The sequence below is a fragment of the Pteronotus mesoamericanus genome, unplaced genomic scaffold (genome assembly GCF_021234165.1).
Source record: "Pteronotus mesoamericanus isolate MK-2021 breed Mesoamerican mustached bat unplaced genomic scaffold, CSHL_Meso_final scaffold_36, whole genome shotgun sequence".
Taxonomy (NCBI): Eukaryota; Metazoa; Chordata; class Mammalia; order Chiroptera; family Mormoopidae; genus Pteronotus; species Pteronotus mesoamericanus.
This window is the reverse complement of record NW_026555313.1, coordinates 14421842-14562139: the sequence shown is the minus strand read 5'-3', so window position 1 is coordinate 14562139 and position 140298 is coordinate 14421842. Positions and strand designations below refer to the sequence as shown.

Genomic DNA, 140298 nt, shown 5'->3' with positions numbered 1-140298 from the left:
TTTGTCCTGGTCTTAATAATTCAGTAAAGTGTATAGTAAACCCATAAATCTTCTCCTGAGCTTTTCATATAGTTATAGAATCGTATTTGCCTTCACCCTTAATCTTTTCATGTACATACTTGGAACAATTAGTCAAATGAATGATAATTACATCCTTGGAAAGCGGAAGAGGAAGAAGGCCTTTGAAGGCTGAGGAGGTCTCTGGAACTGGTAGGGTCCCTGAAGGGCTCTGAGGGGTGACCCAGGGAGCAGGTTGAGCGCTGAGACTGGCCAGCATAGGCATCTGGACCAGAGCAGGCAGGCCAGGGATTTGGCGAAAAGAAAATGCATTTAAACATCGTATTTCTTATGCTTTCAGTATTCTGTCTCTCACTGAGCTCTCCTGGGGAACTGGGAAGAGAATCTGTTCAACTACCTGATTAAACTTTTCTATTTCTAATCTTGAGCTGAATTTGTGCAAATAGAAAGCATGGGAAATGCAAATGGCAGTTGCTCAACATAAAAGGCGATGTGTTTGCTGCAGGCATTGTCTGGAGTCAAAGCTAGGAGCTCTGGACATGACTGGAAACATGAGAAATGAGTTGTGCTGCCTTTGCTCTGCAGGACTACAAAGGATGCCAGGGAGTGGATACAGGGGGCCAGACTCTAATCTCCTTCCTAAGGCCCTGAGCTCTGAGCCCTGGTCAGTTGACTGGGACCTGAGATAGGGCCATTACCACAAGCCTTGGGACAGGTAGATCACTGGATCATCTTTCCCTCCAATACAAGTGACATCTTTGTCATGAGTGGTTATAAACAAAAGTTGCCCTGGCTGGTGTGGCTCTGTGGCTCAGTGGATTGAGTGCTGGCTTGCGAACCAAAGGGTCACTGAATCGATTCCCAGTCAGGGCACCTGCCTGGGTGGCAGGACAGGTCCCCAGTTGGGGGAGCTCAAGAAGCAACCACACATTGATGTTTCTCTCCATCTCTTTCTCCCTCTCTTCCTCTCTCTCTAAATATGGATAAATAAAACCTTAAAAAAAAAAAAGCAGAGTGTTAAAGGGGTGTGGGTCTATTGAAGTAGAGAAACAGAAGTTCTAATTCCTATTTTTCCAAGTCTTTCCCTGCCCCTTGGTGATCATAACATGTTTAAGTATGTGCAGTTACAGTGTCACTGGTGTTCCTTGGACCTACATTTTCATAGAATAACCCACATCAGGTAATCATGGGCCCATTCTTAGCACTGTCTGGCAGCAAAGAGAAAAGGGGGAAGAAATGGAAGCATGCATAGAAGAATTTGTCTGTAAGCTTTAACTGTTTTTTTTTTTCATTTCTAAAATAGGGATCATGCCTATTTCATAGGATTTTAGTTTAACTTATATACAGTACTGGACCCTCCAATGTGAGTGGTCTCCCTAACAATCCTATCACTCTGACTTTTGAGAGAGGCAGTTATAAACTATAAGAAAAGGCTCAAAGAGAAAAACAGTCACCCAGTTTCATCTGACATCTCCCCAGGAATGTGCTTTGTCCACCTGAGGCCAAGGAGCATCTATTTCTCTGCCCAGATCGGCTCTGTAGATTGCTATAGTTGAGGGACGACATTCTCTTTTACTCAGGTCACGGGGAAGGGATGCAAACAGATTTGATGAACATAACATTCAGGAATGAAAGTAGATCTCAGAGGAGGTCAGCAATACAGACCATGAGCTACTGAACTGTGAGATTCTGAAAGGTTTACCTTCTGTTTTATCATCACAATCTTTGTTATTCCATTTATTTCCCTATTATGATAAAAAGAAAACCCTTAAGCCAACAAGGGCCTGACAATGGGGATAGCAAGAAAAATGGGGTCCTAAGATCTTTTTTTAAAAAATTATCTTTAATTATAGTTTACATATACAATATTATATTAGTTTCAGTTGTACAACATAGTGACTCAGCAATTATATATACCTTACAAGGTGCTCACCACAGTAAGTTTAGTGACCATCTGTCACAGTACATGGTAAATACAATGTTATTGACTATGCTCATATTCCCTATGCTGTACTTTACATCCCTGTGACTTATTACTGGAAGTTTGTACTTCTTAATGCCCTTCCTCTTTTTTGCCCACCCTCCATCCACCTCCCCTCTAGCAACAATCAGTCAATTCTCTGTCTCTATGAGTTTGTTTCATTTTGTCTGTGCATTTGTTTTGTTTTTTTAGATTCCACATATAAATGAAATCATATTTTATTTGTCTTTCTCTGTCCAACTCATTTCATTTAACATAATACTCTCTAGGTCAATCCAAGTTATTGCAATGGCAAGATTTCATTCTTTTTTATAGCTGTGCAATACCCATTGTATATATGTACCACATCTTCTTAATCCATTCATCTATTGATGGATACCTAGGTTGCTTCTATATCTTGGCTATTGTAAACAGCGTTGCAGTGAACATAGTGGCGCATATGTCTTTTCAAATTACTTTAATTTTCTTTACATAAATACCAGAAGAGGAACTTTTGGATCATATAGTAGTTCTATTTTTAATTTTTGGGGAACCTCCATACTGTATTCCACAGTGGCTGCTCTACATTACATTCCCACCAACAGTGCACAAGGATTTCCTTTTCTTCTCATCCTTGCCGGCACTTGTACTTATTGTCTTCTTGATAATAACTATTCTGACAGATATGAGGTGATATCTCACTATGGTTTTAGTTTGCATCTCTCTGATGATTAGTGATGTTAAGAATCTTTTCATGTGTCTATTGTCCATTTGCATGTCTTCTTTGGAGAAACATCTATTCAGGTCCTCTGCCCATTTCTTAATTGGTTGCTTGTTTTTCTGATGTTGAGTTGTATGAGTTCTTTATGTATTTAGGATATTAACCTCTTATCAGACATATGATTGGTTAATATTTTCTACCATTCAGTAAGTTGCCTTTTTGTCTTGTAGATGGTTTCCTTCGCTGTGCAAAACTTTTTAAATTTTATGTAATCCGGTTTGTTTATTTTTGCTTATGTTGCTTTTGTCCAAGGAGGTATATCTAAGAAATATTGCAAAGACCAAAGTAAAAGATTTTACTAACCATGGTTTTGTTTTCTAGGAGTTTTATGTTTCTGAGCATATGTCTTTAATGCATTTTATTTTTGTACCTGGTAAAATAAAGTGGTATAGTTCCATTTTTTCTTTTTGCATGTATCTGTCCAGTTTTTCCAACACTATTTATTGAAGAAAATGTCTTTCCTCACTTTATATTTTTACCTACTTTGTAATAGAGTGATTGACTGTATATATATATATATAGGCTCCCTGTTCTGCTCCACTGATCTATGTGTCTGTTCCACTGTCAATATCATACTGTTTTGATTAATAGAGTATAATTTGAAATCAAGTAGTGTGGTACCTTCAAATTTGTTCTTTTTTCTCAAGATTGCATTGGCTATTCAAGGTCTTTTGATCCCATATACATTTTAGAATTATTTGTTCTATCTGTGAAAAATAACATTGATATTTTGACAGGGATTGCATTAAATTCCTAGTTTACTTTGGGTATGATGGACATTTAAATGATATTCATTCTTCCAATTAATGAGTACGGTTTATTCTTCCACTTATTTGTGTATTTTTAGTTTCTTTTTCAATATCTTATAGTTTCAGAGTACAAGACTTTTCCTTTCTTAGTTTAACTTATTCCTAAACATTTTATTCTTTTTAAATTTTTTTTCTTTATTTTTTTATTTTTAAGTCATGTTTATTCTATTACAGTTGTCTCAGGTTTTCCCCCTTTGCCATCTTCCACCCATCCCATCTCTCCTGCTGCTCCCACAGACAATTCCCACTCTGTTGTCCATGTCCATGGCTCATCCATACATGTTCTTTGTTTAGTCCCTTCTCCTTCTTTCCACCATTGTCCTCCTTCCCCATCCCCTCTGGTCACTTTCAGTCTTCTCCCTGTTTCCATGCCTGTAGTTAATTTTGTTCCTTAGTTTATTTTGTTGAATAGATTCCACTTATAGGTACAATCATATGGTATTTGTATCTCACCGACTGGATTATCATTTAGAATAATATTCTCAGTTCAATCCATGTTGTCACAAAAGGTAGGAGTTCCTTGTTTCTTTTTTCTTTTTTAAATCCAGATTTTATTTATTTATTTATTTATTTTTTAAAATGTCAAAATCCATTATAAAATATTAAAAAATTTAAATCCATTATAAAGTCTCAGCAATTAAACCAAACATGACACCAACATAGAAATAATCAAGTAGATCAATGAAATAAAATGAGCATTCTAGAAACAAATGTGTATATCTGTCTAACAATGTAATATATGATTAAACTGATATTTTAAATTAATGGGGAAAATAAGACATTCAACCAATAAGGTGCATGGACCACTATTACTTTAAATAAAACAAATATACAGTCCTATGTCAGACATTACAAAAAATACTCAGGTGAGTTTAAAATCAATATGTAAAATTGAGTTTTAGGAGAATATACAAAGTAATATTTTTCATGACCTGAAGTAAGATATTCAAACCCAGAAGCTATAAAGTAAAATATTGACAATATGACTATATTAAACATTTAATACTATACAGTAATATACATATAAAGTAAAAGGACAAGTAATAGAATAGGAAAGTATTTGTAACACATCTAAAAAAGGGTTAAGAGGGTTTTTTTTTTAGGGAAAATATTCTACAAACATTTAATCAAAAAACAGATAAAGAATACCAAAAAGTCATTTAAAACCTTTTTAAAAATAATAGAAATAGGCAAGAAATAGACAAAAACAGGTTTAGTTTCAACAAATAAAAAAGTAACAATTAAAATAACATCATTGTCACAATCAGATTAATAAATATTAAAAATATTAGTAATATCAAGTATTGGCAACTCTGAAAGGAACTGGGTATTCATAGAAACTTTTTCTTCATTTTTTTAAAGCAGCCCCCTTCACATATTTTGCAATGCTGGTTTGGTGGAGGTGTATTCTTTTAGCCTTCTTTTGCCTGGGAAACTCTATTTTGCCTTCCATTTTAATTCAGAACCTTGCTAGGTAGAGCAGTCTTGGTTGCAGGCCTTTGCTTTTCATAATTTGGAATATTTCTTGCCACTCCCTTCTGGCTTGCAGTGTTTCTGTTGAGAAGTCATCTGCTACCTGTACTGGGGCTCCCTTGTATGTTACTATCTCTTTCTCTCTTGCTGACTTTAGGATTCTCTGCTTGTCTTTGATATTTGCCATTTTAATGATGATGTGTCTTGGAGTGGGCCTGTTTGGGTTCCTCTGGAATGGGACCCTCTGTGCTTCCTGAACTTGTGTGACTTTTTCTCTCCTCCAATTAGGGAAGTTTTCCATCATGACCTTTTCAAACAGGGTCTCTATCCCTTCATCATCCTCTTTTCCTTCTTGTATCCCTATTATATGGATACCAGATTACGTTTCAGGTTGTCCTACATTTCCCTAAATGCCTCTTCATTCTTTTGGAGTCTTTTTTCATTTTCTTTCTCTTCCTGGGACCTTTTTTCTACCTTATCCTCCAGCTCACTGATTCGGTTCTCAGCTTCATCAACCTGCTTTGGATTCCTTCTACTGTGTTCTTCAATTCAGAAATTATATTCTTCATTTCCTCTTGTCTCTTACTGATAGTTTCTATGTCATTTTTCATATTGATATAGTTTGCAGTTAGTTCCTCATAGTATCCTTGTAGTTTTTTGTAATTCTCTCTGAGCTCACTGAGCTCATTGAGCTTCCTTAGAACTGTTGTTTGGAACTCAATATCTGATAGTTTACTTGCCTCTATTTCATTTAGTTTTCTTTCTGGGGATTTCTCCTTTCCCTTCGAGTGGGGCATATTTCTTTGTCTTCCCATTATTTATGAGACTCCTGTTTTGCTTCTGATTCTTAAGTTGATCTGTCTTGATTTCCTGACTTTGTGGTATGAACTTCTGTGGTTGGAGACCGCTGTTTTTACTTTCTGGATCTGCCTCTAATGATGTCAGAGGTTGACCTGTCTGACCTTAGACAGTCTGCTTGAGACTTCCAGTAATCTACTCTTTGTGGCTGTCTCCTTCAGCTGTTAATCTATTCATTCTGCACTCAGCAGGTCACCTTAGACAGCTCAGTGCAGGGTGGAGTCTCTCCTGGGGGTGGGGTTATTGGGTCCCTCATGCTGCTGCCCTATGGGGGAGGAGTCTGCACTGGGATCCCACCGGCTACTCTCTCTGTCCCCTCCCCAAAACCTCTGTCCCTGTCCCCAGTCTCTCCTCAGGTGTCTCCAGACGTCTCTGCGCCTTTAGCCAGGGATCTACTGTTTGTGGCTGCCACTCTGCACTCAGCAGGCAACTTAGACAGCACAGGCTGGGTTGGAATCCCACCTGGGGGTGGGGCTATCGGGCCCTTTGACGCTGGTGATGCTCAGGTGGAGTGGTCTCTGCCTGAGCAAGATGGCCACTGCCGCATGGGGGATGAGTCAGCACTGAGATCCTACCGGCTACTCTCTCAGTTATCTTCCCAAAGCCTCCTTCCCCAGTCTCTCCTCAGAAGTCCTAGCCCACTCTCCCCCGCCTTTGCAGGAGACCAGGGTAAGTGGCGGTAAATAAAAGTTTATGGTTTATGCGTTGGCCCTTTTAACAGTTCTTTGCGTCTCCAGCCGCCTGTCTCTGGCAAAGAGCAACCCTGCTGCTTTTCGCAGCTGGTTGTTTTCTGTGTATATTTAGGGCTCTAGTGCTGAGGGCTAGAGATCCCCCCTCTTGGTTTAGACCCTGCTCTTCTGGGGCGGGGATTCAACTGGCCGTTTCAATGTCCTTATGGTGTTGCTGCCTGTGGGTGCCCCGCCCACCTTCTCAAGTCTCTACCGCATTCCTTACCAATTAGGTTGTGCTAAAGCCAATTCTTCTGTCTGAGGTTACAAGGCTCTCCTCTCGCCATTGTTCAGTTGTTTGTTCCAGGTGATTTCTCCACAATTTAGTTGTAATTCCAGGTTGTTCCTGAGAGGAGGCCAGTGTGACTTCCACTCACTCCTCCGCCATCTTGATTCTCCCTTTCCTAATTTTTTAAAATTTTATTTTCTTTTAATGCTCTGATTGGATGTTTTCTGTTACCTTGCCTTCCAAATGACTGATTTGATTCTTTGCTTTATCCAACCTACTTTTTATTCTTTCCAGTGTATTCTTAATTTCATATATTGTAGCATTCATTTCTGACATTTTTTGTGGTTTCTATGTCCATTTTCATGCTGTTGTAGTTCTCACTAAATAACTTGACCATTTTTATAACAATTTTTTGGAACTCTATATCTGATGAATGCTTGCTCTATTTCTTTTTCTGAAGATTTCTCTTATTCTTTCATTGGGGGCATGTTTCTTAGTCTCCTCATTTTGGCTGCCTCTTTGTGTTTATTTTTATATATTAGGTGTATTTGTTATAACTCCAGTTCTGGCTTAATGTAGTAGGTGTTGTATAGACACAGTGGTGTGGTCTCCTTGATCACCTGGGCTGGGTGTTTCAGGAATGGCCCTTGTGTGGGTTATGTGGACTCTCTTATTGTAATTGATTTTTATTGGCCTGTCCATGCATAGTGTAAACATTTAGGATAGCTGACTGTCAGGACTAACCCTGATCACAGTGTGCAAGCTCTGTACAAGTGCTTAGCACACAAAGTGGTATTTGCTTCAGCATGGTCTGGTGCCTGCCAATATATCTCTTTGGATATGCCACTTGTGATGTTAATTGGGTCTTGCTTTGATGTTTTCTGAAGCTGACCACTGGGTGTGTTCATTCCGGGCCTCTTGGGACAGATTCTGGTGCAGACCAGTGTCAGACACTGCTTATGACTAGCCCTGGGTAACGTATTTGAAGCTACAAAGTGATCCACAGTTTGTGGCTGCCCCTGCTGGGCCTAGGTGTACACAGGAAGGACTGAGCTATGTTTGCTTTTACCAGCACAAAACCTGGGGAAGGTCAACAATTGTGTCAAGGCACCCAAGAGCCGCTTCTGCCTGCCTTCACCAGCCAGCTGCCCGTTAGGCTTAGTCACTGAAAGCCTCTGGTGATAGTTGAGTTGCATGTAGTAGGTTCTCAGAGAGTCACCAGGTAGGGGCAAGTGGTGTTTACCACGTTGATATAGGTTCAAACTTGGTGCCAGCTGGGTCTGAGGTCACTTAGCAAAATCCCAGGGAATACGAAGTCTAGTCACCACCTGCTGGGTGCTCTCACAACTTTGATGTGGGTTGGGGTCTCAGGGAGTCATCAGGGTGATGCCAGCATAGTTTATGAAGGCCAAACAGACCAAGATTTGGCCCTGTGAATGGAGGACTCTGCACTGCCCAGGCATGTGAGGGAGATATGGTCCCTGTTCTAGAGCCACACAGCTCAGTCTGTCCCAGATTCTGCCAGGAGCCTGACCTCAGCAGGGCAGGTCTGTGAGGAGTTGGGGTGATGCGACTAAAGGATCTCCTGTGAAGTGAGGTGCTAGTCAGGCTGGAGGAAAGTAAATGTAGTGGCTCCACCTCAGAGCCATGCAACTCAGTCTGTCCTGAACTCTGCCCAGACCTCAGCAAGGCAGAGCCATGGGCAGTCCAGAGGGAGGGGCTGCTGTGAACCTGGAAAGTAGGGCAAACAGATCTCCTGTGATGGGGAAGCATCAGTCAGATTCATGAAAATTGGGAGGAATGGCATCTGCCTCAAGGCTACACAACTCAGTCACTGACATCTGAGTCTGCCCAGACCTGTACACCCCAGCTCAGGCTGCTGACTCCTCAGTAGGGCACAAGCTGTGCTGGGTGGGGCTACAAGGAGTCCAGAGGGTGAGGCTATTGCATTCCCCCAGGTTGATGCTGTATGGAAGGGAGTGCTCTACTCAAGAGTTGGCATCTGCAGTGTGGGAGAGTGACTCAGCACAGCTATCCTGGTGGCAGTCAGCTATCCTGGTGGTTGTCCCTTCAGTTCTCTCCTCAGACCCATAAACCCTAGTCTCTTTTCACATGATTGTAGTCTGCTTTTCCCTCCCTCTGCCAAAGCCTAGTGTGAGTGGCTATGAATGAGATTTTGTGCATTGGGCCTTTAAGAGCATGCCTGTGTCTCTAGCAGACTCTTGTCTCTCCCTGGCAGACAGAATCCCTGCTGACTTTTACAGCCAGATGTTATATGGGTGCCTATTTCCTCCTTTGGTGCTCTGGGCTGGAGAGCCTGGCTTGAGATTTAGACACCAGCTTCTCAGGAGGAACTTTTGCAGCTGAGATATCGCTCTAGAATCTTAGCCACCACCTGTGGAAGTGGGATCTGCCCTTTTTGTGTCTCTGCCCCGCCTACCAGTTACGATGTGGCTTCTTTTGTAAACCCTTGGTTATAAGACTTCTCTTCAGCTAGTCTTTAGTTGGTTACTCAGGTTGATTGCTCTGTATTTTAGTTGTAATTTCAGTTTGATCCTGGGAGGATGTGAGTGTAACATCTACCTGCTTCACTGCCATCTTGGATCTAATCTCTTTTTTTAAAAAAAGATTTCATTTATTTATTTTCAGACAGAGGAGAAGGGAGAAAGACAGGGAGAGAAACATCAATGTGTGGTTGCTTCTTGTGTGTCCCCCACTGGGGACCTGGCCTGCAACCCAGGCATGTGCCCTGACTGGGAATTGAACTGGTGGTCCTCTGCTTCACAGGCCGGCCCTCAATTCACTAAGCCACACTAGCCAGGGCTCTCTTTTTTTTCTTGATGAGTCTGGCTATAGGTTTATCTATTTCGTTTTTCTTTTTTAAAAACCAGCTCTTAGGTTTTTTTTTGTTGTTTTAATTTTTCCCATAGGTTCTTTCACTTATTTCTCCTCTGATCTTTATTACAATATTTCTTTCTTCTACTTGCTTTTGGCTTTGTTCACTTTCTAGGTGTAAAGTAAATTGTTTGAGATTTTTCTTGTTTCTTGATGTAGGCCTTTATCATTATGAATTTCTCTCTTAGAAGTGCTTTTGCTGGTTCTCAGTGATTTGGTATCATTCCATTTCCATTTTCATTTGTCTCAAGATATTCTTGATTTTCTTCTTGATTTCTCCATGAACCCATTGATTGTTTAGTAGCATGTTGTTTAGCCTCCACATGTTTTTTTTTTCAAGTTTTCTTCTTGTAATTGATATCTAGTTTTATATCATTGTGACCAGAAAAATGATATTATTTCAGTCTTCCTTAATTTACAAAGACTTGCTTTGTAGCCTTGCTTTCTATCCTGGAAAATGTTCCATGTGCACTTGAAAAGAAAGTGTATTCTGCTGTTTTGAGGTGGAATGTTTTTAAAATATCTATTAAATTCATCTTGATCTAATGTGTTAAGGTCACTGTTTCCTTGTTGAAATTATGTCTGGATGATCTATCCATTGCAGTAAGTGGGGTATTAAATTTCCTACTATTATTATATGACTAGCTCTCCCTTAAGTCTGTTAATATTTGCTTTATGTATTTAAGTGCCCCTATATTAGGTGCATACATGTTTAAAAGTGTAATATATTCTTGTCTGATTATACCTTTTATCAGTATGTAATGCCCCTCTTTGTCTCTTGTTAGTCCTTGTTTTAAGGTCCATTGATATGATATAGGTATTGCTACTCGAGCTTTTTTCTTTACCATTTGCATGAAATATTTTTTCCATTTCTTTACTTTCAGTGTCTCTGTGTCTTTTGATCTAACGTAGTCTCCTGTAGGCAGCATTAGCATGGATATATTTTTATTCATTCAGCCACCCCATGGAATTATGGATAGATATGTATTTATTACCATTTTATTGTTTTCTGGTGTTTTTTTGTAGTTCTGTGTTCCTTTCTTCTTCTCTTGCTCTTTTTTCTTTTTTTCTTCTTAAATCTTTTATTTTACATAACAGATTTATCAATATATAATTCACACATTATGCAACTCACTCATTTAAAGTTGTTACACAATATTTTTAGTACATATACAAAGATGTACAACCTTCACCATAATCAATTTTTTTATTGCTGTTCAGTTAATAGTTATTCCACCTTTTTCCCCATTGCTCACCCTTCCCCTGCCACCCCCCACTCCCACAGTCAATGTCCCCCATTGTCTGTGCCTGTGAGTCATCTATTCATGTTCCTTGACCTGACCCTTTCCCTCTTCCCCTCTTATCTCCCTCTCCCCTCCCCTCTGCTCACTGTCAGTTGGTTCTTTATTTCCATGTCTTTGGTTCTGTTTTGCTCATTTGTTTTGTTGATTAGGTTCTACTTATAGGTGAAATGATATGGTATTTGTCTTTCACTGCCTGGCTTATTTCACTTAGCATAACTGAGAAGTTCCATCCCTGCTGCTGCAAAGGGTAGCAGATCTTTCTTTCTGCTGTGTAGTATTCCACTGCATAAATGTATCACAGTTTTTCGATCCACTCATTTACTGATGGGCACTTCGGCTGCTTTCAAGACTTGGCTATTGTAAATAACATTGCTATGAACATTGGGGTGGATAGGTTCTTTTGAATTGGTGTTTCAGGGTTTGTAGGCTATAAATCCAGCAGTGGGATTGCTGGATTAAAAGGCAGTTCCACTTTTAGTTTGTTGAGGAAATTCCATACTCTTTTCCACAGTGGCCGTACTAGTCTGCATTCCCACCAACAGTGTACTAGGGTTCCCTTTTCTCCACAACCTCACTAGCACTTGTTGCTTTTTGATTTGTTAGTGATGGCCATTCTGACCAGTGTGAAGTGATATCTCATTGTGGTTTTAATTTGTATCTCTGATGGCTAGTGATGTTGGACATTTTTTTATGTGTTTATGGGCCCTGTGTATGTCCCCCTTGGCATATCTGTTCAGGTCCTTTGCCCATTTTTTAATTGGATTGTTTATCTTCCTGATGTGGAGTCATGTGAGTTCTTTTTGTATTTTGGAGATCAAACTCCTTCTGAGGTATCATTGGCAAATATATTTTCCCATATCGTTAGTTCCCTTTCCATTTTGTTGATGTTTTCTTTAGCCGCATATGCAGAAGATTTTTAGTTTGAGGAAGTCCCTTTTGTTTATTCTTTATGTCCCTTGCTCTAGGGGACATATTGGTGAAAATATTGCTGTGTGGAGTATCTGAAAGTTTCGTGCCTATGTTCTCCTCTAGGACTTTTATGGTGTCACAACTTATATTTTAATTCTTCTATCCATCTCTCTTGTGTTTATTTTGGTGTATGGTTTAAGGTGGTGGTGGTGGTGCTATTTTTTTTTTTTTTTTTTTTGCACATTGATCATTCTCTATAGTGATTTGTTTAGATTCCTTAAAAAATTTTTTGTGCATATATTTTTGATTACTATGAGATTCATATATAACAAACCATGCTTATAGCAGTCTATTTTAATTGTCACTTGTTTGAACACATTTTAAAAGCAGTACATTTTTTACTCACCCCCACTTATGTTTTTGACATATTTTACATCTTTTGTGTATGTATGTATTTCTTGATTACTGTAGTTACACTTGCCTTTACTACTTTTGTCTTTAATCTCCATACTAACTTTAAAATTAGTTGATCCACTATATTTACCAAATGTTTGCTTTTATTAGGAAAATATTTTATTTTCTTATTTTTAGCTTTCGCCTTTTCAATTTAAAGAAGGCCCTTTAACATTTTTTTTTTTTTTTTTTTTTTTTGGAATGGCTGTTTTGTGGTGAACTCATTTAGATTTTACTTGTTGGGGAAACTTTTTTCTCTGTATCTTGCTGGGTAGAGTATTATTAGTTGTAGGCTGTCATCAGTTGTAATAGATTGTGCCATTCCCTTACGGCCTGCAAAGTTTCTGTTGAAAAATCAGCCTATAGCCTTATAGGGGAACGCCTTGTGTGTCACTAACTGGTTTTCTCTTGTGGAATTTATGATTCTGTGTTTAACTTTTGGGATTTTAATTATCATGTGTATCGGTGTGGGCCTCATCTTGGGAACTCTGCTTCCTGGACTTGGATGTCTGTTTCCTTCACTGGTTAGGAAAGTTCTCAGATATTTTCTTCAAATATGTTTAATGTTCCTTTTTCTTACTCTTCTCCTGGGAACCCTGATTTGAATGGTTAGCATGCATGATGGTTTCCCAGAGGTCCCGTAAATCATCTTCATGATCTGATCCTTTCTCCTTTTTGACCTTCCAATTGGGGATTTCCAGTACCTTTTCTTCGAGCTCGCTGAGTCCTTCTTCTGCAACACCTAATTGATGTTGAGTCCCTCCAGTGTGTGTGTGTGTGTGTGTGTGTGTGTGTGTGTGTGTGTGTGTGTGTTTTCTTTTAATGATTGTATTCTTCAGTTCTGACAGGTTCATTTTTTTCTCTTTGTTGAATTTCTCACTTTCATCTATTCTTCCATGTTTGTTGAGCATCTTTATAACCATTGTTTTGAACTCATCTGGTAGATTATGTCCTTTTCTGTTTCTTTTTTTGAAATATATTTGTGTTCTTATTTTGCCTCTGTGTTTTTCTATGACTTAGTTTGTAAAACAGCAAACTCCCCTATTGCTGAAGGAGTGGGCTTGTGTAGGAGCTTTCTCTTCATACAGTGTGTGTGCTGAGTTTCTTGGCAGGGCAACAGGGGTTGGGGCTGGGGCTGGAGCTGGGGCTGGCCACAGGGAGTCCCGGGGGCAAGCCTCCCTGGAGCTGCCTTGGCTGAGACTGTAGCTGGATTGGGCTTGTCCAAGGGGAATCCTAGGAGTAAACTGACCTGAGGCCTAAAGCGATAGCTGGGGTGAGCATGGGCTGGGGAAAGTCCTGTGGGCAAACTACACTGGGACCCAGTTTTACCTGGAGCACACGTGAACCATGGTGAGTCCCAAGGGCAAGCTGTGCTGTGAATGCCTTGGCAGGCCATTTGGAGTTGTACTTTGAGTGGGCTCAGACCATGGGAAGTCCTGGAGGCTGTGCTGCAGCCTGGTGCTGTGTAGCTGAAGTGAGTGGCCCTCGGGATGTCCTTGGTACTAGCCGCACTGGCCCCTGGAGCTGTGGGGAATCCTAGGGACAAGTAGCACCGGGGCCACCTTGATGGGCTGGATGAAAGCCGTAGCTGGCGCAGGCCAAGGAAAGACCCGAGGATAAGCTTTGCCACAGCCCAGAGCTGTGGCTGGAGAGGGCGCGGGCTGTGGGGAGTCCTGGGGCGAACTGGGATGGCTTTGGCTGGCAGCTAGAGCACCTGGGCAGTGCTGCTGCCTGTGCGATCAAGGGGGAAGGGGAACACAAGTGCGCCCTCTGGTACCTCAGACAGCTCTAGGGTCAGTAAATGGATCTCTTTCCAGTATAGTCTAGCTGCCCTTTAAACCACTGTCTTTACACAGTGCCCCAGGATGGGTGAGTCTGTATGTGGGCTTCAGTGATACATCCCTACTGCACACTGATGCATTTGGAGTGGGGTTCCCACAATACTATGCCTCTCTCTCCCCCACCCATTTCTGTGCTCTCTCTTGTTTGTTGTGCATAAGCTGTTCAGTCAGCACTCAGTTCAGTATCACTTGAAAGGTCAACATGTCACTTCAAACAGACCTCATGATTGAATATATTATATTAATGATTGCTAGATACTAAGCTTCATTTGTGCAAGGCGAGATGCAGAAAACTAGAAAGATCTATACATAAAGTCAGGTCACAGGAGGTAAGGGAAACTCAAGGCAAAAGCAGAAACAGCTAAAGTTAATCACTGACAGAAAATTACAGTAAGGTAAGAGTAGCTGTCTTTGGCATTTAATCTCCAGTTTCATGTGAATTAATTATGGCTCTAACATATTGTGTGCTTCTCCTCCAGGAAACTCACGTTATTAACCACTCACTGTAGTGAGTTGCGGGACCAGAGAAGGATGCTTTTATGTATTTGGCATCTATGCTGCTGCATGAGGTCCATTTCTTCATGAAACAAAAACAAACCATCATAAGAAAAATGGATTTTTTAATTATTTTTTCTCAGTGGCAGAATCACATAGTCATTTTCATAGGATTTCCAGTTATGTCTAAAATACTGCTTTTTGGTATTGTAAAAATCCCATTACAGAAAGACAGAACAGACACAGGATGAGTAGAATCACATCATCAGTTTATCAGATTGTTGTTTTAAAGATATTCTTTGCCATATTTTCCTATTAAGAAACATGTAAAGAAGCACACTGGAAATTCTACTATCAGCATACTACTACAGTTTGGGAGGAGGAAAGCTAAAGGGAAGGACAAAGTCAGTAACCTGGTTCACTTACAATGCTATGCAGAAGTGTGCATGTCTGTGGGTATTTTTATTAGCTGGGAAATTTATAATTTCAAAAAAAATCTAAGGAAATATAAAATATACATATATATATATATATTGCTCTTCAATGTCTTTTTCCCTTGAGACAGATTTGCTTTAGGAAAGGAGTCAAAACCTTTAGCAGACAACCATTTGTTATTTATCAGAAATATCCAGAAAATTGGCAAATTTGGTACATGGTTTAAAAAGTGAAACTTTACAAATTTTATAAAACTAAATTAAAATATGCAGACTTTTTTTACTGCCAACTGGTCAAAACTTTGTTGTTTTTAAATCTGAAAGACTAAGGACCTGGGGCGGGGGGGGAAGCCACTCCTAACACATAACAGTATTATTGTAACAGAAGTAAAAAAGCAGGTGGACAGACAGCATCAAAGAAAAAAAAAATTAAGTAACCAGTTACCATTAAAAGCTAGAGTTGTATTTCAATTTTAAAAGAAAGTATAACTCCTTAAGTGGATGGTAATGTTCAAAACTAATGGAAATAGTGTTATTGATGTTAACAATTTATAAAACACTGTGAATGAACATGCTCCACAGTGTGTACATCCAATGAATTTAAAATTACACATGATCATATTAAGAATACAATTCACATGGACTGTCCCAAGGTGTCTTTAAAAAAAAAAAAGAAATCTACACTAAAGGTTTGGACAATGAAAGCAGGGATACACTTTGTTTCTTGTAGAGACACCGATACAGCAAACACACTCACATTTTAGCTACCATTACACTGGTCACAATTTTTAGCCTTACAGAATAAAGCTACAGCATGTGAAATTACAATATATTTATCTTCTTTAAAACCATTTTTAAAGGACAGATCTGTCATTTTTTTTGGAAGCCAAAAACCAGAAGAAAAATGTAACTGATAAATGCAGTCTTTAAAATATTTTCTGGCTAATTATATGCTAACTTTCAAAATACAATAGAATTTTTGGTCCATAAGGTCTTTACAAAACAAAGAATAGGTAAGGAATCCCATTTATCAGTAAAAATACAAAGTTCATGAAAAAATTTCAATACTTATTAAAATATCTTTTTACAGATTCTTTTTTTGTGGTTAAACATAAGAAATTCTTCTCATAAGGTAATGGTTGTGAGCAGGTAAAGTGAATTAAGATGTTTAATGACTGTCTCACAATCTTCTTTTGCAGCCATCAATAAACAATTTTCTTTCAATGTCAATTGAAATACAATTACAATGATTTCTTTTATTAACATATATCAGGATTTAATGTTTAGAATGTCTGCTTTTCTCCCTCTAGGGCAGGGATAAGCAAACTGTGGCCCCTGGCCAAATCTATCCTGCTGTCTGTTTCCGTAAATAAAGTTTTCCTGGCACACAGCCACGCCATTCACTCATGTCTTGTCTGTAGCTAATTTCATGCTGTGGGGGCAGAGGTGAGTAGTTCATTACTGTAGTTAGAACTATAGGATTCTCAAAGCCTGAATTATTTACTATCTGATCCTTTACAGAAAGTTTGTCAACTTTTGTCCTAAGGGGCTTCCCAGACCAATCTGAAATAATGCATATATTTACTTTTATTAACACTCACTCTTCTTATTCTAATATATGTGTACAGGTCATGTATTTTATACTTCATTTTATTTGTTGGTATGTACCTAGGAAGTCAACATTCTGAGTTCCCATGTTTAATATATAATATTTAGAACATAGCATTCTCTCTGGCTATAACTTGTTTGATTTCCGGTCGCTCAGGAATTCTCCAGGAGTTGGAAGATAATAGAATGGATGAGCCATACACTAACAGAATGGCCAGAAAACTGTACATCTTATTTTATACTGAATAAGGACATTGGATTGCAAAAACAACCAAAACCAAACATACCTTAGGGCAAGTAACATTCAATCGGGAAAAATAGTTCAATAGTTTTCAAAACGCACATATACATATCCAGAGCCACCCTCCCACCTATTACAAACTAATAGCTACAACATAAAGTATATTTATTTAATAAATATATTACTGTTTATATACATATAGATACATCCATAAAAGACATGTTAAATAATTATCTGTATAATCAATACTACTTTAAGGTTTTTCTGTGTTTTAAAATTACACATTCTGTTAAAATTATCAAAATAATTATTTAAAAATACCAGGAATAAAACCAGTGAAGAGTTGCTTTCCATTCAAGTGTTTCTAAATCTTATCATTGGTCATCCAGACTCAGGCATGTATAACTCAAGGAAACAGGTCAACTAAGGAAATGTTAGCCATCAAAAGCATTAACACCCTCCCACTGTTAATATTACTTCTTAACAAATATGTATGCATGTAGGTATACATATAAAAACACTTTTTAGTTATATTACATATTCTTATAAATGAATTTTCATAAAAACACAAAGTTCTAGTTTCTACCAGCATTAAGTATTTTATACTGGTTTGCATTTCTTTCAAATGTTTAGTCAATGACAAACTCTATCAGGATACAGAGGTCATAAAAAGGAGACTGAAAACATATGTATCACATGCAAGAAAGGAGGCAATACTAAAGGCCAGTATTTGGCCACTTGGGTACTATTCCCTCTGTACTAAGACACAGAGACAGAGACAACAAATTGGCTAATACTGTGTGAAGTACAGTCAACACTCAATTATTCAGGGGCAGAATATTCCAATTGGATGCCTTTCTCGTGGCAGTTTCACTATTTACTAACATACCTCTCTTATTTATTAGCAAGTCTGGCAAAAGATATGATAAAGATGAAAGTTTTAGCTAAATTAAAGGTTTGGAGTCAGCTTTGGATTTAATTTAATGATGGATCCTTTTAATTATTGCTTTAGATAATTAAGAATTTGCTGTATCCAAAGTCTGCCAATATCTGATTCTTAAGCTCTGAAAACATTAGTGCCTTAAAAAAAAAAAAAGTAGAGGACGGGGACAAATTTCTTAAGAAAATGGTTGTATCTTAACTTACAATTGTACTGAAGGATTTCAGTGTGGGTAGTTCAGAGCTATTCATTTCAGGACAGGTGGTGGCAAGTGACGCTACTTCCCATAGTCTAAAATCCATGGAGCAATGACAAACTTAGCTACAAATGTTTAGATGGTCAAATTAAAGGTGTGATATACATTTTACCTAAAATCTCATTTAAATAAATTTAGTAAAGTTTGGAAGAATCTCCAGACATTTATGATACTAAAATTAAGAAAATGGAAGCAAAACCTTCATGTACAATTTAAGTGATTTTACACTAAAAAAAAAAAACAGGCTTAGAATATGACTTAAAAAAAAGGTACTACAATTTGTAACCCTATTTTTGGCACTGGTTTTGCCTCTACATTTAAGCTTGTTCTACAGATAGTGACCCACAAAATCAAGGAGAACAATTTCACAAGGGAGTGGGGTCACTCTCAGACGCCACTCCGAATGGCTGGTGTGGCATCGTCTGCATTATTTCTAGGTACAGAGGAGCGCCACACTCCCTTCAAAAACAACAGCAATAATTATGTAGAACACCACTTTCCTGAATTAAGTTTGCTGAACACGGTTCAGATTATTGGATATGTCAATATGCACAATGCCGTTTAGAAGCATTTACTGTATACCCAAATCCTACTTCATGCAACACACAGTGTCACACAAGTAGTGAAAATGTTATCCTAGTCAAAGGTGCTTGGACATTATTTTCAGGCAGCATTTTACCTTTATTTTAAGTTAAGTTCACACTAGATAAGTTTTAGGAGAAAGAAAATGCCAATGAATTTAATATATTTTAATATATAAAACTAGGACAGACACTTTTATTTACCTAAACTGTTACTTTAATTTTCTACCTTATTCTAGACCTCAATTTTACTTAAAAAATTTGTATTTAAATAAGGGATAAAATGTTGCCCAAAAGTCTAATCATAGTTACACATTTGTGTTTAACTAGATCTACAAATCAAAATAGTTCTTATAGTTAAAAAGATACAATTTGTATCAACAGTAAAAGGTACTTTCTGGTTTTTCAGGGCTTTACTTCAAACTGTAGCATATGGAATAATCAGAATAACCAGGGCTTCTTGGCAGGCTACAGAAACAGATCCAAGGAAGTCTGTTACATTAAGGAAAATTCAAAAACTGAAGGCAACAGGGAAGTCATGTCAATCACATAACTGCCACTGTTTGCAATATCTGTCTTCTAACCAACAAAAATGAATTAGCATCTAGCAAAACCCATGACTTTGAAACCAGAAATATCCCTTACTAATACTAAAACAGACTTTAGTCTGTATCTAAAACTACACTATTTGTGGCAAGAATCTGGCCTTAATAATATAACAGGCCCCCCATAAAACTACTTTCAGGAAAATGGAAAATATACAGTATCTTACAAAAATTTTAAGTTACCATTTACAACTCCTCCATCATCATTTCCATAGTGCAGTATCAATAAATGTTGCATATCCTCCACACATAAAACCACCTCAGGCCAGCCTTGATAAATAACAGGAAAGCTAGAGTATATTAAATATAAAAGTTGCACTGAGAATATTAGATTCATTAAAAACAGGCAATTACTGCAAAAAGGTTATTTTATCCAGTATTGTTGTGCCCTTAAACAAAAAGACAAACATTAAAAATACAGGTCATGGAACTCAAGGAATTCAATTCCATTTCTACCATCTAGAAGCACATCATAGCTGGATAATAAAATTCTAAACAGTTACGGCTTTTGCCTTATTCATTAAAAAAAAGAAATGGAAACAATTTTTCCCATTGATTGCATCTGCTTTTCTTTAAATCCACCATATTAAATTACTTAACAGACAAGAAACTCCAAACAAAAATAAAACAATGAAAAGTGCCATATTGTAAATCATCCTAACATATACTGTTACCCATTTCAACATAAACTGGTAACTTACATTTGTTTAAAATATAAAGTCAGTGCTGTAGTATATCTTTGTTTCTATAAATAATGATTATAGCACAAAGAAGCCCACTTTCCCCAAATAAAAATAACTTAAAAAGCTGTAAAAGATTCCAATTAAGCTTGGCTTGAAAAATAGTTTGCTAGGTCTAGTCAAATGTTCAACATTCTGAAGGTATTGTAATTGCTTGCAATTGATAGAGAAACACCAAGTTAATAAAAACATGAAATAAGGATAAAAAGTGCTGCATATAAACCCCTGATGCACCAAAGATTAATATCAAAGATCACAGATACATCTAATAAATCAAACTGGAAAAACTTCCAGCCAAGGATATAGCTTTAAAAAGGAAATGTTAAAAAAAAGTTTGAATGTAAAGCAATCCCGTGATACTTCCACTATGTGGGGCTATACATACAGATTCCATGATACAGTATTTCACATAAATGGATACTATATAACCTCCTTGATGAGAAGGAGATCACATGTGCTATTGTAGCAAACCTCCCTCAGCATTTGAGCTGAACAAAAAACTAAACACCACAAAGATGCATCATCTTTCAGTAACCCAGCTGTGATTTCTCCACCAAGATGGCTGCGGCGAGCTGCTGGGCATCTGTCACGTGAGGGTTCCTCTTCATGACAATTCTCACAAGGTCAGGGGGGAAGATGTTGCACAAGTTAATATAAATCTTTTCTCGGTTGTCTTGATACCTTGGGGGATCTTGTGGCAGTCCACAGTATGGTATTCGCCATGTCGGCTCCTGTTGTTCAGGTAGGCTCTGGAAGGTGAACTGCTCGTAACATGGCTGTGTGGAGTTATCAGGCAAGGAGTAAGTCTGCCGATAGCCATACGCCTCAATCCCATAACCCTGCCTGTCCCAGGTTCCCAGCCCTTCCTGGCGGGAGTAAGGCTTTCTTTGTCTTGAAGGAGAACTGTCATACAGCCGAGAGTCAGAAATGCTGTCTATTCTTGTGGCCACTAAGGACCGTCCTAGGTGTGGTGCCTTAGAGTGTCCTGAATTTGGCGGAGAAGGGTAATCGCCAGGACAACTGGACCGGGCTCCCACAGCTGGGTGCTGTAGATGTACAGCCAGATGTGGAAGAGGAGGCTTGTGATGGTACTTTGGTTCTTCATGACTGTAACTTTGCACTCTGGTTAAGGGGTCATGGAAATTCTGCAGGAAGGGTTGGGAATTAAGGCGGCTGTGAGGGTACATGTGTTGACATTTTAAATTCTCTTCTAGTTGTGGGTCAGGAGAACTGACATAGGACCGATCATTGTACCCCACATAGGAGTCACTGCTCCCACAGCTCATGCTCCCTTCACTGCTGCAGTCAGAAGCTACAGAACTTATCCTATAATCTGTGTCTAAGGAAAAACGCCTTTCAGGACTTCGTGGGCCTGAGATACTCAGATTTGAATATGCGTTCAACATGGAATAATATCCAATGTCAACAGGCGAGTCACATTTTGGATATGGTTCATAAGGCATTGGCGTTCCATGATTTTTGGTTGCCATCATCATTGGAGGATATTGTCCCTGTGGTCTTTGATCCTGAGGTGGGAAATGAACCCCAGATGGAAGGCCATTGCTTAAAGATGTAGTGCTTTGGGGTTTTGCAGTAGAAGTAGCCGGTATGCTAACTAGGGAAGGTACAGACCTGGTTTCCAGTTTGTTTTTGGTGGGAAGCTTTTCCTCTAGGTCTTGGTAGACTTGAGTCCTAATGCTGGGATCCGACTGCCTCTTTGGAGCACCTCGTTTGCCATCAGAAGTGCTGTCAGCCTTAGTGCTGCAGGGGACACTGTTGCTTTTCACCAGTCCTCCTTCATTTGCAGTTTTGGCAGCTGTATTTCTTGACATGGCACGAAGCTCATCAGCCACTGACCGCTGAGGCTGGCTGCCCCTTTCTGGATGGTAGTATTTGCACTTGTGTCCATAGGTACACTTCTTTCCTATGAAGAGCAAAATTGATTAGGCAAAGGAGCACACCCCCAGATCCTGAAAACTCAGTCTGGCATGACTACTTTAATTTGTAAAAGAAACAAAGGCAGAAATTGGAGATATTCCAAGTGTTACTCTGCTCCTTACTCTGCTCCTTACTTTTGAACTTTTGGTTTGCAGGCGGGTGCTCAATCCACTGAGCCACACCAGCCAGGACATGCTCCTTACTTTTGAGAAACGTTAAGTCTTCCCTCCTCAGGACTTAATAGCACTAAGCAAACTGGCTGAGTGATTAATAATCACCTCTAGAGTTTTTGGCTAATATCCTGCGTCCTCAACTCTTACCTACCTATTTTCTTCCAGTATGACTTTATAATTAGGTAAGACATTCTGTTTTGGAAAAAAATGTGTATTGCTGTAATGTGATAAAACCATTCCAATCTGATGTGTATCCAACCTGAAAACTCATGTTATAATTTACTAAACGAGTTGTTGGAACCCTGTTTTAATACGGGGAGATGTAGTTGAATCGAACCCAATTAGGTAGAAATAATTACTACTTTTTCATGTTTTCTTAAATTTAATTATAATAAAAAAACTACATAGTATGTCATATAAAACTAAAAATGTTTCTTAAAAACTTAACAACATACTGTGTTCTAAATGTATATATTAAATACTCATAAAGTTACCATATGGACAAGGCTGCTTTTTGTGTTCAGGAACAATAGGCTTCTTCCTTAGAAAATTATCCAGGCTTGGACCGTGTCTGCCAAGAGGGTCATCAGGAGGCATGAACCTGTCAGGGATAAAATACAAAATTACATCTAAGTAGGAAGCTGATAACTTAACTCCAACAACAGTGTAAATATTTATTACAGTAAGGTATTGTTTTTTTCAATTTTAATCCAAGTACTTTGAATCAACATTTATAGGATAAAATTATTAGTACACAAAGTTCTCTTCTCTTGATGAGAACAAAATTAAACTGTGTCAAGATGAACTTAAAAATATTTGTTTTACTTCAAATAAGTCTAGCAGGTTCTAATTATTCCTTCCTCTCAGTCTTGAGATTCTTTGCCATTTTAGGAGAGCTTTATAAACGTCAATCTTGTAAAGTAGTATGAATTGGGGGTGGGGGGATGGCAAGGGATAGCTGAGGAAGAGAAGGGAGATGTAGTAAAAACTGACGGAAGACTGCAACTAACCGGACCCCTAGTGTGTGTCAGCGGCTGTGCACACATCATCTCATTTAATCCTAGCATAATTTCTGAAGTATCAGCTCTATTTTTTAGATCAATACACTTTTCTAATTTAGGCTTAGATAAATTAAGTTACTTTTATCTAAGTTAACATGACATAGTCAAGATGTGTAACTCCATCGTCCATTCTCTTCCTGCTCTGCTAAGATGCTTCTCAGCAGATATAGAAAAAGTCTTTAAGAAAATAAATGTATAAAACATGGCAGGACTTTGGGGTTGGGACGCATAACATCTAGTGTAATCTTCCCTCCACTGTAGACGGTGCCATCCTGGGATGGGTCCAAGCCCCTCTGTGGACTCACTGAGAAAACAAGTGTTGCTGGGTTCGGCCCAGAAGGGACCTGGCTTCAGGGACAGGAACTGAAGTGATGGGATCAGAGGGGAACGTTCCTAAAACCCACTGGGCCTTCTGTAAGAAGTGTGGCAGGCAAGCATCAACCCCACAAAGTAATACAGTACAAGAAGTGCAAAGATTCTCTGTGTGCACAAGGAGAACCGCATTATGGCAGGCAGCAGAGTGGCTATGGTGGGCAGACTAAGCTGATTTTCTGAAAAAAGGCTAAAACTACAAAGGAGATTGTACTGAGGTTTGACTGCATTGAGCCTAACTGCAGATCTAAGAGAATGCTGGCTATTATGAAACCCAAGTATTTTGAGCTGGGAGGAGATAAGAGAGAAATTGCCAAGCGATCCAGTTCTAAACTTCGTATTTTGTTTTATTATGTGACAATCAAGTCTTGAGGACATGTTCACTTAAAAAAAAACCCAACTTATTATTTTGGATTGACTGTTCAATGGAAGCAAGAATTCATGGCATGTATAATGAAAAGCAGTTATGATTGAAAAGTTCTTCTACTAGTACGTCACTATTTGAACTTGAAATAAACCAAGTATTTACCCATAAAATATGAATAATGTATGAACTCTTAAGGGAGAGTCAACATGGCTGAATAATAGCATGTAGCAAATATGGTGTTTAATATTAATATAAAAACAATATGACATTAAAAGTTTAAAAATAGAAGACAGTCACTCAATCCTACAATCTTAATACAATTAATTTTCATTTATGGGTTGTATTGTCATTGTTTTTCTGAATGCATACAGCATTTAACAAACACAAAGTTTATGCTTTGTCTTTTTAACGTATTTTTCCATGTTTCTTAATAGCTTTTAATAATATTAATTCAGGGAAGCAGTATTACTTGTAAATAAATGGTTTTACTTACTTGTCATTGACAAAAGAATACATTAACAATCGTTCGTCTATGAACTTCTTCCATTCTGGTTTTTCATTAGCCAAATCCCTGTAGTTGTCATTGGACACGATTATACCGTCTGACTCAAACGCCAGCTTCACAATGAACCTGTCATCGTAGCACACCACTCGCCTCCCCTGGACTCGCCGGGACGGTGTGAACACCAGGATTTTCTCCTTCTCTAATTTACGCAGAATTTCTTGATCTGCAAAGGTAGAATTTCAGGAATAAATACATACAAAAACATATAGCGACTTTCATACAATGTAATATTTTATAAAATATTCTGAATGTATGTAATCGTTTAATTACGGATTATGATTTCCAGTTTGTAAATACAGCAAATTTGTAACCCTCGATAATATTTTTCCTTCAGGAGTTCCAAAAGCTTTAAAAATAGCCCCCTCCAATGAACTTAAAAAACATAAGCTTGGCCTGTTCCCATCCCAGACCTGTAGGCCTCTGATTTCTTTAGCGGGCCTTGTGTGGAAGTGTCTTTTTTTTTCTCCCTCGTGTCAGGAATACATCATATGCCTGTGGGTTAGATGCCTTCAATTAAGTTGCAGTGTTCTCATGGAGATATTTGAAGTTGATGTTGAAACTGCCAAACAATCTGTGACTATCAAGACTATGTTAGAAGGTTTGGGAATGGATAATGAAGGTGATGATGACCCAGTTCCTCTACCAAATGTTAATGCAGGGATATTAAAAAAGGTCACCCAGTGGTGCATTCACCACCAGGATGACCCTCCTCCTCCAGAGGATGACAAGAACAAAGAAAAATGAACTGATGATATCCCTGTATGGGACCAAGAATTCCTCAAAGTTGACCAAGGAACACTTTTTAAACTTATTCTGGCTGCAAACTATTTAGATATCAAAGGTTTGCTTGATTTTACGTCCAAGACTGTTGCCAATATGATCAAGGGGAAAACTCCTGAAGAGATTCGCAAGACCTTCACCATCAAAAATGACTTTACCGAAGAAGAGGAAGCCCTGGTACACAAAGAGAACCAGTGGTGCAAAGGGAAGTGAAATGTTGTGCCTGACACTGTAACACTGTAAGGACTGTTCCAAAAACTAGTTGCACTGCTCTGTTTATAATTGTTAATATTAGACAAACAGTAGACAAATGCAGCAGCACATCAACTGTATTGGCAGAGTATTGTCTAATGAGCAGAGAGCTCATTGCATGTGTAGTTTGGGTACAGACTCCAAACCTATGGCTGAGTTTCTTCCAGTATGATCAAAGTTTCTTTTCTCTTTGTTCTGAATAAAACTGAATTGTGGGTCTTCTATGATAAGTGGCTTTTTGGGCTTTCCCTCTTTTTGTAAAGCAATTTCTGCCTAGTTTGCTGTCCAGTTAACTTTAGTTTAGTGACCTTTTAAAAGTTGGCATTGTAAATAAAACAACTTGCAAAGTTTTCTGAAATAGAAAGAACCCCCCCAAAACTATAAGCTTAAAACTTCAAAACTTAAAAGTTTTTGTTCCCAGACAAAAGTTAGAAGAAATTTGATAGCATAAAACTTAAACATGACTGAGCAACTTGTGACTTACATCCCCTCTTCCTACTCTTGCTTCTCTGCTCCCTGTCGTTCCACCATTGTGAATTCTGGCAAGGAGTGCCAGGTATGAGCCAACAGATAACATCATTTAAAAAAAAAGGCTTACTTCTTCTCAATGCTTACTAAATTTTTTAAACCTCTACCTCTTGAGCAGACACTCACTCACTACATGCCTACTGTAAGGTATGTACTATGTTAAGTGTTAATGGCCGCCAAAATTAAGAATGACCTCTTCTCAGGGAGGTGTCAGGTACTGGATTGGATAAATGTGTAAACTAGTGTTATAATGGCCACAAAAGAAGTATGAGGAAGGGATGAGGGAGGAAGGGATGAGGGTGAAGGGGATGGAAGAACGACACGGGTCAACTAGCTCCGATACTGGCATATAGATTGCATGATGCTCCTGATAAAATTCCAAAGTTCATCAAGACCAGAACTTTGGTTTAGAAAAGTAGCAGAGAAGTGGAAGAAATGTGGATCTTAAAATCAGGAGAAGTCATGGATAGATCTCAGGTTCTGCTACTTTATAGATATGGCAATCAGTCTTACTGAGCCTGTTTCTTTGTGTCCTCAAGTGCAGTTCATGGGCTATGATGAGTCAATGAGTTATTTATGTGTAAAAGCACTTAGCACTCTCAATATACACTATATTTTTCTTCTACTTAATTTTGTTTATAGATGTATGCAATTGTTGGTCTCCTTTAAAAGTCACTGAAAACCAATACAAATTTACAAGCCCAGTCTCAACTGTAAGATCTGTCACCTTATAGTTATTTTGTATGTGCCCCTGATAAAACATTTTGAGGTCAGGTGCAATGTCTCATTTATTTTTGTATCTATCAGCACTCAGCACATCAGTAGATACTCAAGAGATGTCTGCAAATGAGTACATAAGCTACTTAATGAAGTACATTCAGAGGTCTTCCAGTTTATTTTACTGCCTATGTTCAGAATAATGCTAGGTACTTTATTTGTCAGTGTTCAGTCATGTAAGATGCCTGGATCCTCACCAAAATGACCGAAGGAGCTAGTGTGCTGACCTAGCAGTCACCATCATCTTGCTCACTTTGCATTCCTTAAAGAGCTAATGAGAAAAAAAGGACACTAATTAGGTGATAATTAGATGACAACTAGTTAGGATAAGTAATCCTAACTTAAATAAATATGGGCTTACTATAGCTGGTAAGTTACCTGAATCTCCAGTACCTTGAATAGTACCTGATGCATAGCTGAATAGTTGCTTGTTAAGTATTTGATAAATCAACAGAAGACTGGCAAAAATGCTAGTCTGAATCTATATCTGAGAACTTGAAAACATTTCTTATCAAGTTTCTTTTTCTGATAGAGTGAAAAGATATGAGACTATTCAATTTACTAGTTATTATCTGGTTGACGGTTTCAATCAAGGGAATTATTCTAGGGGAGAAAAACGCCTAACAGCCCCTGACAGTAGTTGTATGCACTTTCCTTTGTGTTCCAGATACATCGTGCTAGAATTTCTAAAGTTAAATTGAGTCACAACCCGCACTGTCCATTTTCATTTTACTTCTTGATCTCATATTTCCTTTGTGCTCAAGAAGCTTTCCATTAATTTTCATGTTTAAATATTATTTGTTTTTTTTTCAGTTTGATTACTGTTAATATTTGGTCATGTTTCCTTCTAGTCATTTTCTGTGTGTTTTTTCTTTCCATTGTTTACATATGTACATATGTATGTATAGCCACACATACACAATAATCAAACCTGCCTTTTATGTGAAAGAACACTTCCTCAGGTCATTAAAAATTCTGCCTAATAATCTAATATATATTTTGTTCTATCAATATATACTAATTTATTGAACCATGTTTTAAAAGAAGGTATGGGTTGTTTCCTTTTTTTCTTCTATTATAAATAACATTGCACTGAATGCCTCTGTGGTCAGAAACCTTTGTGGCCACTGCTTATTTTCTGGAGAATTATTCATGGAAGGGGAGATAGTAGATCTAAGAGAATTAATATTTTAAGACCAAACTTTTCCAGAAAGGTTGTAACAATTAATGCTGCCATAGCACTGTAGAAGTAACTCCCTCAAAACATTAAGTACTATCAGTTTTTTATTTCTGTGAATTTGATGGGTGAAAAATAAGACTTGTTTAAATTTACATTTCTTTAATGACTAATGAGGTTGGACACTTTTTCTCTTATTTGGCACTTGCATTCTTCTGTGAGCTGTCTACTCCTACCAGGTTACCATTTATATATTGGGGAGAACTTCTTTTTATGTTAAGGACAGTGATTCTGTGTTTATTAATTGCATATTTTTCCTTAGGCAAATAAAGAGATTTCTTATTGTTAAGAAAATTGCCCCAAATATAGAAGTTTACATTTTGATGCACTTAAATTTATCTTTTCTGTCAAATTTCTTCTAAAAATTTTTGATTTAGATAGGTCTTCCCAGCCATTCAAAGACTATTTAGTCTCTAATGGTTTAATTTTTGACAATTAATTCTTCAACCATTTGGAATTGACTGTTACATGGTGTAAGATAAGGATCTAGGTATGTATAACTTTTCCACAGAGTTATCCAGTGTCTTGGTACTACTGGCTGAATTACTCCTACCTCTGCTACTATACAGTTTATATAGGCTTGGTTCTGAGTCCATGGCTCTGAACTTTACCGTAACTTGCCTATGTACTCTTATACTAGTTTGATAATGATTTAATGATTATAGATAAAAATAAAGGTCTTAAAATAAGACTTCAGGTACATAGTAAATGGTCTCTCCATTTATTTTTGACTTTGAAGTGTATTTTCTTCACACAGGTTCCTCAGTTTTTGTTAATGTTGGAGTTGGAGAGGGGTGAGAAGGGTTAGATGCTGACTGAGAATCACTTAATTTGAGCAAGATGTTCAGCAACAATACTTAGCAGGCACAGAGGACATTTTTGCCTGAAACTCATATACATAGAAATTATAAAATAATGCCAAATGAGATACTTCATTGGGATAGAGTTCTTTCTTGCTGCTTGACACTAGATAGCATACCCCGAGTTTCATAGATCTTTTTTGATCTGCAGCCACTATAATTTGATATTCACCTAGTCTAATTCTTATAGCAGATGAGAAAACTGGGGTTCAAAGAGGTTCAGTGTATCCTATGGCTAGTAAATGGCAAAGCCAGAATTTGAATCTAGGTCTCTCAATACCTAGCATGTCTCAAAAGGTCAGAATTTCATAAAATTTGAAGTAAAAACTTCCAAATTAAAAAAAAAAGGCTTCTGTAACAAGGATTACTGTTTACTTAGCATAATCAGATAGTTTTTAAACTTGAAAATAGCTTTGATGTTCCATCAAGACAATGTGGCATTTACATAGACTGAGTAGATGGAAACAGAATAACAGTGTTCAATGGAATACCTGATCATGCCAGATACCTGCATAAATATATATGGACACTAAAAACAAACAGCGAGTAGGGTTTACCTGTAATAAGGGCATCAGGTCGGGACTGCTCCTTTCTCCAAGCAGGAACAAAAACTGTAATATCTTTGTGGCCTCTTTCCAAAAACCAATCCACTGCCAATTTTATTCCTCGGCAGGAAAATGCTTCTTTGTTTCCATGGCTGAAAGAATATTTTATAACAACACAACAAAACCAAAATTTAAATTAATTCAAATTTGTAAACAGAAATGATCACATAATTATAATAGTAATAGGAGGTTTCAAATTTAGGATGGAGTTGAATAGCTCTGAGAAACATTAACATAACCTAGGAGTTGACAATCTGTGAGGGAAAAAAAAAAAAAGAAAATTGCAACAATTATTGTGTGGAGAATAAAGAAAAATAAGTTTTCAAATGTAAAGTTGTAAAGGTTAACTAATCAGAAAGCTACATGCTCTTTTTGACCAGAATGGGAAAAAAAGAAAGGGTCCTCAAACACAGCAAGAATAATTTGTCAAATGTAAAAAGTCACATAGAAAAAAAATCTGTAAAAACAATCGAATGGAACACACATTCATTCTTAAAGACTTCTTTCTCAAGAGTTCTTATGTGAATATTTCAATATAATGATTAACGAATGCACAAAATTTATATGGTGACCATGTAAAAGAATGTACACACGTGCACTAAAAGGAAAAATATATGCACAATGCTTAACCTCATACAAGAAACACTTTCCATGTCCTTCAAGGAGAGGACACCTGGTTTCTATTTAACATTATTGTGTAAGACAAGGAATAAGGATGACAAAAGGGCATTCAAAGCTGGATTAGCAGTTTTAATGCCTAAAAGAAAATGCCCGACTAAGAGTAGAGTCATTCAACAAGTATTTATGTAGCACCAGGCTCTGCTTATGCACTGTAACCTAATAATTTAAGACAACACCTTTAACGGTTTAAACAAACAAAAAGAAAACAACATAGCCTCCTGTTTTGAATGCAATAATAACACTCTTACATTTTGAGCTCTGAAGGCTCCATTTCTTATCTGTAATGGAAATAGATATTCTTTATTTCTTATGGCTAAGGAAAGCTAAATAATATAGGTAGACAAATGTTTTACTAACTTTTAGCATGTCAAACATTAAGTATATTAATATACTGTTCTAGCGGTCCCCTGGGAAGCACTAGAACCATCTAAATATGGCTAATCTTTTTAAAAACAAAAAAGAAATAGACTACCTTGTTCTTCAGATATTGAAGGCTGTACAAGCAAACCACACAGACTTCACGGTTCCACATACCCATCCTAAGGAACTGGGGTGTGATCAGAGGTGAAATCTGGTGGACTGGAGGTTTCACAAAAAGGGATGCTGGACAGGGAAGTTTGAAGTCACATTTTCTAGGTGAGAAGGGCTACTGGACAGCCTCACCCATGTCCCCACAAATGATACAAGGTGATGCCAGGTTTCATAGAAAATATTGATTATTTAATCAGTCTTCTGAAAAACTACACAAAATGATGGTAGCATCTCTTGAGAGAATATATATACTAACTATTCCTAAATACAAAAACTCAAATTGCTAAAATCTGTTTTATTTTGCATTAATTCTTTGCAATCTAAGTGCATGATTATTTGCCAGTCATTAATGACATTTAGTTTACTGAGACTTCTGGCTCTGAGAGACGACTACAAACATTTTTTTCCCACTTGGTAAGAACAACTGTTAACGTTTTACTATAGGAAGAGAAGATTCTATCTTCTAGCTTAAGAATTTTCATAAAATGTCGGTAAAGATCAAACATGAAACAAAGATTGTATATATGCTGAAATGCGACACTGTACCATGCAATACTGATAATAAAGGCTGTTTTCATATTGTCTCATTCCCCTCTGCCCCTAACCCCCCAACTTCCATCCCACAAAGCCTTGCAGGGAGAAAATGAGCAGGAGGATGAAAGGGGCCACACTGTGAATGGTCAACAGCAACATAAAGAGCCTGGGTTTCTGAGCAGATGGACCCAAATCTATCTCTGATCTTATTATTTGAGGAAAAAAGACCCTCCCTCATTTGTTTAGGAAATTGTAGTGAGTTTTTCTGCTATGTGCAGCTACACACATCCTTAACTGCCATATTAGTTATACCATAAACCAAAACCAAAAACAAAACCAAAAAACTGGTAAAGCTGTAGAATCAAATCAGAAAAAAATATTTTAAGGCAAAAATTACTAGTGGTAAAAATGTTATTACACAATAGCAATAAAGGAACAATTCACAAGGAAGCTATAATTGTGGTTTCAGTCTCCATATGAGTTATGCAAAAAATCAAAGGATTACTAGAAGAAATGAACAAATCCACAATCATACAATAGATAGATGAAGCAGAAAACACTTAGTAAGCTTGCAGATGGGAACAATCAATTACAAGCTTCATCTAATGGATGTATATAAAACCCTGCACAAAATTAGTGAAAGAAAATCTTTTCAAGAATACAGAAAAGAATGATGAAATTAGCCATGTATGAGGCCACAGAACAGATTTCAACAGACATCTGCATCATGCAGTAACATTTTTGACAATGTTATTACATTGAAGATGTAAGGTTCTAGTTCAAAATTAGTATTGTTATTCACCAGCAAACCAATTAAAATTTTTAATTTAATAATCTCATTTGTAACAGCAAAAAACCTAAAGCTAAACAAACCTAACAGAAAAGCAAGAGATTTACAAAGAAAATGAAAATTGAAAACCTGTATTAAAGGGAATAAGAAGCAATTCTCAAATTAATCTATAGTACACAGCAATTTCAATAAAAATCCTCAAAGGATTTTTTATGGAACTTGAGAAACTGATCCCAAAATTAACATAGAAAAACAAAAGGCCAAGAGTAGTTAAGCAATTCTGAAAGAGGATGAACTTCCTGAATAGTTATCAATACTTAGTATAAAACTACAGAAATCCAATCAATGTTATATTGGTATAGGCAAAGATTAAAAAAAAAATCTAACAGAAAAGTGAGCATAAGGTGACATAAATGTATAAATGATAAAAGTGACATTACAAGTCAATGAAGCAACTGCTTATTTATATGGGAAAATAAACTTGTATTTTTATCTCATACCATACACAAAAATAAACTGTAGATAAATCAAAGATTTAAATATGAAAAGAAGTATTGTAAAGCTCTTAGAAGAAATTATAGGAGTTATAGGAGACAGTCATACAGGGGAGAAAAATACTTCTTCAAGGAATGCAACCACATTCTCTGTCAAGGAAAAGACTGATGCATTAGAGCACATAAAACTTCTTTATGCAAAAGACTCCATAAACAAAACAAAATGCCATAGACTGGGAGAAGGTATTTATAACATATAGGACCAACCAAAAGGCTAGCGCTCAGAATATATAAAGTATTCCTAACATTGAGAAGAGTAACAGTGTTTTTTTTTTTTCTTTTTCTTTTCTTTTCTTTTTTTTTTTTAAGGCAAAAGACATGAACAGTGAATTCATAGGAGAGGAAACCCAAATGACCAACAAAGAGTAAAAGATACTCAATGGTGAAGAAATGCAAATTAAGGCCAAAATGAGACACCACTTCACACTCATCATATTGGAAAACTAAAGTCTGCAAACACCAGATGTTGCCAAGGATGTGTGAAAGAATGAATTCATACATTACAGGTGGGAGTGTGAATTGGGATACCAATTCAGGAGAGCAATCTGGCAATACTCTATAAAGTCGAAGGCGTGTTTTCTCTAAAACACAGTATTCCACATTTAGGTATAGTAAAACCCAACAGTAACTTGAAATCAGATTTAATGCAATTAGCAGTTGGCTTTCATCCTCTGCCCAGCCTTAAATCTCACAAGGGGGCAAGCTAATGTTTTACCTTCTACAGGGAGAGGCAAAGCCAATCTTCCCCTTACCAGGCCAGAGAAATGAATGCTGACTATGAAATCCCTGGAACTGCAGTTTGTTGCCTCAGAATTTCTTGCCAGCCAAGGCTCAGAATCATCCCTAGTAATATTAAAGTCCAGGCAGACCTCTTAACTGGGTCCAAATTGCAGGTGGGACCTCCACAGACTAGGAGAGATTATGGGAGCCTGAACTTAATCTAACCCTATGAAGTGAGGTGGCATGTTGAAGGATGTGACTAATTATATATACTGGATACAGTATCGAGGGCAACTGAGGAGGTTCTGATAACCAATTATAACAACAGAGTAAGCCTGATAAAAACTATGAAAAACAGGGTGATAGAGTAAACATAATGTACCTACTGGTACAAAGCAACTACCTGATGAGTGTTTACTGTAGTGCCTTATGGGCTATATCTGCATGAATTCAGGGTTTTCCTCAGTAATAAAAATAGCTAATTATATTTTTATGAATTGGCATATTCCTTTGGGACTCAATTTCTTTTTTATTTCAGCCATTTGGTAATAAGGATGGTATACCTTTAGTCCTTTGCTGCGTAAATTTGTTGGAAGATTTTGGTTACTTTCATTAGGTAAGAAACCCTGAATATTTGCTAAAACATATCCCTTCAACTACTTTGGCTCAGTGGGATTGGGCTCCCAGGGAAAATTCCAAATCCTTGTTGCAAATTTTGAGTTACTACTGAGCAAAATGAATAATGTAGGTTTGAAGGTTGCATGTGAATTACCACTACTTCAATGGTAGAAAAATACAAAAAGCCTGCCAGCCTGCCAGCAGGTCTCTTTCTTGAAAGGCTTGTTTTACTGTCATGCTTGAAGTAGGCAAGCTTATAAAAATCCTGCTTTGCAATGGCCAGACGAAGGCTCATATGAAGTGGATGAACTGATATAGTAAGAGATTTTTAGAAAATCCAAACTTTAAGTAAAAGAATTATTGGTATCTCTGGATCTCAGGAAATAAACAAATGAACTGGGCAGCCATAAGAATGAATTATGAAACTGAAAGTTCCTTCCTCTTTCTCCAGGTTCTCAATCCTCTGTTGTTGCTCCTGCTCCCTCTATTCCCTCTTCCCCCTTCTTTGCCTCAATGGGGGATCTAGAGGGAGATGATGACTTGGATGGATGGTTCCCAATGGCCTTAGAGTCTGGTGGTAACTTCTAATTTGAATAGAGAGGACTGCCAGCCTTATTTAAATGGTCTGATATGGATTCTACCCCTAAAAATCCCTTGACACTCGACATGCAAAATATAGCTAGGGAAGCAGAAATGATTAACAGGAAGGAACAAAGAGTCTGGGAATTCGGATAAAAGACTGTCCTAGAATTAAGGCATCAGGTTGGCGAATGGTTGCCCAGATAACTTGAAAGAAAGGGAAACAGCAAAATGAGACTGAAACCACACAAACTTACTTTTCGTTTCAATGTGATAAAAAATTAGCCCTATTCTCTTGGAGCCCTAGGGACTCAAATGCCTTCTGTGAATTCAGCGCTCACAAAGAGAGCAACCTCTTTTCTTACCCGGGGTTGCTGGGTAGATCAGATGTGGTAAGAGTGCACATGCCCTTTTTCCTAGTTTATATTATTCATCTTAAGAGTTATTTTCCAGCACTTTGGAAATGTCTGCAAAAATGCATCACGTTGTCTGGAGTGTTACCTCTTGATGACTCTGCTTGACTAATCAAACAGGCATAATGGGGCCAAATGATAACCCCTCAGGGGGCAGTGCCGTGGCCTTAGGCACCTCCTCCCACTCCAGCTGTTCTACGGGGACACCCACTGTGAGGCGCTGCTGAGGTAGTCTCTGAATCCCTTCTGCAGCAGGTGACCCAGGCTGCTGCATGAGCTCCCACTGATTTTCATCAGTGGTTCAGTAAGGCATTTTCTAATTCAGGGGCACATCAAAATGGACCCCTAATCTCTCCAGTTTTGTGGTAGCCTTCTTGCTGAATTTAAGTGAGGAAAGGTAACTGGATGACAAGGAAAGACAGTTTCTCAGGTACTGGCCACAGCAATCCAGTTTTGGGGAAAAAATGGAGAAAGGTGAAGACAAAAAGAAACCAAGACTGCAGTGTTATCTGCCTCCGTTAGAATTATTCACAAAGGGAATACCTGTGAACAGGTAAGATAGGACTCCCTAATGAAAAGTCAGTATATTGCTGTTGTAAGAGGCCGACGATACTGGGAAGAGGAATGCTGGCAGGGACTGAGGAAGCTGCAATGAATACAACCTAACTATGAAGCTGTAAGATGTCCACCAGGACATCTCCTCCCCCTCCCCCTCCCCGCTAGAATCAGACAGGAAATAACTAGCAAATAGTACAAACTAATAAGCAAAACTAACATAACTGGAGAGCTTCTGAGCTGGGAAAGGGAACACTTTGTATGTGTTTTTTCCCCTGCCTTAATCTTTTCCTGTCCTTCCTTAGAGTCAGGTATTCTGTAACTTCTACTGATCTTTCTTGTTTTATTTGAACCCAGAAAAACATAGAAGCTGAGAGTACCAATGAACAACCTTCTACCTGTTCTTTCTCCTCTGAGGTTCCTGAGCAAACAGGTTGGCTGTTGAAGGAATATGCCATTCTTCTAATGCTGTTAATTTGTTGGGAAGAGACCTGCTGTATAAACTAAGGGCTGTACTCCAGGTAGAGTGTTTTTGAAGTTCCTGGGAGACAAGGCACCTGAGCTAGTGAATATGTGCTTACCTATACTTTAGTAAATAATGTGCAGGGGGTCTGCCATGCTATGGGGGAAATTTTGGAGAAGAGAGGCTTTCTAACATCAAGGACAACTAATTGCTGATTTATTAGTCATTGCGACCTCCCCCAAGGTTTATATAATTAATTATAGAGCTTATTTCAGACACTAAGATGAAGTCAATTTGCAGATCAAGTTGTGAAAGGGCTACTATGGTATGGACTGAAGCCCCATTGCTTCTGTCTAGGGGCTCTCATTCAGGTATGAAATTCCCTACAAACTAGAAAGGGGAAACCAAGGGAAGCTAAGTTGAAGATAGATTATCTGGACGAACATAAGACTTTCACTGTCATAACTTTTCATTATTGTGCAGAATTACTTTGTCTCATATCTAATGGGATTATCTTTATTCATATATACTACTATAACTAATTTGAAAAGCACACAAATTCTTCTTTCTGTCTTCAACAGGAGGGCAATTCAATAAACAGTCAAAATAATATGAGATTTGCTACATCTTTTACCAACACCATATATACTTCCCACTAGAGAATTGAATTATACTTGCTTAGTAGTGGACATTAAATTAGTCACCTATTACAGTAATAGATTATAAAAGTGTATTTTGTAATGTGGAGGAAAATGCAGGGAACCACTATTTTAATATAGTTTGCCTCAATATGACCAAGCAGTCCATTTGACATATCTAGGAAATGTAATTTTATATATTATACCTCCTTAAATTATATATACTCATGCCATTTACTAGGTAAGAGGAGTTATTTTAGAATTAAAACTGTTATCTTCCAGTGGTAAACATGAGAAGTAACTGAAAAACATGGGGAAACTTAAAAAAGGAATGAAGTCATCTACTAAAGGGAACTGCTCTTTTTATTTTTCATAGCATTGAGAAAAAGGGAGAAAAAGGAACTGCTCTTTTCAATTATCTTATATCCCCAAATTTGATTTTGCTTTAGTTTGAATATTTGCTTTGAATTAACATATTACTTATGTTATACAGAACCTTGAAAATCATAGGTAATTTTCTTATATTCTAAAGTTTATGTAATAGGTATTATTCATATGATCAAAGAAAAGCTATTCTTAAAAAAGTCTTTCCATAACTAATCTAAATTCTAATTATAAAATTATACCTAGAATGACATGTTTAGTACTACTAACAATGATTATAATATTAGTGCTACTACTTTTAAAATTAGTACTACTAATAAATAGAGATGGCTTTTGATGAGTAGGCCAATACAGTGACAATAAATTTTCGGAATCAGACATAAGTTTAAGTATGTTCTTCACCACTTGTCTGTGTGACCTTGACCAAGTTACTTATTCTGAAGCTCAATTTTCTCATATTTAAAATGGAAATAATCTCACCTACTTTATAGGGCTGTATGAACTGAACAAGAGTACCTGGAGACTTTACTTTCTCATGTCCCTTAAATTAGTCCTAATTTTTAGAAAATGTAAAAAAAGCTTTCATTGGAATGAAAATAAAACCAATAACATAGATCTTTACAGCTTTAATTTCACCACTGATGGTAAATTGTGAGCTTTATAAAACTATGTTTGATGTTTGATGTGTGAAGGTCACTAAACAGACTTAGTGCTGAAGAGAAAACAAAAAGAGATCAAAGTAATCAGAGGACTCAAAAAGACAATTTCTTTTCAAATAATTTTCTATATATCATCTTTTATTTAAATAAAAAAAGACTTATAAGTGTGCTATACCCTTTACTGGAAGATTCAAGTATGATTATAAAACTTCTATGACTTCAATGCGTCATTAAATCAAGCTACCCTATGATGATAAGGACACAAATTATCAGGGCTTGCCAGTCAAGTGCCTACAATGAAAAATATAAGAAAAAACTATCCTCCTGAATGAGAAAACCTATTTGAATCTTTAGTATTTCAAGTATCCTCCTAAATGAGAAAACCTATTTGAATCTTTACTACTTCAAGTTTAGATATAGTTAGCTTAATTATATTACACAAAGTTAGGAAGTACTGAAAACTGATCACAGAATAATAGTAATGCAATTATAAAAATACTTATTGAACACTAAGTTTCTAATATACTCAGGTGCTCATATTTATTGACTTAATTTTATTTTATTTTTTCACAATTTTTGGGCCCAATTATACATAAACAGTTGGACATATGAAAATAGATTTTAAAGAATTCTGAAAAAAATGCCCTTTAAGACCTTTGTTAATACATTTTTCATTTTTAGTGAGTGTTATGAAGAAATTCTCTTACATCTACTATGTTTTTTAAGCAGGGAGGGAGGAGTGCAACTGGATATCATCTTCAATAGAGAAACAAAAGTATTTTACTTTCTATCACTGATGTCTAATTAAATTTCATATTTTATTTGAGAACCTATTAATTCCATGTGCTGACTCATAGACATCTAGAATTCTTCCTTTTATATTACTGATTGATGCCTATTTTATCACTCTTCTAGTCACTCAATTTTATTACCTCTGATTTCTTTTCCAAGATCACTTTGAAGCTAAAGTATGTTCAGGATGCTAAATACTGAACATACTACCAGAAAATTAATCCATGCTCCCCTGTTACAGATCATTAATAAATGTTTATGAAGCTGTGCTCCTAATAGAAATTCCACAGTGTGGTTCTAAGGCCCTTCTAGGGAGCAGGGACAATTTTAGGAGGGAAACGCAGGCCTACCTATGACCCCAATTTAAATAGATCTCTGCTTTTGTTTGTTTTAAATACTGAGCTTTCATGCAATATTTGCAGGATTGTACTGCTTTAAATGAAAATAAAGGTCTAAGAAATCACTGATTTAGGACAATGAAAATATCCAACATCAAAATTACAATGTCTTGATGTGAAATGGTTTACTAACACTCTTCAGTTGGATATGGATGTAATAGCAGTGTGCTGTGTGTGTGGCCGGGGTGGCGGGGGAGGAGGTCGGTGGGGGGAGAGTGAGAGACAGTTTTCAAAATGGGGAAGGGTAAGGAAAAAGGAAAAAAGGTTCCTTTGACCTAATAAGATCCATAATTTGAAGTCAAAGTTAATAACAGGAAGCACATCTAGCTAATCCAGATCCAAGGGGGTGATTAGCCTAAAAACGCTGAAGAGAGCATATGTTAAGTTAGATGTAAAAATGTCTTCAATATTAACAGAAGTAGAAAACATCAACTCTAATCACTTTTCTTATTTCTTATAATTGGGTAACTTTTCCCATTTCTGATCATTGCTAACACTAGTTAGGTGAACTATAGTTAACTTTATTCATTATGTAATAGAACTATTGAGACTGCTGTGTCCTAGGGTAGGGTTTAAATAAACATATCTGAGGTAACAGGAAAGTTTATTGACCATTGGTCTATTAAAATTCATGACTGATGATAACTAGAATTATGTATTTAGGATTATAAGGAGATGCAATGGAATATAACTAATATTTGTCTTTTTCAGACTCCATGTGATCTAATTAAATAACATAAAAAAAAATTAGTTCTGATTCTTTGATTCTTTTGTCTCTAAGGATTTTCTTTAAAACAGTAAGAGAAATGGGGGAGTAACCCTTAAGTAATACCTATGAAATGCACCTACAGGGAAATTAAGCTGTCTTCTAATTGGTATTTAGCCCCTACTAAGCTGGGGCTTAAAACATTCCACTGAGAGGCTATCCAATAGAAATATAATATGAACTATATACACAATTTTAAATGCTCTAGTATAGCACATCTAAAAAAAGTTAAAAGCAGTTGAAATTAATTTTCATAAATTTAGTTAACTCCATGTATCAAAATAATCATTTTAACACATAATCAACATAAAAGATATTTCATATATTTTTGTACTGAATTTTCAAAATTTGGTAGGTATTTTACATTTCTAGAATATTTAAACTTGGACTAGACACATTTTAAGAGCTCAAATGCCACATGTGGCTAGTGGTTACCATGTTGGGTCACATAGGTCCACGGCACATAATTTCAATACACTTTTGTTGAGGGACAAAAAACAAATTTGAATGAACTCTGGCAATTGACATTCTCTCCTACAGTCTAAAACCAAACATGCAGACTATGTGTTCAGGAGGATTTTATTAACTATAAATCAGTGCTGCACATAAATGGTAAACTGGCCACATGACAGCCAATGTCCAAACAACTGTAGGCAAATTCTAGAGCCTAGGCAAAATGGTCTTCAATATTCAATTAATGCCCTGGCCAGATAGCTTAGTTAGAGCATTGTCCCAATACTCCAAGGTTGCAGGTTTGATCCTGGTCAGGCCATGTACAAGCATCAACCAACGAATGTGTAAATGAGTGGAATGACGAATTGATGTTTCTCTCCCCCTGCCCCCCCCCCCCCGGCTTTGTCTCTAAAAATCAGTGATTAAAAATAAAAAAATAAAATATTCAGCTGACAATGAAAAGAGTTCTCAATTTCTAATAACTTCACAAACCAGAGGAGATACATGAAAGGTTTTGTGCTTTTAAAAAGATTCCTCAGAAACTTAAATCCTATTTATACGGACTAGTAAATTTTGCTTTATTTTATAAAATATGGGCTATTCTTGACAAAAAGGTAGATACATGAAAGGCTTTGTGCTTTTAAAAAGATTCCTCAGAAACTTAAATCCTATTTATACGGACTAGTAAATTTTGCTTTATTTTATAAAATACGGGCTGTTCTTGACAAAAAGGTAAGTTATCACAACTTACGCATTTTCTCTGTTCATATTCTAATTCTAAAATCTGTATTTGGTTTCTGTTCAACTTTAAGTAAATGACTTTAAGGGTTGACCCGGAGTGCTTTTCCACTTCCAGTTAATGCTCAAGATTTGTACTATCAGCAGCTGGGTTCTAACAGGGTCCTCTTTGGGGAGGGGTGGGGTGTAAATTGTCAAGCAAATGGTTACTTTATTTCTTTATTCCATACCGTTTGGCTGGTATACAAAAGCAATGATATTTTTACTTCATCTTTTTTTTCCCAGGAGATGCCTACAATTTAACCTCTGTATATATTTTAAAAATATAAGTAGGACTCCTTGTCTCTAGTCTTAGTGTTCACATCTTTCTCCAAGTGTCTCTGTAGAGTGATCTTTCTTAAAGGCTAATGACATGCCACTTCATCTTCGCTTAAATTAATTTGGTTATTTTCTATCACTGAGAGAGAGGCGATAGGAGCATAAATCCTACTGGCTAAAAGTTGTCCCCCTGCGATTATTAGCAAAGAATATACTTGTCCTAATACTCTGCACAAGTATGCACCACTAAGGCTTAGCCACCAGACAGGAGATTTGATCCAATTACAGAAACCTGGGTTCACTAACCAAGACAGAGAGCTTATAATGGTGGGTGGTGGCAGTGGAGTTTCAATAGTTCTTATCAAAAAGAGGAAAGTCTGTAGCCTCCATTCTACTCAGCAGAAGAACTTGTGCTACAGTATAATGTAGAGGTAGTGATGTGGCACTGAGATTTTCCTTGTTCTTATTTTATGTAATACTTGGTAGAAGCTAAAGTAGAACACACAGATACAGTTAATTTTAATAAAGTCAGGAGACTATGTCATGAAAGCATACTGAAGAAATCAAGGACGTTTAGGAATCATAGCGCTTGGATACCCAACTGATCATACTCCCATCCCTGATGGCTCACAAGATTGTACTCTGTTACAATATGTCATGTCATCTGAACCTAAAACCACAGATTAAAAAAGTGCTGGATTCGTTTAAGGAAAAAAATGAATTCAAACTATTGGATACATGCGAACAGAGACTAATTCTATACTGTCCTATATTCCACTGCTGAACTACATCAAGTTGAATGGAATCAACTTGAGGCTTGAATCAGATTTTGAAGGCTTGTGAACTACTTGGAAGAAATAAAAATCACAGTATTATTAAGAATCTCATTTCAGAAATATATTAAGTATTATGCTTTATTTCTGTGTCCATATCTGGAATACACATTTCATGGCACATCTACATTATCAAGTATCTGCCCTAAAAGAGGCCTATTTGCTGAATGACCAATTTGCTAAATTACCGAGAGTTTTTTCTTTTTCCTTTTTTTTTTTAAGAATTAAAATTTACCGCAGCTTTTAATCAGGAATTTTAAGTCCAGCTCTACTAACTGTAAATTTCATTCTTTTCATGTTTCAGAAACCAAGCACTTTTTGAATGCTTAACATTTTTTAAAAGGATTTTATTTATTTATGTTTAGAGGGGGAAGGGATGGAGAAACAGAGGGAAACATCAATGTGTGGTTGCCTCTTGTGCGCCCCCTACTGGGGACCTGGCCTGCAACCCAGGCATGTGTCGTGACTGGGAATTGAACCAGTGTCCCTTTGATTTGCAGGCAGGCACTCAGTCCACTGAACCACACCAGCCAGGGCTGAATGCTTAACATTTATATGCAAAAGTTTAGGGTTTTCTCTAAACTTACTTTAATTTCTATTTTTGCATACTTATGCCCTCTTTGCTCCTATATCTGGCAGTGACATACCTATCATAAATTATGTTAGACTAAGTTCTAGGTATCTGCCTCAATTTTTGGTGAATTGCTCATTCAACAAATTTACCCAGAGCTTCTACCAAGGTAGCACATTTTAAAAAGGATATTAAATAAACCAAAAGTAGAAGCATGCTCCTCCAAGGTAACACAGGATCCGTTCAATTTTGGGACCCTATACTATATACTCTGGCTCTGTGGTTTGTCTCTGGGCAATTCTGGAGTTGCCCAGATCTATAAGCCCGAGTCCTCTTCATGAAACTGTAGGAATCATCACTGAAAAACACTGATGTCATAAATTGGAAGTAAAAATTAAAATACACCTACAAGTCATAATAAAATAGACTGCTAAATTGCTATATTTGTTAAATACTGAATGAAAAACAGGGGTAACTAAGTTTTCATTACATTAGTTACTATATTCTGGCTCTTTAATATAATATACTCAGCATGTATTATATGCCAGGCACCTGGTATTAATTATCTCTAATTCTAATAACAAGCCTGCAAGATAAGAATTCCCCCTTTTTACAATTTTGAAAACTGAGGCTGGAGAGTTTAAACAACTTACTCAAAATCACAACGGTAGTCTGTACAGAATTAAATATTTTTAAAGTCTATTTTGCTAATTTTAATAAAAATGCCTTTGCTTTCCTACTTTTAATTTACATCTAAAGAATCATTCACATCAGTCCCATGGCTAGCATTTAAATGAGATTAAACATATTCATCATATAGGGGATATATCTGTTTGAGACATCAGAAAATAAAATAGTACTATATTCTTATTCCATCCCCACATTTACATATTACTATACTTTATTACTATATGTATACATTTATAATAGGTTTGCTGAACTTATGAATAAGAAATTAACTTCAAAAGTAAAAGCACGCCATATTTAATGTGACATGAAATGGGTGAAATCCCTCTGCATTTTTGTTAAGATTTTGGTCCTAAAGTAGATATGCATTTTTCCATGGCTTGACTGCTTTATGTAGGTCTAATAAATGGCAGAATACAAAAAGTTTACTATGACTTTTTATGAGTTGTGGTACTCTAAAGTTATGGATATGGTACATTTTATTGTGACTGACAGTATAATGCTGCTTTAATAAAAATTTCCTGTCAACTTGCTCCGTCCTGAAATGCCTGAAGCACTTCACTACGTGTCAGAATATAATATATGAAGGAGAGAAGTACTGACTTGGCAGTGTCTCATCTTTATAGCAAAGGAAACAGGGTGGTGCCAGAACAGTGTGGGGATAGAAGTTTGTTTTCATAATTATATAAGAATAGACTTGAAATGCCTTAATTACACTATCTTTTTTTATTATTAAAGTTTTTCTGTGGATAATTCTCCCTGTGGTGGATGAGCAACCTTTAGAGTTTTTGGTAAATTTTCAGTTATCCAAGTACTTTTCATTTCCATGAAGAACTAGGTTTCAGTCACATGAGCTGATGTCAGGATGACCCAACTGTGACCTAATTTATCTAAATTATATCCATCTCAGAAATCCATAGAAGGGATACAAGTTTTGTAAATCTAAAGCTACCTTTCCCCTCCAATGCCTGCATTTACCTCCAACACTGTGCCTTTCTTGTCTCCTCCTTCAGAACTTTGCTTCAAAAATTAAACGCATGGTCAGCTCTTCTCCTGTGGAGACACTTCCCTGTCCCCTCAGCTGATACAGTTTTATTCTTAAAAACACAACACAGCAAAATCCTTTCCCCACTCTTCTCCCTCCCCTTCCTCTGTCAACTTTCTAGAATAAAAGTGTTGCTCTATTCCTTCATTTCTTGATATCCTGCAACTGGGCTTCCATCTTTAACACCATATGGCACTGTCTTCAAGAATGCCACATGGTATTAAAGATAATGACTTCCTGGCTATCATGTCCTCTGATCTTTTTCCAGTACACCCCACAGGACATTCTCTCCTTAAAGTCTCCTCTTCCTTGAGTTTGATGATATTTGTATGTCTCTTGGTTTTTTCTAACACTATGCTTTTTCCTAACACGTTTTTTACACTGCTTTTTTCCTGGATCTTCACCTTCTTTTACCTCCTGACTTGTAGATATGCACATTTTTCATCTTGAGTTGTTCTCAACATAAGCTATGCATCAAAAATACCTTGGCCCTTAAAAAGATATAGTTATTTGGGTTCTACAAGAGCTCCACTGAATCAGGTTCTCCGAGAGCAGAGCTCTGGCAGACGCATTTGTAAGACCCTGTCCGGTGACTGTCGTGCAGGGCCATGCTGCAGGTGTTCCTCTCGGAACTCTTACATCTTCCCTCATTACTCTCTCCCTTGGCAAATTCATGGCATTTTGACCCCACATATTATCACACCACTAATGTAATTGCTCACTAGTTCTGGATTAATATAAGAAAAAAAAAATCATTACGTGGCCAAGTTTAGGAAAGATTAAACAGAGAAGTTATTTTACCAAGAGACCTCTCAAAGTCATAAACCTCTTCAAACCTCTGTAACATTTAAAGCCCCTTTATAAAAGGGTCATCTGTATCCTCCTACCTCTTATAATCTACTCTAAACATTCATGCCAAATATCAGTATAAGAATACCTCTACTCTTGGCATTCCCCTCCTCAAAAATTTTCAATTACTTTTGGATTAGAGCCAACCTTAAATTTCCTAGCCTGACATTCAAGGCCTTGTGAGATCTGCCTTGAACCTTTACAACTTGCTTTTATCCTTCATTATATGATAAAAATGTATAGACTTTGAAGTTAGACATATTTGGGCTGAAGCTATATTCTAAGTTGGCCAAGGAATTTAAATCTTACAAGTCTCATTTGCTTATAAAGGCAAGTAAGATAATAAGTAAGATAATACAGCTTCCACCTAAAAAGATTATTCGAAGGACTACAAGTTGGTCCTTCTCATACTCTATGGAGAAGTACTTGTTATCGCCTACTAAAAGAATGGTTCTCAAATTTCAGTAGGCATCATTATTAGCCTGGTTCTTTTTACAGAAGGAAATGCCTGGGCTATACCTTGATTGGACTTGACAGGCCTGCGTGTGGACTTGGTAGGTCTCCAGAACTACACTGGAGCCACTAGTGAGCTGTGTTGTGAGTGTAAGATGGTAGATTTTAACACATATGAAAGGAATATGCAAAATATCTCATTAATTTTTACTTGATTACATGTTGTAATATTTTGGCTATATTAGACTAAACAAAATAGGTTATTCACATTAATTGTACCTGTTTAATTTTTTAATGTAGGTACTAGAAAATTTAAAATGACATATGTGCCACACATTATATTTCCACTGAACAGCATTATTATAGAATATGCATTTTTAACAAGTTCTCCCAATGATTCTGTGGTAGGTACCCTCAGATTACCCTTTGAGAAATAATATATAAAATGCTAACTCTATAAAAGAACTGATGCCTTGCCTCAGCTGGTGTGGCTCAGTGGATTGAGTGCTGGCCTGCAAAGCAAGGGGTCACCAGTTCGATTCCCAGTCAGGGCACATATCTGGGTTGCAGGCCACTTCCCCAGTAGGGGGTGCCTGAGAGGCAACCATGCATTGATGTTTCTCTCCCTCTCTTTCTTCCTCCCTTCCCCTCTCAAAATAAATAAATAAAATCTTAAAAAAAAAATAAAGACCTGATGCTGAACATTGTGGGAAGTTTTACATAGTATTAACTGAATTTAGATGTACTTTAAATTTTATGCCATCAAAATTTGTAAGACATTTTTCATTAAAAGTTCTGCATTTGTTCTCCCCTGCTTAGTTCCTAAAGAATTATTTTTGAATTACATCTCTTAAAGAAAACATTTGAAACAATAGCTTTGATTTGTTTCCAAATCATAAAAATAGTTTATTTTCCCTCTGGTTATTTGACTTTGTGTAGAAATTGTCTATTTATCTAACTAGATTCCAAAATTGTTGAATATTATGGTACTCAAGTTCATCACTTAAAACTAGTGGTTAACACTAAACAAGGAACGAGTGCTAATTTTTGTAGCATAGTAATGGAGCCAGGAGAGGAAAAAAAAAAGGGACATCTGGGGAAAGGGGCTCTCTATTTAGGGACAAACAGGGTGAAAAGAAATGTCTGTGACCACTCTGGAAGTAGAGAAAACTATGAGATACAATTAGAAATATACAGCTAACGTTAGGATGGAGAATAATCTTGACTTTAACGACTGTTAAAAGAGAAACAGTTACAATGAAGATTTTCCCACTTACCTCATTGCCACATTGCTGCCATCGATGACTATTGGTCTGAGATTTTCTCCGTCATCTGTTACAATCTCTTGCATTGGAGAATCAGACCGTTGAGATTCCAGGGAGGATGTTTCCCGCATTATATTGTTAATTGTACTAACTGTTTGCTCGGCCTCACTTTTATTTCCAAGTTTGACAAGTTCTCCCAAAATATCATTGATTAAAGCATTGGTACCAAGTTTGTTTAGCACAAGCTGAACTTGTTCTTCAGAATAACCTAACTTAAGTGCAAACTCCAGTTTTGTTTGGTATTCTCGCACCACATCAGGAGGTTTCTTCACTTCCCTGGATGTAGTCTGGGCCTCTTCGGGTTTAAAGTCTTGTAAAATTTCACTGCGTTTAAGTATGTGAGGAGGCTCTAAGCAGGGAGACCTACATAGCTGTCTGTGAGTCTTGGTTAATAAACATGGCTCTACTGAAATGCTACTCAATTGCTCTGACTCATTATCAGAATTTGTGCTTTCTTCTGAGTCACCAGAGCTCACATTCTCTTCGGACACCTCTTTTTCTTCCTTCCCAGAATTAACTCTATCCATTGTTGGTTTTTCTACCATTGACCAAGGTACAGAGATACTTGAATGCGGGTCAGTGCTCTCCACATGAAGGTGGCCTAGGTCGTGCCCCAGATGATCCTTCAAGCCCATGAAGCTGTTATGTGTACTTGACTCCACTTTGCTGTTTTTTCTGTATTCCTGAATGCAAAGCACCCCGTATTCCTAGAGAAAAATGTAAAATATTTAGAATTTCATATTTACTATTTCATTTGTCTCAATATACAAGTTGGAAGAGAATTACCAAACTATAAATACCCACTTCATGTATGTCTACACTCTCTCTACCTTCAACACCTTTGCCAAGACAGTATCACACGCTGTTTTGCAAATGATGTTAGAAATTAGAAAAACAATGAATTAAATAAGTAATGGAACTGAATTTTTTTAACCAATTTTTGTCTGACTTCAAAATCCCTTTTCTTTCCACTAGATCATGTTGCTTCTCAGCCTTGATGGAAGAGGTTTTTCCACTGTTAGAAAGGCCTACCTACGTTTCTGGAGTGACATAAAGGATACTATCAAAAAGTATTCTTAGATATGCTATGATAGTGTATGTATTTTTTTCTAAAATAATTCATTAAAAACTTGTAAAAATTCTTTTAAAGAGAAAGCCCAGTGGAAAGAAAACATTAACTTATTACATTGTAAAAGTATCATTAATTATAAAATTAATAATTTTAACAACCGAAAGACATTTTTTCAAAAATAATTCCAGTACTGAGTTGAAAGAGCACATATTTAATAACCCACAAGGAATTACATAGCTACAGAGTCAATTATTTTCCATTTAAGAGATGAGTACTTTTGCCCTAATAATCTTTATTTTGTAAATATCTTAACGTTATACTACTCTTTAAGCACCAGGGACACTGCAGCCTATTTCATTCCAGGGAGTGAGGAAACGCTCTTTTATTCTATGCACATTTATAGAAAGCATAGAAATAAAATATTTCACATAAAATTAGCAGCAAGTGGGTACACTAAATAATGTTATCTTAATTTCTTGAATTTTATGGCAGAAAATATTTCTATATAGCATCAGATAATTAACCATTATCTGCATTTGATTAAAAAGTCATCTTTTTCTCCTACTTTCCCCTACACAAATGCTTTTACTGTTTAAAATGCTTTTGCTGTTTTACTATTTTCCTTACAGTCCACTGGGAACAATTGTTACTTCTCTACTAGGAAAAAGTTAGCAAAATAAAATTATTTTCTCTCATGCTTCACTGTAAGGATTATATTTATCTCAGTAGCTTACTTATTAAGGTAATTCTGGTGTTATATCCATGGATAACACTAAGCTGGTGGTAAATGAGTTTGAAACTCATAAAATACTCATTTAAGTAACCTAAAAAAATTGGAAAAATATTTCATTCTAAAGCTCTTCAACATCTTATTTACACTAGAAAGGAGCTATTATACAAATGTTAAAAGAAAATGCTAAGTGATTTTTTAAGTCATTTGAATGCATACTAGAAAGTTAAATATTTCTAAATAATGAAATAAATTATATTATGGTAAATACTAGGGAAGAAAACATGGAAATCTTTAGCTTGATACAATACACTTAAAATTCCTTCAGTGTAGAACTCCTACACACTGCTACAGAAATTCCTACAGATTTTATCTTTGGAGAAGACAGATAACTTTAATATCACTGTTCTACTAATGAGATATTCATTAGTTTAAAGAAACATCAAACTCCTCTGGCTTCCGATTGCACAACTGATAAAAAAGAAATATTCCTTAGGAGAGCTCCATATATATCTGCTCCATTATGAAGCTGTATCCATTTTAATTTTTTTCTATTAATATGGATATGCATGAGCCAAATTATTTAGAATTAAAGGATGGGATTATTGAAAGCAAATCTTTACACTCACTGATTTATTAACTACTGTAATATACTGACACCATAATGCAAGTAACAAATCACAACAACATCCTAATAAAGGGATACAGTTAAAAGAAAAATCTGTACTGTGGCCTTCGTTGAGCTCCCACCAAAAGTATCTTATACAAGGAAAACCTATTGGAAGCTGGGCTGCCTGGCAACCAGAAGGTGGTTGCTAAGCTGCGCTCTTTTAACATGCCATCATGAATGCTAGCACAGTGAAAGAATAATTTGGTATGAACAAAAGCTTATAAAAGAGACTGGGACTTAAGTGCGTCTGGTTTACCCTCGGAGAACAATGCAGCTGCCAAACCAATCTGGAGGCTCCGACATCATTGTTCTGTAAACCCCACAATCTGCTCTGACTGCAGGAAGTATATTTAATGGGCAATATTTTCGATCTCTCCTGAAAAGTTTGGGTTTTGCATAAGTGTTGTTGTGAGATAATTCTTCAAGATAATAATTCACTGACCAAATCTCTAAATTAAACTAGGAAGTATTATTTTAATTTTGAGCTGTAGTGTTTTTCTTACAGACTGTTTCAAACAAGGTATTTTATGAGAAATACAGCCAGTGGGGGAAATCGAAATGCAATGTTATGTTTACAGCGAAAACTGATATATTCTCAATTTTTATATGTTTCAAAGGCACAAAACCAGATACCGTGAGGTTTTTAATATGAAAATTAGCTACCCTAAAAAGTGTTTAAATCTTTCTATATCACCTTCAATCTAATATAAAAAAAGTGTTGATGACATTATGTAAATCTGCTATATAATTTTATTGTATGGCTATGATACAACAGAGAAAAAATGGGATATCAGTTGTTTACTTTTATATTAAACCAGGTAAAACTCATTTGTACACAAATGTATTTAGTGACTACCACACACATTTATCCTGAGATAATTCATGTAATTTATATATATTATTTAAACAAAACATCTGAAATTGGGCTAATATGATTTTTAATACTAAGGATAAATGTAAGTTTGATCTAACCTACTTTAAAAAAGTTAATATCTAATTTTGTTGTGAAATAATTTTTCTTTTAAAAGATTCTAACTTTTTTTTCCTCTGCATTGATAGGCCTCTCTCCATCTTCCAGATTTCATTGGTTATATCAGAGAAAATTATTCAATGTCATCTTTTCCAAAACAAGCAGTTAAATAATTTTTAGGCCCTATATATCAACTAAGTATGAAATAGTATAAATAAGGTCAATTGAGTTCAAATATCAGGCCTATAAACTGCATATGTTTTCTCCACTACCTAATATAAATTTGAAATAACCTGATTTGCATTGATCTAAGTGGTAAAGATTTGTTTTCTATTTAAACTTAACCTCTAAAATGCTTCCTTACCCACTTCTAATTAGTAAAGTATTGCCCTAACTTAACATGGAACTTAGAATCTGGCAATATCTTGAAATCATTCAATAAAAAAATAACTGCTAAGATTTAAAAACTGATAAAAATATTTTTATATGCTGCAGTATTTGTCAATGTAATGTAATGTGTAAAACTTAGAAGTAATTATAAGAAATCTTAGGATAAAGAATGGTATATGATCTTTTTGTTCAATGCCTTAAATGATCAATATAATTTTGAAAAAGAGAAGATAGCAAAGACAGTAATAACATCACAAAATTTATTACATGTAAGATAGAAAATATTTTTCTCTTTAATTTCTAAACCATTTATTAGACTTTAAATTTTATATTTGCTCTAATGGAAGCGTATATAAATCATCTTTAAATTAATAAACTATTAGTTTGTAAGGGTAATTTTCCTGATTTCATGAAGAAGCAGCATAGACCAAGTTTCACACACAAACTAGGTCAGTTTATACTTTAAGAGTTACCAAAAAAACCCCCAAAAACCAACAAACCCCTCCAAGAAATATGACTTAACTTTTAAACTTAATATCAGGAATCTATTATAACTGATCTTTACATACTATATTCATGAACACAAAAGATATTGGGCAAAAATAATGGTCTGAAAACAGATTTTAAACTTATAAAGCTACAGATTCTCTCCAGATAGTGTACTGAATATGAAAACAATTTTTCTTGCTAAAGGCCTAGTGAGTTAAAAATCAAATAATATTTGTTGAAAAAGAGGTAAATTTTCATACTTTTGTAGATGATAATAAAGTATAACTAATTATTTTAATGGCCGAAAAGAAACTTTATCTTAGCAGGTTAATGATATAATGGCTATTTAATTAGAAATTTGTTGCATACACACAAATTCTCCATTTGGTGAGATTTTCTGAAAGTTCTCATTAGAATACTTGAATAATCCTTCTCAAATCAAGTATAATTTTTAAAAAATGTTCTAAAGAGCCTCATGTTAATCAGGAATATTACACCATAAACTTGTTAAATCTATTTGTTTGTAATGTAAAGTTACAATGCTATAAAGTGGGTTCTGGTTGTTATCCAAATGGTAATACTAAGAGAACAATGGAAATAAAATAATGAATATGTAATAACTACCTACTGCTGTAGTCTCTGTGTATTTAATTACCACTGTATTTCAGTGAGTGCTGTTGTCTGCCTGGCTCCCTCTAACAAAGGAAGGATGTCCCTTTGAACAGATTGGTTAATGCTCCAGGGCAACAGATGTCTACTGGAACTGCAGGAGACCAGCAACTGGTGGCCTGCCCATCTTCTGAAAACTTTCAATAGACTTATGCATATGTTCACACAATAGGGCATGTGGTAGAAATAAAAACCTCTTTTTAACCCTTTATGCTCTTTCTCTCCCTCCCAACTGACAGATGAAAGTCTTTGTTTCCTCCTCCCTTCCCCATTACAGAACTCTTAAGAGCAATAGTTCTTGAAATGACCTCTTCAATCTAATATTTGGAACTAGTGCAAGGAAATAAAAAGAAGGGGGAGAAGAAATTAGTAACTCTGGAAATATTGAAATTGCTGACAAAGCAATTGGACGCTTAATGATCATATTTAAGACAAGTTCTTTGAAACATCTACCTATATCAATTCATCTCCCTGAGCTAGGTTTTTAAGACAATGGAAAAAAAATCTATCAAATCTTAGTATTGCTTTACAGCACCTACAGCTGACAGTGACACCTAAAGAAACACAAAAATGTGACAAAATAAAAATCTAAATTCATTGTTTATCAAAACAGCAGAACATGTTCTCACTTATCTTTAAATACCAAATGATTACATGCCATGCCCAATGCCTTGCAAATGCTCATGAAGCTGTAATTATAAAATTCCAGAATTACAAAAATGTAAAAAGTATGCTTCACATATTTACACAAAGAATTTACTTTTCTGGTATTTTGGCCCTATGTAGTAACTTGTAGGCTTTCTTTTCATTTGAGGTGCTTTCTATCCTTTACAGAGTTCAAATTAAAACTTTGAATATTAACTAAAGTTTAACTTCAAGGCACTAAGTAGCACAGATACTCACGTTAGCAGGAACATACAAAGACATTGGTTTCTGTAGCAGCTTCAGCAGTAACTCCTTAACACAATTTTAGCTGCAGACTTCCAGGCAGGCAAGAAGAACAATGAATGGCTGAACAGATGGAATGGCAATGTCTTTGCTTAACCTACTACCGAGTGGAGTAACAGCCAATCATAGGCCAGAAAGCTCACAATTAGTTGGCTAGGCAGATGCAAGCCAACCTCAGCACCCTGCGTCCAGGTTTTTAAGATAAGCAAGTTGATGTCACTCTTGGGGTCGGCCCGGGCAGCATGTGTATTAACAAGGGGTGTGAGGCAACAATGGGCCATACAAAGCTGACTAGTAGGCAGCTGCTCTTTGAGAACAGTCATTAGAGAGCAGGCTGCCAACAAGAAACACCTGGCTTGGGCAGACACCAGCCTTTCCTCCTTGTTTTTAATGCATGAAACAAAGAAACCAATTAGATTTAAAGTAGTAAAAGTTGCATGTTTCCAGAAAGTAGAGGCTATACTCTGGTACAGCTTTTTGCTTTTGTAAAGGAGATGCATCAAAGTAGCAATTAGTGAATGCAGCAATTCCTTTCCTGTAATAAATGAGTTACTGGTGAAATGAGACATAAGGTTATAATCAAAGTATTTGCCTGGAAATACCGGGAAATCTAAAGTATTGGTTAATTTGTTACAATAAATAGAAAAAAGAGATGATGAAAATATCATTGTAAAAGGAAAAGGTTTAAGGGCTTATGAACAGAATTGATTTTTAAAGGTAAGTTCACTAAAGTATTGTGTAGTAAGGTATTCAATAAAACAAGTTTGTGCAACTTTGTGCCAAATGACTCATCTGAAATGTACATATAGGCAAAACTAACTTCAACCTAAAGTCACCTGGACAGTCCATCTTATGTATGTCAAATAGTAGTGTAAAATTCTTTTATGATGGATACTAGTTAATTATGCAATTAAAGCAAAAACCTTTATATAACTGTTAGAAGTATTTGTACTTCATAAAATTTGTAAGATGTAATATTCAGATTCTAGTTCAGCCACTAATAAAGTTTAGAAAGAAGAAATATTGTGATTTTTTTTTGAAGGATATAAAGTATACAAAAACCAGCCCTCAGTGAGAGAGCTTGTTATCTCTGATTTCAGAGTTTCATACTGTAGTACTTAAATGCAATGGACTACTTGCTTTTGAGGGCTGCATAAGTTATATCTTGGGTGGCCTCTCATGATGAAAAAATACAATCAAAATTTAAACACCATCGGATGTGAGAAAATTTCCCTACCACAGAAAAAGGGAATCTAGAACTGTCTTACTACATACTTACGTGATAGAGTGCACGCACATACACACACACATACTACTACCCCCTTTTCATTCCAGTGAAAATTTTTAAAAAGGCAAAAATCTGCTCTTAATACAATTTAAAAATTTTTTTTTTTTAGATTTCATTTATTTACTTTTAGAAAGAGGCGAAGAGAGAGAACCATCAGTGTGTGAGAGACATTCGTTGCCTCTTGCACGCCCCCAACTGGGTACCTGGTCTGCAACCCAGGTGTGTGCCCTGGCCGGAATCAAACCGGTGACCCTTTGGTTTACAGGCTGGAGCTCAGTTCACTGAGCCATACCAGCCAGGACTTAATACGGTGTTGTTTTTTTTGTCATAGGGTGATTTAGTCAGAGCCTGGGCTTTTCCATTATACATACAATCATGAACCCTAAATATATAAAATTTAGTGTATTGCAATCTAAATCTCTCCTTTCACACACATACACAGAGGCTACTCATAATTAAGATCATTTGTGAATATTTGGGAAAATATAATATAGGTTGAGACTGTTGGCCATGTCCTTATTGTGCCCACTCAAATGTAAATAAGCTCTTCCCTCTGTACAAGAGGATATGTACTCTACATGGTTAAAATTTTTCAGTTATCTCATTAAAAGCATTCCTTGTGCCTACTAAAAGTCTAAATATTGTTTCCAGAAAAATCGAAGTATAAAGTATGATATAGTAGATCACCATTTGTCTATAGACATTTTTCCTCAAAAGAGCTTGAGAGTATGTCATCTCAAAAGTATTACAAAATTAAAAAAATCTAAAAACTAAATTAAATTATTTAATTCTGAATAACATACTAACTTCTGCAGTATTCAGAAGTTAACACTTGAAAGCAAAAACTATTCTTTTTTTGTGCCAAGGGTTATAGTAATGCTTCTGCGATAGTTAGGCCCATGGTCTAATTTCATAGGCCCATTAAATATAAAGACTCTCTTGTATTATTTAGTTTATTGCAAATTATAAAGTGAATTACACAGAATTCAAATTTTATGTCTTGGGTAAACATATGAACCTTAAAGAAATGAAGAAAAATAGAATTTATCTTTTTTTTTCTTTTTTGGTAGTACTTTTTTGGTAGTAATTTTTTGGTAGTACTTTTATGGTAGTACTTCTTTTTGAAATTTCATGAGTAAAAGGTACCAGTGCTGAAAGGAGTAAGGAAGATAAATCAAAGCCACCAGTATGGTTTAGTAAATATACTTCTGGTAAAACTGAATTTGATTTAAAAAGATAAAAATGATAAATATATATTCATGCAAAGAAGTTAAAACTAAAACCAATTAAAACTGAAGCTATACACTGACTAGCGAGAGCAATATTTATGGTCAATATTTATGAATTTATATTAAAAACTTTTTCTTTTGTGTATACAAAGGAAACTCTTTAGTATGAATAGACAGCCTTCTCCTTTCCCTTGGGTTCTTTCTTCTTTTTATCCTTTGCTACTATAGTTACAATTTTACAGCTTTAATTCAGGAGGAGGACTCTTCTCACTAATTCCTGCCACCATGAACACAAAGAATGAGAGAAAACTACCCAAGAGCTCAGCAGGCAGCCTGATCTCTAGCACTGGATTAAGCTTTTTTGCAACAGCAAATAAAGGCAGTGATCTGAAAAAGCTAATCAGATCCTGCTGTGGTATTTAGACTATCTGGGTAGCTAGTATTGGATAATGTTAAGCACATTAAAACATCTGGGTGAAAAGACGGCCATAGCCTGTCTCTCTCGGCCCTAGTCCACTTCCCACTGCAGAGCCAATACAAACAGCGGCTGGCTTTGGCTCTGCTTGGACCATTGCCACGAATAACTGTGCGGTTATGACAGAAGAAAACAAGACAGTGTAGTTTTAGGTGGATACTAAAATCTGTCAGTGCTAAGGTGTGTCTAACATCTGCAACTTCAACTATATGACAGGACCCAGTATGTTTGCTGAGGTGTGAATGCGAAACTTGTGAGCTTTGATGCTAGTGTTTGGAATCAATTCTGTCGATGGTGGTCCAAGCCCTCTTCCTGGTACCTTTCTCCTAATTTGGGTTTGTTCCCCTTTAATATGCATTCTTTTTCAAGCCTAACAATAACATCATAAAAGTAAGATTATTATATCAAGTTTTACCAATTGTCTCTCAAGTTAAAAGGTTAAAAAATTATTTTTGAGAGTTAAAAAATGCAGATTAACCAACCAACAAAAAACCTAATTTATACACATGGTGAAAAAATGGAGCAGAATCAATCAAGGACTAACTCTAATCTCTGGGTTATTATGTTTAGGAAGTCAAATGGGCCAAAAGCACTTCAATATTTTATTTTCTTTGGGTCTTAGTTACTTTGATTTCTTAAAGTTACCCCTTCCTTGAATACCCCCTAAGTACATCCCTGCCGAAGTGATTTTCACAGACTCCACTCTTATGCTTAAAAAAAGGTCTCAGCAGCAAATCTATATCTCTGGTTCTCTGCTTTGTTTTCAGTTACTGCTACAGCCTAAGCTCCCGCTAGCCCTGTAATCTCATTTCTCATTTCACTTCAGGTAAAGGGGATAGCACAAGTGAAGTCAGTCTTAAGTGTCCTCTTGCACTGCCTCACCTACCCAGATCACATCTGCTATTCTGAGCCTAGCTCAAGGTTTATTTTTCCCTAAAACCGTCCTGGACTGGTTCGGTTTTTATTAATGTCCAACTCCTTTGAATTTGTATAGCATGATGGGTCTGTACTGCATAATACAAGCGCTTACTTATGAACCAGGCTGTAAGCTTCTTGAGGGCAGAGCCATTTAATCTCCCATAACTCACATGGAAGAAACCTTTATGTGCAGCAATGTGCTGATATCTAGAGGACATGCGAGTGAAAATTATGACCAGTAAAAAAAGCAGGATCCTGCAAATATGAATGCAGGCATTCATACGAAGAAAAATGTTCCCCTGCTAGTTTTTACTTCTCTCTTGTGACAAGGCGAGTTTATCAAAGAGCCTTCAGCTACTTGCAATTATCCTGTAGCCCTGGTTCTGTGGATGGGGCTGCTTTCCCCATTACAGGCAGCTGTGGAATTGAGTGAGCTGAAGCCTCTCAGTGATAAGAGGCCTTTTCATGCGGTATTCTTCTCTGGCTTCAACTTCCCACCTAGAGCTGGACTAACACTCGGGCCACTGCCTCCTCCCCTGAAGTTGTCTGTTTCTCAGTTGGTTCAGAACTGAGGCAGGACAATATTCAACAATAAAAAGTTTTGTTATGAAGAACTGTTAAGGCAAAAAGTGATAAAAAGACATTAACTCTGATCGGACTACTTTTAAAATACATATAAACTTTTTAAAAAATCTGTAATAAAAAAAGATTATGCTCCTCAAAGTAAAAAATCTTAGGGTTTGATGATTAAAAAAAACAAAAAACAAAAAACTTTCTGTGCCACATTACTAAGAGCAAACCACCCTCAACTGTCTTTAGGGTTCAGAGACAGATACTAAATAAATTCACAAAAACTGTTTTTCTTTCCAGTGGTCTAAAAACAAAGAAGCCTTTCTACAGTAATTTTAAATGACAACATAACACCTATTCTTAGACTTCAAATATTTCCCAGTGATTAGCTTCCCATTTAGTATTTAAAATATTTGATTAAAAGTTTTAAACAGATTTTCTTAAATTCCTATAAAACTTATAAATAAGAAACAAAGGATTTTAGAAAAGGTTAGGGAATACGAATCACATCCAAAATGCTGATGTAATAGGTTACTGAAGCAGCTAATATATGGGGGAGTAGTGGAGATAAAATTCCTGAGGAAAAAAAGGACATAGTGTATGATTTTAAAAGAAGTAGAAAGCACATATCATCCATATTAACAAAACACAGGTATATTTGGTATAACTGAAATTCTAAGGAAAAACTGACCAAAAATGTGTAATATAAAATATTGACATTCTTGGAATTATATCAGAACTGGATGGAAGTTAAATGACACTTTATCTTGTATGGTAATGACAATATTTACAACATTATTAAAGCCTAGTCAGAACTCCTCTCCTGATACAATAGCACGCTCTCTCCTACTCTGGCTATCCTCACTTTTTTGTTTTTGTTTTTTTAAATTCTCACCAGAGGATATTTTTTCATTGCTTTTAGAGAGGGAGGTAGAGGGAGAGAGATAAACATCAATGTGAGAGAGAGGCATCAACTGGTTGCTTCCTGTACACGCCCAGATGGGGGACCGAACCCATAACCTAGATATGTGCTCTGACTGGAATTGAACCCTCAAACTTTCGGTTATGAACAATGCTCCAACCGAGTCACACTGGCCAGAGCTGACATTTCTCACTTTGTACCTAGTATGTGCTTACATCTGCACATATAATACATTCAGGCAGCACATATCAGCTAACAATGGGTGTATGTCTTCTTTAGGCATTAAATAATTCTGCTTAGCAAACTAGCTCAAAGCTGCTTGACCAAAAGCATGGCTAGAGTGAAATTGACAGATTTAGGCTATAAAGAATAATTGTATCAAAAAGAATTAAAGTAGGGCTCTATCATTAGGTCTGTCTGTTCTTACTAATGGTCTAGAAGAGAGTGTAATAGTATTTTAAATGTAAAGGTGTTCAGGAAAACATAAAACACGGAGTACAGCAAATAATACAAAAGAAACTGCAAACTGCTATGACCCAATAAAAGTTCTTTGTTAATTATAACTTTGATCTAAATATAACTTCTTATTAATGATCAAGACAGAGCTTTGTTCCTTATATACCAATTTTTATAAGAGGGACAAACAAAGTGCTTGAGTTAATACTTCCAATGGCTCTCATACTACTGATTTTAAATTACTGCACACTACTGAGTTTAGACAGTTGTTCTGGTGTGCAAGAAACTGAAAACCACTGAGAGGCAAACAAAATGAATGTTGGAAAATATGCTCAGTGAAATTAGCACCAAAATTTTTAACATTTTTCTTCAGAGTTCTATTCACGCCAGAGGGTGAGGTAGTAATTTAAGACATTAAATTTATTATTCTGAGCATTTAGGACAAGATTCCTTCTAAATACCAATCATCATATGCTATAATTAAATCTAGAATATGAATCACCCTAAATAGCTGCCAATGCAATTTGACTGTAACCTCTAAGAGGGCAGGATTTTTTATGTTTTGTTTTCTGATTTACCTGCAGCACCCAGCAGAGTGCCTGGCACAGAACAGGTGCTTAACAAATATGTGCTAAATATATGACATTTCAATATCAGGACCAAATCTCTTTTTCTGATTTAGTTGTTCTTTGCTTCCTTTATATAACCTATACTCTAGCCAAACACAAGTATTCAAAGCAGTGATTCTCTCAATTTGGTTACACACTGGAATCATCTGGGGAGGTTTAAAATACGGTATTTGGATGCCAGAATTCCACCCCTAGAGGATTATTTATTTATTTCTTGCTTGGGTGAAGCTTGGCCAAATACCAGGTGATTCTAATGTGTAGCCAAGGTTAAGAACACTGACTTAAAAGTTCCTTCTAAAATAACTTTCTGCACAGCTTTGCATGTTAAAATCCTACCCATTAATATAGAAGATTCAGCTAAAAACAATAAAAACCCTGCCATAAAAACTTTCCTGGAACACTGTTAAACTTACCTTTGGATTACTGAAGTTTTGCACAGGGCCTGACATGGTTAGGACTTGGTAACTATTTAAGTGGTGAATAATTCTGGGAGCATGACGCATAGTAGAAACACAATAAATATTTATTAAAAGAATGACATACAGTTGGTCTTACTATTCATGGATCCTGTATTTGCAGATCTGACTACTTGGTAAAATTTGTAACCCCAAAAGTAACATTCATGGTGCTTTGGAGTCATTCTACAGTCATGTGCCTGTGCAGAAAGGCAGAAAATGTGAGTTGCCCAAGCACACATTCCAGCTGAGTCTGAATAAAGTGAGGCTCTCCCTTCTTATTTAAGCTCCCATATTGTAAACAAGTGTCCTAAAAAGGTATATTTAGTGCTATTTTTTTTTTTGCATTTTTTGTGCTTTTTGTTGGTGAATTTGCTGTTTAAATAGCCCAATGCTTAGGGCTATCTGCTGTTCCTAAGTGCAAGAAGGTTCTGAAGTGACCTATGGAGAAAATAGGTGTTAGGTAAGCTTTTTTACACGGGTTATAGTGCGCCGGGTTTATATAATGTTAATGAATCAACAATATATATTAAATAAGGTGTCTTTAAACAGCATGACATACACAACAAGGTTATATACTGATTGCTCAATGAAAATGTTTTGACCTGAGGGTCACAGGAGCCTAATCCTGTGTTTCCTACAAAGAAACTTTGAATCAGGGAAGGCTTCATTGATAATGTAATATTTGTGCAGATACCTAGTGAAGTGAAAGGAAATATGTAAAATGGAGGATTAAGTATAAGGCCCTGAGATGAGAGTGTATTCATGATCAGCAAGGTGGTCAATATGACAGCTAGCAAGTTAGCAAGGGAATGAGTCAGACGATGAGGTTAGAAAGGTATGGACAAGAGAAACCAGGTCATGTAGAATTTTGAACGGTACTGCTTCCCTAACTTTACATAGCAACCAAAGATATGAGGACCTTGAAGACTCTGATTCCTGAAGTCTGCGGTGTGGTTTGAGATTCTGCATTCTAACAAATTCACAGCTGATACTATTGTTATGGGTCCATGGATCCAAGGGCTTGCAGCCGGGGGAATGAAATGACCCTATTTTATACTGTCTTACAAGCTTGGCCTACTCCCACACTTCCAATTGTGTTACATAGATCTTTACCTATTTCTGTGCCTGTACCATATATTAAAAATTGCAGATTTATAATATATTGGGTACCTTGCACGTGCAAGTATTCTGTCATTAGTTTTTCTCATTTTCATATTTTTATCCTGGCTGTTTTTACATGTACATGCTTTCAGATACATTAGAATTGTTTTGACAAGTTTTAACCAAAAAGCTGTTTTTGATGTACACCGTGTTGCAGTAATACCTGCCTAAAAAGCACTGCTGACTCTATTAATCAAACAATTTATTGAAATTTTCTCTTTCAATATAGCTACCTAAATTTCTAAATGGGGACTTTTAAATTTCTTATTAAACTTGTTTTAAAAATATTTTGCTTTTGTTCTTGCTGCTATAAATGAATGGAGGGTTTTTATTTCCTCATATTTTCTATCTAGTTATTGATGATATCTAAAAATAAATATTTCTCTCTTACTCTTGTACAAACTTTTGTGAACTAGGTATTTCAGTGAACTCAATATTACTTTTTTAAAGTATATTTTATTGATTATGCTATTATAGTCGTCCCATTTTTTTCTCCGTTTTATCCCCCTCCATCCTGCACTACTCCTCCCACCAGCATTCTCACCACCTTAGTTCATGTCCATGGGTCATACGTATTAAGTTCTTTGGCTTCTCCATTTCCTATACTATTCTTAACCTCCCCCTGTCTATTTTGTGCCTACCAATTATGCTTCTTATTCCCTGTAACCTTTCCCTCATTTTCCCCCTCCCTGTGGATAACCCTCCATGTGATCTCCATTTCTGTGGTTCTGTTCCTGTATTAGTTGTTAGTTTGTTTTTGTTTAGGCTTTTTTTGATAGTTGTGAGTTTGCTGTCATTTTACTGTTCATAGCTTTGTTCTTCTTTTTCTTAGATAAGTCCCTTTAACATTTCACATAATAAGAGCTTGGTGATGATGAACTCCTTTAACTTGACCTTATCTGGGAAGCACTTTATCTGCCCTTCCAGTCTAAATGATAGCTTTGCTGGATAGAGTAATCTTGGATGTAGGTCCTTGTCTTTCATGACTTGGAATACTTCTGTCCAGTCCCTTCTTGCCAGTAATGTTTCTTTTGAGAAATCAGCTAATAGTCTTTTGGGAACTCCTTTGTAGGTAACTGTTTCCTTTTTTCTAGCTGCTTTTAAGATTCTCTCATCTTTAATCTTGGGTAATTTAATGATGATGTGCCTTGGTGTGTTCCTCCTTGGGTCCAATTTCTTTGGGACTCTCTGAGCTTCCTGGACTTCCTGGAGGTCTATTTCCTTCACCAGATTGGGGAAGTTTTCCTTTATTATTTTTTCAAGTAAGTTTTCAATTTCTCGCTCTAATTCTTCTGCTTCTGGCACCTTATGATTCGGATGTTGGAACATTTAATGTTGTCCCAGAGGTTTCCTAATCCTCTCCTTTCTCTGAACTCTTGTTTCTTCATTCTGTTCTGGTTGAATGTTTATTTCTTCCTTCTGTTCCAAATCATTGATATGAGTCCCAGTTTCTTTCCCTTCACTGTTGGATCCCTGTATATTTTTCTTTATTTCACTTTGCATAGCCTTCACTTTTTTCTCTATTTTGCATCCATACTCAACTATTTCTGTGAGCATCCTAAATACCATTGTTTTGAACTCTGCATCTGATAGGTTGGCTATCTCATCATTGCTTCATTCTCTTTTTGGAGTTTTGATCAGTTTTCATTGGGGCCTTATTCCTTTGTCTCAGCACACTTGTTATGTTGTAAAGTGTGGAGACTTAGGTATTTGCCAAGGCTGGGCAACCCACTTCGCTGTGGTGTAGTGCCATATGTGGGGGAGGAGTCAGAGAGGGAGCAATACCCTTTGCTTGGCTCTTGCCCTGCTTTCCCACAAATTGGGCCCTTCTAGTGCTGATGCTCAGGTGGGTGGGTTTGTGTATGTTCAAGGACCATGTGGACCTCTCCAATGAACTTTCCTGTGAGGCTGGGAGTTTCTCCCGCTGCAGCAACCCCCACAGATTTTTACAGCCAGGGGTTTTGAGGCTTTAGTTTCACATGCTGGAACCCCGGGTTGTGCAGTGTGTCTCACTCCCCAGTTGTTCCTTCCAGCCTATTTGCATGCTGATGTGGCACCACCTGGTCTACCAGCCACCACCTTGTCCTCCCATTCTGCCACCTGGCCACGTGTACTCTCTGCCCTTCCTACCCGACTGGATGAATGTTTCTTCTTTTAACTCCTTGGTTGTCAGACTTCCATACAGTTCAATTTTCTAGCAGTGTACTTTTATTTTTAAATTTGTTGTTGTCCTTCTTTGGTTGTGTGAGGAAGCAAAGTGTACCTACATATCTATGAATGTTTCCATTAGTGTTTCACTGAGGCTCTTCGGTTTTCCAGACATATAATAAAATCATCCGACTGTCTCTTATCAATTTTTACATCTCTTGCTTCGTACTTTTTATCTCATTGTAATGTTAATGAATAATGATTATTTTGTGTTGTTCCTGATGTTAATGGGAATGCCTCTAATGTTTTATTAAGCATTATTCTGACTGCTGGTTAGGTTACACACACACATAGACATACAGCACAAACACACCACACACACACATCACCTCGAGCAAATTTACCTCTCCATGCCTCAGTTTCCATAACTGTAAAAAATATTTAATAGTTATTTTGAAATTTAATGAATAAATGTAAAATATTGGAATAGTGGTAGGCATATACTAAGCACTCAATAAGAGTTAGCTACATGAAATTATATGATTATATACATCTATATGTATACCTACCACACTATATATAGCCTTTGACAATCACTTACAGAAATATGTTTTCCTCCTTCATGAAAGATTTAGGAAAATAATCTAAAATGTGGATTTCATTAAAATGATATGTTTTCTTTGACTTATTAATACTGTGAAGTATATTAATAGACTGCCTACTACAGTAAAATGATTACACTTTAGAAGGATTTTTATATATGCTATTTCCCTAAACCTTTTTATATCAATAATCATAAGACTGGATTGTCATTTTCTTTAACTTATTTGCTTTGCCACATTTGGGCACCATTATTTTGCTGACATTATGAAAGGGATATGGTATTTCATCCAAACTTTATCTTAGTGGCAAACCAACTGTCCAGTGTACCAAAGGGAGCTAGACTAGATTGGGCCATGTGTACACAGAAAGGCACCACTATTTCTGATTTACTGGTACTCTGAAATGTGTCCCTGAACCCTTAGTATAAATGTCAGGATAGAGTTTACTGCAGCATGTGGACCAAAGACAAGAAATGAGCAAGAGGGAAATCTTATAACTAATAGATATAAGAACCAAGACCCTACCATGCATCACTCCCCCACAACTAGCCAAGGAACCTGGACAAGTTATTGAACTGCTCTGTGTCTCAGTTTCTTCAACTATGAAATGGAGATAATAACACCACCAATAACATAGAGTTGTTATGAAGATTAAATGAGTTAATATATATAAAAACTTTGTACTTGGCATTTAGTAAATGTTAAGTGTTAGAAAAGTTTACAGTAAAAGTGAAATTGAAATACAAAAAAACAGAAAACCTCATTTTCATTATTTTATGTCCTCATTAACTTAATTCTAAAAGTTTTATCTTTATTACTAAATGGAAAAAATATTAGGAAAAAATATTATGCAGGCAAAGGCTACAACTATGTCCCACTAGCTCTTTTTTTCCAACCTTCACCCAAAGCCATGTTTATTGATTTTAGAGAAAAAGGAGGGAGGAATAAATGGAGAGGGAGGTGGGGGGGGGAGGGGAGAGAGAGGGAGAGAAGGGTATTGATATAAGAGAAACACTGACAGGTTGCCTCCAGTGCATGCCCTGACCGGGGATTGAACTCACAACCTAGGTATATGCCCTGACCAGGGATGGAACCCACAACTTTCTGGTGTAAGGGACAATGCTCCAACCAACTGAGTCACCCAGCCAGGGCACCACAATGATTTTGAAGTAGTGAAATTGAAAATGATACTTCAAAATATTTACTTTGACTATAACATGATAGAGAAATATTTATGATTTCTATGGGTAATAAAGTCATATAAACTGTTATTAATACTGGTTTTGCTGCTTACATTCATAATTATACATTACATTCATAATTCTAATAATTTCATTTAGAGACTATGAATATATACATATAAATTTTTTTCTCACCCAGCATCAGAGAATGCCCAAATTCTATCTACAGATTCTTTAAACACAGAATCCAGGTTAAAAACTCCTGGTTAGGAAAAAAAAACAACAACCTTGTAAGTCTGTGCTGAAGAAGAGATGGTAGCATATGTATTCTTTTAATAAGTTTGTCAGGAAAGGAATAAGATATAGAAGGATAGTTTTGGGATTGGTAGGGAAGCATAAGTTTTTCTTTTACTTTCTTTTTTCCTTTTAGAACTTTAAACCAGGAGAATGGATTCAGTGGGGCAGGAGAGGAAAAAGGTATGCACATCTGTGTATGAATGAATGAATGAGAATAATTAAAAGGACAATAACTTAGAGAAAAAAAAGAGGGAAAACAGTGAAGTGCTCCTCTGTCTACCAGCCTCAACATTCTTCCCAGCCTCTATAAGACCCAGTGACTGGGAGTGAAGAGTGAAAGGGGAGAAAAAAGACATGTGGCAGAAACTGCCAATCCTCAAGGAGCAGGAGGTTCTTTTTTTTAGCTCCACTGCTTCCTTTTCTAACCCATCATCAATGCTCTTCCCCAGCTCTCAAGATACCTAGAGGCTTAACGCTGCCATTGGGCAGTCTAAGTATTCTCATCCTAGCTGCTTCTTCCAATCTCTCTCCCACCAAAAATCAAAACTCCAAATGAAAGATCAATCAGGGTATTCGAATAGTTGTAAGCTTAAAGTAATCATAAAACATCTAAGTGTGAAGATCCTTGAGGAAGGTGCAATGAATATTATGATAGCTTGTTAAACCAAATGATTATTTAGTAAAAGAGATTGTTAAACATAAGAATCTTAGCACATTTCTGGTCCCTGAATACCTTCCTTGTGCCTGTGGCTGTCCTTCTCACTTATATGTGTTAGTGTCCACATGTGCATATGCATGGGCAGAAACAGGTGCACCAAGGAAAGAATCAGCTTACCCCATTTCCCACCCTTGGGAGAGGTTCTTAACCTATGGGGAAGCAAAGACCTGCCAATTAAACAAATTAATCAGTCTTCAGAACTAGTATTTCTAAAATAAGGGAATGGTGGTTTTATTTTATATTATAATTCTGAGTATCTTTTTAAGAGATAATACAAAAAGTTGAGTAAGAGGCTATCATACATTAAAAAGAAAATTATTTCAGAATTTCAATCAAATGTAAATCCATGTTGAACTGTTCTGCCTATTTTAGGTGTTTATCATCAAGTAAGTATCCAATTAAAATGCACATAAAACTTAAGTGCTCATTTGCTATTAAAGTAGGAAATAAACATTTATGATCTACCCGTTATTCTGAGGAATGCTCAGGCCCAAGACTCAGCACCTAAGTATGCACTTGCCAAACTGGCATTCTGGCTTCTGGCTGTCACTCAGGAGTTCCAAAGTGCTTTATCCACCTGCCTCGTTTGCACTCAGGTGCAGTCACAGCATGGGATGATCTGGAAGTTAAGCTGCAGCTGCCAACCTGGCAAATGCTTCCCAGCCACCGAGGCTAGCAGTAAAATTTCCTACTTAAACCAAACTCACAAAATTAATTTTGTGACATTTTTTTCTTATATGCCAATTTCTTAGCTTAATTAAAGCAATTGATTTGCGTTCAGTAGATGTGAGATATGGTCTTGCAGTCCTTAGTCAGGAATTAAATACTTTTCAAAACCATACTTTAAACATATAGTACCTATCTATACTCCGAATATAGTCTTTCTCTTAATACAGAAAATCTAATTTGTGGATCAGAATTTGACTTCAAACATGAGCTGCCTGCGGTTCCTTGCTCATGTTCTTACTCAAAAGGGAAGTTTTAATGACATTAAGACCAATCTGAGGCTCTCTCTGTAATGTAATAGAAAGACCTGAAAGAACAATGAAAAAAAGGAACTTAATAAAAAAAATAAAAGGGCAAGGACTTGAAGCATTTTTTTTTCCTTCAGAAAAAAAGTATTTGGTTAATTTTCTAACAGGAATTACCAGAATTGCCACCACTCTCCATTTTCAAGAATGTGGACTTAATTCCTATAATTCTGCTATCCCTTTTGGCTATTCATTCCATCCATAAACAGATCAGGAAAGAAGAATTACCCCCTACCCCCAAGCTTTAGAACCTTGGGGGTGAAAGTAGGAAGTAGTCAGAAAATGCTCTCTGAACTATGATTAAATTGCTATACAGCCCAAGCACAGCTATGGAGAAACCACAGACATTCTGACTCTTCCAACCCCAAAGAAATCCTAGGAAACACACAGAAGGGAGCACACCAGGAGAAGAGCTGAGAAGATCTAGAAGCAGAGAAATCCCATTTAAGGAACTCAAATAATTTTAAAATAAACTGGTAAATCAGATTATTTCGAAAGTTACACCATTCAACCCTTACACAAACATGACAAAAAGTCCTGACAATCCAAAGCATTAGATTTACTTCTCTTATCCAGAGGCCTTAAATAATGATGACGGCATTAAATTCCAGGGTATATAGTATTTAAACAAAAAACAATAAAAATGACTCTTATCTCAAGGAGTCCAATAATTCACTATGAGTAGCTTACTTCAAAGTTGCAATAGAGACAGACATTTGTATTAGACTACCTTTTAAAGGTTTAGGAAAAAACTCAAACCAAAAGAATGGCAACACTCTGACCATGACATAAAAAATGACAAGTTAGCAGTACACAACTGAAATCAAATGTAACCCCCGCCCCCAAAACCCACTTCCTGTAAATTAAAACTCTCCTCCAAATAACTCTGTAGTTAAAGAAAAATAAAAGACTAAAATCACAGGCACTTAGATGACAAATAAATTATAGCCTATAGAATGTAGCCAAACTGATACTCAAAGAAAAATAGTATAAATATTTAATAAAAAAAGAAATAAAGGAATTTAACCTTTAAATTGTAAAGGTTAAAATAAGCAAACCAAAATAAAGATGGGCAAAGGAATAAAAATTAACAGCACAGATAGGAAGCAAAAAAGAAAAAAAGAACTGGTTAATAATATGGAGAGCTGATTCTAGATTATGAATGAATGAATGAATGAATGAATGAATGAATGAGTGAATAACCTCCTAAAAGTGTGACCAAGAGGTTGGGGAATCCTAAAAATATGTAACATTACAAATGCAATGTTCAATGAAATAGAAGGCATTCTCTGCATAAATCCTTATGCCAATGATCAATAATCCATAATTAAAGCTAATTTAAGATGCAAGTGTGAATAACCATGGAAGAAATAAAAACTCTGTTAAAGATATATACCCTTGACTTCTGGTCAAGATGGCAGCATAGGTAAGTAAACATGGTTTGCCTCCTCACACATCAAAGTTAGTAAACTACAGAACCATCAAAATTAGTAAACCTAGAACCACATCAAAATTAGTAAAGTATAGAACCACCATCACTCAGAACTCTCAGAAATCTAGTTGAATGGAAGTCTGACAACTAGAGAATTAAAAAAAAATATCCATCCAGACTGGTAAGAGAGACAGAGATGTGTAACAGGCTTGTCCCACATTCATGTGTTGTGGATAAAAATCAGGAGGGTTATCTCAGGAGGAAGGAGTCCCAGCCCCACACCAGGTCCCCCAGCCCAGGGTCCCAGTGCTGGAAAGATAAGTTCCCACAACTTATGCCTTCAAAAACCAGTGGGGATTGAGTCAGTAGAAGGAACTTCTGGGGCCCCAAGCAGTTCCTCTTAAAGAACCCATACATGGACTTACTCAGATTCACTCCCTCTGAGCTCCAGTACCAGTGTAGCAGCTTTAAAGGGACCAGTGGCATATGGGGATGAACTGAAGTGTTTGACATCAAGGCGAGGGGGACAGCTTTCTTTCAGACAGAAAGGCAAGTGGAGGCCACTGTCCCTTTTCTGAACCTTCCCCCTAGAGAGCCACAGAGCCAACAAGGGGGGATCATTCATGAGACTCCATCAACTTGGCTAACACTGGTTGCCCTGTCCTGGATATTCCAAGACTCCATCCCATCCAAATTATGGGCCCATCCAAGCTGTTAAAAGTAACTTTTCCATATGAATGACTGGACTTGGCTCATGCTTCCCAACTTCCTAAATCCTCTCAAACAAGCAACAGCTAGCCTCAGTGAGTCCCCAGCCCCAGTATCTCTTGCTAACTGGTCCCAGGTTGGTACAAGCAGCAGCCAGCTTAGATTCACAGCTTGGCTTTGCCTGGGAATCTCCAAGCCCAGCACAAGCAGCAGCCATCTCAGATTGCTTCATAGCTCAGGCAGGATAGCCCCAGGCAAAACACTGGTGGGCGCTGACCTTGGCCTGCACCACCCAGGAAACCCTAGGGCCTGTGCACCTAGTGGACAACTAGAGACCACATAGGAGCACCACCACCCTGTCCCTGCAGAGTTGATCCTTCAAAGAGGGCAGATGTTGGTGGTCAGTGGTCACACTTAATCCTTGCAGCTGATCTAGGTAAATCCTTCCCATTGATCTGCCAACAGCAACTAAGTCTGAACTACAAGAGGAGGGTGTACTCAGCCCGCACAGAGGATGCATCTCAAGTACCCAGCTTGGGTGATAGGGGAGGGTGTAAGGTTGGACCCTACAGCAGGGTGCCCAACCTCCAGACAGTGGACTGGTACCAGTCTGAGCTGCACAGCAGGATGTGGCCTTGAATATAGTGCACTTGAATTATCCCGAAACCATTACCCCCCAACCCTGGTCCATGGAAAAACTGTCTTCCATGAAACTGGTCCCTGGTGCCAAAAAGGTTAGGGACCGCTGCCTTTCAGGATACCTACTACATCAGGCCATGCTACCAAGACAGAAAGTCACAGCAGCTCTACCTAATACAAAGAAACAAAAACAGGGAGGCTGCCAAAATGGGGAGACAAAGAAACATGGCCCAAATGAAAGAACAGATCAAAACTCCAGAAAAAGAGCTAAACGAAATGGAGTTAAGCAATCTATCAGATGTAGAGTTCAAAACCATGGTTATAAGGATGCTCAAGGAATTTAGTGAGGGCTCAACAGCCTAAAAGATCCAGTCAGAAACGAAGGATAAACTAATTGGAAAAAAGAGAACAATTTACAGGGAAACAACAGTAGAGTGGATGAAGCTGAGAATCAAATCAATAATTTGGACATTAAGGAAGCAAAATACAACCAATCAGAACAAGATGAAAAAAGAATCCAAAATATAGAGGATACTGTAAGCAGCCTCTGGGATAACTTCAAGCAATCCAACATTCACAATCATAGGGGTCCCTAAAGCGGAAGAGAAAGAGCATGAAATTCGAACTCTATTTGAAAAAATAATGAAAAAATACCTTCTTGATTTGGTGAAGGAAATAGACATGCTAGTCTAGGAAGCACAGAGTGCCAAACAAGGTGGATACAAAGAGACCCACTTGAAGACACATAAAATGCCAAAGGTTAAAGAGAAAGAGAATCTTAAAAGCAGCAAGAGAAAATAAGTTAGTAACCTACAAGGAAGTTCCCATAAGACTGTTAGCCGATTTCTCAAAAGAAATTTTGGAAGGGATTCGCAAGAAATATTCAAAGTCATGAAAAGCAATGACCTACAACCTAGATTACTCTACCCAGCAAAGATACCATTTAGAATCAATGGGTGAGAGGGGCAAGAATCAATGGGCAGATAAAGAATTTACCAGACAAGAAAAAAACTAAAGGAGTTCATCATCACCAAACCATTAGTACATGAATTGTTAAAGGGACTGAATTAAGAAAAGGAAGATCAAAACTATGAACAATAGCAAGAAAAAACATATCTATTAACAACTGAATCTAAAAAACAAGCTAAGCAAACAAGAAGAACAGAGACAGAAACATGGACATGGAGAACATTTTGATTGTTGCCAGATGAGTGGCGGGTATGGGGGAATGGGTGAAGTAGTGAAGGGATTAAGAATTACAAATAGGTAGCTACAGAATAGCTATGGGGATGTAAAGTACAGTATAGGAAATGGAGTAGCCAAAGAACATACATGCATGACCCACAGACATAAACAATGTTGTGGGGATTGCCTGAGGAAGTGGGGAGTGCTGAATGGAGGGGGTAAAATTGGTACAACAATAGCATAATCAATAAAATATAATTTTAAAAGATACATACCATCTATTATATTCCTGTCAAACAATGTTAGACCTGTAGGTTTCATGGCTATGTTACAGGAAAACCTAAAAGCCTCCAGCAATTCCTATGTTACTTAGGTCATTCTAGGGCACTCAAGAAATGGAAAGTGTTCACACTGGTTTATGAGGCTAGCATAATTCTGCTGGCAAAACTCAAAAAGGATGGAAGAAAAACTAACCAAATATATGTACAGGTTTACTTACATACAAAAGTTCTAAATTTAAGAAAGTAACCTACATAGTAAATCAAATTATAATGATACATATTAATCAGGTAGCTTTTATTCTATAATAGGTTTTTCTAATATTGAACAACCTTGTTAATTCAATTCATTACATGTATTCACTAGAGACTCTTGTGTTGGACTGGGTGGGGGAGACGAAAGAACACAAGAAATCAAGAACTTCTAGATTTTTAGTTTAAGCACCTGAGAAGACGAGTTAGAAAGGAACAGATCTGGATGGATGAAAATTCTGTTTTAGATAATTTTCATTTCAAATACTAATACCTATTCAAGTAATTAGCCAAAAGACAGCTGTATAAAAGAGAGAAGTCAGGATTGGAGATAGAAATGTGGTAGTTATCAGCATGTAGATGGTATTTAAAAATATAGTATTGGATGGACTGAAAACTGTAGGGAAAGAAAAGACTCCAGAACCAAAATTTTAGTAACACAAAGATAGACAGATACCACCTAGATTTGTGTATAGTATATTTTAATGTAACTTATGTCACTATGCTTAGTCATTTTAAAAAACATGCTAAATTAGGACATCTGTACACAAACTACTCAAAAAAACCCCTTATATCAAAAGGTGGCCTTCCTGCTAGACTCTGAAAATTTCAATTTCAGTAGCACTGTCATTGTGGGGAGTATTAAATTTATTTGAATCTTTCTTGGGGGGTAGTAGTTTCCAAATTGTGTTTTAAAAGATGCCTAAGAGGTTGAGTAAAAATGGCATTGAGACCTTGAATGTAAGACTTCATAAAGAGTTTTATTGCAGAGGGCAAAACTGTTTCATTTACTTTTGCTAATATTTTATAAATGATGCAACAGTGGACAATAGTGAAAATAAGAGCAGTTCTCAAAGTTTATATCACTGAGACAAGAATGTAACCATTAAATGAGCTGAAAGCAGTAAAATTTAAGCAGTACTGCATTTCTTTATTTCTTTATTTATTTTGAGAGAGGGGAAGGGATCGAGAAACGGAGAGAAACATCAATGTGTGGTTGCCTCTTGCACGTCTCTACTGGGGACCTGGCCTGCAACTCAGGCATGTGCCCTGACTGGGAATTGAACCCTTGACCCTTTGATTTGCAGGCCAGCACCCAGTCAACTAAGCCACACCAGCCAGGGCATCTTATTGCATTTAAGCTGACTATCTGTTCAATTAAACATGAGTCAAATGATGAAAAAACATTTTTAAAGGTACATCTAAAAGATTCTTATTGATTTAATAATTTAATGGAACCCTCCCATAATAAGCACGTCTATTTTAAAGTTTTTCACATTTAACTTTTATATTTTCAGGAATATGTGTATAAGAACTGTTTAAAGGACCAACGCATCAATTTTTATTTGCAGCCACTTACCCTGGTCTCCGGCAAAGGTAGGGGCAAATTGGTCTAGAGACGCCTGAGGAAAGACTGGGGAAGGAGGTTTGGGGAGAGAACTGAGAGAGTAGCCAGAGGAATCTCAGTGCTGACATCCCCCATGCAGCAGCAGTCATCTTGCTGAGGCATAGACCACTCCCCTTGAGCAGCAGCAGTGTCAGAGGATCCAAAAGCCCAGCCCCCAGGTGGGATTCCACCCTGCTTTGTGTTGTCTAAGCTGCCTGCTGAGTGCAGAGTGGCAGCCACAGATAACAAATCCCTGGCTAAAGGGGGCGCAGAGTGGTTTGGAGACACCTGAGGAGAGACTGGAGATGGAGGCTTTGGGGAGAGAACAGAGAGTAGCCGGTGGGATCCCATTGCTGACTCCTTTCTCATACGACAGCAGCGTGAGAGGACCCAATAACTCCACACCCAGGAGGGATTCTGCCCCGCCCTGAGCTGTCTAAGGCGGCCTGCTGAGTGGAGAGTGACTAGATTAACAGCTGAAGGAGACAGACACAAACAGTAGATTCCTGGATGTCTTGAACAGAATGCCTAAGGTCAGACAGGGACAACATGTGACATCATCAGAGGCCAATCTAGAAAGTAAAAATAGTGGTCTCCTACCACAGAGGTTCACACCACAAAGTCAGGAAATCAAGACAGATCAATTTAAGAAGCAGAAGCAAAAAAGAAGAGTCTCACAAATAATGGGAAGATAAAGAAATACCCCCCACTCGAAGGAAAAGGAGGAATCCCCACAAAGAGAACTAAATGAAATAGAGGCAAGTAAGCTATCAGATATTGAGTTCCAAACAACGGTTCTAAGGAAGCTCAATGAGCTCATGAGCTCAGAGAGAATTACCAAAAACTACAGGGAAACTATGAGGAACTTACTGCAAACTACATCAGCATGAAAAAGGACAAAGAAACTATCAATAAGAGACAAGAGGAAATGAAGAATACAATTTCTGAATTGAAGAACACAGTAGAAGGAATCAAAATCAGGCTAGATGAAGCTGAGGACTGAATCAGTGAGCTGGAGGACACGGTAGGAAAAAAGGTCCCAGAAAGAGCAAGAAAATGAAAAAAGACTCCAAAAGAATGAAGAGGCATTTAGGAAAATGCAGGATAACCTGAAACGTAATAATATCTGTATAATAGGGATACCAGAAGGAAAAGAGGATGAGGAAGGGATAGAGATCCTGTTTGAAAAAGTAACGATGGAAAACTTCCCTAATTGGAGGAGAGAAAAAGTCATGCATGTCCAGGAAGCACAGAGGGTTCCACATTCAAGAAGCACCCAATGAGGCCCACTCCAAAACACATCATCTTTAAAATGGCAAATATCAAAGACAAACAGAGAATCCTAAAGGAAGCAAGGGAGAAAGAGGTAGTAATATATAAGGGAGCCCTAGTACGGCCAGCAGCTGACTTCTCAACAGAAAACACTGCAAACCACAAGGGAGTGACAAGAAATATTCTAAGTCATGAAAAGCAAAAGCCTGCAACCAAGACTGCTCTATCCAGCAAGGCTCTCAATTAAAATGGAAGGCGAAATAAGGACTTTCCCAGACAAAAGACAGCTACAAGAATATATCTCCACCAAACTTGCACTGCAAAATATGCTAAAGGGACTGCTTTAAGATGAAGAAAAAGTCTATGAATACTCAGTTCCTTTCATAGTTGCCAGTACTTGATATTAGCAATATTTTTTAATACATATTAATCTGATTGTGACAATGATGATATTTTGCTACTTTATTTGTTGAAACTAAACCTGTTTTTGTGTATTTCTTGCCTATTTCTATTATTTTTAAAAAGCTTTAATCGACTTTTTGGTATTCTTTATCCATTTTTTGATGTTTGTAGAATTTTTTTCCTTAAAAAGCCCTCCAAAACCATTAACCCTTTTTTAGATGTGTTGCAAATACTTTCCTATTCTATTACTTGTCCTTTAACTTTTTAATATGTATATTACTGTACAGTCTTAAATGTTTAATATAGTCATGTTGTCAATATTTTACTTTATAGCTTCTGGGTTTGAATATTTTACTTCAGGGTAAGAAAAATATTAGTTTGTATTTTCTCCTAAAACTCCTTAGATTTTACATATTGATTTTTAACTCACATATTTCCTGTATAATGTGTGAAACAGGGCTCTATATTTGTTTTATTTCAAGTAACATGGGTCCATGCAACTTATTTGTTGAATAAGCCTTTTTTACCCATTGATTTCAAATATCAATTGAATCATATATTACATTGTTAGACAGATATATACATTTGTCTCTAGAATGCTCATTATATTTCACTGATCTACTTGATTATTTTTGTGCTGGTGTCATGTTGGTTTAATTGCTGAGATTTTATAATGGTTTTAAATTTTTTAATATTTTATAATTAACTTTGACATTTAAAAAAATAAAATCAATCTGCATTCAAGAAAGAAAGGAAGAAAAAGAGAGAGAGATGGAACTCCTAACTTTTGTAACAACATGGATGGAACTGGAGAATATTAAGCTAAGTGAAACAAACCAGCTGATGACAGACAAATACCATATGATCTCACCCTTAAGTGGACTCTATTCAACAAAACAAATTAATGAACAAAATAAACCACAGGCATGGAAACATGGTGCAGACTGAAAGTGACCAGAGAGGATGAGGAAAGAAGACCATGGTGGAAAGAAGAAGGGACTAGACAAAGAACATGTATGAATGACCCATGGACATGGACAACAGAGTGGGAATTGACTGTGGGAGCAGGGAGTGGGGGTGGGATGGGTGGAGGGGGGTAAAGGGGGAAAATTGAGACAACTGTAATAGAATAAACATGATTTTAAAATAAATAAATAAATAAATATGATTTAAAAAAAAGGAATATGTGTATAAAAGCAGGGGACACCTGTGTAAGAAAACAACAGCCATCAGAATTTAAAATAACAAAACAAAAACAAAAACCAGAGAGGAAGTCCCATTAAAATAAGACATAAGCCCAAATGCCTACTATTAATACTGTCCTTTGATATCAACAAATGCAATAAGAAAAACAGAATTACAATATTTAAAAAAATTGTTATCATTGGTTCACCAGTCTATACCCTAAAAATCAAGAGACTTAACTAAAAAGGTGTTGGACTAAGATCTTCAATTTAATTAACAGTGTATAAAAAAGTTCAGTAAGGTAGCTAGATGAGTATTTAAAAGTGAATAACTTTCATCAGTCACTACCAGGTAAAAATACAGGTCTACCAAAAATAAAATATAATGAAGGAAAATCTCATTCTTGATAAATCTCACTCCAACGTCTCTGTCTTAAGTGTTTCAATTATACATCATCAGTTCATCTCCACAATCATGATATTATATTATATAACATTACATGATACTACCATAATGAGGTATTATTATCCCAATATTACAGACACAGAAACTAAGACTTAGGGAAATTAAGAAATTTGCCCAACGTCACAAAGCCAGTGAGCGCCAGAAAAGAACTCAAACTCCGTCTTTCTGACTCTACAAATAAGTTTTTTAGCATTATTATGCTCATTCTTGTCTATCAAAATATCAAAATAACAAAGACAGGTTGTGTGGGGAAACAGTGATGAGAGCAGAGAATGGATACTCTTGTATTGCTGGTAAGAATATACACTGGTGTAACTTTTCTAGATTGTCAATTTGCAAGATCTCATATGGAAATTTGTTAAAATATATATTCATCAGTATGTACTAAGGTCTATATACATGAACATTACACTGTCGTACTTAAAGATGCTGGAAAGTCATTTAGCCAATAAATAAAACTAATCTTTTGAAAGCTTATTTAATGACATAGGGAAACATGATATATTGAATGAACAGCAAGAAACTACATATGCATTTAATTTTTTAAAAGAATGTGTTTATATTGACTATAATTTTTTTTAAAAAAGCAAAATCACTGATACCAAAACTTTAATTTATATTTCTAGGTGAGAACTGTAGATGACTTTCACTATCATTTTATACTTTGACTATATTTGAAAAGTGTGATAAAATGAAACATTAAAATATTAAACTCAAAATTTAATTTTAAAAGATTAAATGAAGTAGTCAAAATAATAGAAATGCAGTTTAGAAAACATTTCCCCTATTTAAAACTATTTTTCCTATATATGATAATACTAATTTTAACATACTTTATTCCATCATTTTTGTTACTTAAGACACTTTCCTATCTTAGCAAAAACAGAATTAATACCTACTTTATCAAAATAACTTATTGTACATTTAAAGCTTTTTAAAGCTGTACTAATCTTATTTTTAAATCCTCACCCAAGGGTACATTTGATGAGAGCGAAAGAGAGAAAGAAACATTAATCGTTGTCTCCTATACATGCCCCGACTGGGGACCAAATCTGCAACCTAGGTATGTGCCCTGACCAGAAACTGAACCCATGACCTTCTGGTTTATGGGACAATGCTCTAACCAACTGAGCAAAACTAGCCAGGGTATACTAATCACTTAACGTTATAGCAAAATTCCAAAAAAGTTACTAATACATAATCATAACTAAGTGGGACTGAGTGGGGCAAAGAAAATAACTAGGAGGCAGCTTCAATAATTTGGGAAAACCTGCTCACTGCAGTGTACAAAAAAGCTAAGATTTGAAACAGACCAAGTCACAGAATAAGGATAAAATTAAGCCCACATAATTCTGAATAGGAAATGAGTACAGATGACTAAGAATAAAGAACAAAAACTAATTTTAGCCTCACCCGAAAAGACATGAGGTAATAGATTTGAAGGCCCTTCGAAAAATCTAAAATATAAACTGACATTAAAAGCAGTAACAATAAACTTGATTTTATAGAAATTTCATATCTGGTAATCCCAGTTATTCAAAACACAATTAAGAGCCAATGAATAAGTAGAAAAAATAAAATTTCTGTCCAATCAAATTGATGGAGATTTTTAAATCATTTTATAATAATATTGAATGCCTTCTACGTGGCAGGCACATTTACACTTATTATATTGAATAAGTAAAAGCAACTCTTTGCAAAGTGCATAGTGTTTGATGGATGAGAAATCAAAGAGAAACTCGGTCTTGCCTAAAATCACAGCCAGGGCAAGGCTGGAACTCAAATCCAGATTTAGCTGCTTTCAGAGGACCCACCTGCTCTCTCTATACAATCTTTCAGTTTTGCAAGCCAGACTATATGAGCATCCTAAAAGCCTTAAATCACTTCCCAAATACTTTCATTTTAGACATAATATTAGCTCTTGTTATTCATAGTCCGCGGCAGGTATCTGCTGGATATGAGGAGGGAGTGAGAATGTCAGAAAGGAACAGCTAACACTAAGGAGAAAACACCAAAAATCATTGATATAAACCAATATAAATTATGGAGTCCTGCTGTCCCCACCATCTTAAAAAAAAAAAAAAAGAAAGAAAGAAAAGAAAGCATAAGTACTGCTTTCTTTTAATTTAGGATAAATCAGAAATCTCAATAATCTTGGCAAGGTTAACATCTCTAGGCATGAGCTCCATCACCTAGAAGATGGACAAAACAACAGTGTAAACCATACAGAATTGTTATAAAACTAAATTAGATAATGTAAGTGCTAAATACTATCCTTGCCATAGAGTTAGTATCCAACAAATGGTTGCTTTTATTATATTTCATAATAAGTGAAATTACAGGCTACCCATATATTATTTGAAGATAGAAAAATATCATCCATTTGTATATATTCTTCTATTTAAAAGTTAAAATAAATGTTTTGCTCTTGAAAGACTTCACAGACTAACTTCTTAGAAAATTCATTTAAATATCCTTCTCCTGTTCAGTGGGGTAGATAAGGTTAAGTATATTCTTACAAGACAAATAGGAAGGCCGCTCAAGAAATCACATCATGCATTCTAATTTAAAAACATTTAGGTAGCAACAGTTGTGTTGTTTGCATTATTGTGTCCATCTCTTAACTATGTACTGGCTTTTGTTCATCCTACCCACATCAGCAGATTATTGTTATTATTTAAAATACTATATGGCTTTTAACAATAAGAACACATTATAAAGTTTTCTACTATGTGCAAATGCTCTAGAGGATGGGACCCACAGAGTCCCCTACCCTTGGGGAGCATGAAGACTGAAAAAGATAAAAAAAAAATTCCTAGGCACAGTATAAGGTACTGTTATCGACATTTTGTATTATCAGTTAATCCTTATGGTATAGGTGATATTTTCTCTGCTTTCTAGATGAACAGTAGAGACACAGAAAGCAGAAAAGAAATAAGAAATAAAGAAGAAACAATTAACTATCACTAAATAGGCAAAAGTTATAGAAAATAGACAGCATCTGGAAAACACAGGGAGTAAGCAAATAATTTTGCCTGAAACAGGTGGATTAGGAAGTGCTTATAGGTTTCACTTTAAAACCCAAATAAAAATTCTATGAAGTATAGCTAAAGGAATAAAACATTGTCAGGAAAATATTTATCAAAATAATGTATTTACAGAAGTTATTTCTGGGTAATGAGATTCCACATGGTTTTAATTTTCTTTTCACTTTGTTTTTTCTTAATCAACTTGTACTACTTTAAAAATTAAAATATAAGTAGGAAAAATACTTAAATTAGATATTGATGCTCATCTAACAAACTGTCAAAAATTTTAAAAGTTAATACTGATTGCATTCAAACATGGTGTGAAATCACCACTCTTACTCTTTGCTAATGGGTGTGTGCATTATCAGTACAACTCTTCTGGAAAGGTTTTTGGCCATCACAAACCTCAAAGTATATTTGTATCTTGGCTGATTACTTCTAAGAAGCCATCCTAAGAAACATATATAGAAAAAATTTTTTTTACTGGGATGTCCAACTTAAGCATTATGGAATTAAAATTTACACAAATCCCCCTCCCCTAAATGTTTAACTGAATAGAAGAATGATTAAATAAATAACATGTTCTTAAGGAGATAATGTTTGAAATATTTTTAATGGTGTAAGAAAATCCCTAGTGTATGCTGAAAGGGGAAGGGAGGGTGGGATACAAAGCTCTATGAAAAGTCTAATTCCAATTACACAAGAAAAAAATATATATTTGAAGAACCAAACTCCCAAGAAAGATAATTCCATTATATTACTTAATCCTCACCATAAGAATCACATTTATTAACATGTGTTATGTTCCAGAGACTTTACTATTCAGTTAAAACAGGGACTCAGCCTTAGTTGGAACTCTTGCTCTACCATTACTGTGAGACCCATCAAGTTATTTAACCACATTGTGGTTTGGTTTCCTCATCATAAAAATAAAAAGAGTAATGAAATACTTCTTCATAGGAGTATAGTAAGTATTAAATGCATTAATACAGGTGGAACACTTAGAACAATCCTTGAGATAATAAGTTCTTAAACTACAATGGAGTAAACCAACTGAGGTCTAAGCTGAGCCAAACAAAAAGTGAGGGGCGGGGCAGGTGCTAGGGAGAAATGTTCAAGGCAATGTAGACCTTGAGATTTTCTACATATTTCTTATACACCCTTAGCGATTTGATAATTATCTTAAAGGTAGAATGCTTTGAATGTTCAGAATGTGTTTATGGGTTTTACTTTAGGCTAGTTCACTATGCATAAGAATTACTATCAGTGTTGTAACATATAATCATAAATACTATGCTTTATGAGTGATTATTCTCTATTTCCTTTTAGAAAAGTAAAACAATCCTCTGTCAAATAGAAAAATTAGAGAAAAATCATACTGAATAACCAAGATATTGGATATATTTTGGGATGAAAAAGATTAAAAAAATACATTACATTTGCAACTCTTGATAATTTCACGAACTGTTAACAGTGAAACAGCGGCAATGATTATGTTTTTGATAAATCTCAACATTACAGCTCTGTAAAGGCATGAGATTTTCATATGTTGTAGGTCCATGAGGCATATTAATCCCTAAAACACAAGATTTTTCAGGACATTTGGTATATTTGAGATTCAGCCCTAGGATCTCAATATTTTAGGTGTAAATTTGGAATCCCGATTTAGTAACTTATTTACTGACCTTGTTATTTAATATTTTTCTTTCCAAGAACTATACCTCCAAAACTCTCTTTGCCACCTTAATCACCCACTACTCCCATCATCTGCTGAATGCTCTGGACACACTAGACCACCCACTCCCTCCTCTCCTGCCAGGCCCCTTGGCTCAGAGCATTCATTTGGAAATGACTCCCACCCGACTCTGTCTACTGGCATACCTCATTTTATTGTGCTCTGCTTTACTGCACTTCACAGATTTTGGAAGATCCTCCACCAGCAAAAAGATTACCACTCACTTTATTGAGGTAGTCTGGAACAGAAAAGTAGTATCTCCAAGGTCTGACTGTAACTGAATCCTACCTTTAAGACCTGGAATGTAATCTTCCCCAGTACCTGAAATTACTTCTTCCCTCCTGTCACTGAGTACATCTGATCTAGCATTATGTTCCATCAGTTCATAATCTCTCTCTCTCTCTCTCTCTCTCTCTCTCTCTCTCTAACAGGTCGGGGGGCCTTACATAGCAGCTAGACTGATACTAAATAATTATTTGCTGAGGGAATAGTAGTTTACCAGTCTTAAGTGAACAGTAACTGAGATTAGTTTACAATCCTAAACTCTTAACACCAAGAGAATAAAACACCGCCTCCTTCACAGCCTGTTTCTTTAAAATTGCAATCAAATTAGAATGAAAGTAGAATTCTTCAGGATTTATGTACAAGGTCAATGAAGAACACTAAGGGTGTAAGATGATATAAAATGGAATATAAAGCTTTAAAATGAAAGCCACACTTTTACATCTGTTAGAAAAATTAATGTAGAAGCCATTGTTGTCTGCTAGAATGAAGAGAAGGTAACCCAGACATAGAATGAGAAAACTAAAAAATACAATTTCCGTTAACCACTTGGGGTCAAGTTTGGAGATGTAATTCATGAAAACAGCTCCAGAGAAGCCATTAATATAAAGTAGAATATTTTTATTAGTTTGGTAATTAAAACAAAAATGTAGTAAAAGGAAGTGACTAATACAAACTCTCATCAGTATACAGACATTCCAAGTTTCTGTTTCCAATCCTTCAATATTTTCCACTATAATAAAAATTTCACTAGACCTTCACTATTAAATTCAGGCTAAAAAATACTGGCTTCTTTTTTGTCATCATTTTGTCTAAACATTCATTTTATTTTGTTTATAATGTTTAAGTACTTTTGTGATGGCCAGATGCTAGAGGTAGAATTGTAACTTACTTTGAAAAGTAAGACCTATTCTTAAATCAAGTAAAAATACTCAATTACACATTTTGAATTATACATACATAGTCAGTTACTAGACTATAATAATATTTTTAGGGTACTTTCAAATACACAGAATTTAGGTAACAATAAGAATGACAAATTGGAAGAAAACAGGTGAAGAGAGAGGCAAGTTTGAAACAAGCATCTTCCTCTGGTTATCAAAATTAAGATACTTTCACAAATATTTGGTTCCACTATTTTTTTAATCTCCACTGGAGGATTATGTTGATGAGAGACAGACAGACAGACACTGCTCTCCTACCCATCCTGAACAGGAATGGAACTGGAAACCTAGGTATGTGCCCCGACCAGGAATTGAACCTGCAATCTTCAGGTGAAGAGCAAGAGGCTCCAACCAACTGAACCAACTGTCCAGGGCTGATTCCACTATTTTTATTTATATTTAAACATCAGATAACACTGATATTTAAAAATTGCTACCAAAATTAACTGTATAGTAAGTGATCAAATAAATGGAAGTCATACCCATTGAACCCTAAATACATCAAGAATTTAAAAATATAGACATAACTGCAAAGAGCATGTATGCATGATCCATGGACAAATGGTGTGGGGACTGCCCAAGGAAGTCGTGGGCGCTGGGTGAGGGGGACAAAGGAGAAAAAATTGGAACTGTAATAGCATAAACAGTAAAACATAATTTAAAATAAATAAAAATAACGGTGACTTGTGGTTCTTTGAAAGTCTGAAAAATGTTTGAGGCAAAGCCACTGTTTTCTGTTTATAATATGAATTAGAAAAATATGATGAAATAAGTGAAGAAATGAATAACTTTCCCAAATTTCTAAATATACAGTATGTAGCCCAAAGTATTTTTGCATCTATTCTAAGATAGTCCAAAAAAAAAGTAAAAAGAAAAAAATATGAATCAACAAGGTCCTCAGGGGCCTGGGGATATTCCAATAGTCTTACAACCAATAGGAAAACTTCCAGTAAATCTGAATTAACATTTCACCTCTATCACAGAACACAAACCAGGATTGTTATCGGTTACCCAAAAGGCAAGAAATCCAGTTAGAATAATTTGTACTTGGAAGCTAAAGCTGGTTTTTAAGGAACTTAAAAGGGGTGAAAGATAACAGTTTAGGAAAGAAAAGCGGAATTCATCTCCTGAAGTTCTATTTCTAACACGTCTTTGTAAGGAGTTAAAAATGTAAACCAGCCCCGCTAACATAAAGCTGGGTGAAAATGGAAATTCAGCTGGAACTGAAGCATGAGGGATAGGGGAGGGACCAGGTTGGGTGAGGGGTTTTCGTTAGGGCCGGCCTGCGGGCGGTGGCGGTTTGGATGCAGGGAGGGATGGATAATAAAAGCTAATGGCTTGAGCTGTCGGATGATGCCTCAGCACACAAGCGCGCGAGGGTCTGAGCCGCAGGAGCAGGGCTGTGGGTCCGTTTTCTTCTGAGGCGCCCGTGCTCGCCTCCATTTTCGGCAGCGGCCGTGCCCTGGGGCGGGCGGTAGTGGACCGGTGCCCTAGGCCGCGGGGCCGAGGAGACCGGTCTCACTTCGCCAGAGATCCCGGGGGCGCCATTCCGCCGGCTGGGAGGGTGCGCTCTACTTTCCCCTCGGCCCCACCCGAGCCGCGGGGGTCGCGGGAGCTCAAAGACTCAACCTGCCAGCGTCCAACCCGCCTGGGCCTGGAGATCTCCGGCCCTAGCTCCTCCGCCCAGCGCTCCGGCGCGGCCTCCCGGCTCCCTCCCCTCTCCCGGCTCCCTCTGGACCAGCACTCACCGCTCCGGGCCCCTCCACCCCCTTTCCCGAGGGACTAACCTGCAGGACCGCTACCCGGCGAGGCCGACCGCTCAAGGAAGCAGCGAGCGGACGACGGCGCCCGCAGCGACTGCGGCCACCTCGGTCCTTCCCCCGGCGGCCCCCGCGCCCCCTCCTCGGGCTTGCACAACTCCTCACACGCGCGCGCACACGGGCTGAACCGTGTTGCTCAACCTACTTGCAGTCCCTTCTCAGCAGCCATCACATGCTCTGGGAGCCGGGGCAACCCCGGGGCCCTCCAGCGGCCGGCAGTCTCTCGCCTCAGCCCTTGCCCGCCGCGGCCGCCGCTAGGGCGCGGGGAGGGCGGGAGGCCCCCCCATGCCGCCCGCCTGGCTGGCCACACGCCGGGGCTCTGGCTGCGGCGCGCCGGCCGCGCCGCTGCCCGGCAGGCGAGAGCGAATCCGGCTGTCCCGCCTGCCTGCTCGCTCCTCGACCTCCCTCCCGCAGCCGCCGCCGCCGCCGCCGCCGCCGCTGCGCCGCTTCCGCCTCCCCTTCCCTCTTTTCCTTTTCCTTCGCCTCCTCTGGAGCGGAGGTTGGCAAACCAGCACCTGCTGCTGGAGATCACCGAGAAGTGAAACAGGAAACCCCGAGCCGAGGGGAAAACCCGGGAGGCGTGGAGCGCGATGAGGGGAGCTGCTGGAACCTGTCGGGCTCGACCCAGCCGCTGGGGCTGCCTAAGGTTCCTGCGTCTCGTCCCCTCGCGCCCATTCCCCAACCCAGCCCAGCCCCGGTGCCCCCACTGCCCCTCCCCGCTGCCCCAGCGCCTGTCCGCTCGGCGACGTCTTCTCCACCACCTAGCAATAACACGGACCATCCCTGGGCAGTCAAGGAAATAGAGCGTCTGCCTTCTTAGGGCAAGTTTCCCGTGGTTGTTTCTTAATATCAATAAACCATAACAAGGAAAAAACACAGCCAGCATTAGCAAGACCAATAAGGGAACTTAAACAAATGAAGCTGTTGGGATTTCTTCGAGGGGAAGGACTTCTTTCAGCAAGGACACTGCCCTTGTTGGAAATTGCAACACGTCAAAATCGACGTTAAAGCCAGAACAAATCTAGATCTCTTTCGGGAGGTTGGGAGGAGACAGCCTTTTCCACTGAGGAGAGCTCCTCAGTTGCAAGTGTGAAAAGCACTGGGAGCAGAGAGCTTTCACCTCTGTGAATTATACAATGCCCAGCACAATCTAGGTCAACAATTCAGTAGTGTTCAAATAATCTTATTCACCGGCTTGTCGACTTGTCACCAGGTGCCTCACTCCTAGCCTTGGGCAATATGCATCAGCTTTTAGCTTGAGAGGGAAGAGGAATTACGTGGATCGTGCCACAGACTAGGTAGCCTGATTTAACTGCATTATCTCATTTAAGGTTCACCACAGCCACGTGAGCTAGGTGTTATAAATCCCCTTTAGCAGTCAGAAGATTGAGGTTAGAAAGATTTCCCAACCACAGCTTCAGGTCTGTTTGCATCCTGAGCAAATATTTGTTTCACTGGAAGAGAGTTCATCCCTTTGATAGCACTTTTTCACACCTCACTAAAATTATTTCTTGCCTCTGTGAACTGTTTTCAATAGGGCATATATGGTTTATACCTGGATTTGTTGGATTTGCTTGGTGTACTTAATGGTAGTTCCATGATGCTTATTTTGGCTCAGACTTGATATTTTCCAGTTTAATGTTCTCTTTCTTTCTGCCTTTATGGCTTAGTTAAGCAGCACAGATGTCCTCACCTCTTTGGCCAGCACCTTTTGCTCTTTAACTATTGATGATAGGGTTCCAGCTGAGAGCATTCTACTGGCTGGAACACTGCTTGGGAGATGGAAGGGGAGCATCTCACTGAATCTGTTTTCCACTTCAGTAAGCCAGTCTTGGAGTGTAATAAATAAAATAGCTGGCTCGTAGACTTCGTTTTGAGCATAAGGTAGCCCTCTGGTCCACATTTTCAGTACCATCTTTAAGACTCTTAGAAATCTGGCAATGTGCTCTCTGCAGCCAGGTCCGTTTTGATTGGCAGGAAGAAAAGCATCTACAGTTCATTGAGCCAAACTCTCAAAAGTCTCTTGAGCAGTATTAGGAAGGGTGGGGAATTAGAAATAGCCTGGCTGACTGGCTTGCTGGCTTGCTGGCTGACAACAATAAGTGATGGCATCTTTGGCAAGACTTTTGTTAAGCCAGAAATCCTCCTTACTCCATCGTATACTGCCCATGCAGTATACTTTATTGCCTTCAATTGACAATTAAATTCCATTGACTGAACATAGTTATAGATCAAGGCACTGTATTATGTCCTTTGGAGGTAAAAGACATGAGTAATTATTATAATTGGTAAAATTTAGTGAATGCCTACTATGTTCTAAGAACTTGTGTGTGTTCTCTCATACAATGCCCCAAAACCCCCTAGGAGAGAATAACTATCACTATTTCCATTTTACAGATGAGAAAACTGAGACTAAAAATACAATCAGTAAGTAATAGTACAAGGACTGAAATGTGGGCAGTCTGACTCTAGAATCAGGAACCATTATTTGAATAAGATACTGTTTTTAATTACCAACTACTGTATAATTGGGGAGATAAAAAACAAAAATTAAAAAGAAAAGAAGATGAAAGAATTTACAAGTGTTAACTTTGTGTCATGGGTAATAAATGCAATGAAGGTTCAGAAAACAGAGGAATCTCTTTAGGTTTGAGTAGTGGGAAAGTCTACGCAGATGATTCTGGGTTTCAAAAAGAAATTTAAGCTAGGCAATGATGATGACTAATATTTTGATAAGCAGAGAGGATAAGGAAGGGCATATCAATGAAATTACATAAACAAAGAGAGACTGCCAGGGAGATTTAGAAAATAGGAATTCAAAACAGCTGCAGAGCTCTAAATTATACAGAGACTTGAACAAAGAGAGAGGGAAGGAGGGAGGGAGAGAGTTTGAGCTTATACAGTATGGACTCTTTGAAGGGTTTTTAACAGAAGGTGACATGGAGAACATTCCTATTTTAGGAAAACCAATATTGTGATGGTTATTGGACGATTTAGAAAGGGGAGGGGTTGAAGCAGGAACAGAAGTTTGAAGACTGTATGGGAGCATTTACATGATAATGAAGTAAATAGTGAGAGAGAAAAAGGGCAGGTTAGTGAGACCCTGTGACTTAACAATCACCAAGTTTTCGTTGAATGGTTGGATACATTTGATGGAGATGGAATTAAGGGAGAAGTTCAACATCACTTAGCGGGTGTGAATGTGAAGCCTATAATATTACTGAGTGGAAAAAAGGGCAAGTTTAGAGGCAGAGGAACTACTTTTTTTGGCAAATGTTTAGAATAATTTGGTTTCAGGCATATATTTGTGGTAATAGTGGGTTATTAATGTGGAAATATTTTATAGTATTATCTAGAAAGGACAAATAGTTGGTTAGATGAGGATTTTATTTGCTATTGAGTGTGAAAATTATAAGTGATCACTATTAGATTTAAAGAAAATTTCTAACACAAATAAGATGCTTCTATGGCTCTGAGATAAATGAACATTAGGGAGTTACTCTTTACTCCAAGTTATATTTACTTAAAAGGAAAGGAGAATAAATAAGAAAGAAATTTCATGGACTCTGAGAGTGTAAGACTGATGAAAGAAAAGTTAGACGTCATTTAATCTGACTCCACTTTTCATTTGCAAATGGTAAAACTGAGGATCAAATTTTTAGTATCTAATAGCAAAACTTCAAAATAGGCATCAGACAGGTATGATACATTTGTTATTACCAATTCTGGATAGCCTATCGGAATTTGAGTTATAATATCAAGCCCGGACCTTGAATTATGACTTTGAATTGCACATCATTTAAAATTTTAAGTGGCTGTGACTCCTTAATAGGCATAACCTTGAACAGCCTCCCTAGTTAAAGGCAAAGGCTTTGGGAAGAACAGGTTGGGGAGGGGATGACTGCAAGGGCAGCACTTCTTTCTAAAATATAGCTCCTAGGTAGACTAGCAAAAACCGAGATTCACATTTGAACCTTAAAAAACAGAGTTTCCGGTGCCCACCATATCCCACCTGGCTGCCTCAACCTGGAACTTATAATTACCCAGCCACCTTATCTAAGACCTCCAGGGACTGTAGGTCACCCTCATGTTCAGAACTGACACATCCCCTTGGCAACTGCTTCTAATTCAATCCACAGCTTTACTAGCAGTGTCTTTAGGAGTTTTCTCATGGAAAATGTGTGAACCCAGTGGCTAAATTTGGGGGTACAAGAAAATTATTTCTCTTGTTCTCATGTCTCCTGCCTCTGCCATTTCTGCCAAAACACTTACCTTAGTTGAAACAATGTCAGAAGTCCCTCAGAAGCTTCTTCATCTTCAGCTCTTTGGCTAGCACTTAATTTCCTGTAGTTGAAGAACATTACCCACATAGCCAGGTGACCACTGTGATTTTTTCACTCACGGCTTCTTTATGTCTTTCAGAGAAGTTCTGGTTAATTCCAACAACCTATGAAGTATAAGATTTCCTTAATACCATTATCTTAAACAACCATTTCCTAAGCACATGATCTATGTAAGATAGACAGAGAGGGATAAAATTTATTCTTGACTATGTGCTTTAGTGACTGGTTAGAGTTGCTTTTTAATACCAAGTTCTTAGGGAAAGGAAACTGGAGGGCATGAGATATGTGCTATTGACCAATCCCAGAGCTTCTTTCTTTTGATGAGTTAACATGAGAGTCCACACTAGCAGCATGACTCTTGAGCATTTGTGGGAGGCCACTAGAGAGCCAGAACAGCATGGTTTCAGTATGCTTGTATTCTACAGTCATGTGCTTGGTTTTCTACCTGAATCAGACAGCACGGCTGCCTGCTTTTACTGCATTTGGCCAACAAAGGAATTTTTAGAAAAAGAAGCCCTTAGTATAGAATAAAAAAATTGTTCCTCAGGTGGCACTTTGCCATCCTGACAAGGACAGCACCTGTCATTGCAGTTCACTCTGCCCTGAAGTTTTGAAATTTTTATTTCAACATAGGTTTTCAGGCATACCTCTGTAAGCATCTGTTGTTTTTAAAAGAAAACTGGTATGTAGAATTACAAATGTACAAAATTGAGATAGTTGAAAACAGGATTATAGAATATTCTGGCTAGAGTGCATTTTACATTTAAAAATTATGTCACAACAATATTAATTGCAGTATTATTTGCAGAGGCAAAAAATTAGAATCAACCTAAATTTCCACTAAAAGGAGACTATTTAAATAAATTGTAGTATCTTTATATACTAGAATGTCATTTCCCTATTTAAATAATGAAATGACCTTATATGTATGGAATAAACTTTAAGATCCATTGTTTATTGAAAAATTAAGGTGAAGACCAGTATATGTAGTAAGCTCCCATTTGTGTAAAAATTAAAGAGAATTATCTCTGTATCTGCTTAAGTGTGGATATGATGTCTCTGGAAGGACACACAAGAAACTGGTAAGTCATTGTCCTGGGCTGAGGAACTGGATGACTAGGAAGAAAGAGTGGAAGAGAGATTCACTTTTTACTCTATACCCTTTTTTAGCTTTTGAATTTTAAATTGGGTATTTGAATTAGCTATTCAGAAAATATTTTTTTGAAGTCTACATTTATTGGTAATGTGTGCTACTGTCCATGCCTTTCTATTTGATTCTATAAATAAATAGATATTGTGTGTGTGTTTCAAATAGTACCACAAGGAAGAGGAAGTTGTGGGAGTCCTGTGAGTTGCACATGTGGAGTCTGGGGCTTCCCAGACAAAGGAAAGATTTCTATGATCATGTGGAAGGGGAGATCCCATAATTGCTAAAGTATTCCCAGCCAGCATTAGTGGTGTTAGTCACTGATTTTACAACTTGTCAAAAGTTCCAAATGCAGATTCTAAAAGATTTTTGATGGGAACTGCTTTAACTAAGGGAAACATTCAGGGAAGTTCCCATGAGCAGATAGGAGCTCTGTCTGTCTTGCTTCCTGCAGCATTGTCAGCTGTCCTGTGCCTGGCACACGGACATCACTCGGGTTGGATCCAGACTACCGGACCATAATGCCCAGTGATTCTCCAGCTTCTGCCTGCTTATTTAGGCATTAATCTGTTAGAAGATAATAAAGACATGGACACAGGACAAGGATTCAAGACTCCAGTCTCTGAAATAGTAGGCAAAGCAGAATTCAAATCTCAAAGGAACTGGGGAGTTAGAAAAATACTTATGCATAGGATAACAAGCCAACTACTGAACTAGCAGAACGAGGTGGGGGCTTGGCTTAAAAAAAGAAAAAAATAACCAACCAGCAAACACATTAAAATAAAACAATTCCCCCAAACAAATAACAAACATTATAATAATAAAATGGGATACCTACATAATTAGGGCTACAGTTCACAGGATAAGCCGGATTATCAGCAGGGGTGTCAGCTGCAAAGTCACTGTACTCCAGAAAGTTGGGTGATTGTGGTGGGCAAGCTATTGACTTAGGGTCTAGGTGGCTTCAGAGACTAGGATAGGACACAGATAAGCGAGCCTAGTCCCTAAAGTCAGAAGGAGTCAGGGAAAACAGCCAACCTAGATGCTTTCAAGTACTCACATCCATGGGAGATTTATGCTGTCAGCTATTTTTTGTTTGAAGGTGGAGATTCCAGGGAATATTCAGCCAAAGAGCATCAGGAGTCAGAAATGAAGAGTGCAGCCAGGCAGGAAGTGTTAAGCAGATCTCCATGGGTCCCATAGTGGGGCCTACCTATAGGCCTAGGTAGCAGATAATTAATTGATGCTGGAGAGATAAATAGACTGCAGCTATTTGATAGCTTTTAATGGTTTTGGTAGGTCTGATTTTAGAGAAACTATTTGTCTTCTATCTTATCTGTTCTCTGGCCAATCCAGAGCACACGGTTTTGACTTATAGGCAGAGGTAGAGTCAGGCTATATGGCCCTTGAGTTTGGTCAAAACATTCATCTCATTTGAAAGAATGTCAGTAGTCCTCTAAAACGTGTCTTTAGCTCTTCATACATCTGTGACTTCCTCTAGTTTTTTAGTTTTATACACAGAACCCTGGCTTATTGAGAAGAGGTAGGCCATCTGGGTCACACTTATAAACATCTATTTTGAAAAGTGAACATTATCTGTTTTGGGTAGTCCCTACTTTTTAATGGAGACTTTGCTGGAGAAATTCAGGAATTTGTCATCTTACTTGGGATAACTACAAGAGGCAGTTAAATGTTCAGTAAGCTTTGTCAAGAAAAACTTGTTTACTAGAAGACACTGTCCTGACAAAATGTGTGGTCATCACTTTCTGTGGTTTGCTTTGCTAAAATATGTGTTCTTAAGAACATTTTAGAGTGTTGGTAAGATTGGGTCTATACAATTACTGGTAGTGTCTTGGTGGTCAATTATTTCTACATGAAAGTAGGAGCTGTCATTTTCTAAGACTCTTTTATATATGTAGCCAACCAATACTGAAATTGAGATTCAAATACTTTAGCTATATGGATCTTGAACAAGAGTTAATGGAGGTGGATTTCACTGGCGTTAGTATCTAGTACCTTTTAGTATTCTAATGTGTTATTTTTTAATTATAAAATAATACATGCTAATTGTAGAAATTATTTTATTGAGTTTATTGGGGTGACATTTGTTAATGAAACCATACAGGTTTCAAGTGTGCAATTCAAAAAAAATCTTCCGCACACTGCATTGTCTGCATTGTGTGCTCATCGCCCAGATTAAAGTCTCTTTCCATCCCCATTTATCCCCCATTTTCCCACTTATTTTGCTTAATCCCTACACCTTCTTTTCACCCACTCCCCTGGACCCCCATTCTGACAGCTGTCAGTCTGTTCTATGAATTTATACTTCTGTTTCTATTTTGTTAAATTATTTTGTTCATTAGATTCTACATATAAGTGAGATCTTATGGTAATGCATGCTCATTGTAGAAAAATTTCAAGGTACAATACAACATAAGGTTTCAAAAATGCAAATTACTTCTCCCATGAACCAGAGATAACTGCCCTTATACTTTTTTTTCATTTTCTTCTATTCTACATTTATATTCCACTACCTTTCTTCATTTAATTAAATTAAACATGTGTTTGGTGAATTCCACCACTGGAATTGGAATCATAAAATAAAAGACATGGTTCACATCTTAAGTAAATGAAATATTTTCTCAGAAAGATAAGACATACATTTAAAAAAATCTAGAGAAAATACTAAATTAAATATAATCAAGTGCCAAACTTGCCTGAGTTAGGGGCTCACTTAATCAGCTGTGATCCTTAGGATGCGGATCTGAAAATAATTTTCTGTCTACTTGAAGAATTCATTCATTCAACAAATGTTTCTTGAGCACTTACTTTGTGCCTGCCATTATGAGGATGTACCACTACTTCCAAAGGTGGACTTAGAGAATTCCTAAATTGAAGACATCTCTGCTTTGCTCAGTTTATCTTGTACACACCCAACTCCTCATCTTCTACCAGTCATTCTCCAAGAGCTACTCTGGCTTTCTTATTCATGCTGTTTCCTCTCTCTGGAACACTCTTCCCTAAATATCCATAAGGCATGCTTCCTAATGCCCTTCAGATTTCTGTTCAAATGTCACGTTATTGTAGAAGCCATCCCTCAATACCTTATCTAGAATATCACACATATCCTCCCTCCCTTCATGTACATTCTGGCCACGATCCATCTCCTCATTCTGTGTTTTAAAGAAGTGTTTATAAAAATGCTATGTATGCCCTGGTTGGTGTGGCTCAGTAGAGTGCTGGCCTGTGAACCGAAAGGTTGCTGGTTCAATTCCCAGTAAGAGCACATGCCTGGGTTTCTGGCCAGGTCCCTAGGTGGGGACATGCAAGAGGCAACCAATCCATGTGTCTCTCGCACATTGCTCTTTCTCTCCCTCTCCTTCTCCCTCCCTTCCCCTCTCTAAAAGTAAATAAAATTTAAAAAATTCTATGTATATCTGGTCTCCAGATAAAATGCAGATATAAATGGAATTTATTCTTCTGAAGATAAAAATTCAGGAAAGTTTGTTTCAATAAGATAAAAAGAGAAAGAACAGATATGACATTCCTAGTGGGTGATACCACAGGAAACCCAGACAGACAGTAGTTATGTAGGTTAGGTTTTCTTCAGAAGTCCTCAAACAGTTGTAACAGTGAGACAAAGTAGTGACAGAAGTCTTGGCTGTCCACGTATCTGCTGCACATCACCAGATACCAGAAGATTAATCAGCCGGAAGGAGATTATCTGATTAAGTTGTGATTTTCATCATGGAATCTATTTTTTTCTGCCTTTTGTTACCAGTTCTCTCCTGGTTCCCCATTACCTCTCCTGACCAGTCTCTTCAGGACTTTCCTTCTGTCTATGCTTACAAAGAATTCCTCTCTGATCCATTGGCCCATTATCTTATGGCTCCACAAACATGCCCTGAGTTTTCTCACCCATTCCTGCGATATTAACTACTACCTATATTTTGATGTTTGACAAATTGTATCTGCAGCCCCTATCACCTGGCACTTGGTAGGTGCACAATAAAAGCACATTTAATTTATTCAAAATGAATAAATGGCTTTTTTTGGCGGGAGGTGGGGTTAGGGGGATGGAGCTCCTGCTGTGTGTCAGCCATTATTGTAGGTGTTGGAAAAGCTTTCTACTCCAATAGAGTTTATATTTTATTTATATATGTATATATATGTATATAACTAGTATACAATTAAACAAATACATGAAGTCTATAAACAAATAAACAAAATAATTTCACATAATAGCAAATGCTCTAAAGAAATAAATTAGAGTGGAGTATGAACTAGCAGGTTTGGAACTGTCTCATGGATAAGGATCAGGGAAGGCCTCTTTTGAATCACATTTAAGCTAAAATGAGGCAAAGCAGCCAGCCATACAAAGCACATTCCAGGTAGAAGAGCAAGCAAATGAAGGAGCCTCCAGGTGGCAGAGGTGGAGGTTAAAGGAAGAGAATGAAGAGCAGTGTGGTGGAGCTTGGTGAGAGGAAAAGGAGCTTGGCGGGAGTGGAGGCTGGTCCCTTTAACTAGGTCCCAAGCACATGTTTGCTCCAGACCTTATGTCTTCCCTTTATCTTACCGCTGACCAGCCTCTCTTACATACTTTACCTGACTGGTTCTTGTAAGGATTTGAGTTTGTGATCCTTCTTTGTTTTTGGTAAACCTCACTGGTAGTTATAAAAAGGTTCCATGTTTTTGTTTGCTTCTGGACTTCTACATAGGCTGCTGTCTGCCTATAACACCTTTCCCTTAATACGTTGTGAATAAAGATTCAGCTCAGAAATTCACTTTATTCTAGAAAGCTTTCTCTGATCTCATCTAACTGGGTTAAATGTCTGTCCTCTACGCTCCCAGAGTTCTATATGATAACCAGACATGTAAACTTTGAGTAACTTCTCCCAAATCATGTAACAGAGCCAGGATTTGAACCCAGGCAGTTCAGCCCACCATCTTAACCACTGTGCTGCAGTCCCTGCTTCATAAAAATGTTGGAAGAGCTACCTGGGATGATGCATGAAAAGTGTTTTACATGAGCCCTGACATTTGAAAAATACTCAGTAAATGTTAGCTCTAATTACAGACATAATCTCTGCCCCTGAGAAGCTTATGGTCAATTGAGGGAGTTAAATGTCTAGTAAATATATGAATAATATGGAGAAGACAATTTGAATACCTAGAAAGATCTTTAGTGCAGTCATTTGCATCCCTTTCTGTAAAGTAGCTGCCACTTGATAGCAGTGACGATAATACTCTTTGAAAAAGAAAATTAGGGGAGATGGAAGATGGAGGAGTGAATGGGAGTCACGCAGACCTCCTCCCAAGACCAAACTGGAATTGTGACTAAATAGTGGAGAAATCACCTGGAAAACAATGGAAGGATAGAGGGAGAGGAGCCTTGGAGATGCGGACAGACAGTGGATTCAACTTTCACGCATCCCAATGGGTAAGAAGTGTGGTGGAGGCTCGAGAGGGTGGGCTGGGCACCCACGGGAACCAGCACCAGAGGGACATTGAAATGGCCAGTTGGACCCCCCTGAGAAGAACAGGGTCTGAACCATAAACAGGGACCCCTAGACTACAGCAGCTGAAATTAGGAAAATGCAGACAAAACGCAACCCTGAAAAGCTTAGAGGCGCTCTCTGCCAGAGACAGGTGGCTGGAGATGCAAAGAGACATTTAAAGGGCCAACGCAAAAATTTGCCGTGGCAGCCGCCTTCCTCGACCTCTGGGTAGAGGCAGCATGAGTGTGGTCTGGTGCCTGAGGAAAGATTGGTGAGGAAAACTTTGTGAAGAGAACTGAGATGGTGGCCAGCAGAGCCCCGGTAATAACTCACTTTCCACTCTGCAACTACTATCTCGCTCAGGCATAAGAGAATCAATTAACCTGCCTTCTGCTTGCTCAGCCCAGAGCTTGTGCGCAGGTGGGCTGGGGTGCTGAGTGCAGAGTGGCTGGAAGAAATAGAGGATCCCTGGCCAAAGGGGACACAGAAATGCCTAGAGTCCTTTGAGGAGAGACTGGAGATAGACACGTTGGGGAAAGAATGGGAGGAGCAACCCAAATTCCCAGAGCTAACTCCTTCCCTACTCCATAGTCTTCATTTCACGCAGGCAGGCCATGCCCCCAAAGAGGCAGAAGCGGGACAGCACACAAGAGACGGTCTTAAACGGCCCAGGGCCAGCGGACAAGTACAACGCGGTCTGCAGAAATAGTGGATCCCTGGCCAAGGGGGTCGCAGAGCTGCCCAGGGACCCTCGAGGAGAGACTGGAGACAGAGGCATTGGGGAAAGAAGTGGAGGAGTAATCAGGGAGTCCCGGAGCTGACTCCTTCCCCAGTCCATGTTCTCCATCTTGCTCAGGCAGACCACTCCCCTGAGTGACAGCAGCCTATAAGGACAAGATAGTCTTGCCATCAGGAGGCACTGTTCCGCCCTGTGGTGCCTCAGCATGACAGATGAGGACAGAGTGACCAGATTGATAATAGATTCCTGGAAGGCTCAAACAAATGGCCCAAGGTCAGACAGGGTCAACAACTGATATCATCAGAGGCAGATCCAAAAAGAAAAGAAAAGAAATAAATAAAAACACTTGTCTACTACCATAGAAATTTAATCCACAAAGTCAGGAAATCAAGACTTATCAATGAAGAAGAAGTAAAAAAAAAAGACTCTCACAAATAATGGGAAGGAAAAGAAGTTCCCCCAAAATGAGGGGAAAGGAGGAATCCCCACAGAGAGAGCTAAATGAAATAGAGGCAAGTGAACTATCAGATATTGAATTCAAAACAATGGCTCTAAGGAAGCTCAATGAGCTCAGCCAGCTAAAATAGAACTATGAGAAACTGCAGGAAAACTATCGGATTCTAATGGCAAATTATATCAACCTGGAAAAGGACATAGAAACTATCATAAAGACACAAGAGGATATGAAGAGTACCATTTCTGAACAGAAAGAACACAGTAGAACGAATCAAAAGCAGACTAGATGAAGCAGAGGATCGAATCAGTGAGCTGGAGGATAAGGTAGAAAAAAGCTCCCAGAAAGAACAAGAAATGGAAAAAAGACTCAAAAAGAATGAAGAGGCATTTAGGGAAATGCAGGACAACCTGAAACACAATAATATCCGCATAATAGGGATACCAGAAAGAGAAGAAGAGGAGCAAGGGATAGAGAACCTCTTTGAAAAAGTAATGATGGAAAATTTCTCCAATTTGAGGAGAGCAAAGGTCTCACAAGTCCAGGAAGCACAGAGGGCCCCATTCAAGAGGAACCCAATGAGGCCCACTCCAAGACACGTCATCATTAAAATGACAAATATCAAAGACAAAGAAAGAATCCTAAAGGCAGCAAGGGAGAAACAGGGAGTAACATACAAAGGGAGCCCCGATACAGCTAGTAGCTGACTTCTGAACTGAAACACTACAAGACAGAAGGGAATGGCAAGAAATATTCCAAGTAATGAAAAGCAAAGGCCTACAACCAAAACTGCTCTACCCAGCAAGGCTCTCAATTAAAATAGAAGGGGAAATAAGGAGTTTCCCAGACAAAAGAAGACTAAACAAATACACCTCCACCAAACCAGCAAACAAGATATGCTAAAGGGACTGGTTTAAGAAGATGAAGAAAAAGAGTGAGAAAGAGAAAAGCACAGGTACAAAGAGAAAAAAAAATAAGTTTCTATCAATAATAACTCCTAATGTAAATGAACTAAATGCCTCAATCAAAAGACACAGGATAACTGAATGGATAAGAAAACATGACCCACACTTATGTTGCCTACAAGAGACCCACCTCAAATCGAAGGACCTACACAGATTGAAAGTAAAGGGAGGGAAAAAATATATTCCAAGCAAATGGGCAAGAAAAGAAAGCAAGGGTAGCAATACTTATATCAGATAAAATAGATTTCAAAACAAAGGCCATAAAAAGAGTCCCAGGGAGGCACTTTATAATACTCAAAGGAAGAATCCATCAAGAAGACATAAACATTGTAAACTTATATGTACCCAATATAGGAGCACCCAAATATATAAGGAAAATCTTGGATGACTTCAAAAAAGATATAGACAGCAACACACTGATAGTAGGGGATTTTAAAACGGAAAGATCTTCCAAACAAAACATCAACAAGGATATTGTGGAGCTGAATGATGCATTAGATAAATTGGATTTAACTGACATATATAGAACCTTTCATCCCAAAGAAGCAAAATACACATTCTTTTCAAATGCTCTTGGAACTTTTTCAAAGATAGATTGCATGATAGGACACAAAGCAAACCTCAACAAATTCAGGAAAATTGAAATAACACCAAGCATTTTCTTGGACTACAAGGGTTTGAAACTGGAAATAAACCTAAAAGAGAAGCCTCAAAAACTTGGAAATTCATGAAGACTCAACAGTACACTATTAAACAATGAATGGGTCAATAACGAGATAAGAGATCAAAAAGTTTCTAGAAGCCGATGAAAATGAACACACAACAGTCCAAAACCTATGGGACACAGCAAGGGCAGTCCTGAGAAGGAAGTTCATAGCAATACAAACCTACCTAAAAAAGATAGAAACATTTCAAATAAAAGACCTAACACTACAACTTCAAGAACTGGAGAAACAACAACAAATAAATCCCAGAGCAAGTAGAAGGAAGGAAATAGTCAAGATGAGAGCAGAACTGAATGACATTGGGACAAAAAGAACAATTCAAAGGATCAAACCGTCCAGGAGCTGGTTCTTTGAAAAGGTAAATAAGATTAACAAGCCATTAAGCAGGCTCATCAAGGAAAAAAGGAAGAGGACCCAAATAAATAATATCAGAAATGAAAGGAGAAATAACAAGTGACACCACAGAAATACAAAGGATTGTAAGAAATTAAGAATTATATGCCAAGAAATTTGAAAACCTTAATGAAATGGACAAATTTCTAGAAAAGTATAATCTTCCAACACTGAGGGAAGAAGAAGGAGAAAGCGTGAACACACTGAAAACAGCTGGGGAAATTGAATCAGTAATCAAGAAACTCTCAGCACATAAAAGCCCTGGGCTGGACGGTTTCACAGGAGAATCTTACAAAGCACTTAAGGAAGAGCTAACCCCTGTCCTTCTCAGGCTATTCCAAAAAAATCCAAGATGAGGGATGACTCCCAGACTCTTTTTATGAGGCCAGCATCACCCTAATCCCAAAACCAGATAAAGACCCTACAAAGAAAGAAAACTACAGGCCAATATCGCTGATGAACATAGATGCTAAAATCCTCAACAAAATATTGGCAATCCAGATCCAGCAATACATTAAGAAGATCATATACCATGATCAATTGCAATTCACCCCAGGGATGCAAGGATGGTACAACATTTGCAAATCAATAAATGTAATACATCACATAAACAAAAGAAAAGACAAAAATCACATGATCATATCCATAGATGCAGAAAAAGCATTTGATAAAACACAGGACCCACTTATGATAAAAATACTCAGCAAAGGGGAGTAGAGGGAGCATACCTCAGCAAAATAAAGGCCTTTTATGAGAAACCTACAGCCACCATCATACTCAATGGGCAAAAACTAAAAGCTTTCCCACTAACATCAGGAATAAGACAAGGGTATTTACTTTCACCACTTTTATTCAAAATAGTTTTGGAAGTTCAAGTCACAGTGATCAGACAAGAAAAAAAAAATAAAAAGCATCCAAATTGGAAAGGAGGAAGTTAAACTATCATTGTTTGCACACGGCATGATAGTGTACATAGAAAACCCTGTTGACTCCATCAAAAAACTACTCAACCTAATAAATGAATTTGGCAAAACAGTGGGCTACAAAGTCAATATTCAGAAATCAAAGGCATGTTTGTACACCAACAATGAAATAGAAGAAGAAAAAATCAGAAAAAAAAATACCATTTACTGTAGCAAAAAGTAAAATAAAGTACCTAGGAATAAATTTACCAAGGAGGTAAAAGACCTGTATGCAGAAAACTATACAACACTGAAGAAAAAAGTTAAGGAAGACACAAATAAATGGAAGCATATACCATGCTCATGGATTGGAAGAATTAGTATCATCAAAATGTACATACTATCGAAAGCAATTTATAGATTCAATGCAATTCCTATTAAAATACCAATGACATATTTCACAGAAATAGAACAGACATTTCAAAGATTTATATGGAACCATAAATGACCCTGAATAGCCGCAGCAATTTTGAGAAAGAGGAACAAGGTAGGAGGGATCACAATACTGGTCATCAAACTATACTGCAAAGCCACTATACTCAAAACAATCTGGTACTGGCACAAGAACAGACCCATAGACCAGTGGAACAGAATAGAAAGCCCAGAAATAAGCTCAGGTCTATATGGTCAACCAATATTTGACAAAGCTTGCCAAAGCATAAAGTGGAGTAACAATAGCCTCTTCAAGAAATGATGTTGGGAGAGCTGAACAGCTACATGCAAAAAATTGAAGTTTGATCATCAGCTGGCGCCTTACACAAAAAGAAACTCAAGATGGATAAAAGACTTAAAAATAAGTTGCAACACCAGAAAAGTCCTAGAGGAGAACATTGGCACGAAACTCTCATATATCACATGCAGCAATTTTTTCACTGATATGTCTCCTAAAGCAAGGGACATAAAGGAAAGAATAAACACGTGGGACCTCATCAACATAAAAAGCTTCTACACGGCTAAAGAAAACATCAGCAAAATGAAAAGGGAGCCAACCATATGGGAAAATATATTCGCTAATGATACAGCAGATAGAGGTTTGATCTCCAAGATATATAAAGAACTCACTCGACTCCACTCCAAGAAGACAACAATCCAATCAAAAAATGGGCAAAGGACCTGGGCAGATGCTTTTACAAGGAAGAGATACAGAGGGCCCAGAGACATCTGAAAGGATGCTCGGCATCACTAGCCATCAGAGAAATGCAAATTAAAACCACAGTGAGATACCATGTCATACCGGTCAGAATGGCCATCATAAAGAGATCAACAAACAACAGGTGCTGGCTAGGCTGTGGAGAAAAGGGAACTCTAGTACATTGTTGACGGGAATGCAAACTGGTGCAGCCATTGTGGAAAGCAGTGTGGAATTTCCTCAAAAAGCTAAAAATGGAACTGCCTTTTGACCCAGTGATTCCCCTGCTGGGACTATACCCTAACGCCAATACAAAAGAACTTTTGCACCCCAATGTTCATAGCAGCACAATTTACAATAGCCAAGTGTTGGAAGCAACTTAAATGCCCATCAGTAGATGATTGGATCAAAAAACTATGGTACACAATGGAATACTACGCAGCAGAAAGAAAAAAAGGAACTACTACACTTTACGACAGCATGAATGGAACTAGAGAGTATTATGCTAAGTGAAATAAGTCAGGGGGCGAAAGACGAATACCATATAATCTCACTTATAAGCAGAACCTAATCAACAAAACAGAAATGTAAGGAAAATAAGACCAGCAACACTGATAGAAAAAAGAAAACAACAGAGACAAGAGTGAAGGAGGGAGAGTTGGGCAGGGAAAAGGGAGGGAACATATAGGAAGGACCCACGAACAAAGCCAAAGTGGGGAAGGATTGAGGGAGGGAGAGGGGGAGGGGGGCATGGGAAAGTGGTGGGAGTAGGCAGAGACAAATGTATTTGAAAAAATAAATAAATGAGTAAATTAAAAAAAGAAAAAATTAATATTTTCTTAAAAAAGAAAGAAAATTCTTTATAAAAGGAAAGAAGTTCATATGGGAAAGATAAGTTCAGTTGAACTTGTCTTCTGAGGGTGCTTCAGGAACATCCAATTAGAGCTGACCAATAGGTTAGAAAAATTACAGCAAAATTCACCTTGTTATTTAGTGAACATTCTTGATTTTTCCCTTTCCTCACCTCCACATCTACTCTGGAAACCAGGCTTTGTTGGTTTTGCTTTGAAAATACCTGTAACCTGCCCTCTTTTCTCCTCTGCCTCCACACTGATTCAAACTGCCACCATCTGTGCCTTATCTTCATCTGTAAATAGAGATACTAATAGTATTTATCTAATAGGGTTATTATGAGACAAATAAGGCAGTTTATGTAAAACAATCAGAATGTTACCTAGACTGTACAGGAAGGGAAGGAGCAAAAAGTGGAGAGAGGACCTAAATAGTATGGGCTATGGAATTCACTGGACGAATGTTTCTAGAAGAAAAGTAGTTATTAGAGGTTAAGAGGATTGGGAACTTCCAAACATGTGATATCTTGTTCTGTTAAGATATTTGTACGTAACAGTGGTAAATTAGAAAGTTGAACAAGGTTGTTCCACTCAATCAGTTAATCAGAATAGTATATGCAGCAATTATCTACAGAAAAGTTGAGTCAGAGTTTCTTGGTTAGAAGGAATGTGGCTCAGCTAGAACCTAATTGACTCAGGTCACTTCTACTGAGTCAAAACTTTTTGTGTCAGGTCACATCATCGGCTGCTGACCAGTCTGTGGATTGGTTTCCTTTGGGGGTCAGCTGCCCATCCTTATTCAATTAGTAGAGACAAGAGAAAGGTATGACCAAACCACCATGGCTGGCCAGAGCTGCCCTGTCAGTAGGGGCCAGGATGGGAGAGTTTCCTTCTCATTAGAAGAGACTGTGGGTGCTGGGTGTGGCAAGCACCCAAACTAACACTTAAAGTTGAGAGATACAGTTATGTTGAAGAATGGTATGAGGTATGAAGTTTAATGCTTGGTTTTGAATCCCAGTAATCCAGTTTCACTTTGGACCAGCTCTGTGCTTTGAGCAAGTCAGTAAATTTCTCTAATGCCTTGGTTCTGCTTTATTAAGTCAACATGTTTATAATTTCATAAGTATTTGGTTTGGAAAACTCTACGTAAACTGATCACCTTGAATCATCCAGGTCCCAAACAACCTTTGTGTTTAGTAGGAGAAGGGGTTTTAATTGTCTTGCTAATTGCTGAAACTTTTGTTAAGATATTGCTCAAAGTGGCACTACTCTCAGTGAATAGGACAAAGATATAATTCCCACAAAAGATTTTCCTTTTTATTTTCAGATGTATAAGGAGAAGAAATTCCTTAATGCTAATGAGAGATGATATGGCCAACTCCAGCAAGACAGTCCACACATGCACAATTTACTGCTGTGAATTTATCTCTTAAGAAATAAGGTAAAATGGGATAGAAGAGCTAGTCAAGACACTTCTTCAAAGAAAGAGTGCATCGTATAAGGGACTCTGACAAGAAAGTAGAAAGAGAAGGAATACAATGAGGGAAAATCCAACAGAATAAGAAGGTTGGCCTAGGATTTCAAAGCTGTTCTCTGTGGATGAGAATTCTCCATCAAGCACCCCAAGTGGGCCAGTCAGGATGGAGAAAGTACAGGCTGGAAGCCATAGTATGGTGTAAGGACTCCAGGCAAGTGAAATGAAACGAACAGTTAAATGCTGATGCCCATCACATGTTAATACATAGTTATTGCTGCCTGGAAATACATTCTGGAATCCAAAGTGAGAATGCCCAAGTCTGATAGCAAATATTTTTGCGATGGCTGCCAACTGCCTTGTGGTATTTAGGTTTCTATGTTTTCTTCTCTCTTAACCTAGAAGAAACCTAGAAGGTACTTGGAAGAATCTACCTTGTTTCTCAACCTGCAATATATAGCTGGATTAATGTATCCAATATTTTAAAAAGTAAATACAGTGAAATAGTCAGGATTATGGTCTCATACAATAGACTTTATTAAAGAACATTGAGTGTCTGACATAAGCTCTAGAGGAGCTGGAAAACCAGGCTTAGAGGCTATAGAGCGTCTATAGCCTCTCCACTCCATGTCCAGCATCACTCCATAGAAGTAGCCCAGGAAGACGTCAATGTCTCTGTTGGTAGGTATAGAAACCTCAGGTTGTCTAGCCTCCAGCCTGATGCTGGCACTAGAGATGGCCACTAGAACTACTATGACTGCTCCCTCTGGAAAATGAATATAGCTTCTGTCCCTACTATTAGTATTGCCAAAATTGACTCTGTGAGGTTTCTTCTTAGGTTGCTAGCTCCTGGGTCAAAACCTGAGGTGAGCACATCTTGTCAGAGGAGTCTAATACATGTGCCAGCACGATAGTTAAGCAAGCCAGTACCTGGTAAGTTCAAGTTTGTCTTGGCAGGTGGGCTCTGCTCTAAGATTTCTCATGCAGAATAAAGAAGTTTAGATGCTGGAAAGCCAAAAACACTAAACGTGTATGCAATGTTTGTCTTCTAAGAATACTTCATTTTGATCAGCAAACCCTGGATTTAGTTAATACAAGATATTTTAGCATACAACTCCCAATCTTCTACACATTTCCTTTTAGCTATCAGTACTGATTCATTAGAACCTTTACCCTAAGTAATTTTTCCCCTGTGAAATATTTTGCAAATAGTTCTTTAGTTCATAATTTTGGATGTTCACTAACATTAAAAATCAAGATGGCTTTCTTTGTTATGCAAAGGTAATTGCTAAACATTAAATAAATGCTTGCCCATAAAAATAATAAGTTGAAAGAAAAACATATATTATAGGATAGTTTCATCCTTCAGATTTGCCAAGATTATGTAGCATTAAATGTTATGATACTACTACTACTACTACTACTACTACTACAAACAAGGGAAGAGTAACACATGAAATATTTTATTTATTCTTAGATTTTTAAAAAAATTTCTGTCTAGACCTCTGACTGTCCATACATGCAGAAAGAAACTTCAATCTCTTTCTGTCACCAGTGGAATGTTTTTGTGGTCCAACAGCTAGGCTATAAATAACAAGCTCTCTTATCAGAGTTGTCTAATAGTCATTTCACAATTGATTAGCAATGCCAGTTGTGATGCAGATGTATGCTGCATGGAAGAATTCCTTATATCCTCCAACTCCTAGTATAGCTAATTTAGAAGTTAGAAAATTATAAACCATATGGGAATTAGACTTCAAAAGCTTGGGAGACTTTTGTCCATATGTTTTGGTTGTGCCATACTGAGATCATATTTTTCCAAGTGAATAAAGGCGTGAGTGGCCTTTCGTTGGTGCTTACTCAGTCTCTGTCTTTCCTGTGAGTCATTATTGTTTTCCAGCTCGAAGTTGTGGCCAGCCTCACTTTCAATATGTCATTTTCATTCATTTGGAAACTAAAGAGCTGTGCTTTGCACTATGTCCTTAATGTCAGCAAACCTAGCTCTGTTAGATTAAAATGCAGAGATGCATTTGCAGCTAGCACAAAGTGTTGCAGGCTGCTGATCTGAACCAATCGGACACACTGAACTTGAAGGCACCCTTCAGAATGCTTGAAGGCTGCATGTCTGGAGTTAGGAACACCTCAAGGCCAGCCATGGCAAGAAAGTTGCCTTTATTTTGTGTTTGGAAGGCACAGAATGTGGCATGCAGGGGAGGTGTGGGCTGGTAGAAGTTACTGTAAATTGGTGACATGATATTTATACCTAAATTTCTTATGGGATGGGCACCTTGTAAGCATAAATGAGTTAGTACATATAAAGCACTTAGAACAACATTTAAAATTTTTAAAATACGTTATCTCATTTAATATTTACCATAACTTTTTTCAGATGTGAACAGTGGGGTCCTGAGATATTAAGTAACATATCTAAAGTCATATAGCTAGTTAATGGCTTGGAGCCAGAATTCAAACCCAGTTTTGTCTGACATCCAGAACTCTTGACCTTTACCATTGAACTTGAATTCAACACCTAGAATTATGTTCTGTTGGTAATAGAAGGTGGGAAGATCAAGATAGGGGGCTGACAGAATTGCAAAGAATCTGGAATTTTTGAGAGAGAATTTGTTGTTTTGTGAAAGAGCTGAAGAAAACCTAGCATGTGTTGACTCCTAGCTTAAATTGTAAGCTGCATTATTGTTTATCTTATTTACAATCTTCAATACATAGCACAATACTTGGCACATAGTAGACTTTCAATACCTCTCAATACATTTTGTTGAATGAATGAGTAAAAGAATAAGACAGAGAAGTTATCACTTAAAAGACTTAAGCCCAAAGAAAATAGAGAAAAAGCAAGAAGAGATGGAGAAGTTGGCTTAACTCAAGAGATAGTAGGTAAAAGTAAGAGTGACCAAACCTGAATATGACTAGACAGAAATTTTACTGTGAACCAGGCTCAGAGGACCCAGGGAAGTCAGCTACTGGGCTATGGTTTTGACTGATGTCATTAGAAAGGACAAAGCATACACAATTTCTCTCAGAGCAGCCAAGACATTTTTTAAAATAAATGTTACACAGGAAACTTTCTGTGAGAGATGGTCATTAATCCCAAATAATTGGGATTAATTAATAAAATAAATAAAATCCCAATAATTTTTTTAAATAGGAAAAGAAATAGGGAATTTAATGACTATTCCTTGAGTTTTGTGGATAAACATCTCATTTGACAGTTTGATTTGATTCAAGACTATTATGTAGTACCTAGAATAACAGTGGGGTTGCATATTATAAAAGATAAGTTTTGAACAATACTACTTAGCAAGGATCTTGACAGTTGCTGGGTAGGGGACAGATGATGATGAGGTTAACTTTCCCGTCCAGAGTCTTATTAATTAGTGGTCTTTGTGGCTGGTTGAGACTGATATGTACTTTGAAAATAAGAAACAATAGCATTCAGATTGTCATCTTATTATTAATATGTAAATTCTTTAAGTACACTCTTTGTTGATCATATTTCTACCTCTACATGGAAATGAACAGGAGAATCATAAGTACAGTGCCTATGAGAGACATGGAGAATTGGGGAGGAAACTTATTCTTCCTTCCTACCCAACTCTTCAGAGTTAAAAAATAATAATAAAAATTCAACAGGACCATCAAAAGCATACATAATCAGTTATATAAGTTGTAAAATGAATCTCAGGGTTCTATTCTCTGATGCCACAAAAATATCTTATTTTCCCTTCATTAAGAACAAAAACAACAACAAAATTATGAACACCTTGGTATAACTCTACTGATGATGACAATTCTGTGGTGTCATCTCTTCCCAGCTGATTCAATTGCCTGCCTGCCAGCATGATTTTCCTTATGATATCACTTACACAGCCTTAGATCAATGGGTACAAATTTTCATTCTCTCCTAACGTGTGTAATAATTGGTTGATTATAGTTCTTTTTCCTGCTAGCTCATATATTTGACAATGTTATCAAAGCAAAAGTTTTATTTATTTTTGCTTGTTTGTTTGTTTATTTATATTTTTGTTATAGCTTCAAGGGAGGCTGCGAATTTGACTTCTGACTTCCAGATAGAGCGGCAAGACCCATAATAAGGGAATTTTCCCAGATATAAAAAGGCCATTTAGAATTTTGACCAATCATTTTATCAAATACAAATATACAAGGCCTGTCCATAAAGTATCTAGCCATGTACTGTGAGAAATAGAGATACTTATAAAAAAAGCATCATACATAGGATAATGATGCCTCAGTCCCCTTCAAAGTAGTTGCCTTGGGACCTCATACAGTTCCCCCAATCGCCATCAGCTGCCCCATTGTATTTTCCTGAATCTCATTGATGGTATGAAATCTCTTCCCTTTCAAAGGTGATTTTAGTTTTGGGAAAAGCCAGAAGTCGCAGGGTGCCAAATCTGGGCTGGAGGGGGTTGAGTCACCTGGATGATTTGATGTTTCACCAAAAAACTCTGCACTAGATGTGATGCATGAGCAGACATGATGTTGTGATGAAGCTGCCAATCACCAGTTGCCCATAGCTGCGGCCTCCTGAATCATCTCAATAGTTTCTGCGTAGGAATGTTCAAGCGAAATGCAAAATGTGATGCAGATTCATTGCTCTACTCACTCACTCATTTTTCTAAATGCATATTTTATTGATTATGTTATCACAGTTGTGCCATTTTTTCTGCCCTTTATTCCCCTCCACCCTGCACCCCCCATCCCACCAGCATTACCCCCACCCTTAGGTCATGTCTGTGGGTCATACATATAACTTCTTTAGCTTCTCTATTTCCTATACTATTCTTAATCTCCCCCTGTCTATTTGGTACCTACTATTTATGGTTATTCCCAGTACCTTTTCCCCGATTCTCTCCTCTCCCCCTCCCTTCTGAACTCCATTTCTATGATTCTGTTCCTGTTCTAGTTTACTTAGTTTTTGTTTTAGGTTCAGCTGTTGATAGTTGTGAGTTTGTTATCATTTTACTGTTCATAGTTTCTGATCTTTATCATTTTCTTAGGTAATTCCATTTAACATTTTGGATAATAAGGGCTTGGTGATGATGAGCTCCTTTAACTTACCTTATCTGGGAAGCACTTTATCTGCCCTTCCATTCTAAATGATAGCTTTGCTGGATAGAGTAATCTTGGATGTAGGTCCTTGTCTTTCATGACTTGGAATACTTCTTTCCAGTCCCTTCTTGCCTTTTAGGTTTCTTTTGAGAAATCAGCTGATAGTCTTTTGGGAACTCTTTTGTAGGTAACTGTCTCCTTTTCTCTTGCTGCTTTTAAGATTCTCTCCTTATCTTTAATCTTGGGTAATGGAATTGTGATGTGCCTTGGTGTGTGCTTCCTTGGGTCCAATTTCTTTGGGACCCTTTGAGCTTCCTAGACTTCCTGGAGGAGTATTTCCTTGGACAGATTGGGGAAGTTCTCCTTCAGTATTTTTTCAAATAAGTTTTCAATTTCTTGCTCTTCCTCTTCTCCTTCTGGCACCCCTGTGATTCAGATGTTGGAACATTTAAAGTTGTCCCAGAGGTTCCTAAGCCTCTCCTCATTTTTTTGAATTCTTGTTTCTTTATTCTATTCTGTTTGAATGTTTACCTCTTCCTTCTGCTCCAAATCATTGATGTGAGTCCTAGTTTCCTTCCTTTTACTGTTGGTTACCTGTATATATATTTTTTATTTCACTTTGCATAGCCTTCACTTTTTCATCAGTTTTGCGACCATAGTCAACTGATTCTGTGAGCATTCTGATTACCAGTGTTTTGAACTGTGCACCAGATAGGTTGGCTATCTTTTCATCACTTAGTTCTATTTTTGGAGCTTTGATCTGTTCTTTCATTTGGGCCGTATTTCTTTGTCTCAGCATTCCTGTTATGTTGGAAAGTGTGGAGACTTAGGCATTTTCCAGGGCGGGCAACCCAGGTTGCAGCGTTGTGACACTGTATGTGGGGGAGGGGTCTAAGAAAGAACAATGCCGCTTGCCTTGCTCTCCACTGGCTTCCAGTCGCTTCCCCTGCTATATACAAGGAAATTGGGCCCTTCTGGTGCTGATTCCTGGGTGGGTGGGTTTATGCACATTCTAGGACCCTGTGTGTCTCTCCAACAAACTCTCCTGTGAAACTAGGAGTTTCTCCCACTGCCACAACCCCCACAGATTTTTATAGCCAGAGGTTTTGATGCTTTCTTTTCCTGCACTGGAACCCTGGATTGCATGGCCTATCTCATTCCCCAGCTGTTCCTCACAGTTTATCCCCTCTCAAATGTAGGACTGCCCAGTCCGCCAGCTACCACACAGTCACCGCCTTGTGGTGTGTCCTCTCTGCTCTGGCTGCCAGTTTCTGCCCCTCCTACTAGTCTGGCTGAATGTTTCTTCTTTAGCTTCTTGGTCGTTGGAATTCCATACAGTTCAATTTTCTGGCAGTCTGGTTATTTTTTGTTTTTAAATTTTTTGTTGGCCTCCTTTTGGTTGTGCGAGGAGGCAGAGTATATCTATCTATGCCTCCATCTTGGCTGGAAGTCTAAGTTTTTTTTTTTTTTCACCTGGGAAAACCATCAGCTATTATCTTTTTAAATTGCTTTCTTTTCCTTCCCTTTGCTCTCAACACAACCTCTTCTATTTCAGAATTCCTAGAGAATGGGCAGAAATCACCAGGTCCCAGAGAAACTCTCAAAGCATTGATCTAATCTATAGAACACATGCTTCTTCTTTTTCACCTTAAAGAAAATCAAGTAATATTACTGAACTCTGGTGGAGTTATATATCTAAGAGTAACATTAAAAATTTTCCCTAAATGTATTTTGGGTTCTCTCTAACATTCATTAATTCATTTTTTGTCAGTTCCTTTATTCCACAATTATATGGGTCAGATACTATGCAAAGAACCAGGGATTAAAAGATTAATAAAAGACAGTCAGTCCTCTCCATTAGTGGTTTAGTGGGAGGACAAACATTAAAAACATATAATTACAGTGATATACAGTTGATCTTTGAACTGTGCAGGTCCAGTTATGCTAGGGTTTTTAAAAATAACTCTACAGTTTCCACTCCATATCCCCAGGTTTCAAATCTGGAGATTCAATCAACTGCAGATCAAAAATTTAATATTTAAATTATTAATTATAAATTATTATTATATTATAGATATTTAAATTATGAATTCTATTTAATTATTATTATAAATTAAAAATATAAATTATTATGAATACTTCATAATAATCACATTTTTGATCTGCAGTTGGGAATTTGTGGCTAGGAATCATGTATGCAGAAGACTGACTTAAGTTGTGCACAGATTTTCAACCTCTCAGGGTCAGCACCCCTACTCCATGTCTTGTTCAAGGATCAACTGTATGATAAGGTCAGTGAGACACATTGTAGGACCATCAGAAATGACATAGTATGCTCTGCTTGGTGGAGTTGAGGAAAGTTTTCTGGAGAACAAAGCATTTATATTTAAATACTTAGAGTTCACTTGGTAAACAATACAAGAAAGAACATTCTGGTAGGGCAGAATGTCAGAGGTAGGAAATCATGGTACATTTGGGAGATATATAAATATACCCTAATGGTTAAGATGAAAGGAGTTGTGAGTGAGGAGGCTGGAAATGGTGGTTAGAGCAACATCATGAAGCACTTTGTCTGATGTGTTCCCCATAGTGAGTTTGGACTTTATCTTAAGGACATAGGGGAGCCATTGAAGAATTTTAAGCATGGGAGAGATATTGCCAGAATTCATTCTAGAGAAATAAATGTGGCTTCGGTTTAGAGGATAGATTATGAGAAGAAAAGACTGGAAACTTTCTAATTTCCTTTGTCAGAGCTGCTAAAGGATGGGTGTGTGGAGGATTAAAAGTATCTCTTACCTACGTGCTAGGTAGAGAATGCTGGAAGGTGATTATCAGCATTATGTCTAAGAGAGATGCTGAGGTTGAGTTGAAGTAGAATGTTCAAAAGGAACAATCAAATGTGGGGTCAGAGACCCAGAAGAGACAAGAGCAAAGAGTACCAGAATGAAATGCATGGAACAGATGGTCTGAGTCAGTTCCAAGGATAAAAAGCCAGCACCTGCAGGGGGACTGTTATGTGGTGGGACTTTAATATTTTCACACATTTGTGTGAGCAGAATGGGTTTGTTGAATGTTTCATAGACAGGATGAGACGGACCAGAAGCATGGAGACTTGTTAGAACTCTGTTGTGGTTGTCCACTTAAGAAGCATTCAAGACCAAGAAAGTTGCAAAGTTGATAACGAGGAAGGGATGGATTTTAGAGTTTTTCTGTTGCTTTCCTGGGATATTTTTCAGGAAGAATTAACAACAAAATGTACCCCTAGATAACAAATCAAATTAATTAATGCTAACTGGTTGTTTTATGTTAAGCTAATTTTAGAGACTATCAAAGACAATTCTTTTACATAATACTGTGCCTCTCTGGCAATAGATTTCAAGGACCATTTTTTTTATGAATCTATTCCCTGGTTCATAACAAAACTTTATTAATAGCATGTGGAAGATACTTGTGTTATTATTATATATGGGAGAGGACATCCTTTAATACAGCTAAATTAATTTCAAATTATGAATGTGTAAATTAAAAAGCACTGGGGCAGAATACATACCACTGGAGGTTATCGTCTTGAGTTGTCAGAGGACAACTTGTGCCTACTGTCATTTTGTGTAAACATAAATAATCAGAAGCTATATTGAGTTCATGCTGCTTGGCCCAGAGCCACTTCCTGCCTACCAAGGAAAAGGGCAATGACAGAGCATTTGAAATTGTAAGAAGTAGTGACGGAGATGCCTGTGCTATTCTCCCTGATAGTGAATTCTGGCTCAAGAATCAGGTGTGAGAGCTCCTCCTTCCCTTCCCTTCCCCAGCTGGGTATTTAGTGATTTACATTTGTCCTGGACAGAGGCATGTGGTTGCCTGAATGAGACCAAATGTCTTTGTGTGTGTGGACTCAAAGCACTAGGAGGACAGTGAGCACTCTCTTGCAATGTCCTGACAATGGCTGGCTGAGATCAGATATTCCCCTTTTGCAGGGAATAACTTGTTGTGGTTCTAGAGAGCAAAGCATGGTGCCTCCCAGAGTAGTTCTCCTTGTGCTAGCTCAGGTGGAATTAGAACTCTCTTGGGAATAAGGCCTAAGCATCCAGTCCCAGACACATTATTCTGTCCTGTCCTTTTCCTAGTCTCCATTGACCTCATTTCTTCTCTCGCCGTTTTTCAGATAATAGGACTCTTCCTTCCCTTTAGAAGGTGGCCACCGTAATTACTCATATTGGTCTTGGAAGGCTAGCTACCCTAAATCCTTACATTGTCATTTCAAGGTTGCCTAACTTTAATCCTTGCAGTCCCATCTTTGTTTAAGAGTAACTGCACCAAATCTCTCTTCACCTCTTTCTAAGGGGTGTGTTTAGAGAGAACAAGAAGGAAAACGATACAGATTTATTTTCAAGCAGGCATTCAATCTACAGTCTTAAATTTTCTTTTCTGATTGCTTTACATGATGAGAATGTAGCAAAGTCCTTGGTGAGCAGGAACTAAATGGCTCTGTGACAAAGGATAGTCACCCTAAACTTCAATTTAAGTAGTGTATTTAGATGAATTGATAAGGCCAGTGACCAGGTTTAGTCCGAGAAAGGCTTACAAGTGTATGAAACATGAGAAACTTGAGCATACAAAAATCCTTTTAGAACTCTAAAGCTGGAAGAAATAAGCCATACAGACATTAATGTTGATCTATGTTGCCAATACCTTTTTCTGAAAGCTATACAGTGGAAAACTGTCAATAAAAACACCTTTACAATTAGTAATACAAACCAAGCATAGGACCTCCTATTTTGGTGTTACATTTATTTTTGGAAGTAATTTTTGAAAATTTAAATATTTATTTCTGGAGTGCATACATGTGTTAGTTTTCAGGTTACAAAGAGAAACACACAAATCTAGAGACCGTAAGTTTATTTGAGGAGCCAGTAGCAGGTCTGCTGTAGTGCTAGGCTTACTTGTTAACTCCAATCTCTGCCCATCTTGAGTGTTTCTCACCTTTAATTTTCCCAATGACAGGACTGGGGACATGTGACTGGGATGGCCGATCTTGGTGCTTCCAGGCCATTTCAGCACATTGCTCTGTGTTCCTTTTCACATTGCTAATCAAGCCAGGTTTATTCTCAATACCTAACAGTCCTTGACAAGCACCCATAGCAAGGGTGATGCAGGTAACAGTCCAGCAATAAGAGGTAGGTAGGGCAATAGGGACAGGAATTTAAGAAATTCTTCTAGTTAAGCAAATATTCCTATAGAAGTAGAAACATCCTTCCCATTTCAGTTTAATAAACTATTTTTAGTAGTGCAATGATATGTACAAATAGGTTTGGAAACTACTACCATACTATGGTAATAAGGGCTAAGAAAAGGGGACATTCTTGCTTTTCATCATTTATTGGCCTATTTTATTATTTTTTTTTTGCCCTTTTCACAGTTAGTTTTATTTTTATATAAAATATAAATTGGTCATTTTATGTGAAATATAAATTATATAAAATACTTTTCAACATATATAAATATATTTATCTATAAATATAATACATTATGAGAGACTGGATATAAAAGTAAAACTGTGACTCACAACCCGCAGCAATGTGCCCAGAGAACCAGCCAGCTTATCTAGAGTAATCAGTCCTGGAAACCAGCCTACTATAAGTGAGACTTGCCAGGGGCCAGATTGCTGTCTCTAGTAACAATTCAGGAAGTTAAACAATAACTTGTGTAACAAATGCTCCAAAATGGCCAGAAGTTGATTAATAACTAATAGCTTCCCTAACTTTTGCCCTTGCTTCTAATTTTGGACCAACCAGAGAAAGCCAAATATGTACCCCTAACAACATAGGATACCTGCTCTGGTTAGCATGCCCACAGCTTCCCCATGCCAACAGCCTACACAATCTATGAGGCTCCTGCAGCCTTCTCTTTTTTTCCCTCAACTATAACGTTTCCCGCTCCTCTGCTTGCCTCTGAGTCTCTGCCAAAATATGAGTGGTGGTTGCTGACTCTCTTGCTATATAGCAAGCTTGGAATAAATGGTCTTTGCTTTTCTCATTTGGTTTGTCTTTGCTTATTTCCACAGATATAATACATAAATAAATTTACATAAAATAAAATAACATATTTTCCTTTTAAAGAATTCAAGCAACACATAAAAACAAATGAAAAGAGTCAAGTTCATCTAAAATTCCATTACCCTAAGGTAACCATTATTAATGTTTGGCTATCATTGTTTTCATGAACCTTTTTGGAGTATAAATAAAAATACAGATAAATACATAAATATGATTTTAACAGAAACAGTATCATAGCATATATTCTGTTTATGTCATAGACACATCATCCCATCCTGTTCTGGCTTTCCTATCCCATTTCTGATCCTCAACCATTTCAAGTACCTAGTGAATGTCTTTTCATATTTTAATAAACATTTATATAATTCAGTATAGGTCTATTATATCTTTTGTCTATGTATCCACCACATGTAGATTTTTGGGTAATATTTTTAAAGGAAACAAATTATATGCTTTTTTTTATACTTCTGGCTTTTTTCCCTTTAATCGTAGCCTATAGGGGCCTTCCACATCATCTTGTTTTGTTTTGCTTTGCTTTATTTTTTTTAGTGGTTGTGTGGCATTCTATGGGCATACCACAAGTTATTCAGCCATCCACTCTCATTGATGGATTTGTTGTTTTCACTTCTTGGATCTTACATGCACCCTTGTATACTGGCACTTTTATTTACAAAGAGTAAATTCCTAGGAATGGAATTAATAGGTTGACAAGTGAACATAATTTAAATTTTTATAGATATTGCCATATTGCTTTCTGCAAAACTGTTACGCTTCAAATTTCACCTGCCATATATTTTAGTAATTTCTCTTCTACCTTTCTAATGCAAGAGAATTCAAATGTAAGTGAATTTATACGAGGCTGCCCTTCAGCAATATTTGGTGACATTTATAGGTTTGACAGTGTTTTTTTAAATTTAGGTTAAAATAACTCTCTGTAGGGAAGTGGCCCATGTCACATGGAGATAATCTTTTTAGTCCAAATCATCTTCAGATGCCAATCTTGACATGATCACATCTATTGGCTGAGAATGGGAATCAGAGCTGGCTTGACTCGGTATATCTCTGCTGAGGTACATAAGGCAGAGCATGACTGAACTCTTCATGGAAGTGAAGACTGCAGGGACCAGTGAAAGCTCAGCAGGTACATAGAAGTCCCTATAGACCAAGCCTGCCAACCCAGAAGAATTCCTGCAACCAGGGCAGTACAGACAATGAGAGTTACATGTTAATAAGAAAAGGCAGAAGCTCTAAGCCCAAAATGAAATTTTGCAAAGAAAGGGACTATACTGATAACAGTAATGGATGAATAGATGGCAGAGAGGGAGGGAGGTATGGAGGGAAGAAGGGGAAGGGGGGTGGAGAGAGAGAAAGAGATGAAGATTCTTGTTCTAACACATTCTTTAGGCAATGTAAGCACAAAAATTAGCTGGCGAAATTTCCCTTAGTTTAGGGGAATAGTGGATGTAGGCCAGGCCTTGATAATTTATCAGATTGTTTTTAGAAACTTGAGTTTAACTCAAATGTCATCTGGCTTTTTTGTTTGGGGAGAGGAACTGAGCAGGGGGTGTAAGCATCTTAGTCCCTCCTTTGTGGGAAAATGACGTATTTTTAGTCAAGGGTAACAGAAGTTTACACATTCCTGTGGGACTTTGGAATTCACCTAGGCTGCTAAATAAAATTCTGGTCTCTAAGTGATCCAGATTCAAAGCAAAAGAGCAGCCGAATCTCATGTATGTATACTTTTTTCATATAGCTATAGAAAATCAAAGAAAAATAAAACAAAATCTGTATACTGTTTGGGATAACTTCTACCAGAGCTAATTTCTCCTTGTCACTCCAAGTAAGGGAATTGAGAGACCTATTCAAGAATATAATTTTTCTATATCAGGTTTTGAAAACAGATTAATTATATTAGTTAAAGCAAGCTGAGAGAGTTTATATATTGAAGGTTTTTTGGGTCCCTCTAAGGTGGCTCCTTCTTAGAAAACTTATGTCCCAAGACCACCCCTTGTTAAAATAAGCCTGGGGACAGTATGTTGTGGTCTTTTTCTGAAAGAAACCTGGCACCTTCTTCCTCCTCCTGTTGAGTAGTGGTCTCCACAGGACTGGCTCCCATCCATTGATTTGTAGAGTAGAGACCATGGATTCTAGAAGGGCATTACACAGCATAGTGTGAGACACAAATAACATTTCAAATGTACAAGTATGTGCAGCTAGAAGAGGATATTTATCATCCAAAGAAGTAATTGTGGCTCTTATTCTCAAACTCTCTAAATTAGAAGAGTTAAGGTTTAGCTGGAGGTTTTGGAGTGTGGAGAGAGATGGAGAGTAGCTGTTAAAATGGGGAGAAATAAGGGAGCCACTTGGCAATGCTAAGAAATTAAAAGCAATCCTGCAACTAGTTAAAGCAAAAACAACAGCAACAACAACAAAAACCCCAAAGAACCAGAAATAAATATATAGCTATTGTAAAAAGTAGCAAAAGAATAAAAGAATTAAAAATGACTAAAAATAACATATTGATAAAATAGACAAAATGTAAGTAAGATAAAAAATTACCATATACAAAGAAGATATTTAAAAAATAAATATAATAATATGTTAAAATAATTCAGTTAAACCAAAGATTGAAAAATGTAAAGGACTTCAAGATGGCAGAGGAGTGAGTGGAAGACACACTGACCTCCTTCCAGGACCAATCTGGAATTACAACTATATTGTGGAGAAATCACCTGGAAAACAACTGAACAATAGCGGGAGAGGAGCCTTAAATCTTCGGTCAGACAGAGGAATGGGCTTTGGCACAACCTAACTGGTAAAGAATGTGGTAGAGGCTCAAGAAGGTGGGCTAGGTGCCCATAGGCAGCAGCACCAGAGGGATAGTGAAATGGCCAGTTAGGTCCCCCTGAGGAGAGCAGGGTCTAAACCATAAGTGGGGACCTCCAGCCCACATCACCAGAGCCCAAAAAGCACACAGACAACAGCCATCTGTGAAAAGTGGCAGTGTGCTCTCTTAAAGACACAGGTGGCTGGAGACACAAAGAGCCATTTAAAGGGCCAACACAAAAATTTTTAGTGGAAGCCACTTACTCTGGGCTCCGTCAGAGGCGGGGACAGAGTGGGCTGGAGCTGCCTGAGGAGAGACTAGAGAGGGAGGCTTTGGGGAAAAAACTTAGAAGGTGGACGGCATGGTCCCAGTGCTGACTCACCCCTCATTCCATAGCTGCTATCTGGCTCAGGCAGACCACTCCTCCAAGTGGCAGCAGGATAAAAAGGAGACAATAGCCCTGCCCCCAGGAGGCTCAGCCCTGGCCAGACAGTGCACAGGCCTGGGTGCTGAGTACAGACTAGTAGTCACAGATAGTAGATCCCTGGCTAAAGGGGACGCAGAGTGGTCAAGAGATGCTTGAGGGAACTCTGGCAATGGAGATGTTGGAGAGAGAACTGAGGAAGTAGCAAGGGGATCCCAGTGCTGACTCTTCCCCCATACAGCAGCAGCCATCTTGCTCAGGAAGACTACTCCCCTGAGTGGCAGCAGCGTGAAAGGACAAAATAGCCCCACCCACAAGAGGGACTCTGCCCCACCCTCACTGCTGAGGGCAGAGTGACTAGATTAACAACTGGAGGAGACAATGAGACAGTAAATTCCTGGAAGTCTCTTAAAGACTGCCTAAGGTCAGACCGAGTCAACAGCTGACAACATCAGAGGAAGAAGAAAGAAAGAAAAAAAGGAGAGAGAGAGAGAGGAAGAAAGGAAGGAAGAAAAACAAACAAACAGTGGTCTCCTACCATAGAAATTCACAGCACAAAGTCAGAAAATCAAGACAGATCAGTTTAAGAAGCAGAAGCAAAAAAGAAGAGTCTCACAAATAATGGGAAGAAAAAGAAACACACCCTCATCAAAGTGAAAGGAGGAATCACCAGAAAGAGAACTAAATGAAATAGAGGCAAGTAAACTATCAGATATTGAGTTTAAAACAATGGTTCTAAGGAGCTCAATGAGCTCAATGAGCTCAGAGAGAATTACCAAAAACTACAGGAAAACTATATCAGCATAAAAAAGGATATAGAAAGTATCAATAAGAAACAAGAAGAAATGAAGAATATAATAGCTGTATTGAAGAACACAGTAGGAGGAGGCAAAAGCAGGTTAGATGAAGTAGAGGATTGAATTAGTGAGCTAGAGAACAACGTAGAAAAAAGCTCCCAGAAAGAGCAAGAAAATGAAAAAACACTAAAAAGGAATAAAGAGGCATTTAGGGAAATGCAGGACAACCTGAAACATAATAATATCCACATAGTAGGGATGCCAGAAGGAGAAGAAGGGAAGAAAGATAGAGAACCAGTTTGAAAAAGTAATGATGGAAAACTTCCCTATTTGGAGGAGAGAAAAAGTCACACAAGTCCAGGAAGAACAGAGGGCCCCATTTAAGAGGCACCCAATGAGGCCCATTCCAAGACACATCTTTAAAATGGCAAATATCAAAGACAAAGACAGAATCCAAAAAGCAGCAAGGGAGAAACAGGTAGTAACATGCAAGGAAGCCTCAATAGGGCTAGGGGCTGACTTCTCAACAGAAAAACTACAATCGAGAAGTGAATGGCAAGAAATATTCCATGTCATGAAAACTAAGGGCCTGCAGCCAAGACTGCTCTACCCAGCAAGGCTCTCAATTAAATAGAAGGCAAAGTAAGGAGTTTCCCAGACAAAAGAAGGCTAAACAAATACACCTCCACCAAACCAGCACTACTAGATATGCTAAAGGGACTGTTTTAAGAAGATGAAGAAAAAGAGTGAGAAAGAGGAAAACACAGGAACAAAGGGAAAAAATGAGTTTCTATCAATAATAACTCTAAAAGTAAATGGATTATATGCCCCAATCAAAAAACATAGGATAGCTGAATGGATAAGAAAATATGACCCACACACATGCTGCCTACAAGTGACCCACCACAGAACAAAGGACCTACCCAGACTGAAAGTGAAGGGATGGAAAAAAAATATTCCAAGCAAATGGACAGGGCAAAATAGCGGTGTAGCAATACTTATATCATACAAAATAGATTTCAAAACAAAGGCCATAAAAAGAGAAATAGAAGGTCACTTTATAATACTCAAAGGAAAAATCCATCAAGAAGACATAAACATTGTAAACATATGTGCACCCAACATAGAAGCCCCCCAATATATAAGGAAAATCTTGGAGACCTTCAAGAAAGATATAGACAGTAACATTCATAGTGGGGGATTTTAACTCCCACTTTCAAAAATGGATAGATTTTCCAAATATAACATCAGCAAGGATATTGTAGAACGGAACAATGCATTAGATCAAATGCTCCTAAATGACATATACAGAACCTTTCCTCCCAAAGAAGCAAAATACACATTCTTTTCAAATGCACACAGAACATTTTCAAAGATAGACTACATGGTAGGACACAAAGCAAATCTCAAAAATTCAGGAAAATTGAAATCACAGCAAGCATTTTCTTGGACCACAAGGGCTTGAAACTAGAAACGAACCTCAGAGAAAAAACTCAAAAACATTCAGACTAATGGAGACTGAACAGCACATTATTAAACAATGAATGGGTCAATATTGAGATAAGAGAAGAAATCGAAAATTTTCTGGAAACAAATGAAAATGAACACACAACAGTCCAAAACCTATGGGACACAGAGAAGGTAGTCCTGGGGGTGGGGGGCAGTTCATAGCAATACAGGCCTACCTAAAAAAAATAGAAACATTTCAAATAAAGGACCTAATCATACAGCTTCAAGAACTGGAGAAACAACAACAAACAAAGCCCAGAGCAAGTAGAAGAAAGGAAATAATCAAGATCAGAGCAGAATTGAATGACATAAAGATGAAAATAACAATTCAAAGAATCAACCAATCTAGGAGGTTGTTCTTTGAAAAAATTAACAAAGTTGACAATCCTTTAAGCAGACTCATCAAGAAAAAAACAGGAGAGGATCCAAATAAATAATATCAGAAATGAAAGAGGAGAAATAACAACATATCACAGAAATACAAAGGATTGTAAGAAATTACTATAAACAATTATATGCCAGGAAATTTGAAAACCTCAATGAAATGGACACATTTCTAGAAAAGTATAATCTTCCAACACTGAATGAAGAAGAAGCAGAAAACCTGAACAGACGAATAACAGCCGGGGAAATTGAAGCAGTACTAAAAAACTCCTTGCATGCAAAATCCCTGGACAGGATGGTTTCACAGGATAATTTTACAAAACATTTAAGGAAGAGCTAATCCCTGTCCTTCTCAGACTATTCAAAAAATTCCAAGAGGAGGGAAGACTCCCAAACTCTTTTTTATGAGGCCAGCATCATTCTAATCCCAATACCAGATAAAGAGAGAACAAGGAAAGAAACCTGTGGGCCAATATCGCTGTTGAACATAGATGCTAAAATCCTTAACAAAATACTGGCAAACTGCATCCAGCAACACATTAAAAAGATTATCCACCATGATCAAGTAGAATTCATCCCAGGGATGCAGGGATGGTTCAATATATGCAAATCAATAAACGTAATACATCACATAAAAAAAGGAAAGACAAAAACCACATGATCATCTTGATAGATGCAGAAAAAGCATTTGATAAGGTACAGCACACATTTATGATCAAAACACTCAGCAAAATGGGAATAAATGGAGCATAACTCAATGTAATAAAGACCATCTATGAAAAACCTACAGCCAACATCATACTCAACAGGCAAAAACTAAAAGCTTTCCCACTAAGATCAGGAATGCAACAAGGATGCCCGCTTCACCACTTCTATTCAACACAGTATTAGAAGTCCTAGGCATAGCGATCAGACAAGAAAAAGAAATAAATGCCATCCAAATTGGAAAGGAGGAAGTAAAACTTTCATGGTTTGCAGATGACATGATAGTGTACATAGAAAAACCTGTAGACTCCATTAAAAAACTACTCAACCTGATAAGTGAATTTGGCAAAACAGCAGGATACAAAGTCAATATTCAGAAATCAAAGGCATTTTTGTACACCAACAATGAAATAGAAGAAGAAGAAATCAGAAAAAAGAATACCATTTGCTGTAGCATCAAGAAAAATAAAGTACCTAGGGAGAAATTTACCAAGGAGGTAAAAGACCTGTATGCAGAAAACTATACAACACTGAAGAAAAAAGTTAAGGAAGACACAAATAAATGGAAGCATATACGGTGCTCATGGATTGGAAGAATTAATATAATCAAAATGTCCATACTACCGAAAGCAATTTATAGATTCAATGCAATCCCTATTAAAATACCAATGACATATTTCACAGACATAGAACAAACATTCAAAAAATTTATATGAAAGTATAAATGACCGCAAATAACCACTGCAATTTTGATAAAGAGGAACAAAGTAGGAGGGATCACAAACTGGACATCAAACTATACCACAAGGCCACTGCAATCAAAACAGTCTGGTACTGGCATAAGAACAGATACATAGATCAATGGACAAAATAGAGAGCCCAGAAATAAACCAATGTCTCTATGGTCAATTAATATTTGACAAAGGGGGCAGAAGCATAAAACGGAGTAAAAATAGCCTCTTCAACAAATGGTGTTGGGAGGGCTGGACAGCTACATGCAAAATATTGATATTTGACCACCAACTGACACTATACACAAAAATAAACTCAAGATGGATAAAAGACTTAAATGTTAGCTGCAACACCATAAAAGGCCTAGAGGAGAACATAGGCAGGAAACTCTCAGATATCCCAAGCAGCAATATTTTCACCGATATATCCCCTAGAGCAAGGGACATAAAGGAAAGCATAATCAAATGGGACTTCATCTAAATAAGAAGCCTCTTCATGGCTAAAGAAAACATCAGCAAAATGAAAAGGGAGCCAACCGTATGGGAAGATATATTTGCCAGTGATACCTCAGACAGGCTTTTGATCTCCAAAATATATAAAGAATTCACACGACTCCACTCCAGGAAGACAAACAATCCAATTAAAAAATGGTCAAAGGATCTGAACAGACACTTCTCCAAGGAGGACATACACAGGCTCCAGAGACATGTGAAAGGATGCTCATCATCACCAGCCATCAGAGAAATGCAAATTAAAACCACAATGAGATACCTCTTCACACCTGTCAGAATGGCCATCATAAACAAATCAACAAACAACAGGTGCTGGCGAGGTTGTTGAGAAAATGGAACCCTAATACACTGTTGGGATGCAGACTGGTGCAGCCACTGTGGAAAACTGTGAAATTTCCTCAAAAATCTAAAAATGGAACTACCTTTTGACCCAGCAATTCCACTCCTGGGATTATACCCTGAGAATCCCAAAACACAAATTCAAAAGGACCTATGCACCTCTATGGTCTTAGCAGCACAATTTACAACCAAGTGCTGGAAGCAACCTAAGCGCCCATCAGTAAATGAGTGGATCAAACAACTATGGTACACTTACACAATGGAATACTACTCAGCAGAAAGAAAGAAAAAGCTATTACCCTTTGCGACAGTATGGATGGAATTAGAGAGCATTATGCTAAGTGAAATGAGTCAGTTGGTAAAAGACAAATACCATGTGATCTCACCTATAAGTGTAACCTAACCAGCAAAGCAATCAGGTAAAGAAAATATGACTAGCAACATTGAAAGAAAAAAGAAACTGACAGGGATTGAAGGGAGGGAAGGGGATAGCAGGGAGCGGAAGGGGAAGGGTCAGATCAAGGAACAAGTGTGAAGGACACTGGAGGAAGCCAAGGAGGGGGAAGATTAAGAAGGGGAGGTGGGGTGGGTGGGGCAGGGGAGGGTGGTGGTGGGTAAATGGAGACAAATGTATTGGAACAATAAAAATTTTTTTTAAATTTTATTTAAATTTATTTTTTCAAATACATTTGTCTCTGCCAACCCCCCACCACTTTCCCTTGGCCCCTCTCTCCTTCCCTCCCTCAGCTCTTCCAATAAAAATATTTTTTTAAAAATAAAAATTTTAAAAGTTAAAACACACTGAGTTAAAAGTGAAAGTTAAAAATGGGTAACAAATAAAAATTCTAGGGTAACATTTCTGTGTGGGAACAAGTCTCCAAAGTTTCCAAGATGGGGCCCCTTATCCAAGGTAGGTCCCCAGATTGCTAAAGGCCAAGAGCAAGGACCTGTGGCTTCTTGCTTATCCCTTTCACTGCTGGTTCCCACTCATGTCCACCTGTCCACTTGGTTAAATTCTCCTTGTGCTGTGGGACAGCTGTGCCTACCTACCATACACAACCCAGCTTGATGCACTAACAACAGCCTTGGATGCTGAAAACTATCAAAGTTTGGGCTGCAGAAGAGGCTTCCAAGATACCAAGGAAGTGCATAATGCTTTAAAATGTTTCAGGTTTAAAGATATTTAACAGACAGAGCACTCAGGTTTTTAATTCACCTTAACTGTTTATATGTTGCACCATAAAGTTGTCTTACCTACCTGGTAAAATCTAGTCATGTAACTGAGTGTACTCTAGGCATGTTTTCCCCTAGTGGAATTGTGGGCTGAAATAACAGCAGAGAGGAGAAGATTAAAAAAAATCTTGGGAATTTCAGATTCCCATCCTCTGGGGAGGCACAACAGGGAACTAGATTAGGAAGGCAGTTCAGAGCTATAATTCAGTGCAGTTCATGAGGCAGATCCTACAATCATGTTCTTTAACCAATGTTTCTCAATTGCTCAACTCTGGACACATGTTCTACACTACAGTATTTAACTCCTAATACAGTGGCCTCAATTTAAATGACTTCTGGTAATAAAGAGATGTTTGCCTGATTAAAAAATCAATAGCGTTTAGAGAACTGACTTACAGTGTTTATTGCTTCATGGAAACATGTCAAATCATGTCACTTCACTTGTACATGTTATGTACTCAGATGGCTTTATTCGTTCTGTGTGTGTGAAAATATCTTCTGGTCTTTTTTTTTTCCTGGAACCACATCTGTCGCCAAAATTTTAGTACAATTTGTATTGTTTTATGAGTATTTCAAGGGATTATTTAAAGATGTATTCATGTAGGGATGATTTTTTCTTCCAAAATATACAATACCCCCTGCTTCATGTTCATCCTCAGTTGATAGGCTTGCTTCCCACTTGACTGAAAAATTGAGGCAAATTTGAGAGAAATAATGCCAGCTCCCACTGCCACCTTTAACCAATTACATTCATCTATGTCCATAAACTCTGCCTTCCCTCGTGATTATTGGCTAGCCTTCTGTGTCCCTAGCCCTCCTTTTGGCTACTACAGCCATTCCTCTTGACTACTTAGGATAATTTCTCCAGCAATTATCCTTTCTGTTTTTTAGAGCATCATTTCTTGCCTTTTCACTAGAGCATATCTGTCAGCATACAAAATGCCACAGCTACCACGTCATTTCTCTGCCAGCCTACAGCATGTTCTCAGCGCAGGCACCAGGGTGATCCTATTAAAACCTGAGTCACTTCATGTTAATCATCTGCTAGAAATCATCTGATGGCTTCCTACCTCAGTCAAAGAAAAGGGAAAAATCTATAAAATGGTCAACAAGGTCCAACTTAATTTCATTTTCCCCCACCTTATCTCTTTTCTCCTCCTTATTTGTTGTGCTTCAGCCGTATTGAACTCCTTCCTGTTTCATGAGCACACCAAGAGTGTCCCTGGCTCAAGGCATTTACATTTGTTTTCTTCTCTCTGGAATGCTCTTCCTTAAATATCCAGTTCCCACACTCCTACAGGGCTTGCCTCCAATATCATTTTCTCAGGGAGTGTTACCTGGACCACCTTATTTAAAATCACATGTCCTATCCACACTCTATCACCTTTTCTGTTTCACTACCCTCCCATATCCTCCAATGCTCACTCAGGATTTATTATCTTCCAATAAGCAATATATTTATTTATTTACTTATTTTTCTATTTTTCCTTCACTAGGATATAAATATCCCGGAGGCAGGAATGTATATTTACTTCTTAGTAAAGGTCTTAGTACACAGTAGCTCCTCAGTTAGTATTTGTCATTTGAATGAATGAAGAGGTAAATTTTATACAGGCATGGACCTTTTTGGCTTGTCCATTTCTCTGACCCTTTGACTAGGACACTGTCTGGCTCACAATAAATTTTCCATAACTATTTGTTGAAAGAATGGATAAAAGAATCAAGGTAGGAACATAGAAAAACTGTGTAATATCATCTCATGGTACTGAGCCACCAACCAACCTGATAACTTACCTGAGGAGGCTATCCAAGTTTTTTGTGTTTATCTTCATTTGGCTCTGAAATGACCCTATATTAAAACAAGATTAATTGTGGACTTCAGCCTTAGCTGGTCCCTCGCATGCTTCCAAAGGATAGGGACAAGCCTGGGGAGAGGTGGGTGTGTAGGCTGGGGAGGGCACTAGGGAAAAGTTGGAATTATAACTGCAAGGCCAGTAATTTTGTCTATTGGGTGGAATTCATTTATTCATTCAACAAATATTCATAAAATTTCATCCTTGTGCTGGACGCCAGAGATACAATCCATTCATTCATCCTTTCATATTATAATGCTGAATGTTGCCCCTGTTCCTGCAGCTCCAAAATGTCCTTGCATGGTGATAAGTGTCCAGATGCAGGGAGTGGAGTCTTAGCCTTGGAATACTGAGAAAACTAACTACAACCCCCTCCTGGAGGGAGGGAGCAACTAGGAGGGGCTTATTCAGTTTGAGCTTAAGGTCCACTGGTCGTCTCACCTGATCCATAGGGTACTTAGTAACCAAATAAACAAGCAAAACCCCAAACTTTTCTGGATTTTAAACGTTCTTTAAATGGGTATTCTACTTGATGATTAAAGGCCTGGCAACAGTCTTTATTCCTTCTACTTGGTTGCCAGAATCTTATTTGGTCTAAAAAACTAAAAGATTCTTTGATATAATTCTGTGCTACTACTTTAAGAAACTTCATATCTAGCATTTGTTTTGTAACTGATTGTGAGATTTATATTAACAGCTAGAAATAGATTATGAACAAGAATCCTCTCTTGAACATCCAGTAGCTAAACCTACATTGGTATCCAGTAGCTATTTATTTCACTCATTGTATGTTTTTGCATATGAGGAGAAAGTCTGTTTTTTCCTTCCTGTAAGCACCATCCTTATCTTTTTTTCTTAATGCAGTTTTCCTGTTTACTACATGCCTATACAAAAAAACTGGCAAGAATAAATCATATAGTAGGATATAGAGTCTCTCTTTTCACTGGTGTGAATGGAAGTGAGGGTTAGGGATATGGATTATTCTTTTCAAAAGCCTGATTGTGAAAGGAAGCCAAGAAAGCGGAAGCAGAGAAGGACATTGGGTTAAGAGTGGACTTCTAAAATAGGATGGGAGTAATTGTATCATGCATATATGGCCTGAGGGGAGTCAATTGAAAGGAAGAGATTCAGAATATATAGAAGAGAAAGGAAATAATTACACAATGAACAAAGGAATGGATTAATGTGCTGAGGGGGTGGAAGATGTAGCAAGAGTGAGGGAGGAAGTGGGCTCGAAGAGAGTGTTGAAGGCTTAGAACAGCCCATTAAGCCAATAGATCAGGGCTAGCCAGGGGCACAGGAGAGCATTGCTTAGCTACTGGCAGAGGCCCTCATGTGCTCAGATGCATGGGGATAGTAATATCACTTCACAGGGACTGGAGTTAGAAATGATTCTTGTGAAGGTCTGCCCCAATGTCTGGCACATAGAAGCAGTTAGGGGCTATAATAATAATCATTATTGAATCAATGGATCACTTTGGGAGTGTTATTATATGAAGGTCCAGTCCTGTAGAGAATTTTTATAAAAATTTATTTGAGTCAAACAGAGGATATGCCTGGAAGCAAGATCGCAACGGACTGAGATAAATGCTTCAAAGAAATGACAGTTTGCCACTTCTTTTATGCATTTGGAATTAAGAGGAGAACAAAAGAATTATATGAGGTGACAGAAAGCAAGGCAGGGATTAGATTATAGGATAGTTAAGATTATGTGCTCTCTTGAAGGTGATCACCAGAAGGAGGGTCTCAGAAGAGACATTTAATAGGTGTGCTGACCTAGATATGCACAGAAAGAGTGGACAGGGCTTCCTTAAGATAAAGATAACATTTTTACTAAAGAATATATGTGCCTGGGATGGGACTACTCACCATGACCTGCCTAGTTAGGAATTTATCATTAGATTATCCTGTGAAGTTACTTTCCTAGAACCCTTTTCATCTACATGAGAAAATATATATTTAAAAAAATTTAATTCTAAAACAATTTCACTACAAGTTGCAAAATAGTGTAAAAACCCCTGTTTATCTTTCCATCATTTTTACCAGGTGTTAACATTCTACTATGTTTGCTTTATTATTTATTTTATATGTCTATCTTTCTATGTGTGTATGTATAATTTTTGATGTTTTATTTTTATTTTTAAGTATATTTTATTGATTATGCTATTATAGTTTCAATTTTTTCTCCCCTTTATGCCCCTCCACCTTGCAATCCCCTCTACCAGCATTCCCCCCACCTTAGTTCATGTCTGTGGGTCATACAACCACAACCCCAACAGGTTTTTACAGCCAGAGGTTTTGATGATTTCTTTTCCAGGTGCTGGAACCCTGGGTTGCGCAGTCTGCCTCACTACCCTGTTGTTTTGCCTGGTTTATTCACACGCAAATGTGGGCCTGCTAGACACTGTCTTACCTGCCCAGTCCTCTAGCTGCCATCTTGCCATGTCCTCTGTGTCCCTCTTGTCTTGATGAATGTTTCTTCTTTAACTCCTTGGTTGTCACACTTCCATACAGATAGATTTTCTGGCAGTTATGGTTGCCTTTTGTTTTTTAAATTTGTTGTGGTCCTTCTTTTGGTTGTGTGAAGAAACAAAGCATCTACCTATGCCTCCATCTTGGCCAGAAGCAGTGACAATTTTTGAATATTTTAAAGTAAGTTGAGATATAATGACACTTTACCTCTAAATACTTCAGTGTGTATTTCCTAAACAGACACACACACACACACACACACACACACACACACACACGCTATTGTATAACCACAGGGTAATTATTAAAATCAGGAAATTAACATCAAAGTAAGACTATTATCTAACCTACAGACCTTATTCAAATTTACTTTGATAAAAATTTAAAAAGTGAGTTATTATACCTGTCATCTTTGAATAGACTAGAAGAGATTCTTTTTTTAACTACGATTATATATTCTCAGTGAATCAGTGCAAAGATCATTAAAAAAGCACATTTTTAAATTAAACTTTTAACAACTGTATGTTCAATTTAAAATAAGTGGATTGATTTAAAATTGTTTGCAGTAGTTACAGGAAAAGGCTCAGTCTATTAAAATAAAATTGCTAATGGGGTTTTCAGTAAAGGCAAAAAAAAAAAAGATGCCTGGGTCATTGTTTTTACAGTAACATAGTACTGGGTGATTTTAGAAAACTACTAATGGAGGTGTAGAAACAGTGACTATTACATTTCTCAATGCTCCTTGAAAAATGAGGAATTTGTATTTCAGCATGCAAAAATGTCAAGATGTGTCCAAAGAGGAGGAATACATTGCTCTGAGGCTATTGTCACAATTAATAGCCAGTGTTCCACAGTCAGGGAGAAAGCAAAGGACTTGTCTTTTCAAAGCTAAGAAGGTTATAAAATTTCTGGGCAAACAGCAAAATGACAACATGATGAATGGGCAGCCATTTTAAATGAGAAATGACTGAGCACTGCCCTCTTTTTGGACAGGTTCACATAAATCCTTGGAGCGTCTTGGCTAATTCTGCCTACTTAGCTTCTAGGGAGTAAATATCTACGTCTATCTATATCTATCTATATCTATATCATCTATATCTATATCTATCTATATCATCTATAGCTAATCTATTTATATTTTAGACATATATAATATACAGTTTTTCTTTCTTCTTGTCTATTTAAATTACAAAGGCAATACAGTAAAAATCTTACTCTATTATACTGAATCTTATGAAGTTTCCATTTTTGTAGGCTGAAATGGTCAAATAGGAGCAATATCAAATAGCCCAATCAAATAAAAGAGGTATAATCTAACAAAAGATGCAAACAATAGAAAATATACAGAACAAAATGTTAAAAGATGCCTATCCTTACCTATTCTCACTAGCCTTCCCAGAAGTAACATCTATTAAATTTTTAAGTGTATCCTTCTATTTTTCTAAACATGTACACCGTATATATGTTATATGTATTTAAAATGTGTACATGGGTTTAATCTATATGCATTGCTTTATAAATTGCACTACGCATTTGAGTTTTTTGTATGCCAGAAACTTGGAAATGTTGTGTAAATATTCCACATTATTATTTCATGGAAATCATAAAACATTATCCGTACATTTGGAAAAACTTCTTTAAATTCCTAGAAATGAAATCGCAGGACTAGATGCATATTCATTTGTAGTTTCATTAAGTATTGCCAAATTCCTTCTCCAAAAAGAGTTTACCAATTTATCCACTAACAGTGATTATTTTCCTGCATCCTCGCTTATACTAGGTATTATAAATCTTTTAAATTCTTATGAATCTGATGGAAGAAATATAATATTAAATTAATATGTATTTTCTGGATTACTAGTAAGATCAGACAACTTTTGATAGGTTTTTATTGGTCTTCTGCCAATTACCTTTTTATAGACTTTGATGTAGATTGAATATTAATTTTTTATTTGTTTTCTATCCTATTATTTTCTACAAGTATTGTCTTTTAACTTTATTTATGGTAAATTTTATCATTAAAACTTTTTAAAGTTTTATTTAACTAAATCAATCTTTCCCATTTTGAATTCTAAAATGTTAACATTTCTGAAGACCTGTTCAGTCTCAGGATTATAAAACTGTATTTTGTGTGTGTCCTTAGTCTAATTTTTAATTTTATTTTCCACCTTTAGTTTTCTATTATATTTGCCATTTTTTTTAGTATAATTTGAAGTAAAGGTCTGGTTTAATTTTTTTTCAAGTAGATATTTATTGTAAAACTATTTATTGAATGAATATAGCCTTCCCTAACTGATTATAAATGCTAACTTTATGGAATATAACAAAGTTTTATTTATAAATGAGTCTATTTCTGGACTTTTTATTGTTTTATTTATCTACATATTTAAACATCAATATCATACTGATGTAATCATTACTATAGCTCAACATATTTTTAAAAAAATCTGGCAGAGCTATTTCCTTTTATAATTTTTAAAAAAAATCTTGGCTATTAACTGGTGTTTTCTTTATATAAAATTTAACATCAGTTTAAGAGTCATGCAATTCTTGTTGAAGCGTCATCTAGTTATAGCATTGAATGTATGGAAAGATTGGGAAAAATTGGAATTCTTACAATTTTGAGATATTCCATTCAGAAACTTACAATTTTTGTACTTTGCTCTGTAAAAACAGTCCTTATTTCCTATAGTCATTTTCTCCATTGTTTTCTTTTACTTTTCCTGACAGGTAGTTTTAGCTGTTTGTAGTTTTGATACTATTTTTTTAAGTATATTTTATTGATTATGCTATTACAGTTGTCCCATTTTTTTCTCCCCTATATTCCTCTCTGGCCTTCAACCTGCCTCCACCAGCAATCCCCCTGCTTACTTCATGTCCATGGGTCTTACATATAAGTTCTTTGGCTTCTCCACTTCCTATACTATTCTTAACCTCCACCTGCCTATTTTGTGCTTACCAATTATGCTTCTTATCCCCTGTACCTATTCCCCCATTCTCCACATACACCCTCCCTGCTGATAACCCTCTACATGATCTCCATTTCTGTGATTCTGTCCCTGTTCTAATTAGTTGCTTAGTTTGATTTTGTTTTTTAGGTTCAGTTGTTGATAGTTGTGAGTTTGTTGTCATTTTACTGTTTATAATTTTGATCTTCTTTTCTTAGATAAGTCCTTTTAGCATTTCATAGAATAAGGGCTTGGTGATGATGAACTTCTTTAACTTGACCTTATCTGGGAAGCACTTTATCTGCTCTTCCATTCTAAATGATAGCTTTGCTGGATAGAGCAATCTTGGATGTAGGTCCTAGCCTTTCATGACTATTTTTTAAAAAGATTTTACTTATCTATTTTTACTTTTTAAAAAATTGTTCAAATACATTTATCTACATTTTCCCACCACCACTTTCCCCTGTCCCACCCTACCCACCTCTCACCCTCAATCCTTCCCCACTTTGGTTTTGTCCATGGGTTCTTTATACATGTTCCTTGATTTGAACCTTCTCCTTCTTTTCCCCATTACCCTGCTCCCTCTTTTCTTCTCACCTTTCTCAGCTGATAGTCTTATGGGAACACTTTTGTAGGTAACTGCCTCCTTTTCTCTTGCTGCTTTTAAGATTCTTTCCTTATCTTTAATCTTGGGTAATTTAATGATGATGTGTATTGGTGTGTTCTTCCTTGGGTCCAACTTCTTTGGGACTCTCTGAGCTTCCTGGATCTCCTTGGAGGTCTATTTCCTTTGCCAGATTTGGGGAATTCTCCTTCATTATTTTTTCAAATAAGTTTTCAATTTTTTGCTATTCCTCTTCTCCTTCTGGCACTGCTATTATTCAGATGTTGGAATGTTTAAAGTTGGTTGGAGGTTCCTAAGTCTCTCTTATTGTTTGGAATTCTTGTTTCTTCATTCTATTCTGGTTGAATGTTTATTTCTTCCTCCTGTTCCAAATCGTTGATTTGAGTCCTGGTTTCCTTCCCTTCAGTGTTGGTTTCCTGTATATTTTTCATTATTTCACTTTGCATAGCCTTCACATTTTCCTCTATTTTGCACTTAACCATTTCTGTGAGCATTCTGAGGTTGGCTATCTCTTCATCGCTTAGTTCTGTTTTTGGAGTTTTGACCTATTCTTTCATTTGGGCCATATTTCTTTGTCTTGGCATAGCAGTCACATTGTAAAGGACAGAGCCTTAAGTGTTCACCAGGATGGGGCAACACGCTTTGCTGTGTTGATGATGTTGTATGTGGGGGAGGGGTCAGAGAGGGAATGATGCTGCTTGCTTGACTCTTGCTCCACTTTTACTCACTTCCCCTGCAACCCACAAGCCAACTGGGCCTTTTGGTGCTGATTCCCAGGTGGGTGGGTTTGTGTACTGTAGGTAGGTGGAGGCAGTCTGGCTTCCTCACCTAGGTTCTTGAGTAACTAGGGGGAGCGGCTTCTCACAAACTTGAAGGAGTTTGATAAAACAGTGTTCACACAGTGTGAGCCTGGGTCTCACCGCCTTGAATTTGGGCTTGGTAAATTGCCCCTTAGCCTTGAGTAGGCTCGCATGAACAGCTCATGCTAGGTTACTTCACTTTTTGACCTGTAGCCGGCTTTGTTTGTGCTAGTACTTAAGAGGGTAGGGAATTCTCAGAGAGAGAGAGAGAGAGAGAGAGAGAGAGAGAGAGACAGAGAGAGACAGAGAGACAGAGATACAGAGAGAGACAGAGAGACAGAGAAAGAGTAGGGGAGTGAGTGAGTGAGGAGGTATTTGGGCGCCAACATAGACATGGGCTTGTGGCCTGTGTGACTCCTGAATAAAGGCATGTCAAGCATCCCCACAGCTCCATGCATCTTTTTCTGACTACCTGAATCTTGAGTAGACCTGCCCAGACTAGAGAGGCTGCAACATATGTACATTATAAGATCCTGTTGGTCTCTCCAACAAACACTCCTGTGAGGCTGGGAGTTTCATCTGTCACTAACATACCAAAAGAAATAAAGGCTCAATATAACAAGGCAGTGCACACAGCCCACCTCCACAGGTTTTTACAGCCAGAGATTTTGACGATTTCTTTTCCCCAGGGCTGGAACCCTGGGTTGTGCAGTCTGGCTCGCTCCCCTGTTGTTCCTCCCGGTTTATCGGCATGCAAATGCGGGCCCGCTAGACACTGTCTTACCTGACCAGTCCTCCAGCTGCCATCTTGCCATGTCCTCTGTGTCCCTCCTGTCTGGATGAACGTTTCTTCTTTAACTCCTTGGTTGTCACACGTCCATACAGTTAGATTTTCAGGCAGTTATGGTTGCTTTTTTTATTTTAAAATTTGTTGTGGTCCTTCTTTTGGTTGTGTGAAGAAACAAAGCATCTACCTATGCCTCCATCTTGGCCAGAAGCAGTGACAATTTTTGATATATTTTAAAGTAAGTTGAGATATAATGACACTTTAAATACTTCAGTATTCTGTCTTTGAATTTAACTTTTGGCATTTTAATGATAATGCGTCGTGGTGTGGGCCTTATTGGATTCGTCTTGTTTGGGAATCTTTGTTTTTCCTTTACTTGCATGTCTACTTTCTTTACCAGGTTAGGGAAGTTTTCTATCATTGTTTTTTCAGATCGGTTTTCAATTTCTTGTTCTTTCTCTCTCCTCTCCTCCTACCACACCCGTGATGTGAATTTTGTTAAACTTGAAGGTTTCCCCGAGCATTTATAATATCCTCATTTTTTAATTCCTTTTTTTCTGTTCTGATTGGGTGTTTTCTCCTTCCTTATCTTCTAAACCTCTGATTTGATCCTCTACTTCATATGATCCACTGTCGATTCTTCTAATATATTCTTCATTTTATATACTGTGGTCTTTATTTCTGACTGGGTCTTTTTTCTGTTCTTAGTTCAGTTTTTATGCTTCCTATTTCTTTGTTGAAATTCTCACTCAGTTTATCTACTCTTCTTCTAAGTTCATTGAGCATCCTTATAACCAGTGTTTTGAACTCTGCATCTAATAAGTTGCTTGTCTCCATTTTGTTTAGTTCCTTTTCTGGACTTTTGTTCTATTTTTTTATTTAGTACATGTTTCTTTGTATCCTCATTGTTGCAGCATTTTTGCTTTTATTTGTATGTATTAGGCAGAGCTGGTACATCTCCTGGGCTTGGTAAATTAGCATTATGTAGTAGGCGTCCTGTACAGTCCAGTGGCACAGCCTCCCCATTCACCAGAGCTGGTCACTTCAGGTGTGCCCCCTGCCCCCACCCTTATGTGGGCTGTGTGCACTGCCTTGTTATATTGAGCCTTTATTTCTTTTGGTATGTTAGTGGGAGTGGCTTACCCTTGGTGATCAACTCCAAAGACTAGCTGTGATCACCTTGGAGGATCAGTTGTGCAGGGCCATCCCACCTATGGAGCAAGACTTACTTCAGTGGGGCTCTGGTGCCCACTGAGTCTACTCTTTGTGTGTGTCACTTGTAGAGTTTGTTGGATGGTGCCCCAGTGTGGTCTGAAGCTGTCCACCTGGCTCAGTGGCTCTGGGGCCTCCCGGGAGATCCAGGCCTTGGTCAGCTGCCACCTGTGCTTTGCTTGGGGACACGAGTTATGATCTACAAAGTGATCTGCTGATGGCTGCTACTTGTGCTGGGCTTGGAGGTGCCCAGGAGAGGCCAAACTGTGAACTCAGGCTGGCTGCCACTTAATGCTGGGCTTGAGAACACTTAGCAAGGGGTACAGGGTATGCTGAGGTCAGATGCTGCTTGTTTGAGGTATTTTAAGAAAGACTGAAGCATGAACCAAGACAAATCTTTCATATGGAAAAAGCTTGGCTAAGTCTGCAAATTGGGTAGGACAGGAACTCAGGGATCACCAGGGGAGAGAAAACAGTGCTAGCCAGGCAGATGGAAACTCTGATAGAATGCTCACTTGCTGGATCCATGGGAGAATTGCTCAGAAAAGGAGCAATGGCCTCTGCCAGCACTCTGGCTAGGAGAACGCTGCCCCTTCATCTCTCAACCCAATGCCAGACAACTCAGTTCTACCCTGAATGTCCCTGTTTCCTTTCAAGCTGCTGCCCCAGCCTAGAGCTCAGAGTGAGTGAGTCCAAGTAAATCTGAGTGCATACGTTTTAAGAGGAATGCCTGGGACTCCAGAAAACCTTCATCTCTATCAGCCACAATACCCAGTAGTTTTTATAGGCAAAAGTTATGGGGACTTCTTTTTCTCACACTGGAATCCTGGGCTTGGGAACATGGTGTGGGACTGGGGCACCTCACTCCTCAGGGAGGAACTCCACAGTTGATATATCCGTCCTGATTTTAAAAAAATGTATTTATCCTCATCTGAGCATGGTTTTGCATTGCTTTTAGAGAGAACAGATGGGAGAGATGAAGAGAGAGAGAAACATTGATGCAAGAGAGGAGCATTGATTGGTTACCCCCGATATGTGCTCTGACCAGGGATTGAAACTACAACCTAGGTATGTGCCCTGACTCGGGATCAAACCTGTAACTTTTCAGTTACAGGATGATGCTCAAACCAACTGAGACACAACTGTCAGGGCTTCCTCCTAACTTTTATATGCCACAAGTTGTTATGGGACCAGCTTGTTCTGCATCTTCACCCCTCCTACCAATCTCGATATGGCTTCTTTATATTCTTAGTTGTAGGACTTCTGTTCAGCTAGATTTCAGGTGGCTCTGAACAATGGTTGTTCTATAGTTCAGTTGTAATTTTGATATGGTTGTGAGAGGATGTGAGTACTATGTTTACTTATGCTGCCATCTTGACCAGATGTTGCTTTATTTTTTCCCCCATAAAAAATATCCTTTTGTTCCAGAAGCATTTGTTAAAAAGGCTTTTTTAATCCATTGAATTGACTTGGTGCCTAGGTAAAAAAAATCAGTTGAGCACATATGTAAAGATCTATTTCTGAGTTCTCTATTCTATTTCACAGGTTTATTTGTCTGTCCTTAAACCCATACTATACTGTTTTATTATTGTGGTTTTATAATATATCTTTAAATCAGAAATTAATATCTCAAGATTGTTTTGGCTATTTTAGTTTCTTTGCATTTCCATATAAATTTTAGAATAAGCATGTCAATTTCCATAAAAAACTGGCTGAAATTTTAATAGACAAGTATTGAATCCATAAATTAAATTTAAAATAATAGACATCTTAATAATATTATTCTTGAATCCATAAACATTTATTTAGAACTCCATTACTTTTGTTTAGCAATGTTTTGTAGTTTTCATTTAGTGATTTTAGTTATTGGTTGTTAGATGTATTTCCAGGGATTTGATGTTTGTTGATACCATATTTATTTACTTATTTATTAATTTAATCCTCATCTAAGGACATTTTATTTTTCATTGCGTTTTAGAGGGAGAGGAAAAGAGAGAGGGAAACATTGATATGAGGGAGAAACATCGGTTGGTTGCCTTCTGCATGGTCTGGGATCATACGTGCTTGAACTGGGGATTGTGTGAACCCAAACCAGGGATTGTACACACCCTGACTGGGGATCAAAACTGCAACCTGGGTATATGCCCTAATGGATAATACAACCCGCAACCTTTTAGTTACAAGATGACACCCCAACCAGCTGAGCTACACTGGACAGGACTGATGTTATTTTAAAAATTTTACTTTCCAATTGTTTGCTGGTGGGAGATAGGATAACAATTTGTCCTTTTATATGATCCAATCCTGCTAATGTCACTTATCACTTCTAGTGTTTTTGTAGATACAATGGTGTTTTCCATGTACAAAATCATGCTATCTGTAAATACAATAGCTTCGCTCTTCTTTTTCAATACTATGCTTTGTTTTTATTTTTCTTGTTTTATTATATTTTCTAGGACTTTCCCTCCTTATGTTTTTAATAACTATAAAAAAATCGTGTCCTTCACTGTGTGTGCAAGTTGGAGTATATCTTCTTAAAATAGATTAAATATACATAACACAATGAACCATGTTAATGATTTTTAAGTGTACAGTTCTGAGGCATTCACAGTGTTTAAACAATCACCGCTATTCAGCTCCAGACTCTTTTCATCACCCCAAACAAAATCTCTACCTATTAAACACTAGCTCCTCATTTTACTCCCTAGCTAGCTCCTGAAAACCACCATCCTAGCTTCAGTTTATATATATATATATATATATATATATATATATATATATATACACACACACACACACACACACAAACACACATAAACACACACACACACACACAGTCTGTCCAAAAAGTCCAGGTATTGTTAATATAATGAGAGCAGTTTGCATGACATCAGTGTAACCTGAGAGCCAATGAGAGTGGACTGGAATGTGTATGCATGAACAATGACAACTTCACTGTACTAGTCAGTGGGGACTGTAGATGCCATTGAGTGAGCATGTGTTCTGTGTGGCCATTGCATTCAAAGTGACTGAGCTACTAGAGCAATGAATCTGCATCAAATTTTGTGTTAAGCTTAACCATTCCTTTGTAGAAACGATTTGGGTGATTCAGAAAGCCACAGCTATAGGCAATTGGTGATTGGCAGCTTCATCACAACAATGCACCTACTCACAATCATATCTTATGCAGAGTTTTTTGGTGAAACATTAAATAACTCAGGTGACTCAGTCCCTCTACAGCCCATATTTGGCACCCTGCAACTTCTGGCTATTCCTAAAACTAAAATCACCTTTGAAAGGGAAGAGATTTCAGACTGTCGAGATTGAGGAAAACGTGATGGGGTCACTGGTGGCAATTGGGAGAACTGTGTGAGGTCCCAAGATGCCTACTTTGAAGGGGACTGAGGTTTCATTGTCCTATGTACAGAGGGTTTCTTCTATCTCATATCTTTTTCAATAAATATCTCTATTTTTTGTATTACATGGATGGATACTTTCTAGATTGATCTCGATATATACATTTATATATAAAAGCATATATATATGCATATATAACAAGTGTATTTTTCAAATTAGAATTGAAATATAATATTATATTAATTTCAGGTGTATGACATAGTGATCAGACATTTATATATCTTATGAAGTGATCACCCTGATAAGTCTAGTACCTCTCTGGCACCATGCATAGTAGTTACTGTATTATTGACTATATTCCCTATGCTGTAATTTACATCCCTGTGACTTTTTTAACTGGCAATTTGTATTTCTTAATCCCTTTCACTTTTTTTTTCCTACTCCCCCAAGCTGCTTCCCCTCTGGCTACTATCACAGAGTTAAACTCTTTGCTACACTGTCAGAGTACATGGGGTTCAATAGATACCATGACATTAGAACAGAATGATGACATTATGGACAATAATGTGAAAATGAAAACACAGAATAAGCTTAAGGGTGTTAAAATATTTAAATGTTGGATAAATAGCCAAGGCAAAATTAAGTAAGATAATAAAAATAAGGCCAAACTTTAGAAAGAAAAGCACTAAGTATAAGCTGAGCATTTCAATCACTTTACAAATTAATAAACACATTTGTGCTTTCAATCATCAAATTAATGTCGATTATAAATCTATTATATCCTCAACACACATTGATTACGTGATTACATTTCTGCTATTTTCTACTATGTCTGTTATTGTTTACTGTGTGAAAATATGTAAAAATATTCCCTTCCTTTTTCTCTGTTTCTGACTTCAGATTTCCAATCATAAAATTAAATTGACATTTGTGCCCTAGAATTGGGCAATTTTTGGCCAAGCCCATAAGACACAATCTGGGTTAGAATCCAAGACAAAGAGCCACATGAGACAAGAATGTAAAATCTAGGACAATTCAGGTCAGTATAAGAAACTGGTTATTTTATAAATGAGTGCCACTTTTATTTTATTTTATATTCACTTTTTGTGTCTTTTTCCCTTATATTTTTGTTGACACTATCACAGATGTCCCCACACCTTGCCCTTTGCTCTCCTCCACCCAGCCCTCACCGTCCCTTCCCTCTGGCCGTCACCATGCTGTTGTTGGTGACTATGGGTTATGCATGTATATTATTTGGCTAATCCCTTCACCTTCTTTTATCCAGTCTTCCCTCCTCTCTGACAGTTGTCCATTGGTTCCATGTGTCCAAGCCTCTGTTTCTATGTTGTTTGTCAGTTTATGGAGAATTTAATTTTAAAGCAAATGCTATATTCAGCATAACTGATCCCTTTTTCTCTTGGTATCTTTAGGAGACAAGTATTCTTTGTAGAATATTATTCAATGTTAGAACTAAAATTTTGATGTGGGAAATAAAAAAGGATATTTCTTTTGTAATATTCACTCTCTTTTTTAAGACTTTTTTTTCAGAGCAAGTTTTAGGTTCACAGCAAAATTGAGCAGAAAAGACATAGAATCTCCATATATTCTACACACCCATAGCCTTCCTCATTAGCAACATCTTCCACCAGAGTGGTACATTTGTTACAAATGATGAATCTATATTGACAAGTTATCACCAAAAGTCCATAGTATACATGAGGATTTTGTACACTCTATGAGTTTGGACAAATATATGACATACCCACCATTATAGTAATATACAGAGTAGTTTCAATGACCTAAAAGTCCTCTGTGTTCTACTTATTCATTCCTACTACTCCATTCCCTTAACTCCTGGCAGCCACTGATCTTTTTACTATCTTCATAGTTTTGTGTTTTCCACAATGTCATATAGTTGGAGTCATAGAATATGTGGCCTTTTCAGATTGGCTTCTTTCTCTCAGTAATATGCATTTAAGTTTCCTTTATGTCCTTTCATGAATTGATATCTCATTTCCTTTTAATGCTGAATTATATTCTGTTGTCTGGATGTACCATAATTTATTCTTTCTTTCACCTACTGAAGGACATCTTGGTTGTTTCCAAGTCTGAGCAATTATGCATAAAGCTGCTATATTACCTTTTTAAGATAATAAATGTTTGGGGTTATGTGTATAAATTTGGGTCCTTGGATATAGTCCTCTTTGCTCCTCTATTTATAGTCATACCCTTGATGACCTTATCTAGTTCCCTGGCGTACATGCCATCTATATCTTGACTGTTTCCAAATTTATACCTCACTCCAAACCCTTCTCTCCTGAACTTCAGACTCATCTATTCTAAGGCTTATTTCATCTTTCCATTTGGATGTCCAATAGTCATATCAAATTCAACATGTTCAAAACTGAGTTCCTGGTCTTCCTTCCCATCCTCTGCCTCAAATCTGCTCTACATTCAGCCTTGTCTCCCTCTGCCTTGGTTGACGTTAACTTTGTCTTTCTAGTTGCTCAGGCCCTCAAAACTGGAATCTTGAATGCCTCTTATTCTGTCATATTCCTTCTCTAATTCATCAGGAAATCATGTGGAATATTCAATAATATGTATATTCCAATACATACATTTATAATCTGACCCCTATTCATTTCTGCCAGAGCTACTATCTGTTTTATTATAAATCACTATTATCTGTTACCTATAGTAGCTTCCTAAATGTATCAGCCCAGCAGCCTTGAGTATTTTTTTACTGTTATTATTATTTTAGTTTGAAGCAATCAAAACATTTCAGGAAAATTGCAATTTCAGTACAAAAAATTTATTTTTCCTGAATAATTTGGGCATAAATTGCCGACATGATGCCTCCTCACTCTCCTTCCCTTCAATTCCTTAGCCTGTATCCCTCCTGCAA

The 140298-nt window shown here is 37.4% G+C and overlaps 1 protein-coding gene and 1 pseudogene across 2 annotated transcripts; one reads left to right on the top strand and one right to left on the bottom strand.

Annotated features, from left to right (window-relative positions):
• Nucleotides 1-19987: 19987 nt before the first annotated feature.
• On the bottom strand, nucleotides 19988-84456 carry ZC3H12C (zinc finger CCCH-type containing 12C). 2 transcript variants are annotated; one of them, XM_054592527.1, is made up of 6 exons: nucleotides 84202-84456; nucleotides 46973-47727; nucleotides 29626-29765; nucleotides 24563-24797; nucleotides 22764-22870; nucleotides 19988-22082 (listed from the first exon to the last, which is right to left on the bottom strand). In XM_054592527.1, exons 1-6 carry the CDS (start codon nucleotides 84223-84225, stop codon nucleotides 20686-20688), a joined length of 2658 nt encoding a protein of 885 aa, XP_054448502.1. In that variant the 5' UTR covers nucleotides 84226-84456; the 3' UTR covers nucleotides 19988-20685. The 2 variants fall into 2 exon arrangements, with proteins under 2 accessions (XP_054448502.1, XP_054448501.1); XM_054592526.1 differs by lacking the exon at nucleotides 84202-84456 and adding an exon at nucleotides 52914-53066.
• LOC129086027 (S-phase kinase-associated protein 1-like) lies at nucleotides 25138-25640 on the top strand (annotated as a pseudogene).
• Nucleotides 84457-140298: the final 55842 nt, after the last annotated feature.

Bases quoted from the DNA above. Each gene is read 5' to 3' on its own strand.
- ZC3H12C (XM_054592527.1), bottom strand. From the start codon at position 84,225: ATGGCTGCTGAGAAGGGACTGCAA. The intron at 24,798-29,625 runs GTAAACCCTACT...CTACCTTTGCAG, and splicing joins ACCTGATGCCCTTATTACAG to ATCAAGAAATTCTGCGTAAA. The intron at 22,083-22,763 runs GTAACTTTATGA...TGCTCTTCATAG, and splicing joins AAAGCAGCCTTGTCCATATG to GAAAGAAGTGTACCTATGGA.